The 144,179-nt window shown below is 34.2% G+C and overlaps 9 protein-coding genes across 12 annotated transcripts; 4 read left to right on the top strand and 5 right to left on the bottom strand.

Moving 5' to 3' along the window:
* Positions 1 to 34,056: 34,056 nt before the first annotated feature.
* Positions 34,057 to 43,948, top strand: LOC147079014 (bolA-like protein DDB_G0274169). 2 transcript variants are annotated; one of them, XM_085952570.1, is made up of 3 exons: positions 34,057 to 34,186; positions 34,261 to 34,460; positions 43,633 to 43,948. In XM_085952570.1, the coding sequence occupies exons 1-3, from the start codon at positions 34,165 to 34,167 to the stop codon at positions 43,780 to 43,782; spliced, it is 372 nt and encodes a 123-aa protein (XP_085808696.1). In that variant the 5' UTR covers positions 34,057 to 34,164; the 3' UTR covers positions 43,783 to 43,948. The 2 variants fall into 2 exon arrangements, with proteins under 2 accessions (XP_085808696.1, XP_085808704.1); XM_085952578.1 differs by having other exon boundaries at positions 34,074 to 34,154.
* On the bottom strand, positions 43,797 to 57,213 carry ash2 (Set1/Ash2 histone methyltransferase complex subunit ash2). Its single transcript, XM_085952558.1, has 10 exons — positions 57,111 to 57,213; positions 56,732 to 56,910; positions 55,648 to 55,795; positions 53,919 to 54,115; positions 50,487 to 50,737; positions 48,050 to 48,230; positions 47,466 to 47,622; positions 46,618 to 46,741; positions 45,875 to 46,132; positions 43,797 to 44,597 (listed from the first exon to the last, which is right to left on the bottom strand). Exons 1-10 carry the CDS (start codon positions 57,146 to 57,148, stop codon positions 44,493 to 44,495), a joined length of 1,638 nt encoding a protein of 545 aa, XP_085808684.1. The 5' UTR covers positions 57,149 to 57,213; the 3' UTR covers positions 43,797 to 44,492.
* Positions 57,214 to 57,638: 425 nt separating this feature from the next.
* On the top strand, positions 57,639 to 61,309 carry LOC147079012 (small ribosomal subunit protein uS11). The gene is made up of 3 exons (XM_085952549.1): positions 57,639 to 57,698; positions 57,920 to 58,159; positions 60,997 to 61,309. Exons 2-3 carry the CDS (start codon positions 57,923 to 57,925, stop codon positions 61,213 to 61,215), a joined length of 456 nt encoding a protein of 151 aa, XP_085808675.1. The 5' UTR covers positions 57,639 to 57,698; positions 57,920 to 57,922; the 3' UTR covers positions 61,216 to 61,309.
* Positions 61,310 to 65,515: 4,206 nt separating this feature from the next.
* LOC147079011 (RWD domain-containing protein 1) lies at positions 65,516 to 74,663 on the bottom strand. Its single transcript, XM_085952538.1, has 5 exons — positions 74,511 to 74,663; positions 74,225 to 74,430; positions 71,219 to 71,362; positions 68,825 to 69,011; positions 65,516 to 67,695 (listed from the first exon to the last, which is right to left on the bottom strand). Exons 1-5 carry the CDS (start codon positions 74,578 to 74,580, stop codon positions 67,586 to 67,588), a joined length of 717 nt encoding a protein of 238 aa, XP_085808664.1. The 5' UTR covers positions 74,581 to 74,663; the 3' UTR covers positions 65,516 to 67,585.
* Positions 74,664 to 80,284: 5,621 nt separating this feature from the next.
* On the top strand, positions 80,285 to 81,517 carry LOC147079010 (BRISC and BRCA1-A complex member 1-like). Its single transcript, XM_085952529.1, has 2 exons — positions 80,285 to 80,481; positions 80,605 to 81,517. The coding sequence occupies exons 1-2, from the start codon at positions 80,384 to 80,386 to the stop codon at positions 81,392 to 81,394; spliced, it is 888 nt and encodes a 295-aa protein (XP_085808655.1). The 5' UTR covers positions 80,285 to 80,383; the 3' UTR covers positions 81,395 to 81,517.
* A 3,766-nt stretch (positions 81,518 to 85,283) lies between these two features.
* On the bottom strand, positions 85,284 to 93,717 carry LOC147079009 (solute carrier family 67 member A2-like). Its single transcript, XM_085952492.1, has 5 exons — positions 93,459 to 93,717; positions 90,122 to 90,253; positions 88,952 to 89,081; positions 87,137 to 87,352; positions 85,284 to 86,800 (listed from the first exon to the last, which is right to left on the bottom strand). The coding sequence occupies exons 1-5, from the start codon at positions 93,498 to 93,500 to the stop codon at positions 86,070 to 86,072; spliced, it is 1,251 nt and encodes a 416-aa protein (XP_085808618.1). The 5' UTR covers positions 93,501 to 93,717; the 3' UTR covers positions 85,284 to 86,069.
* A 971-nt stretch (positions 93,718 to 94,688) lies between these two features.
* On the bottom strand, positions 94,689 to 110,746 carry LOC147079008 (thiamine pyrophosphokinase 1). Of its 3 annotated transcripts, XM_085952511.1 has the most exons (7): positions 110,615 to 110,746; positions 109,482 to 109,650; positions 107,123 to 107,286; positions 104,360 to 104,450; positions 102,187 to 102,447; positions 98,747 to 98,922; positions 97,990 to 98,311 (listed from the first exon to the last, which is right to left on the bottom strand). In XM_085952511.1, exons 1-6 carry the CDS (start codon positions 110,669 to 110,671, stop codon positions 98,753 to 98,755), a joined length of 912 nt encoding a protein of 303 aa, XP_085808637.1. In that variant the 5' UTR covers positions 110,672 to 110,746; the 3' UTR covers positions 97,990 to 98,311; positions 98,747 to 98,752. The 3 variants fall into 3 exon arrangements, with proteins under 3 accessions (XP_085808643.1, XP_085808630.1, XP_085808637.1); XM_085952517.1 differs by lacking the exons at positions 97,990 to 98,311; positions 98,747 to 98,922 and adding an exon at positions 94,689 to 96,107; XM_085952504.1 differs by having other exon boundaries at positions 97,857 to 98,922.
* A 4,650-nt stretch (positions 110,747 to 115,396) lies between these two features.
* Rpe (ribulose-phosphate 3-epimerase) lies at positions 115,397 to 123,789 on the top strand. Its single transcript, XM_085952482.1, has 4 exons — positions 115,397 to 115,739; positions 116,960 to 117,067; positions 120,142 to 120,363; positions 123,454 to 123,789. Exons 1-4 carry the CDS (start codon positions 115,503 to 115,505, stop codon positions 123,568 to 123,570), a joined length of 684 nt encoding a protein of 227 aa, XP_085808608.1. The 5' UTR covers positions 115,397 to 115,502; the 3' UTR covers positions 123,571 to 123,789.
* A 1,750-nt stretch (positions 123,790 to 125,539) lies between these two features.
* Positions 125,540 to 130,316, bottom strand: LOC147079006 (28S rRNA (uridine-N(3))-methyltransferase). Its single transcript, XM_085952473.1, has 3 exons — positions 129,576 to 130,316; positions 128,274 to 128,546; positions 125,540 to 126,335 (listed from the first exon to the last, which is right to left on the bottom strand). Exons 1-3 carry the CDS (start codon positions 130,121 to 130,123, stop codon positions 125,915 to 125,917), a joined length of 1,242 nt encoding a protein of 413 aa, XP_085808599.1. The 5' UTR covers positions 130,124 to 130,316; the 3' UTR covers positions 125,540 to 125,914.
* Between the last annotated feature and the right edge of the window lie 13,863 nt (positions 130,317 to 144,179).

Raw genomic sequence — 144,179 nt, 5'->3', positions numbered from 1 at the left:
ATATGGGAAGATTTGCATTTTCTTTGTATATGTGTATAATACAGGACGCTACTCTTCAACGCACTGTATTCTAATTATGAATTTATTTGATCAACGACAAGTATTACGAATAAACAAACTAATATAATTTGCTATATTTTATCTATGGTTACTAATATTTGGAAAATTGCAAAATCTGAAAACTCCGTTTAATAAAATTATTGTCTACTGTTAATACAATAAATAAAGAATTTGTACAATTTCAAACCTTACATAAGAAAAAACCGAAAATTCAAAAACAAAATAGCGTTTTCAATCAATATTGATTAGTTAAAATGTCTTTACTTACATTTTAATAATAATATTCTTTAATAGAGCAGTTACAATATGCCTGTTTATTTAAGTGATTCTGTGCTATTTGAATATTCAAGCACAATAAGAGGAACTTGGGTACCTATAATAAATTACCGTAATAATTTTGTAGACTTAATTAATGATAAAGTGCATGGTAGAATAGTGCCGGAGTGCCCGTTTCGTAAACCGTAGGTTCAGGTCTCAATCCTCTGCCAAGCAGAACATACACGTTGTTTTTTCAATGTCATAAAAAGGGTATATTTAGAGGTAGATACAATCAGTGGCGCACTCGGGATTTAATATTGGGGAGAGCCAAGGAGGAGAATGTAAATTAATCCCATATGCTACTTTTCTTCTTCACAGCCTAATTTCTCGTTTATCGGTCTTTTGTCTATTTTGTCTGTTGAACTCGGTGTACCTACACCATGATCCCCACTTCCTAAAACGGGCCCTCAGTCTAAGATATTTGGTGGCCCCCTACCTACCGCTAAGATTAAAGGCAGTGTGAAACACTACATTAACGTTTTTCAAATTGCGTTTTAGTTCAAATTAAGGGTACTTATACAGTGAATTATTGGCGATTTTAATACATCTTTAATAATGGAGCTGTCAAGTATCGACACATAATAATCAAAAAATATATTGCACAATTATATAATTGAAAATGTTCATGGTCATGAAATATAATAGCGCCGCAGGTGACTTTTTTTACTATTAAAGCTAATTTATGATGTGTGTTTATCTCACTTATCTGGTCAACCCGACACGCCGGACCCCCCACAGCCCGGGCCCCCAGGCTAGAGCCCTGTCAGCCCTCCCCAGCCATGACCTACACCACTCCAGAATTCGGGTGGACACGGAGATTTTTTTGTCAGTTCCATTAGGGATTGAGTTTCTTAAAAAACCCAACATTAGTGTTTCGAAATTTTTGTGTTAGAAATTAAAATCTAAGATTTTTTTCTAAAAAGGGTGCTGGAGAATTACAAATCGTTTCAATACATAATATTATGTTCGCATTATGAGCAAAAATAGTATGTGTTAGTGTTACGTATATTACTTGTATAATAATATGATTATGGAATGTTCCTCTACTGACATATTTCATGCATTACGTAATCAAGATTAGCATATTGCGGACATTCTTTCTGTAATCACAATTTCTGTAAAAAAAAAAAAATTACCCCCCAATGCAGCAATGTTGATAATAATTGATTATGTTTTCGTTTTTATCATAACAGAGAATCTATGACGTTGCTAGAAGTTTTCTGGGATTTATTTATTGATTTATCGCTTTTTGTTGACAGGATATTTTATTAAACAATATTAATTATTTCTAGCAATATCCTGTTCGGCTTAATATTTCTTAGTAAGATTAATGACGTCTATGTAATATAAATTTCATTGAATTGTTTTATTATATTTAATTGTTATGTCTAAGAATTGTAAAAATAAAGGAAATTCTCCAAATGACCAAAGACTCTTGTTGTCGTAACTAGCATATAAATTAATTAATATTAATCATTCAAGTTGAGACTGAAATAAGGCCACACGGTAGGTTAAATATTTAATATTCTCACTAGATGGGTCGATTTACAGTTCTACGATTAATTTGATGTGCATGAAGATATTATAAATACATCAGTACAATGTGTCAAATTTTAACGATACCAAGTTATGTATTTGAGAATGCCGAGGAAATTAAATGTGGTCCAGTGCCATGAAGGAAAGAAGAGCTTAATAGAATTTAAAGTTCTTCAACAAAATTGCAGAGAAAGAATGGACAATAAATCTAAGCTCAGTGGAGAAAAGACGATATAACAGCGGATTGCAATCAAAACCTCGTATAATTTTAGTAAAATCACTACACAAATAAACCGTGTCCGAAAATAAAAGGCAATAAGTCTACTTTTTATGAGAGTCAAAAAGTAGATTGATTATGGGACAACTTTATAATATATGTTAACAGAAATGTTTTTGTGTGTAACCGTCAATTCGTTTTTAACTTTTAGACTTATCGCTATTTTCATTTCGAACACAGAATTATTATTTACTTTTACAAAATGTGGCAACACAATTTATTATATTTTCATGCAAAAGTATGCCATGAAAAATAAATAGCTGAATCATTGTACGTATAAAATACACAAGTAGTGAATTAATAAAACTACTATTAAACTCCACTAGTGACTATCGCGTTTTTTAATTGTCAAATAAATTTAATTCATTTTATAAAGGGCACCCTGTCCTTACATCTCAGAGACTATTAAAAATTCATTTGATGGATCTTAATACGACCAGCAGTCTACGAATTATACAAGCTTATAAATCTTCAGCTCTCTCTCTAGCTCTGCCTTCTACCTATCTGAATACCATGTGAATAGTAAATCATCTGACCGAACTGATTCCACTGTTCACTCCCTTCTCAAACTAGCCATGTATATATTACTGCAATTTATAATAACCAGGTGTCTAAAACTAGGGAAACTAAATAAATAGTGCAAATTATAATTAATATGATATAATGACCAGAATTTCATAGATATTTTGCAACGACACATGCTTCTGGAGGAAAAACTAAAACCGCAATTCCAAATAATTTTTTTTAGTAATGTAACACCTAAGCTTAATAAATCACATAACGATGGTCTAATGTCTATACCCCCATATCTGACCTATACGACGAAAATGACTTTTTGTGATTTTCATTGATTGATGCTAAAATCCCATGTCTACAGTTATTTTTAACAAAAATGATACAGCTATTTTAGTAATTTCCCGTATCTAAACATTGCAGGAATAAACCTGTAATAGCCCGTATCTTGCCTCTAAGCTGTCAAGCGTGTTGCATGATATGTGTTGAATTCAGCATCAAAATGTCACTTTCGAATAATTATTTAAAAGGTAAAACAGTAACTAATATAACAAATTTTGATGTGTATCTTTACATATATTATGTCATATTTTATTGGATGTTATCATTATATTAGGCGTTATGTGCTTTGCTTTACCACTTTTTACGTTACGTGTTATTGTCATGCTATGTAGTTACAACATGTGTGAACTATTAACACAAACACTGCTGACTTTTTAATTACCTTTTAAATAACACGTTAATTAGGTATAATGGCCAACAGCTCCAAACGTGCCAGTCGCGGTGTTAGCACTATTAACAGTCAGATACGGAATATTAAATATTTAGTTTTTTTAGCTTCCTGCGCAATTTTTAAAAAGTCACTTACGGGATATTAACATTAGGCCATCGATATTATAATGTATTGTGATCTCACCCGAACCCAGCCGTATGAGAAGCACATTTCACTGCGAGGGTTGCCATATCTTTGATAAAGATATTTGTAGCCGTATGAGATGGAGATGGCAAGTGGCGATAAAGGTACAAAACGAACTATGTGACTTCGTTAGTCAGTCAGTGTCTCAAGGAAGAAAATCATCCAACCATCAAAGATACTATTTTTTTCAATTGTAATGAGGAAATGTTAGCCAGCAGTTTCAGATTATCGTAATTGGGTTATAAAGACAAAATCCCAAGATAGCTTGCGGCAGACATGTGAGAGTGAAAAAGTTATTTAGATGTAACCAAGACTAACATTGGGTTCACTTGCATGGTGGTATAGTGCGAGTGTAGATGACAATACAATTATACATATTTATATAAACTAAAGCACTGTGATGATAATGGACAATTCTGGACTTAATGTTTGTTTAGACAATAGTGAACAATGGTGTTAGCAGTAGATATTCTTCTTAATTTCTTAGTTAATGTCAACTCATTAGGTCGAGCATAAGGGTAACTTCGAATTCTTGTCGTTTCTCTGCCTTCCCACAGCTCAACCGTAAATACCCTGCGGATGGTATTTAGGGTTTTTCTAATACGCCATAATTCGGTTAGCTTTGAGAAAGCTCAGGCAAGGTTGAGACTTTCTTAAGACGTTTGTAGCACGTATTCCACCTATATATTTGACGAGATACTGCATGGTTTACTCTTTAATTTCCATGTTTCTGATATATTCATACCACTAAACATTCACTTTTTACCTATTACAAGAATCTCAAATCTTAACATAAAGTTACTTTGACTTTTAGTACAGTGCCATAACTTACCACTGTAAAGCTGCACCGTTAAAGTTTAATCGCATTTGATTATAACCAAATACAACTGGGAAGAAAGTTAAGTTTGTGTACATATAATATACAGGTTAGAGTAACTGTATACTTAGCTTTGAAAACAGATGCTTATAGTGGGTATTGGGTAACGAGGAGATAAAATGGCAGACCATATAGCCTCTCGGCATATCAAAGGGTAAGCAACGTTGGCTCACTCAGTCACGTGCGACGGATGCATTATGAGAATCTTAACCTGGCTTGCCATTTTATTCAAACCAACCGGATTTTGGCGTCTTGTAAAACTTCTAACTATTGTCTACAGAAAATTTACGGTAAAGTTACGGGATACTGGCATGACCTAGGACGACGCAATGAGACTTCTTGGAGGCGCCGCGTGGTGTTCAAAGGCTCTAACTAACGACTGAACATAGACTAAGAAGAAGAATTAAAGTTTACATATAATATTATGATTTACGGTCTTGTAATGAATGCATTATAATATTATTTTTATATCATATGGTTGAAAAAAATACTAAATAGATTTATATTGTGATAACGCAGTATTTTAGGGCAAGCGGAATACAGCTTTTAAGGGGTAGGTACATTGACGCCACTGTGGTTCAACTGAGAGAATGTTGTTTATTTTATCGCATGAAAACATAAAATGAATTATGTAAAAATATCTCATATGTAAAAACGACAGCATAAAACGAAATATATTCGCCAAGTATTTAGTCACTTTATTGCAAAGGTTACAATGCTATATTCTTACTCAGTTCATAGTATTTAAGTTCATAAAAAAACCATGAAATATTCTCATTTCTTCAAACAGTTAGGTAAGTGTGTTTTTACTAAAGTTCAATTACCATTTTTTCTCTCTTACCGGATAATCGTACTATAAACACATTATCATCACATCACGTGAACCCATGCGCTATAACAGTCAGCACATTAAATTATAAAAAATGACAAACGACAAATATAGTAAGACAATTAGGTACCTGTAATAATTTGTAGCCCCTTTCCGAACCACTACAATCAAAGATAAGTGAATGCTCAGACTTAAAGGTATGTATTTTTCATAAAATTAAAAAAAACATTCTATCACGCGTGAGGTTGATGATATAGCATGGTCCGTTTTGGCGGATTTTTCTAACTGGTACTATCCATTTTTTGTTCAAAATATGCATCAATCTGATAACATATTTTTAAATAACAAGGAAACCGACATTGCATACTTTTGCCCACGGCGTGAGCTCAGCGTGAGCGCACACGCGCACACACGTGACGTGACTCACGGCGCAATGTGTTCGCACCATTAGTGCCTTCTAAAATGTCGTAAGTCAAAATTAATCACTATACATTTTGAAAATAGTACTTAAAATAAAATCAGTCGGAGCAGTAAACGTCTAGTTGTTTATTATGAAGTACGGCCTTGTAGTCGAGAGAACCCAGAAGAAATTAAGACTTTTTAGACTATATAGATTCTATCCGCGGTTTCATCTGACGGACTTTCTCTTACATGTGCTTATATACTAATTGTAGTCTAAAAGCTAGAAGATATTTATATTTGGCTATGCACTTTTTCCGACTTATATAATGTGTAAATGCAAACTCTGCTGTTTTTTGGTATTGTTGACCCGTGTGTCCTTAGTAACTATCTAAGAAATCGAGAACATCAGTGGTTTCTTCTTCTAAGATACAGAACTAACCTGTCATTGGTAATACCGATCATATAGTCAACCAAATCGTTTCGGATATTGATATATTCCACCTACGTGAGGATAAGTTCAGTTGGACGTTGTTAATAGATTATTTGAAAAGGGTCTACTTAACTCATTCGGAGTACTTCCGTGTACGTATTTTATATTTTTTGTATTTTTCACGTGGTAAGAAGAGACTTGAACAACTTGGAGACAAAGGTGATTTCTGGTGGCGTTAAAGGGAGAAGGTTGCAAGGGTTTACGCCTTCAAAGTAGAGCGATAATATCAAGAAAGCGCTTGAAGCTGCAAGCTCAGCGCATGATCGCTTTATATGGAAAGAGATTGTCGGCAACGCCTGTAATTTTAGTGATCACTATCCTCAGTAATGAGTAAAAGGATATGAAGAGAGACTCTTTGTATACTGTTTCTATAATACTGCGTCTATTTCTTTGTTTGTCTCAAATTTGTAATTTGTAATGTCCACTATAGGATGTGAATAATTTAATTTGAATTTAATTTCTTTTCACTTTCATCACTACTTAAAAATATATCCTAATATTGATATTGAAATTTAATAGCATTGTTACTCTTGAATTATAATTAATTAAGTACTTGTTGAAAATTACTTCAATAGAGTTTTATAAGAGGTTCTAATTAAGTATTATATTTCTTTAAAACGTTTTTTTATATTAAAAGAAACTTGTTCGTCCACTCATAATATTTGTTTTATCTTCACTATCTTTTACATCATAATACGTTTCATGACTATTCTATCATTTTGTTTACCTTACTATTAAGTGTGCTTTGGCTATAGTTTATTGCTATTATTCACGATGTTTACTTTGCTGTTGAGATCCTATTGATTCCCCTTGTCCGTACTTATCTATTGCCGAAAAATATGGAAAAGGACTTCCGCTTTGAAGGACTTATTCCTATTTATTACCCTACTTTGCAGAGAACTGTTTGATAAAGCTGATATTATCTTTTTATTTGTTTGTTCCAAAAGTGCCTAGCACACGATTTATACCATTATAATGCCAGCTAATATACAGCAAGTAGACATATCAACACACCATTTAACAAAATCATATAAGTAGTCTAAACTTTTATAAAATACTTAAGTCAATCATTTTTTTATATTAAATTCATTAACTTCTATATATGTGTAGGTATATGGTGTCCACATAAACCTCCCTTCTTCGTTGGTAATGATAATTTGGCTACATTGCAGACAAATATTAATATTATATTTTATTTAAACGGTGTGATAAATATTAAAAATGAACTATCAGCCCGGTGGCACATTAAAAATCGTCTCGAGTTGGATATAGTCATAAATCAAAACTAGGCGCAATGTTGCAACATTCTTCCGTGCACATCGGCGAGGCCATGTCGGTACAATAACGTCACGTGACTAACTTAAATGAATAAAAAAACAGCTCCTGCACATCTGCCGGTGCGATATTTTGGTATGATGCCGAATAAAATGTGTTGCTTCCGACACCAGCTGATTTTTTTCAAACTAAAATGTGACATTCGAGCTGTGTGTGGAGGTAAATTAATTTACACATATTTTGTGAATATCAACAAAATTCTATCGAGATATCAGTCGTATTTCAGTCGAGACGATTTTAGATGTGCGACCCGGCGAAGGTGTGTAACGAACAATTTACCTGACCCCATACTCCGAGAAATCAAGGTTCAGGTAACAAACGCCGTTTGACGGGAATATCAAATGAGGGCATTCGGACATTGTTGAAAACACCAAAAAATAGCATTAAATTATAAAAAACAGATTCCAATAATTACATCACAGAGTTTCAATTCATTTAGAAAAGAAGTTCTCCATGGAAGGTATATGTACTAAAGAGTCTACACAATCAGGACTATGCCAAACTGTCAACCAGAAACATAAAATAGTTATTAGTTATTATCATAAATAGTTAGAGATAATATTAGTATTGAGCTTCTAGTGTTTGTGTAGGTAGGTACTATTACGTCGTTGTATAATTATTATTTATTATTAATTACATACTCGTATTTATCTGAAATGATTAATTTCTTACATAATTTATATATATATTATGTAGATAATTGTGTCAATATAAATTATTTATATAACAAAGAATTAACAATTTTCTAATTCAAACACATGTCTTTGTATCACTATCAATCTATATCATATATTGACATAATGAGTAACTCAAAATAATGTATTGATATAATAAAAAGTAGCCAAAATCGTTCATTTACCCTGTGTCTCTATAGTTTCTAGTGATAATGTAATATGTTGGGTTTCTCACAGGTACTCGATCAAATCATCATACATTACAATCAATTTCGCGCACATCTATCGTTAGTGAGTTATATTATAAGATTAGAAGTTTTTACAATATTGTTGATCAATATCTTATATTATCTGATATAATACTATTAAATTTAGTACATGCCTTAATTGACATCAATATTACATCAGATTCTATCACTTGTACATACAGTAAAGTTAATAGTAAGTTGTACTTAGAACTAATGTATGATACAATACACAGATAAAATCGTTGAAATATTATCCCACTTTTTAAGTGATTAATTTATTGATAACACTATATAATAATATTACATTAATAATTATTAGTTTTAAGTAAGTATTACATAGTTGTACTATATTTTTATATGCATAAAAACTATGAATGAATACATTTTGGGCTAACGAAACTATTAGCAGTCTCTTTCTTAAATATTGAAATGCGTGATTTAAAAATAAGTATTCTTCCATACATTATGTACAATCCATAATAAATACTTAATAACTAATAAATCCATAAAAATAAATCATTATAAAATCATGCGGTCACCCATTAATGACGTTACCACAGAACAGATTAATAAATAGAATTCCGATAGACTATATCCGAATACAGTACATTTTTACGCACGGTTTTGAATGTATGAGTGTCCTACAATAATAAACCACACATTATAGACGTTGCGACCTTTAATACACCAATATTAATTGAGCGTCATTGCATAAACCGAGAGCAATTGTCAGTATTCGACGTATGACGTATTCTTCCGCACTCGAAATCGGTTGCCTGCTACTCCACACCCGTTAGGTATTTCAGTTCCCATTATTTCTGAGTTCCCTGGACGTTACATTATTGTGATTATTCCGTAACGGAGGTCGGCCACTATAAGGCCAAACTCTGCCTTATCATCTGCTACCCACAACAGTTTGGTGGACCTGCACAGGTACCAATCGCACACGTATTTACATCACTAAATGCGGCATCGTTATCTACTACGCTTACCGTTAATCTTTCTTTACAAGTGACTTTTATCCTCTCATAATGTGGTGAAGTATTGTAGTTTTCTGGTTTTTATACTACGCAGGACTTGTCGCCTGTCAGCCCTTTCCCTTTCGATTGAGAACGAAAATATGATTTTTAAAAAATAACAGGAAACGTATTAGGTAAGTATATCGCTACAAAATTAGTTTGAATTTAAATTTATTGTTAAAAAAAACGATATTATGGTTATTTGTATCATATCTTGTAAATTGAATTATAGCCTAAACTAAGTTATTCATGTTGTTTTCTCTTCTCATGAAAATGATGTAAAAATTTAAAACTGTCTTTTCATCAGTTTCTAGTTATATAATATATTGCAAAATTATCACTTCAAGACAATCGAACTACCTAATTACACTATCATAATAACCACCCGGAAAAATTGTTTTATTGTGTTTACAATAAATTAAAAACCAGATCTATCATACAGACAGATAATATAAGTACTTACTAATTCGCATCCATTCAATTTTTCATATCTTTTGTTCAATGTCTAATTAAACAAATGTGTGAAGGTCACTTTCATAATGCACTATTGCAAAAAAGAAGATTATTTTATTAAATATATAATATCATGTTTTATAGGATTGGTATGTATACTTTATAATTTATATTATGTTTATATACTATATAATATATTATATATACTCTAAAGGAAGTGAGATAGATTTCATTAGATATATAAAATGAAGAAAGTTTTCTAGAAGAAACGGAAAGTTTTACACTTTCTTTGAGTGCAGAAAATAAGGGAATATAGAATTAATGTGAACTTAAATACCTAACGGATGTGGAGTAACAGGCAACCAATCTCGAGTGTGGAATAATATGAGATAAACATAAACACGTGTCGAGAATACGTCATTCTAGACGTGTCTTTTGTTCTGACAACTTCTCTCGGTTTATGCATTGACGCTTATTCAATATTGGAGTATTTGAAGGTTGCAATACACACTATTGCAAGTCTTAATGTGTGTTTCATTTTTTAGGACAACCAAAACCTTGGTTCAAATGTAGTGTATTAAAACGTAGAAAGAATGTTTTTTAAACTACTTATTATTAATTACGATATTATTAATTAAAAAAATTTAATTTTCTATAAAGTAGTAATTCTTTTTGTAAAACTAATATAAACACTGACTACTATCACTGTATAAATCGTGTAAATGTTTAAATAAAGTGTTATACCTAGAGACGTCAAAAAAGATACTTCAATACTTTCTTTCGATAGCTATACTGATTTTGGGGTTTTTTTTTTCAGAAATAAATCCTTCGTGGACAAGAAACACTAAATTTGATACCGATTACGTACGAGTATCTATATTTTTCGATCGATACTCCGATACGACCGATACATAGTAGTTATAGAATCATTCAACTTTTAACTACACATATATCGAAAAAATAGAATCTGAATTTTCCAGATGCATGACTCGAACCCAACTACAGCTCTGCCAATCATAGCCCCCACGAGGGGGGGGCTGACAGGGCTCTAGCCTGGGGGCCCGGACTCAGGAGGGGCCCGGCGTGGCGACTCGACCAGATAAGTGAGATAAACACACATCACAAATTTGCTCTCATAGTAATAAAAAAAAGTCGACTGCGACGCTATTTTCCTTCGATAACCTTATTATTTAAATTTATGTGTTTGTACGATACAGTTTTTAATGATGTATCGATACTCGACAACTCCACAATTCAAATGGGTATATTAAAAGATACAAAAAAACACTAAATATACACATTAATTTTACCGCGTACACCATTTGGAAAAATGCTACTGTAGAGCATCACAGTGCCTTTATCCTTAGCGATAGGTAGGGAGGCCCGCTTCAGGATGTGGGGGCCATGCTGCCAATAATCTACTACTGCCACAAAACATAATTCAAAATACCTACATCTTTCTACATAATATTTCTATAAATTAGTTAAGTTTTCTTTTGATTTAAGTAAAAGAAAAGATATATTTGGAATACATTTGTACTATTTTTCTTTAGAGTTCTTCATGACCAATAAATTCTTAGTATACCTTTTCAACGAAACATACTTTCATCCCATGCATCAATCCAACCGTGCGTAGAACGTATGTATGCTCTCGCGTAATTTAACAAGTTATAAACTAACTTCTGAAATAAATTATTGTAAAGGCAAATTGCTTCATGACATGGAAGAATTTTTCTTACGTACATTTATAAAACTTGTCAATTGTTTTGTATACTCCAGTGATCAAACTCGTGGGCGTATAAGTAAGGATCTGTGCGTATTTTTCACGAGCCATTAGCTCTGATATATTTTCCACGGCTACCCCTCTCCACTCCTAGACTTTATCCATTATCACGTTATTATACGAGCTACTTGTTACTTATTGATATTATACGACCATCACAACTTATGAAAGAAAACTTTTCCGTTTTTGTTAATATTTTAGTGACTTCAAGAAATCGCTTAGTTTAAAAATCAAATATAAAAAGATATCCATGCTTAGTTTACACAAGCCCGTAGAGTTTTGTGTAAGAATTCATTAGTGCTGCAGATGAGTAGTATACACACAGTGTTTATTGGTCTACGATAATCATTGATAATCAATAAACGCTGTGTGTCAGCTAACATCATTATTTATGGTACTATAATCCTTGGTGCATCGGAAACCTGGACATTAACTCTGCGAAATGAACGAGTCCTAAACATCTTCGAAAGAAAAATTCTCCGCCGTATATATGGACCGATCAGGGATGGCACCAATTGGAGGAGAAGATATAATGCTGAGCTCTACGGGCTGTATGAAGATTGCAGCGCAGTTCAATCAATTAAGATTGGGAGACTTCGACGGCTAGGTTATGTGCACCGTATGAATGACAATTAACCGACAAAGAGAGTGATGTCCAGCAATTTAATAGGGCATTGAAGAAGAGGGAGGCCAAAGATTCGCTGGTTGGATGGAGCTGCCAGTGACTGCCGTATTCTAGGGGTACCGAATTAGAAAGCAGCCACACTGGACAGGGACAGGTGGAGGGAGCTGTTGGAGGAGGCCAGGACCCACAGCCGGTTGTTGCGCCCCTGATGATGATATGATAACCCTTGGTGGGTATTGGCCTCCTTCAAAAACTTCCTACATCCTGGACGACCCAGCGCCGACACTTTCCAATTGCTTTGACCGAGCATTTTTAAATCTCCTGTGGCACAGTCTAGCCATCTTAATTTCGACCGTCCAAGTTTTCTCTTGCCATCCGGGGTTGCGTACATAGCCCGCCTCACCGGTATATCTTCCAGCATTCTATGCACGTGGCCAATTCAGTGTCAGCTACCGCATTCCTACATTTTCACTGGTGAATTTCAACTAAACCACATCACGTTGACAAGGCAGGTTGGTGTTTGGTTATCGTATTTAAAAGAGTCTCGCTTTTGTGGGCAAATATTTGAGTTTAATCGGTCAGTTACACAAGACATTGGTAGGTAAATTACTATTTTTGCTACTAAGCGGGGCATATTATGGTCTACAGATTGGATAATAAACATATTTTAATTGATATCGACAAAATAAATGATGTTTTATTTATTCTGCTATTCGCTTTTCAGAACATCTAGATTCAGTATTTTTTTCAAATTGTATTAATTACGTAAATAAACTTAATAACCGGCAACTTCGTCCATGTGAAATAAATGGTAACATACAGTAGACTATATTACTAATATAGTAATACTTTTTGTCAAATCACCTCACGTCCTCTACCCATCCCTCACCTTATAATCTGACTGCTTTACCTACTCATGATGTATGATTGCAAGTTTTTTTTATTTTTAAATATGTTTAATCTTAATTTCGGAACATTTTGAATCTACAGTTAATTGGTTGGTACCAATTCTTCTTCTTATCCTGCCATCCCCTAGCGGTGGTCGGGCACCATCAGGGCGATCTTTACGAGGTACCAATAATGACCATTTATAATGGAATAAACAGTTTAAATTAACTACATTAAATTTGGTGTGAATCAGCCAAAAACGCTGATCAAAAGGCTTTTACAATACCATTCCAATTATAGTATTACTATAGAATAAACATAACACTTCATTCGATTTCGCAGTAGTCTTCAGTACAATTTAAATAATATTATACATCACCTATGTAGGTACATACCATTTAAATTTTAAATTTTAAGTAGTTCCTACTGTATAATAAATTTAATATAATATCAAATAGAGAAAAATAAACCTTCGTTTTTTTAAGGAAACTAATCGATTAGATATTCACACTATTTCTATAGCTTTCACTTTTATTAAATCATCCCACACTTTGGCACATGAAAACCTTATTATGCGAAAGCAATACAAATGAAATGTTATAAAAATAGAATTACTTCTCTGCGGGTTTCTATTTTCATTATTGGAAAACGCTTGCGAGAAAAAAAACTTTCTAAACCATGTAGTTGCTATGTATCAATAACTTAATAATGTATAATCAAATAAGAATTTATTATTATTATTATTCAACGTCACTCAAACATAATATTATATTAACTAATTTTAAAGACGGCGTAACCCAGCAACTGTTTTCTTTTAAACGCCTTGCCACTTCCTTTGTGTAACAGACACGCCTTTACAGTTGCTTTGTGAATTACATGCGTAGATACTTTTCAGTCTGTGGTTTTTGATTGTAAAAAAAACGCTGAAATTTTTCCACGTTTTGAAAATCGTCTCGGCTGCGACACGTCAAATTTGTCGATGTGATGTTATTGTCATTCAAAAAACACATGTAACTCAATGTACTGCCACACACAGCATCGGTGGGACATTTTTGGTTGAGAAAAAATATCTACTTGTCGCGGGTAACAAATTTCACTCGCCTGTGCGCACGACAGAGGGTTGCAGTTTGACTTATGACCTTATCTCAGTCGTGACGATGACACAGTCAATTGCAACTTATCCCTTCACCGTATATCACATACTCGTGCATATATTAATAATTTCAGTGGATTATGACTTCTACCTTAGATGATTTTTTTACTTTAAATGCTGTAGACGCAAATTACCATTGCTAATGAAGACAGAGAATAATGAAGAAGCATCGCAATATTGACTGTTAGTGTGAGGCCTCAGTGCCAGCGTTCGGCGCAGCGTTGAGCGTTGTGCGCAACTCAAACGTATAACCATATAAATGTATAACCAAAAAAGACATTGTCTACGAAAATTTTCACACACGGTTGTATGTTTGAGTTGCGCAAAACGCTCAACGCTGCGCCGAACGCTGCCACTCAGGGCGTACACTTAGACGGACAAAGGGATTGGTTTATTACCCATTCGTTTAAACCTACGAATAAAAAAAAGAGTTGAAACTCAATATATTAAACCTACATAACATAAATTACACAGGTACAGTATAACTGTATTAAAGTTTCATCTAGTTACTTATATACTAGTATGCTACTTTTCACCTCGGTATTTAAATAATATAGGTAGGTAACTATTATATGAAATATTATCAGAAAAGACGCAGATGATTTTCCGCGGGAAGTTGATAGCTATTATTTAATAGTATTTCAAAAATACATCATTAAGCAGTCAAACTTCCCTCAGTACCTCGGAAAGTATATCAGAATTGTATCAAATGCTTGCAGCCATTAAATTTCGAATAAAAAGTCTTTCTTATATAGGTTTTCAGTATATGCACATACTACTGAAAAACAATTCGTCACCAATAAAAATTCAATTAATACGCTATTTTATAGACTATCTATAAGAACTTTCACACGAATGATCAGGATTATCTTCTCTTTTTAAATTTCCGTGGAAAATAAACAGTTCCCAATTGGAAAATAAATTAATTTCTTAAGAAAATTATATTATTCTCCGGGATATTATTATTCTTTTGGGAAACTTCTAAGACCTGACAGTTAAAGATAATTTAAATAAAATAAATTTATCAAGAAAAACTAATGGGAAAGTAGCAGACTACTTTGTATCGAAGAACAATGTTAAATATATACATATATTTTATTACTATGTAGCTTCTCTAAGTATTTCATTCTTACTGTAACGTATCATTTTGTCTATCATTTTTATTTCACTCTAGAAACTATAATAATAATCGTATATATATATATGTGTGTGTGTGCGTGTGTGTGTGTGTGTTGTGGGGTAGTAGGGATGTCAAAAAAATATCGTTACTTTTCTTTCGCCAGCGATATTGATTTTGCGCGCCCACGGTGGCCGCGCGGCATAAGCGTTGGACTATCATGCCGTGGGTCCCAGGTTCGAATCCTGGGTCTGGCAAGTACACATATTGTTTTTCAATACTGTGTGAGTCAGGGTATGTACCTAATAGGTTGAGCAAGTGGCTGACATCCATTTCTCATAAAAAAAAATCTGTTAATACAAACCTCTACTCTGTGGAGGCCCATAATGATCCTATTAGGATCGGACATGGTCGGAAAAAAAATTGATTTTGCGATCTTCTCATAAATCCCTCTCGGACATTTCGATATGACGTAACTAGATGATAACTAGTTATATACACTGCATATATGCATTATACACACTATTTTAGTTATTTCATGTCATTTAACTGTAATTTCATAACATAATTAAATTAAAACACCTCCGGTCATTTCTGAAACGTTATTAGTGTGGAAGACGTGGCAGCCAAAATTCAAATTTTCAATGATGGTAGATTGCAATAAAAATTGTTTGTAGCTGCCATATTTGCTTTGACTTGTCGATATGAATTATGAACGCGTTTGTGATTATTTAATCTAAATAATTCTGTGAATATATTGGCAATATCACATGTTCTGTTAAATTTCCCAATATCCACCTGAATAATTACGATTGAATTCTGTATGAATTAATTATTTACGATTCCTCATTTAGTGTCCCATTTTCACTAATCATTACCGCGTATCGTATTTATATGCCGATATTTTCCAATCGCCGGTCCGCAAAACAATTGGACGGTATTATGCAATACGGAACCAACCCTTAACATGTTAAAATATGAGTTAAATGACTTATAATGTCGTTCTCATAAGAGTCAATTTGTTAGTAAAAAAAATCCACGCCTGTAAGTGAACGTTACTGCCATCTATCATTGTAATTACCAACTAACATTCTATGGACTGTTTCAATTTTGCAACAAAGAACCAAACAACATTTTTTGCTAAAACATGCATTAATTTACTCAGATACAGAAAAAGTTGGTTCAATATAAATAAATAATTACTTTCAATATTTTTAAACTCCCAATATATTTATTCATGAATAAGTATCACATTTTTTACCAACACATAAAACTTAAATGCGTTTATCTTATAAGTAGATTTTTGTGGATTAGTTCTTTGTTGCATACTACCGTCCAATTCTGGTAGTCTGCTAATAGTATTGTTGCCTATTTTTAAATGTACCTATATGCCAAAAATTCCAATCAAATCTTCATTCAAAAAAATTATAAGTATACAAATATTATAATGCCACTCTAATGTTGAGGACATCAATAAAGTCCGGATTTTGGACTACATAGTCGCAGTCAGCGAAATATTTTTAATATTTTCACTAGTCCGCAGGAGTTTGGGAAAACTGTTAGAAAACACTGGTCTATACTATTTAAAGTTAAAACTATACTTATTCAAAAACTTCATAAATTGCATATAAATAATTACAGGATAAAAAGAACTTTTTATATACAACGTTTTTAAATTTTCTGTTGAATCAAATAAACTTGACTTGACTAGCTTAAATGATCAAAAAAAAATGTATTTGATAGAAATAATACTGAAATGTCATTTTGACACTGTATATTGATTTCCATAGTAACACACGTATACATTAATAATTTCCTAGCAACCAATAATAGTGGATTGGATTACGGATTTCCTCCGAAATAACTTTTCATTCAAAACAGAATTAATTGAAAATGAATTTAATTCTACTTAAAAATGGCTAAAAGTATTAAAAAAATGCATTTACATCGTGTTCTGATATATTCTAAAAGTTTCAAATGTCTAGCTAGTCGGGAAGTTAGTTAAAAATCGATTGCAAGATTTGTACCGGACAAATAAGAATACGACCTAATAAAAACGTTGTAAAATAGGAATTTATTATTGTGTATTTCTTGAACTTTTTGGCAGATGCGGATAAACAAAGTGAAGTTAAGAAATTTAATTGCAGCCAATTTAAATAACATAACATCAGTCATTTTTGAGCTTAACTTTATAGATTCAGATTCTATTAAGTAGAGAAAGTTTCCTTCAATCTATTTTCTTCTGCGTAAAAAAAATAATTAAGTATACCTACATAATCTCTAGTAGTTTAAAATGTTCATTTGCCAGCCCGTTAATTTGCTTAATGCTAAGATGTAGACGTCAACTGTCTAACTTATATATCATAAGTCTTAAAAAATACACAATAATGTTTGTACTTTTTCTAGCAGTTAGTAAGTGAACAAATTGTTCTCGTGGCGTGTGGACTCGGCCCTAACTCTTCATTCCTCTTTTTTCCCAGCCTCTCGCTCCACATAAAAGAATAATTTCCCCGGTGGAAACCAATGTAAAGCGTAATAGGTTGTCACACTGCCGCCATTGTTTTGCGGGCCAATTCACAGGGCCGCCTACGTCTACGATGTTTCCCCTCTTCTACCCGTAATCCGCCCTCGTATCCCCCGCGCGGTGCAATCCGCGGACGCCCAAGTGGGAAATCCGAATCCGACACTGCAAAAACTACGCGATGCAGCGATTGCATTCATACTACATTTATATTATGAATGAACGAGTTTTCAACAGTACGTTTTATAGTATACATATTATCTTTGTTCAAATTACGACAATTATTAAATTCAAGATTGGTGTACAGTTTTAGTTTTGCATAGAAACGTCTGAATGTACTATTCAAGAGTAATCTCTCACTACTTCTGAAAGAAAAACTAAACCACATGTTCTTTCAATATTTTTAACTAGTATATCAATAGTTTCATCCATTCAACTAGTACCCAGTTAATATATAAACATATATATTCTATATAACACTACAACAGGCCAAGAGGCCTAGTAACAGTAGTGTATTAAGTAATAGAAGTGAAACAATCATAAAAACACCCAAGTTTTGAAAAAAATCTACCTCAAAAATACAGGTTACACGTAATTATATTTTTTTTATGAATACGTACTAATGTTACATACCCGCGATGGCCGGCGGCTTAAGCGTCGGCATATAATGTCGTGGGTCCCAGGTTCGAATCCTGCGTCTGTCAAATACACATATTGTTTTGTAATTTGTGTATGAGTCAGAGTATGGACCTAATAGTTTGAGCAAATGTCCAACATCCATTTCTCGTAAAAAAGCAAAAAAAAATGTCAATAAAAACCTCCCCACTTGTGGAGGCGCATATTGTCTTTTTAGATCGGACATGGTCAAAAAAATGGTTCTATAAGTTTATCCTGGATACAGAAACGCATTTTGAAAATAGCCGATATACTGGATTATTTGTTAGTTTGGGTAAGTTTAGGTTAGGTTAAGTTATCCTAACAAATAATCCAGTATATCGGCTATTTTCAAAATGTTTTTGCCGCTGTATCCAGGATAACCGACATGTACCAATAAAATTTACATCCTGTTCTCGCTTCTTTTTTACTACGTTTTTCTTAGCTCGTATTCTTATTTGTCCGGTACAAAGCTTGCAATCGATTTTTAACTAACTTCCCGACTAGCTAATCATTTGAAACTTTTAGAATATATCAGAACACGATGCCAATGCATTCTTTTAATACTTTTAACCATCTTTAAGTAGAATTGATTCCATTATCAGTTAATTCTGTTTTGTATGAAAAGTTATTTCGGAAGAAATCCGTAAAAAGTAAAACTATTATTGGTTGCTTAGTGGGTCCTAGCAACTGAATTATTAATATATACGTGCGTTACTATGGAAATCAATATGACATTTCAGTATTATTTCTATTAAGTACAAATTTTTTTGATCGTTTAAGCTAGTCAAGTCAAGTTTATATGATTCAACAGAAAATTTAAAAACGTGGTATATAAAAAAGTTCTTTTTATCTTGTAATTATATTAATTTAAAATATCAAAATTAAAAACGGCTAATGACCAATACTCATTAACTGGCGGTATCACTACGTACAATGAAATATATGTTGATACATAATATATTAGTGTAATTGTTCGAAAAAGTGTTAACATAAGGTTACTGTCAGTGCTGAATCACAAAATATCGCTTATATGTCGTGAGATTCTGGCTGGCTTCCGTTTCGATCAATCTTGTCGCGCGATATTATCTTATCGGCAACACTTTCCTGAAATTCCAACTTAATGTCTGTTTTATGTTTACCACCCGCCATCACGCAATGCCTGATCGCATAAAATTATTTTATCGCCATTCCAATATCATCACTATCTGCCATTTTGAATTCGCTGTCGGATTATGGTTGTCAAACCTTCCCACTGGTTTTCCCAATGCTATTTATTTTGACCAAGAAGATCAGCTATCTATGGTTTTATCCCCAATTTTCAAGTCAATATGCGATAGATGTTTTTCCAAACAAAAAACGATGTAAATCATTTGTCTCAAAATACTGTTTGATGAGAACTACCTTATTTTTTTATACCTATATCAAAATGTGGATATTTTTAAGTGGCATTAATAAAACTATTTTTTATTCAATATACAAAATTTTGCATATTCAATAAAGAATGCTACATTCTTAAATATTTTCAAATATTCATTGAACAAAAAATTATTTTACTAAAAATTAAGAAAGTAGCACTCTTTAAGGACATGCATAGGAGATATATGCCTTTAATGGATCCCATCGCACCAGTGACGTCCCTAGACAAAATGCCGCCCCTAAGCAGCGCCAAAATACCGCCCCATTGTTTATACAGTATTTTTTATCATCCTTTCATGACTCCAATATCTAAGAAATGTGTTGTATGGATCCATTACTAACAAAATATATACCACTAAATCTAATTTAAATGCCATACCTACTTCAACAGACAATATTGCGTGTCCATGGTTTCAGATACATTTAAATATACACCTGACAACTTTCAAAACTCGCGAATGACTGGCAAACATATTTGGATAAATTAATTAGGTCAGTACCTACGTACATACCTATAATTCAAATATAATTCGCAAATATGTACGTGTCATTGCCAGTCATCAACGATGTGACGTTCAAGGACAACGGAAGTAAACTAGACATAGCAAACCCGATAAAAAAATCAGGTCTGTTAAACCTGTTATGTTAATTAATAAATTTTGTTTTCAATCAGTGAGCTTAATTTTTTAATATAAAGATATTTCCGTTATTACTGAGTTAAGGTACCTATTTCTATATACACCTAATGATTCTCCTCAATTTGCCGCCCTTCGAGTAATTGCCGCCCTCAAGCGATGCTTAATCTGCCTACCCCCACGGGACGTCACTGCATCGCACATGGGTATTGGGGGCAATGAAAGGGCGGATGATCTGGCAAAGGAAGCTGTCCATTCAGGGGTACCATATCAGTGGATACCAGAAAACCTGGACTGGAATGAGGCTATAAAGAAAATGGACCAAAGTATGTGGATAGATTTTCACCATAGGGCATCATTAGAAAAGGGGAAATGGAGTAAGTCTATTCTACCATCACCACAAGAGGTGCCCTAGTTTGTAGAGTCTCCTTTGACGAGGAATGAGCTTAAGTTAATACTGAGGCTAAGAACAGGGCACACAATGGGCAAAAGATTTGATGTCCTCATGGGAAGAAGCAAATCGCAACTCTGCGATGAATGTCATGTTTTAGAGGACATATAGCACTACAATGCCCTAAATATGAACTTCACAGAGTACAGCTGCGAATTGCGGATATCTTTGAGAATGTCGACGAATTGAAGAGTGTCCTGGCGACAAGACGGAAGACGGAAGACCTAAGACGGAAGAGCTAGACAAAATTGTAAAGCTATTTGACAGAATAGGAGTGAGGACCTGATCGACGGATCCCCTTCTAGAAGAGAAGAGGCGATATTACAGCGAGTCGCAGTCGAAGCCACGCTAAAATCACAAAAAAGGACATGCATATTTTGAATTACTTTTCCCAAAAAATACCAAATAGCAATACACCGCAATACACAACAAATTATGTGTTTTAAATAAATAATTCTACAATCAAATTTAATAATATAATCACGATTCATCGACGGCGTCTGGATCTTGATTAATACCTATTTACAATGCTCATCCAATGCCGACTATATTTAGGCCGTATCGCTGAATTGCTAATTACGAGGTTAGTGTTAGTTATTGATTATCTTTGAATGCAGTGTGGTAACCTGTTCGAAATAAATGAAGATTTTCGATTGCATATTTCGTTCAAATTATTACAATTTATTTCAATATGCAACATTCATCATATTAGACTTCAAACTGTTTACCGTGTTGCATTCGATGTACGAGCAATAACTAACACTATCATTGAAGTTTACAGTTTCGTGTCATAGCCTGACTGTAGTGGGTCTTATGCCCATCGCAACATGGAATCGATTCGTCTCGATACGTTTACGTTCGAAATATATCGTCAGTATTAAACAAGATTTGAAATAACACCACAGTTGCATATTGTTAGGAAAATTGACATCATTAGTTTCGTTAGATTGGATCGACAGCCTAATTGGTAAAGCACATTAGATTGCGATGTTTGTGAATGATTGTCTTATGTACTACAAATATTTTTCCAATAAAAAATTTATATGTTGAGATAGTACAAAATTATGTATGCCATTACTAATTATTATGACTAAGAGTTCCCTTGAATTTATCTCGAGATATTTTTTGATAACCATTTGACGTAGGTATTCATGTAAACCAGATTATCGAATTAGAAAAAAGTATTAGGTAATTAATCGTTTGATAAGTACCCATAAATCACAATATAGTCACATAACCGATTACGTACTTATGTATTTATTTCAGGCCCACACACAAATGGGGGATTGGATCCCTCCTTTGGATTATTGTTTGTAGGTTGGATATTCTTTCTGTCGTAAAACCTTCTCAACAGGTCGGCCGCTTTCATTACGGCATTTTAAGACAGGCAAGGCCTGTATGTGTCAATGCAATCTACTGCATCCAATGCTTGCTTTAATATTCGGATTCAGCATGTCTAAAGATAAGGCAGCACTGACAACACAAATGGACACTAACGACCCTAATAATTATGACCGTTAGGTCACGCGTATTCAATAACTAATTGCGTATACAACAAGTCGCAATAACGCGTTTGTGAACTCCCGTAGTTATAGCAATAGTACATAAATATGATAAACGTGGCCCCCACATCCTGAAGAGGGCCCCCAGGCTAGGATCTTTGGTTGGCCCCTCTACCTATTGCTAAGGATAAAGGCAGTGTGACGCTCTACAGTAGCGTTTCTAAATGGTATACGCGGTAAAGTTGATGTGTATATTTAGTGTTTTTTTGTATATTTCAATACATCCATTTGAATTATGGAGTTGTCGAGTCTTGATACACAATTAACCACATAATTTTAAATAACATTATTAACATAATAAATAACATATTTTTGTTCTCTCATTTATCTGGTCGATTCGCCACGCCGGGCCCCTCCTGAGCCCGGGCCCCCAGGCTAGAGCTTTAGTAGTTCCCCCCCCCCTTGATGGCCATGATGATAAACAACCATCGATAGCCACCGATAGCCGCCTTGTATATACAATAGACCCGCAGAACCGAAGATTAATTTTAGCCAATATATGTAAAAAATAAACAATGTTACGATACGGTCCAAAGACGACTACCTCAACTTTAACCGATGTGATTTTCTGTGTTTTGTATTATAGTGTTTCTGTTTTTTGTCAACAACAATATTAATTATTTATGATTATCATGAGGTACCTATCCAATTAAACTTTTAGAAGTTATACTTCTTTAGGCGCGTTTGGAAAATTAGATCAGAGTGTATTTTTGGCGTGTGACATGTAACACATAATTTATTTTTTCACACAAAAATAAACGCACCAGATTGGATTCGAACCACCGATTGTTCGGTTATCAGCCGAACGCACTACCATACGATTATACAGTATAATATTATAGTTTAGAATTGTTCCGTTGCCTAGGTAGCTAATTTATTACTGTCGGCCATTTGCATTTCCTTACGTAAACAAACTCTTAAACGTCATAGTGGCAGTTGTTACTTTAAAAATAAAAATAATTATATAATTTAGTAATGTAAGTTAAAGTGTATAGAAATAAACCAACGGCGTTCCAATAAGCGGTCCTTTTTCCCGAGTGTGTAATTTAACAAGATAATTAAGAGCTAGTCGAAGAATCTAGGTTTGTTTTGTTACGCCAAACTTATAACTTATAACGCGCGTACATAAGTACACACACCGATTTTTTTTACATATAAATGATTCGTAAATACCCAAAGCCACTATCAATTTATTATTGGTACAATCATAGTGTCATCGACTAATCCGACGCCTAGTTTATGTAGATTCTGCCAATTGATAAAACATAACAATCAAAAACAAATCTATTACTTATTGTAATGTTGTCAGATTTGATTGATTCGTAAATCACAGAAATTAGATAATTTATACACCATATACGTGTGACCAAATCAAGGACCTTTGATAAAACTTTCTTGATTATCATAATGAATACTTAAATAACCAAATAATTATCTTATTTTGTATGGTTACACAGTTATATAACATTTAGGTATATTCGTTTAATTTTTTTATAAAGTAAACATAATCTTGGTTTTATAGTTCTTGACATTGGTTTAATTAGGGCCACATAATGTTATGCAACAGATGAATAAATGCAAAATTATACAAAAGCGTTCATTATGCATGACGTGATGATGAAATAAAAAAAATTACGATCGTCGGTAAATAATATAAACCTTAATATAAACACTTCCACAAATGTTATACTATATTTAAAACACAGAAAATTTCAACATTTTTTGTGAATACGTTAACCGCACGATAGACACCACCAAGCAACCATTTGACAAGCTTCTACGATGGACTATTTTAAGACCGAAGAACTGCGAGTGACATTTTGGGTACCTAGCGATCTTGTTCAGAATATTTTACGAATTTAATTATTCACATGATAATAGTGCATATCTACCTACTTATCGAGTCAATTATTTTATCAAAATGTATTTCCATACCGTTAAGTAGCTATACAAATTTCTCTATTGTTATTCAGATTATGTTTTTACCGTTTGTGATCGATTATGCAAAAAAGATAATTGAATTTTTATTTATATTACACTTTTTAATCTAGGGATTTAAAAAACCATAGCAAATAATAATAAGATTTCTACGAATAAATTGGTAGATAGGAAGTTAATAATAATTTCCATTGTATTATAGCAATTCAATTTTATAAAATAATACGTGTAAGGATACATCTATTATATTACACAAAATTATTGTAAATGGGCATACATTATAAATATACATAACTCAACGTATGCTTATGCATACTCTAAGAGTGAGCATTATTTTTATATATTTTTATTTTATTTATTTCTCTGAATGTACTCAATGTTATAAATGAATAATTTGAAACTCATTACCACCCTTGTCGTTTAGTCCATACGTACTTACTGTAAGTAGATAAATACTTATCAAGGTTGACCTTTTATATTTTGATTTTAAAACGTTAGAAATAAGTTTTTTTTTCAAATACAAATTGCACTTTACAGAGATATCTTATGATTTTCTATTATTTTCAACAATTCCAATTTACTGGTATTGGTTGAATTGTAAGTTACCTTGTTATTTTATGATTCAGTTGTAATGATAACTTATTGAGATTTTCCTGTGTAGACAAATCTGTGAGGTAGTTCTGATGAAATTGTATAATTTATTTATTATGACAATTCATATAACTTCATTGTTGCTTTTGAATGACGTTGTCTAATGTTATGTTTTATTTATATAAAGGGCAGTATTTTATACGATAGTTTGTCGTCAAATATTAATAACCAAATGAAATTATGGTGAGAATAACAGATATTGAGGGGCAAGGTGTTCCATGTCAGCTATTTTCTGGTATTTCCAGAGGTTATGTCTGAATATTACGTAAGATTTGTAGAAAAAACTATTTATATAATTATGAAGCTTATTCATCGTCAAATATTTATGTTAAACATTTGATAACTAATTAAAGTACTTTTATGATATGCTTTGGAACCATTAAATGTAATAATTAAAAACGAAGCCATATTTTTGTAGCATTAATTGGCTGTGATGATGACAGTTTTTTTCCCTGATGATTATCTCAAACCGTTTATTATAGATAGTTTTAGTGTTATCAAACATAATGTAGTAAAATATATTCAGTATAATTATAATATTTGCAGTTAACCACATAAGCATGCGTAAAAGAGATGTAACATAATATCACTTTCACTTTAAAAATCATACCTAGTATTCAATGTCATAGTTCAACTTTAAATGAAATAACAGAAACTCTAGGTAGGCATGTGTGCCCTTAAAGATATCTAGTAATGGAATTAAATGATATGTAATTAAACAATAAAAGTATCTCAAACCAAGAAAAATATTTTTATTTTCGATTTTCGATAAAATTAATGTCCGTTCGTTATAATAATATAACAATTAATGATTATTTTGACTAATGAAAACACAAAAATAAATATGTATAATGAAACTCGTTTCATTTAATTTATTTAATTTCCTAAAATAATTGAATAATGGTAATATTTTATTTTAATTATATTGCGAATCGAATTTAAATTATTTATACTACTTAATAAAATCTTTTACAAAAGGTACAAAAAATAGGACAAAGGGTAGATTAATAAAATTTATCATTATTAAAAATTAATAAAAAAAATCTTTTACCTTCCCATTTGAGACGCGAGTCACTGCCATCTTTCTGCGGATCCAAAATGTATGGTGAAAAGCTAATCAAAAAATCGTTGCTACAAACCACAGTCTTTATCATTAAAATGGCGCTATTCAGCCATTTAAAAAAATAATACAATGAACGTTATGCTCTCCAAATCAAACTAATGGTAAACAGTTTTGCGATTCAATATATTACACATTTTATTTCTTATCGGTTAATCGCATGATAAAAATTAAACTTATCAACTTATCATATAAAATATTATCAAACCATCGTATCTCTCAATTTTGTATCACAAAGGCTATCGTAAGATCAACTGATAAAATATATTAGTAAACAATCAATAATAATTACTATTATCAATTCTCTGTGTTTAGAATAAATTGCTGCTCTTCAAAACCGAGTTACCAAATAATATCATCAGTGACATTTTGATTTAGAGATCAATCTGTGTTGGTGGTCGGTCGGTGGTTGGTGGTTGGTGGTTGGTGGTTGGTGGTTGGTGGTTGGTGGTTGGTGGTTGGTGGTTGGTGGTTGGTGGTTGGTGGTTGGTGGTTGGTGGTTGGTGGTTGGTGGTTGGTGGTTGGTGGTTGGTGGTTGGTGGTTGGTGGTTGGTGGTTGGTGGTTGGTGGTCGGTCGGTGTTGGTCTCCAGATATATTATTATAATATTTATAATATTTATATATTATATAATTCAACTAAGAGCATCTAGTTGCATAAACGAAAGATGCAATTTACGTGTTACTGACGAAGCAAATTGATGTTTTAACTAATCAATTAATGTGTGTAATTATATTGCGACCACGCCAAAGCTTGATTCGATATAAATAAAATGGATTTCATACCTGCTTATACATTTTTATTTTCTATAAAAATCGATGTATATGATGATTAACATATGAATTATTCAAAAATAATTACAAGATAAAAAGAATTTTTTATATACCTACAACGTTTTTAAATTTTCTGTTGAATCATATAAACTTGACTTGACTAGCTTAAACGATCAAAAAAAATGTATTTGATAGAAATAATACTGAAATGTCATTTTGACACTGTATATTGATTTCCATAGTAACACACGTATATATTAATAATTTCCTAGCAACCAATAATAGTGGATTGGATTACGGATTTCTTCCGAAATAACTTTTCATTCAAAATTAACTGAAAATGAATTTAATTCTACTTAAAGATGGCTAAAAGTATTTTAAAAATGCATTGGCATCGTGTTCTGATATATTTTAAAAATTTCAAATGTCTAGCTAGTCGGGAAGTTAATTAAAAATCGATTGCAAGATTTGTACCGGACAAACAACCACCTGACAAATAAGAATACAACCTAATAAAAACGTTGTAATATCACCGGTAGATTAAAGTGTAAGGCTGAAACTCCTTTGGGGGGGTGTGGGTGCTACTATTTTTTTTAAATTTAATGATAGATTTTATTATACAATATGCTCAAGTTTCAAAGGTAAAATTCTTTGTCAAGGATATGTTTTATTCGTCCACAGATTATACGCGTTTTGTGATACATGAATACGGGGCATGATATATTTGTGCTTTGTAAATATTTTTCCGGTGGTGTTTTTTTTCCGTAAATGATTTCAATAATAATATTATATTTTAATGAAATTACCTTCCTACTGTTGTAGAGTTTGGTGCAGATGTACTTGATTCCTCTTCAGTAAAGTTTATTTTGCTGGCATAATTTTCAGACATTAAAATAATATTAGGAAACGTATTTAGGTAAATTTATCCACCAAATTACAAACGCGTTAAAAGTGTATTGTGATAATTTTCATAATAATATTTGTTATTTTAATAAATAATATTGACTAAATTATATTTGTTGTCAAATCTTAGCGATGAATACATTATATTAAGTACCTAAGTCAATGGCCCCACATCGTGAAGCGGGCCCCAGGCTAGGATCTTTGGCGGGGCCCCCCACCTATCGCTAAGGATAAAGGCAGTGAGACGCTCTACAGTAGAGTTTTCCAAATGGTGTACGCGGTAAAATTAATGTGTATGTTTAGTGTTTTATTGTATATTTTAATACATACATTTAAATTATGGAGATGTCGAGTATTGACACACAATTAAAAATTGTATCGTACAACCACATAACTTTAAATAATAATATTACTGTAGGAAAATAGCGCCTTTTTTTAAACTATTAAAGCAAATTTTTGATGTGTGTTTATCTCACTCATGTGGTCGTCTCGCCTCGCCGGGTCCCTCCTGAGCCCGGGCCCCTAGGCTAGAGCCCTGTCAGCCCCCCCCCCCTCTGTGGTGGCCATGACCTAAGTACTATACGTATGATAAGTCTTATCATTATTGTTTAACGTTATGGAAACATGGATAATGAAGAAAAGAGTGAGACAATGGGTGATGTTATGTTGATTGCATAGTGATAGTGAAGTAAGATGCTCTGAAATTCATTGATGGCTTACCATGAATGTGCCGTATATCTATGTTAGGTTGTTGTTGTTTTGCGTACGATACTCAGATTCATTTCCTTATTGAACTTAAAAGAGCCGACAGTTTTGAAGAACGAATTATACGCAAAAAGAATCTCTCGAGTAATTGGATGAAATACGCAGCGGTAAAAATGAAGACTAGCCTTCAATATCCAGCGCCATTACACACGTAATTAAGACTGAAACCCAGGAAGAACCTTCTTACCAACCAAATATATTTCGGAGCTATCGGTAGTGAAAAAGTTATCAGGAGAGATAGCACGGCAAAGATGCCAGACGAGGAGATATTATATTCTGGGTGTATGTAAGACTTCGCAATTTAAAGGGCGATAAACTGCATATGAATCGAAGTAACTGGAACCCAAGGGATACTCTAAAACTTCCACAAACTGCGAATATAAAGCTGAGGAACTGTGGAATATAATATTATGATTGTCTGTCAGCTTGCTACACTATCGATCACATGTTGAAGAAATTCGCTGCAGAAACAAAGTAGCAAAAAATACACGTCTTTACCTTATGCCGTGTACATCATTAAATTTCACGATAAAAATTTAAATTTGTTTGACTAAAAATTATTTTAACTGAAATTTAATGAGGTTGCCAGCAACTTGTTTTCAATGTGGACACGGCTTTAGATTTTCCAAGTAATATTACTTCACTGCGCCATGTTGCTTCCATCATCAATCAAGTTTTTGTTGATTCTTCAACTAGTTATGTATACACATACAGTTTTTTTTATTATAAATATTTTATAAAGTGAAAAAATACCCCTTCTGTTAGCCAGATTCTCATAATTTACATTGTCATAGTAACATTTCTTTTTTTAATTATTATAATGCTTAATAAATTTATATTTTATTTTTCTCACTGTATAACTAGCGTAGTGTAGTTGTTTTAGTACACTCAGTTATACTATTCATATATTTAGATTAATATTGTTAATACATCTACTTGAATTCAATTTAAATATTTTTTCGTTAAAACTTCGACGGTTATTTTCCAAAATCGAATTGGAAAAGAAATGCTCTGGAAATAGTTTACATTAAAAAATAATATTGTGTATTTTTTGTCTAACACATGATCTAACTCATATATTATAAATATTCAGAAATCATCACTTTATCAACTACGACACCGTGGTGCTTATAATGTATAATGATCACTGAGTTTAAACCATCATTTTTTATACATGGTAGTTTATATTTCCACTTTTCTGTATAATTCTATTTTCTTTGCTTTATAAACAAATTTAAATATAAAATTCTCTTGTAAATTTACACTACTTATTGATTTATTAAAAAAAAATCGGATGTGTATCAAATGAATACTGAGTCGGTAGAGTAGTGCTACGACGATGTTAGAAATAAGGTCTACGCCAAGAAGTAATGTCTACAGATCTTCGTAGACTGTGGAGATTCGCACAACAAGCTCCAAGTCTTTCGTTTCCTTTGAAGTATTACATATTACTGCGAGTAAGCAAGATTGGAAAGAGATCGGCTGGCTACGATCCTTTGCAGATCACTAACTACCTAGGGTAGTTTAGTTTTGTTCGCTTTCAGTTCCAGTTGAGCATAGTTTTGTTTACACCAATTTATAAAAATAATATATCAGATAACTAGTATCTCAATGATTTTCACACTATTATATCCACTTCAATATTATAATTAGTACTTTATTAAATAATATAATGATTATTCTGAAGCTGGGTGAAACCTTTTTCTAGTTAGTTTCTCACATGGCAACGAATGAAACCACTCACCCACTTCATCAGGCAGTGAAACATGTGAGTTTGAAGCCCACTATATTCAACTTTTTCTAATAATCATGATATTGTTGAGATTCCTTTTTAAATTAAGTACATGTTATTTTCAACGGTCTCCTGCTAGTGATGAAAAGCTCATCCCATCGCGTTTCAATATAAGTGTGCGACACATCCGGTCTGATTCTGGAAAAGAGTAGTCGGTTGTACATTACAACAGCCATTTTATGTAAGTAGCAGTAGGGTCTGCACACAGAAAAGATTAATAAATAGAAATCTAAAAGCCATCGCCATGGACCAAAGTGTTTATGGCCTTACCGCTGTAAAACCCAAACGTTAACGTGAAAGCACGTTACATTAACATGACAAGCGAAAATATATATTATTAACTATTAAAAATATCATATTCTTTAACACGTATTTAAGTGTTTTCCATATTTTTCCACACTCAAGATATTTAGCCTGTTATAGCACACCCAGTAGGGTAAGCCAGTTCCCATTAATGTTATGTTCCCTGATTCTGCATTACCAGCACCTTTTGCCGACATCTCCAATCTTTCTTCTTTTTGATATTGTTAATTTTACTGTCTTTTGACATCCTATAAATCATACCAAAATATATTATGTACAATGTTAGGTATATTATGAAATATGTTGAGTAGGTATATTTACTGCAAAGTTTACGGAATGTCAATTTCACATACCTGTGTCAATATAAACAGAGCTAGTTATAATTCATCAACCTAATATATCATTATTATTATGGGAAATTGAATAATAAAATAATATTCCGGACGAATGAAAAAAATTTTCGATTGTCAAAACGGTAGTGTAAATTCAGTTGTAAAAACAAAAGAAACTTAATTATTTCAAATTATTCTAAATAAACAACTGGCCGAAAAAGTATAAATTAGTAAGTAGGTGGTACATATTTTCATATGGCAATCCCTATCAAGCATCATCGGAAAGCCCGCACCGAATTCGGTTGAGACACATTCTCTTGGATGTCTCAAGTCAAGAACCTCGTCCAGCGGACCCACAATTAGATAGGAGTTCTTCACGGCCGGAGATAGTCACGTCGCCAGACATCCTTCTGCTCGCTCTCAGTCTAGCATAATTTCTGGAATTGATAAACGACGATTGCAGTTATAATATGTTTTCAATCCATTCAATACCTAACAGTAAATATTTTATTAGAGTTCTCGTCTTACCACAAGGTAGGCTTTTGAATACCACTGAGTTAATCAATGAGTATTATTAATTTTAATAAAACGTAATTTTATCGTATTAATTCAACTTTATTAAATATTAACTGGACCGGTTTCGTCCGCCTCAGAGGGACATTTTCAACTAGAAAATATCTCTTTGAGGCGGACGAAACGAGACGTGAATAAAAGTGAAATTAGTACGATAAAATTGTGTTTTATTTAAATGAAATCAATCAATTTCCACCATGAATTGACAGTAAAGTTAACACATTATTTTCGAAAAATAACGAACGCTGTCATAATTTATGGTGCTATACTATTGCCCTGCATACGTCGAATTAATATGATAGCATATAATATTTACATTTTTATTTCATTTCGACTGAGATTAATAACATAGGTAGGGTAAACTGAACTAACTTGGTGTGATACTAAGCACAAAGTTTAATATCTGGAAAATTCTAACATACTTCTTTTCTCTTTAAGTTGTTTGCTAATTCAAATAAAATTTTCTTACTAGACATCAAGATAGCACATTCAAAAAACGTGACATAGGTACTATGATTTTTGAATGTTTGAAATTTTGGTGCTTAATCGAGCTTACTTGGTGATATGGGGTAGGTTAGTGATAACTTAGTGCTATATTTTTATTATAGAAAATAAAGTCATTTTTAATCAGAAACTTAACAATCACTGCAAATAATGTCGATTACATTTTGACACAATTCGTGATATCAAACTTGAAATAATCTGCATTGTATCCAATTTGCTCCATTCTTCATTTTGGCATTATGGTTGAACGAACCCCGACATCGTCCACAAATATTAGAAATATCCAGCAGTCTTTCTGCCAGATACTGGAAGTCGAAGGTGTTGGATCCACATTTTAGCAGGATTTCGTGCTTTTTTCATTGATTTTTTTTTCAGTTGTTTTTTTATAAGTTTTCCGTTTTAGTCTTCCTAGTCATCAGGTCAATTGTTTAACTAAATTGAATGTATAGTATTGCAACACTCCTCACTCAGTGATACGCTATTTGAGAAATTAAGCGAATTTACTAAGAACATGTTGTTCGGAGCTAAGGCTCTTACGCTAATAAACCACAATTACCTACTTCGAATATTATTGTCGTAGATAAATAAATACTTACAAGGGAAGTTCTAGTAATTTTCTTCAGCAGATTTCGATGATAAACACAAACGTTTTGTTATAAATGACTAATCGGTCAGAATCAGTAAAGAATAATATATTGTGAGCTTTGGGGCGGCTATATGTCCCAAATATTTATACCATTCCCTGTAGATTTTTTTTTTGTTTTGATCTATATGGTGCTGATCATAAATAAGGAATGGAGGTAACTTAAATATTGATGGAATACAAAATATCACCAAGTAAATGTTGTCACCAAGATATTAAGTACCTCAGTTTCTTACTACATTCTTTACTAATAACTGCTTCCCTTAAATAACCACTAATGACTATAATCCTTGCATAATCCGTACAACGATAGCAATACGATTTGAAAATCCACAAAAGTACATAATAATATTATTATGAGTAAAGTTTATTAATCTCATAAGCTACATACTTTCGCTTATTTATATTCTTGTCTCATTAAGTTTAACTATGACTATTCAGTCTTCATTTAGTTGCTGTGTAGGTAGGTAAGGTACCTATGTATTTATTACATTTAGTATTATTTGTATTTTCATCTGTGTCTGAGTTGCTATCTCAGTAAAGAAAACTCAAACGATGAAGTGCCAAAAAGACTCATTTATATTTTATAAATAAATACAGAAAATTAGGTAGGTACCTACCTAAAACTAAATAATTTTTACAATAATTTAATCATTTTGAACCCTGAATATATCCTGCAGCCAAAGAGATTGGACTACCGAGAGACTGGAGTTTTTTTTAATAATACCTCGGTACTTTTGTTTGTTAAAATAAAAATAAACCAAAGATTTTGCTTTTTCTCACCAAAATCTAAATAATCGCATATAAATTCATGCCTTTATATTCATACAATAATAATTAACATCTAAAGTTTGTGTACGTATTTTTTTTAAGTGATAGCGTTTTATTCAAAGTGTTATTAGTTTATTCTGCCTAAAATAATAATTTTTCTGCCCTGGTTGAGTATTAAGAATGAATTTTTACGATATTAATATTATTATCTATTATATTATTCAACATGGCAATACAGATGCATGTTTTCAAGTTAACTAAAATAGCAACACCGTGAAGTTTGACAGCTCTGCCAAGGACCATAATTACATCTATCACTGACGTGGGACGCGGTAAACATACATGAATTTCGTCAAGAAAATCGGTACTATAGTTTGCGGCTCAGTTTAAAGTGATATTTGTCAAAATAGAACTAGTTCCATTATGTTTTCTTTGTAGGTTATGTTCACTCTTTCAGTAGAAGGATGTCTTCTCATCCGATAGAAAATGCAATTAAACAAAAATTGACGGCCCGTTTGACACCCACTCATGTGGAAGTTGTCAACGAATCTCATATGCATAATGTGCCTGAAGATGCCGAGACACATTTCAAGGTCTTGATAGTGTCGGATGAATTCGATGGCCTTCCTTTGTTGAGTGTAAGTTTTTTTTTCTTTACCTCTTCAACATAACATCCGGTTGTTAGTCAATAATATTTGATTCAATACTGAAAATGCCGCGTTAAATCCAGCTATGTTGAAAATTATGTAATCTCAAAAATAGTTGTATATTGTTTATTCAGTCATCAAAATAAATCTTTGTAGGTTTATTGTAAGTAGAGATTATGCTAATAACAACCATTTTTTTATTATTATTATTTATTGCGAAGGATTTTAATAAATATTTCTCAAGGTCTTTTTACAAATAGCTTACTCATTTTCTGCAAAGAAGTATTGATATAACAATTCAACTATTAACCTTGATTTTTTTATAGATTTGTTCACTATTCACATTTTTTGTTTTCGTAATACCCACATATGTCCATGTATACACTATTTTAATCATATATTATTGTAGGTACATTTTATTTGATGCTTTTTTTTATTTATAAAGTTTCATTCAAATGTTGAAAAGTTTATAATGAAATATTAATTTAAATTATGGTATTTAAATACTTTTAATGAATTATTTAGTAAGATGCATGATGTACATTTCTATGTATGGTGTTTTGTTTTTATGATCGCATGAATAATGTACGATTGATTATCTTGGAATTTAGTAAATATTGAAATATTTGGATCAGTCCATTAATACGGTATTGATGTAAAGATACCTGTAAGATGTCTATCACGTTGACTAAATTGTGCTAAATAAATGAGTGTGCAACATACTAGGTAGACGCGAATATTATATCTAAAATATTCAATATTAAACGGTCAATTGACTTCAATGATTAAAGGTTAAATTTAGTTGTGCCGTATATTAGTATCTGTTGCAATTAATGGTAGGTCTTGGCAGCGGTCCAACTCACCATGAATTATTTTGTGAGAGGAAGCCCTGAGCACGCTTAAATCTATCCAAAATAAAGCTCGTGAGAAATATCAATAATAATATACAAAATAATTGAATCAATGCAATTACAAGTTTCCATTTCCAGTGTCTTCTCAATAAGTTTTGATAAACTGCAATTGCCATAAAGTACTAGGTACATCACAAAAGTTTCTTAAGGTGATAGGGTAATACCACTAGGGACATCCTATTATTTATATCGAATAAATCATTACCAGACCCAAAGCTCGATGTGATTTAAATTAAAGGATTTCATGTTAACCACATTTTAAATTTCAAAAAAAATAGATATTTTTATATTTAAGTAATAAAACATACTTTATCATTCAAAAATTTCTCCTACCCATTCGAGAGAACCAATCAAACTACATTTAAAAACAATCTTATGACAGTAAAAAAATATTCTAATTGAAATGATAACCTTTAACAAATGCACATTTTTTAAATATTTTTAAACATTATGTATTGATTTTATTGCAAATTCACATGTAGTTTTTAAATGTGTATTTTGACCTAATGGGTTAAGCAAGTAGCTACCATACATTTCTCGTAAAAATGCCCATATCGACGGACCATATGTAAACTCAGATATCTACAAAAATGCAATTTTACAGGAGAGCTATTTAGTAAAAAATCTTATAATTTCTATGGTTTTATTACTAGCCACCTGAAATTCACTGAGTATTATGAATACTATTTATAGTTTATTTACAAATTATTACATTCTTTCTAAATTATATACTTTTGGCAGAATTGTAGTGGTCATAATTCTAACTGTACTATAGAGCAGTGCTTCTCAAACTTTTTCATACCACGGCCCCCGAAATCAGAAAACAAAAATTTTAGTCTTTAGTAACCAACAGTTCTCTATTTACCATTAATTATTACTATAGGTACATATATATTAAAAATAATAGAACATTTCATTTACTTGCTTGTAAAGCAAAAACTAAAGAAAAAAAAAACAAAAATTTATTTAAAATTTATTACAGCTCCAGCCTACAAACACAGTTTAATAAGAGAGGAATGATCGCATATTTTTAGATGGAAAATCCATATCCGGTACAATGTTTGAAATGATATTTCGCAGGGTTTGCTCCAAAGTCGCCGTTGAAAGACATGACCTATGTTTAAACAGCATTTTTATCATTACCAGTAATGATGAAAATGCTGTTTCGCATAGGTATGGCTTGTCGCAATATTTTGTTTAACTAAAAAATCTAAATAATTTATAAATATTAGCAGACTATTTATCCATATCGGATAAAGTGTTGTGATTGCGTGAATATGCGACCCAAGATTTTAACTGATTTGCATCAGGTATCACATTTTTATGATTTTTTTTCAAATACTGAAATATTTCGCGGCTCCCTAGCAGGAGCTCCAGGGCCCACTAGGGAGCTGCGCCCCCCAATTTAAGAAGTACTGCTATAGAGGTATATTATCTTCCAAAATAATACACTTGTGTCTCTAATGTTCGCTAATGGCCACCTGCACGGAGTACATAAAGACAACTGACATTCATCTGCGACTGTCTTGGGCCCAATGTAAGGACAGACATATCCGCATTTCCGCGGTTCGTTTAATTAAATTATTTTTCGAAATTAAGTTAGATTTATTTTTGAAGTTATACTTCTTTAGGCGCGTTTGGAAAATCAGATCAGTATATTTTTGGCGTGTCATGTATAATTTATTTTTTCACACGAAAAAAATCGCACTCGATTCAAACCACGATTGTTCGGTTATCAGCCGAACGCACTGCCTTTACGCCACAGTATGATAATGCAATCGTGACGATTATACAGTATAATATTATAGTTTATTCCGTTGCCTAGGCAGCGAATTTATTATTATATGTACGAAGAATTGTTCCGTTGCCTAGGAAACGAATTTATTACTGTTGGAATTTGCAATTCCTTATGTACACAAATGATTAAACGTCAGATTGACATTTGGTACTTTAAAAATAAAAACAACGAGAAACCATTATATAATTTAGTAATATAAGTTTAAGTGTATAGAAATAAACCAACAGCGTTCCAATACGCGGTCCTTTTTCTTGAGTGTGTAATTTAACAAGATAATTAAGAGCTAGTCGAAGAATCTAGATTATCACAAGTTTTGTTTTTGTTTTGTTATGCCAAAGAAGTATAACTTCTAACGCGCGTACATAAGTACACACACCCATTTTCATTTTCTTTAGGAAGTGTTTTAACAGAAAATGCTTCTTTGGTAGATGTCCGAGTTTACGTAGGGACCGTCGATATGGTCTTAGAATCGAACATGGTAAAATTATCAGTAAATTGTATTACACCGCATGTTTTGTATATCACTAGTTGTTCCTAGTACCACAGCACTTCACCTTAAATAATTTTTGTGTTGAATATAGTAAGTATGTATAACTTATTTTTGTGGCTAAGTTTATATTGTTTTTAAAAAAAATCTAAGATTTCAAGTTTTCTAAAACAATCAACAGTTTCTAACTAAATCTTTAAACATTAAACCCAGTCGTCTGACTAAGTTACTGATAGACAAGAAGTGAAGTACCTAACTCATTGAAGGCAATTGGCCCCAATTATTTGACGCTGCTGTTGACCAAGTGATTTTGGACAATCGGTATCAATATAGCATAGTGGCTTTGTAATAAAAAAATATTTTTAAAACTCATAAATTCACCCAAATATTAAGACATTATAAGTTTAAATGTGAGATTAACTACACATTTTAAAAACAAGTTGAATTTAACCATACATAATTTAATAAATTGTTACCATTTTAGTAAACTGTCGTCAGATTTAGTACAAAATTAAATCTGGCTGTTGGACCATTTTTCTTCTCTTTTAAATTTGTGTCAATGCATTGAAATGCCTGAAAAAAAAGGAAAAAGAAACAAATACTGTCTTGTTTTAACTCACCACCTGTTTATTTTGTTATTTAATATTGGTACAAATAGTGGTAATATTGATTTTGACATAACTTCATTTATTACCTCTATTGTAAAAAGTTGCTTTTTTCATATAAGTCACCTTACCTTTCAGGACTACCTAATAAAAATAGTTACCGAAAAAACGTAATTTTGAAAATGTTGAATGTTTCAATTTTTCACGTCCAACTGTAAGATTTCATATTAGAACATTTTGAATCTAAGAACTTCATGTTATTATTAAACTATAATATAAGTATTAATTAACAAACAATGTTTGTGTTGATGTAGGTGTGAATCAGTATTATAAGCAGAAGATTTTATTCAAATGCATCTTTCTTATTCTCCTGAATAATAATTTGCTAAAACATTTATAAGGATCTTGAAAGATAAGCCAATGTCATGTATGTATCACTCAATACTACATCAAAATATTAAATGAAATAAAAATGTAAAATATTGATTATTCATATCATCAGTAAAGTGAGTCATTTCTTTATTTTGCTACACAATAATAAGAACATATTATATATTGGGTAATTTAATTCACTTTTAAACACAAAAAATAATAATAGCCATCCTTCCCCTCATTGTGTTTCATGATTGTGTATGTAGTTGTGGCCGAGTATTAAAATAATATATCGTTGTCTTTTTATTTTCACACGCTCTATAAAGCTTTGAATTATTGGAAGATATAAACATTAAATAAAAAAAATGCAAAATTGAATAAATGTAATATTAATGCATCACACAACAGCAATAAAATTGTTGTAGATCAGTTTTAACTATTTAACCCTTCAACTACCAAGCATTTAACTCCCAATTTTTTTTTTCTTGTCAGCTATTAGTGAGTTGACTTATAAAATTTTCACACCACAAAGAAAAATGTAGATCTTTAAAATAAAATGTTTTAATTAGACTTAATCGCTCAACCGCCCCCATCTTTAAAAACAACTATTTTTCATGAATATTTTCAGTTTTTGGTAAATACTAAGTGATTGATAATTTTCAAATTAATTGGCGATCACACATCTGCCAAAAATTATTTGTTATTTTTCTATGTATGTTTGTTTGAGTCCTCTAACAAAGACCAATAATCCAAGGCTAACAATGATTCCACTTACATAATTTACAAGATAATTTTTCATAAAAAAATTACACGGTTGATATAAACAGGGATTCTCGACCATTCGCAAATGACTTTCATATATTATATTTTTATTATCACAATCACTGCTGACCTGTTAACTAATATGTAATTAGCACATTTAAATATAATGTTAATTATATCTAATGGCCAACTTACGCAAACGCGCCAGTCGCGGTGTCAACACTAAATGAGTTAATATGTAATAAACATACTTCAGATTTCAGATTTGTAATTATCTGTTTCATTATATTTAATGCTTGTAAATAATATGTAAAACTTCATTAGTACAGGTGTATTGACCAGAAATTGTTTATATAATATATATCTGTTAGTTGTGTACGTTTCATTGAGAAAAAAATCCTGCATCCCATTTTCGGCTCTAAATGTGTTATTGATAAAAATAAGTGAAAATAAACTTCATCCTGAAACCCCTTTATATTTCTAAATGTGTAAAGAATATATTTTTCACACAATTTGGTTAAACTGAAGCAGATATTTCACATTTAGTATTTTCCTTTCTATTATAGTTTTATGGCAGTTTTTATTGATTATTGGGAAGCTATTTGGTGGAAGGATACATATCTTTGTGAACCATTTGTTTTTGGTTACCCTTGTTCGATGCATACTGTGTGGGTATTCTTTAGAGTTACGTTCCTACATTTTTCGAGATTCTTCCAGTCTGTGATGCAAAAATCATTAAATAATATTGTTTTCTCATTTTATTCACAGAATAGCTCCTCTATGAACCTCCTCGACAGGTTAAATAAAACTCATGACTTGTTTCAATCAACATCAATAATAATTATTAATAACAGCTGTTTACTTGGAGTTATATATTTTGCAAGTTTCTGCAGTTTAACTGATAATATATTCCTCTATGCTGTGTATCAGAGTGACATACCTATTAGTAAACATGAAACGAGAGTCATTAAATTTTTTCAAAATAAATATGAGGATGAACTTTGATATTTACATTTTATAAAATTGTGTATTCACATTTTATGTTTTCTCATCGTTGGATAAATATAATTTTTATTGGGCTGATTGGTATATTTAGCTGCCACTTCGAAATCTCAGATCTGAAATACCAGGAAGCATCGTTCACCGGAGATATTCTATTTTTAGCATTGTCACGTGACATCCCTTTTTATAGAATGATAAATATAGACAGTTGTATTTTTGTTTTGAGAAATCCTACAAATTTTAAACACCTGCCTCCACAAATCAATTCACTGTGAAGTTTTATGTGTGATAAAAAAAACTTACATGTTGAAATAACTATTCCCAGATTGTTAAACTCATGTTAATTCTACGCATAAATTTTAAGTAGATCAAATCGATTAAAAAGCACTTGTCTTATTATTCACCATTCATTAAATTTAACTTTTGTTCTGATAATTTAAAAAGTGTATTACACAATCTTAACACAAAATAAAGTAATTCTGACTGACCCAACCATAAAAACTAGACTGCGACACGATTAAGGTGGCCTAAAATACTCACATAACGAAACTAGCGCCTCCATCTTCAATAACAATCAGCAACCCCATCCTATCGTCAATAAAATCGGGACCCCTTCAGCCTCTAAATATCGTCACCGTTTTAGCAAAACCATCTATGTGCACTTTCTCAAATTGTGCAGGAGAAGGATAAAACTGAATAAAAAAATAATGTTACATTTAAACATTAAAATTATGAAGAATGCTTTATTATAATCAGAAAATGGTCTAAGATTATTATTTTGTTTACAAAAATCTTTTATTTTTAATACAAAAATAATAAAAATACAGTTTGTGATGTCACATAAGTTGTTTTGACCGTTTTGTAAATACACATAGTTTAATTTATTCATCAAAATGTGAATAATAATAAATTCATGAAAAACTGTTACATAAATAATAGTTGAAATATACATAGTGCATTAGTGATAAATTGCAATATCATTTTATTAATTATTAATGCAATAGTGAGATGATATTATATTTATAAGTTCGTTTACTTTCTATTAGCAGGTTTAAATGTTAGGTTATCGTAGAAATAGTGGTGATCTTTCTCTATTACACTTTTTAATTCCTGAAGATGTATGTATTTCGACTGTGATATTGGCAATGATTCATTATATATATTATAAAGGCAGTCAAACGGTTGCACTGATAAAGTTGAGTTTGTAAAAGATTGTTCCATCTGGTAGATACTGTAACATTTTAATATCATATACAACAGGATCTCCGATTCGTTTTCCTGGTCTGATTGAACTTAATCCAGATTTAATCTTATCCATAATTCTTAAAAATTAAAAATCAATGACATTAATTTTATAAGGTTGTTTTGGTCTTGCTAGCCGCATACGTGCTATATAATCAGATGGTGAATATATTGGAGGCTTAAAATACTTTTTTTAGGTAGCATGTGCACTATCGGCCTCTATCATGGTGTGGCCTTTTTCCAGAAAAAGCTGTTGAATCTCGATGTTTTTTCTCTCTAAAGATATAACTTAGAGCAGTAGCGAATAATTTATTTCGGTTTTGATATCCACACCCATCCGATATTAGAATTATTTCATTGTATTGTCCTGCTTTCGATGAGATGAGACAAATTCATTAGAAGATACATTATGAAGAATGTATATGGTGAAATTGTGTAGTTGCAGCTTTTGTTTATAATACATTTGTGCCTGTGTTTTGGACATAGCAGCACACTTTGGAGATCCATTGTGATTACTAACCGTCCAGTAATACTTCTGGTACTCTCCTTCATTTCATTTTTGGTCTTCTAGCATCTTTTTTTTTTTTTAATAATGTGGCTATTGTATTCCATTTCTGAAACATTCTTCATTTTATAACTACAGCAGATGGCAGTGATGGCACACTGATCTTTACGTGGTTGGTGGATACTGATTTTTTGGTGGTAAATATACTGGAGTATATTCTGCTGCTTTATGACCATTTTCCAGAGACCATTTTTTATATTCATCATGCATTTGTATTTTGGATCGGAAACACAATTCCACACACACCCTGGAGGTATTTTCTCTGCAATAATGGCTGGGAACTTTGGAATTAGATCCAACCATAATGTAACATTTTTCCACAAATCTCTCCGTTTTGATTTTTGGTTGCACTACCAATTATTTATCTTCAGTCAGATTCTTATTACTTGTCATTGTTGCTTTCAATTGGCCACTGTCATCGAGACGTTTGTAGTTGTTTATCCAACTTTTAAATTAATTCTCGCCTATACCCTATTGACCATGTAGGCATCTTCCAGAAATTATTGAATATTTCCTGTCTCTCTTTTTGAGAAAGCATCTTTCAAGCCGTCGTGCAAGACCATAATGCATAGCATATAACATATAAACAAACAATGTGTAGCCAAACTGTAAAAAAACATTACACTCTCGATATCAAAATACCATCTATATGTTACTATAATATACACATAGTTGTTTTTGTGAACCGTGGTTTTTGAACCTTACACATAGCTGTTTTTTATTTTTTGAAATAACTTCGGAGCGAGTTTACCCAACACATAGATCATTTTACTGGCCTATAGAGAAAAAAATAAGGAATGACTTGGTATTTAAAAGTCATTTTTGATAAAAGTGACACATAGATGGTTTTGCTAAAACGGTGACGATATGTAGTATGAGTCCTAACATAGATGGAATAAAAGGTAGTGCAAATTTTAAAAATTTATTTTAAATTTTACAAGTCTTCGCAAATAATACTAACTTTTTCTGTTTAATTAAATTTAATTTATCACCTCAATGTCTCTATTCAGTTACAATTTAGGATATTACAAAAATCGTCAAACGATTCTTAAACGGGTAGTGACCCAAAATTCGGTCGGTTCGCATATTGAGTTGCTCACGAAAATATTTTCAACAGTAACAAAATTTTTGGAATAATAAATAGCGCATACGAGATATTACGAATCGGATACTTTTGAAAGAATTTTTTCAATTTTGGCAGAAAATTTCATTGTATTGGTAAAAACCAGTTCGAATGGATTAAAAAAATTGGAAAGCCGACTTTAATTTTGTAATATATTTTTTTTCTCAGGTTTCGAAACCAAAACTATCACCCGAATCTGGGTCACGGCTCAAAATGGTTAAGAAACCCTGCCCTGAAGTGTCTATTTTGTCTCTGGCGTAGGATATTTTTTTTAATGTGTTATTGTCATCTTTTAGAGACACCGCTTGGTAAACGAAATACTAGAGTACGAGTTGAAACATGGGATACACGCTCTGTCCATAATAACCAAGACGCCAGACCAATGGCCCAACGGCGGCCATCCCATCGAACCCAGTCCGAGGTGTAGGGGAGGATTCGGAAAATAGATAAAGCCTACATTAGTTCATTCCTTAGTTTGTACATTTTATTTCATAAGAAGTCTTAATACACATTGTATATAAAAATATTCAATATGTACGCAATAAAAAGTTGTATGATTAGTAAATTGTAAAAGCTACACAAATATAATATATTTTTGACAATACTGTACAACCATGGGTGTTTTATTAAAAAAAAACAAGGCGGTCTATTATTTATATAACAATAAAATTATTGCAAAAGATAAGAATTACTTCACAATTATCACTTTTAAACCACTTCCAGTATTAACAATTAAAACACATAACTAACAGTGTAGTACATAATACAAATTCTAGAATATTATGTTACAATTATTGGTTTATTGAAAATATCCAAATATGTATATACATCAGGAAGATAATATTATAATAAATTTAAAGTCAGTTTTCACTGAACCTTGTTATATTATTTGAACTAAACTTAGAATTACTGATTCTTAAAAATTTACAATACAATTGGCATAATTTTACTAACTAGAAGACACAATTGGAGAACAAAACTCATCAACATAATGATTGTAATATGAATTATGTATTTTATTTATGTCAGTACTATATTTATTTAACAAATAAAGTAAATCAATAACTATTCATCGCCAACAAATAATATGCAAATCGAAATATTGAGATCTCAGATAAATGATTTATAATTGTATTTCTGACTATTGTTCAAACCATCAAATATTGAAATTGTCAAGTCTCAGTTTGCCCTCATTTTCTGTAAGGTATAACACGTCAGCCATTGTCTGGTCGCATATCGCCTCTTCAGATTTCTCATACATCTGCAAAGAATTAATAAAATTGGTTTATAACAATATACACCTTTTTATTTATCAATAGGGAAATCCATCGCAGTCGAATGGCAGTAAAAAAAAAATATCAATGACAGCAATATAATAGGCTTAAATACAATGCATTTACAAATTTTATATGTATCGTGAACAAACAATGAAAGCCTGTTAATTTATGCAGAACTTTTTTAATCATATGTAAATGTTTTGCCATTATTCATAAAAAAGACGCTTACAATGTTTGAATAATACATAACGCTTCATGTAACAAAACTGCATGTTTAATAATAATTAACACTGAACCTTTAAAATAAACTTTTTGCAGTTATCCTGATCTCTCAGCATGCCCACAGTATGGGATGCGAGATGCGGGAATTCCTTCATAGACTGACAAACCTCAACTGATTGAAACCCCATTTCATGCATGATTTGTCCGTTACGGATTTGATTCAGGGACACACTACGTCAGGGGGAGATTGAAGCCTTACAACTGACTGCCTAAAAGATTTCTCAGTTTAAAGAAACACATTACGCGTTCATTTGACTATATAGAAAATGAATGATAAAACAATAAATCTTTTCATTTCAATTGAAACAGATATCAATTATCACTTTTATGTCTTCATTGAGTGATAACCTGACAATGATAATAATAATAATTGACAATGCTTGGTATACAAAAGCGATGTTGAAATAAGGATTGTATTAATTTTTTATATAAACCACTTTAAAGTATTAGCTATCAATTCTCGGTACAAAGATATTATATATTAATTAAAATAAAATACAATATAAACACATTATTTAAATCAAAACTGGATCTGTCCGTTGAGCAGATAGATGAAAACAAAAGTATAATATTATTGTCAAAAGGTCTTGCTACCAAAAAATTTAATAACCCATTCCTCAAAACTGACTACATGTGTGTCAACTTAATTTATAAGGAGATTCATTTGCATAGATTTTTTCTGCTTTTCAATTGGCTTTCTGAAAGCTAGTAGACCAAAAATACAGCTGGTTTTAAAAGTGCAATGACAATATTATATGTATGTATTGTGTTTTATTTTTATTAATTAATAAATATATTTAAACCATTAGAGACAGCATTAATTAAATGAATTGTTAATTTCACTTGATATATTTTTTTAAGCTTCATAGTATATTGTATGTAATGTAATTTGTGATTCTGTTGAATTTAATAAAATATAAATTTTGAAACTATATGTATTAATTTTCTTTGTTTTTAAATTAAAATATTTCATTCATACCCCTTTATATTCATAATCCGTATCAGCAGGACTGCATCTGAAGTTGGGTCCGAAGTTAATGCTAACCGTCACATTTTTGTGAAGCGAAACGCATGGATAATAGCAGCCTCCATAAATGTCAACAAACGCCTCTCCCTGATATTCACCGTTCTTGAAAAACATTATCTTGCTGCCACTAAGAGGTTTTAAATTGTTCAACGCTTCTTGAATATTGTCTTTGTCTTCATAGTAAAGATGACTTTTGAACTTGACAAGAGGCTGAAAATCATAAAATTATTTTAAAATACAGTACTTATAATTTTCGTGTCTCCACTCCACCGATTGTGTGCACAGAGCAAATAGATACTATCACGATACCTATCAGAGCAGTGCCCGACCTTAACAGGCATTTCCGACAATCCGGCATAGGTGAAAAAATATGGGTACCGGATTACCGAGCGCCTACTGTACTTAAAAAGCATTCCATTGATGTATAAAATTATAGACAATGCATATTAAAAACAATGATCCTTGAAATTGTAGATTAACATCAAACTACATGCAACTTATTACAAGCCATTATTTCACCTGTGAAATGATTAATCTATGCAGTATTTTTTTCTTCAAGGCAGTTATATGGAAACAAATAAAGGTCTCTGTTGAAGCATCAATATTATGTTTTAAGAACTAAAAACTTAAATAATTTCTGTGGACACTGGAATTAATATTGTTACTTAATTCTTCAGTCGATGTTTGTTACTCACTCTGTCTTTGTAGGTGTTGGGAATATGATCAACTTGGTTCGAGTCAGGCAGACATATCATGAATCCTAAGGTGTCCCCTTCCCCATATCCTGGACTGTAATGTTTGCCGTGAGACTCGTGAAACCTAAAATTCAAATTGTTATTCTTTATCAACATTTGATAATGTTTGTTACATGCAATGACATTAATATGGACGAATCATCTGGAAAGAAAATGACACTCACTTTATTGTCGGGTCTGCCGAATGGCATAATCTGTTCTAACGTCATTACAATAAAGGTGATATTGCTATAAATTCCTGATGCTTTTTGTTGGGTCTGCCGAATGGTTCGGTTCGAACGGGTTCGCTCAAATGAACATTGACATTAGAAACACTGCTCTAACGCCATTACAATAAAGGTCATATTGCTATAAATTCCCGATACGTGATATCGCATAATGATATTGCGTGACGTCTACCTATACTTGCTAGCTACTGTATTGAGTGCGTCGTCCATTAATAATGTCATTGGTTACATGTATAAAAAATCACGATATTGTCTACATCTACAATAAAAGAAATAAATAACATCATAATGCGAAAATAATGTTTGCATTAAATTAAATATTCAAAAAACTATTGAAAGATAATTTTGTAGGATTGGTGTTTTGATAATAATTTTGCAGAGTACATACATTTTACATTACAATCTGACATTGAGGGGTAGTAAAGATTGTCATGATATTTAAGTATGGTACAGAATAATCACAATATTAAGTTTATAAATACACAATAACTAAAGGGTTACTTAGTAAACCCATGCTTGCAACAATATTTTAATTTAGATTTCAATTAAAACCGTTTTTACCTTGTCCCTTTTCTGGAACGCCAAGAATATCCAAATTTATCATAACCCAGAGGAGCTTGAAGGTTTCCATAGGCTTGTCCCCATCCTAATCTGCTAGCCGATCCTTCCGGCATTTCCTCAACCGTGGCCTCCCAGTACCAGTTCCCTCGGGTAACTCCTGAAAAAAACATATTTTGATAATATCAGTATATAATCTTATAATGAAAGTTAAAAAATGATACGGGTACGGGGGTGACAATAATCTTATCAGACGCTCAAAAAAAGATGACATTAAGGTAAGCGGCAAGTAGAAAGGAACTAAAAGTGAGTCTGCAAAAAACCTAATTTATGTAATTCATCAAATCAACGATTACATCGAGAATTGATGCTTTCGTCTACTTCAGATCACAGGTCAATACTAATTACAAAATCAGCGATGGAATTAAAAGGAGAATCAAGCTGAAAAGGCTAAGGTTTTTTTCTATGAGAAAGATAATTAGGTATTTAATATGATTTAAAAACAGATTTTAAAAATAACAAATTTTCCACTGACTCATGCTACTACTTATTACATATTAATAAAATAATAAATAAAGTTGTGTTACCATGTGTGGCCCGCACCATGCAGTAGCCCTTGTCTCCGGTGGCAGCCAATCGGTCTTCAGAGAGTCGCAACTGCGGGGCGCGGTCATGTAGCGCTAAAAGCACCCCCCCTCCACCTGCCACCGCTCGGTACAGCCAACCGGGGATCGGCTTGCCAGACCATTCGTTGCTTTCATCGAATTCCTGTCATATAAGTGAAAAGTACCAATTTTATTAATCCTTTCCATGCCCACGGTACACCTGTTGTACACTAATTAATTGCCCATTCGATATAATTAGCATGTTATTTAAATGCGGTAATTAAATACTAATTAAATGCTCCGCGGTCAACAAGTTAACTAGCTCATTTATATTGCAATATGGATATGAAAACACTATATATCCATAAGAAATAATCTCAAAATCTCAGCCTACGCCATGCTTATGCTCATGTAAAAATCGCCCACGATGGCTGAACAGCTTAAGCGTCGGCCTATAATGTCGTGGGTCCCAGGTTCGAATCCTGGATATAGCAAATACACATTGTTTTTCAATTTGTGTTATCGACATGGTTTAAAAAAAAGGTGGTCTTTTCACACTATCGCTTGTTGCTACATAATATGTAGACCAGGGATGGCAAACCTATGGCACGCGATATGATTTTGCATGGCACGCAAATGTTTCATTTTTAAGAGAAAAGAAATTACTATTTTATATAACATTTTAAAAATGTTTTGGTTTTTCATATTATGTTTACCAATCGATGCGCAAACGGAAACAACGAAATTCATGCGTAAATGACAAATCGCATTGTATAAAAAATTGCAGGCAAATCCTTTTCAAGAACAATCATTAGTTTAATGTAAATATTATACAATTGCATAAAGTCGGTCCTTAGGATCGAGCAATTAAAAATAAAAATATTCAATCAACAAACCTTATGAAATTGATTAGGTATCGGCAGTCATTCAAATATAATAACTACTTGTTATTTTGCCTCAAACATAATCTCTAAAAATGGAAAACCGTACAGTGATAGAGAATATAATATGAAAGAAGAGTGGTTTAAATGTTTTCACGATCTCTTTGACTAATTTGAAAACAAGGAAAAAAATCAAAGAATAAAAGATATGCCTTTGGCTAGAAATACGATGAAAGATAGAATATCAAGAACTCAATTGTAATTTTTAAACTTTTTTAATAGAATTCTTAAAAACTATTTTTTTAGAAAACTTTAAAAAACTTTTTTTTCGCCATGACTATGAAAACTATGAAAAACTGCTTGGCACGTCAGACAGTCGAAAAATGTTATTTGGGAAATTTTGGTACACGCACGTAAAAAGATTGGCCAACCCTGATGTAGACAGTGACTTTTGGACATTAAGTGAGACATAAAATAACTTGACACGATGTACAGTGTACACAATCCCGAATTTACTATTTCTAATTACACCACAATCTTAAGTGTTGCCAAAAAATTAATCTACCATGGATGCATATCTTACGTTAGTTATTATAAGCCAATGGCGTTGATTACAGTATTCTTACATTAAAATTTCATTAAATCCTTCCCGGTGAACTATAGACATAAGGTAGTAGGAAGTACACAGCATGTACAAAGCTTGAACAAATTGGCTAACATCCATTTCTCGTAATAAAAACAAAAATCTGTTATATACACCTGCACTCTGTGGAGACCCATATTATGATCTTCTTAGGATCGGACAGGTAAAATAAACTGATAATGAATGTACCCTATATTTCCACCAATACAAATCACCGCTTCTTTGTCAGATGTACAATGACTTATATCAGTTTTGACAGGATGTCACGTCACATCACTGTCGGTGCTGTGTGCACAGGTGACACTTGCAACATTACGGATGGTTATGATTTATCGCCTTTTTCTTTTAATTGAGTCGAATTTCAATGTGTATTACGCCTAACACGCACACTTCCGATGTTTTCATTTAACATTACTAATTCGACCGCTAATTTTTATTTCATTGATGTAATATGTATATTCCTACAGTAAAATAAAAAGACTTTATTTCCTATATTAAACACAATACTGAATGGTTGAATGTGATCACATATCGCCATCTTGGTTGTAAATAGAGCTTTTACACGGAGATTTCAAAAACGGTTTTATTTCAAATGACCTTTGAAACACCAAATTTTATGATAGTGAAGAGAGCCAAGTAATATTTTGAGCATAGTTTTTAAGGAGCATGGTTTCTTAAAAATCTGAAAATCTACACAAAAATGTGTTTAATGAGACTTAAAACTTTCAAAAATGTCCATATCTCTGAATTTTGCAGATGTGGAATAGATCTATTCACCAAGGCGACGATATGTAGATACATTACGATAAAATTAATAAAGGTGACAAATAGTAGTAATACCTAAAATATTAAGACAAATTTTATTTCAAAAAGTTACACAAATATTCAGTCTCACCTGTCTGAATGGAGCGTGGGGGTCCGGTTCAGCGAGGATGTAGCGGTAACCGTCTTTATTGAAAGGGTGGTCAGCCGGGTAGCCATGGGAGGGCAGCCGAGGAGTGGATGAAGAGTCTCCCTGACCGCCTGCGCCGCCCCCTCCTCCTCCGCCTCCGCGGCCCTTCTTACCCCCCGCACCACCGCCGGAACCGATGCCTCCCTCGGGTCTACGCTTCGCCGCGCGCCCTTTTAAACCACCTTGCAAGGGAACTGTGAACACAACAATAAATAAGTACTTGCACATAATAATTCTAACGGTAAGTGAAAAACAGTAACAACTGCATTTTGTTTCTTTTTAATCTATGATAATACCATCGCTATACAGTGCACACTAACGAATCAAATAATGTTGAAGTTGTTATTGGAACAAAAACAATACTATTTTACAATATTGTATTCTACCCCTAACATATTACTATCATGGTTTCGATTTGACAGTTCTGTATGTAGTGTAAAGGATGGGAGCAGGGTTCAGGGCATTGATATGTACATGGAAGTGGGGAACATCTATAGTTAAGCAGAACGCCGCTAAGATCACCATAGCCATGATAATATAATGGTAAAGCTATTGTAATAAAATTTTTGTGAAGATTCAGGATTAAATACAAAATTCAAAAATTTACACTTACTACCGTTTTACACTCATAGTAATAAAAAACATTAAAAATAAAATATATTACACCACACTATACCACATATAATTCATACTAAAAAATATATTGAAAGATTATTATGAAAAAAATATTCAATATCGGTTGGCTAACATAATATGGTTATAGTCCATACCAACCAAATTGGCACCAACCGTCAACGAAATCGAAACATCTGTAGGGCTTTTTATATGAAATATTGATTTGTATATTATTTCTATCATCATATTCGTTCCAGATGGAAATACAGACCCCTGTAACAATATGTGGTAGGTATTGTAAGACTCTTTACGAGGATGATTGTTAGCCATTTTCTCAATATTTCAGAGATTAGGAATTAGTAGATGAAATAAAAATATATTACACACATGCACGTCTTTAGTCCAACTGATGTTAAGTGAAAAAACAATTGTGACCTAAATCTAAATATGATAAAATTTCTGATCCAGTACAACCTATTAGCTATCGTAGATGATACCACGCTATGAAATAGATTTGATATTAAAAAATTACATACCTATTGCAGAACAGTTTCTATCAATTAAATTATTCCACATGTCAGTTGGTACCCATTCAGTATACCTACATCGTCATGTGTTTAATAAAAAGGATCACAGTGAATCTATACACTTTCTAAAAGTGGCTTAGATGAAATCCAATAAATATTTCCCAAAGCAGAGGAAATTTACCGGTTCAAAAGAAAACTAAATTGAAAAAAAAAAAACCTACCTTCCATAGCCTCTACAAGGTCATCCTAATAAGACAAAACAGAAAACAATAAATCACGTATTTGTCGCAAAAAGGTAAGTAACATAATACAAAATGATATTTATTGCATTCAAATAGAAAAGTATTGGTTACAATGTTATTTTATCTCTGTTTATCAATTTTATTACACCGTTACTATGATAGATAGCTGCACCGGGTCACATATAAATGTGTAATGTTTTCCAGTGTCCGTAAATATAACTCGATACATATTGCATTAATTCAAATGAAACCACATTGATTATTCATGATAGCATTTGTCAAACAGTATAAATACAAAACATATTATACAATGTCACCTATGGCTGTAATCTATAATTTTAATTCAAAATTGTTTCTTTTAACAAAAATAAAACAACATACCTAAATTCATTAATAAAAATAATATTTGCTAATATTCTGTAGTTGTTTTTACTATAATTGACAAGAATTTTCAGGCGTAGTGAAGTCAGTCAAAAGATTATCACGCCGAGTCCATAGTGACTCACGACTGTGTTATCATGCTTATCTTATGCCAATGAATACAACATAAAATCTATTCTACAAGATAAATAAGCAGTCATTAGTTATCTACTCATATATTGATATTGTTGAAAACTTATTTAATGTTCTAAATGTACAAATTTGACAGTTAATTCTCACACCAACCACATGGTGATTACAAAACATCTCCAATCGAGGCATACAGAAGCTATCATCATGAAGCAGTATATTAGCGATACCTGAAATGTTTGTATGGCAATTACTTATATAATATACAACATGCTTTTAGCTAAATTTACATAGATCTAACACGTTCATAGTATACGACATTAGCAATAAAGACCATTCATTGATCGACCAATTAGCATGAGGTAGTCTGCAACTAAGGAGGTGTCGGCTTATGTTACAAATACATTACCATCATGTCATGTGAGCTCACACGGTAGTACCACCAAAACATTCAATAATAAAAACTGACAACCTACAAAAGTATTGTGTCAATTACATGTTATTTGTAGCTCTCCTCCACACCACTAAAAACAAAGATGTGACTCGAAAATGTGTAAATTTGCAGGAAAAAAACGTTCTATCACGCGAGAGATTAGTGGTGTGGCGTTGGATGCGTTAGGTGACCTAAGTGTTGTTCTAATATATTTTTGCAGACTTTGCTAATTGACAATTCGCTTTCAGCTCAAAATGTGCTACAGAATAAGACCATCTGTCTGATAAAATTTAAGCAAACAAATAAGTATGACCAGTCGGTCAAGTTTAGTGTGCACTATTTTTGTCGGATCCCCACAGCCTACCTCCACTCTTTGCCACTGGTAGAACCAGTAATAAAGCATCTTTGGTGCAGCATAATTAGTTCATGAACTGTACCTACTGCTCGAGCGCCTGAAGGCAGTATTAAAGATATTTATGGACGAGTTACATATTTAATAGAGATTGAATCCTTGGTATTGATGAATGCGTGGAATAGTTTTAAGATGTCAATGTGTGTCCATAGCCTACCTCCACCATTCGTTACTTTCATATACCTACTATAGTAAATTTCATCATAATTAGATAGGATGTACGTGACTCAATTGGTAAACCACATTGGCGTGAATTCAGTGGATGCAGGTTCGAATCCCGCAGGGTGTCATACTTTTTTCAAAGATTTTTTCTAGTAGGTATATAATATGTGAGGTGCTTTCAAATTATACATTATGTTCAATAAAAAATATTACATTCTCATATCGTCTAATTGTTCAATGAATAAAACTTATTATAAATACAGTAATGAAATTTAATGGGTCAACATAATATCATACATAGGGGACAAATTTTTATATAGAACATTGTACAAATTTAAATTTCATTTCCACCAAGCCCTCTCAGATCATACTTTTTAAATTCAGTTTAGTAACTGAATCGGGTACACAATTATAGTGAATTATATTTTTTGTTCTGTATAAAAAGATTGCTGTGAAAAAACAAGATAAACTTACCGTGGGCGACCCCCATATCGGAGACTTTCAGTTGTCCACCTTTGATCATGGCTTCATAGTTGGGTCTTATGTTCATCAAATCAGCAGACACCAGTCCGAACATGGGTCCTTCGGTGCTGCTCTCTTCGTAGGTGAACAGCAAATGGATGTCTTTCACAAGCGCTCTCTGGACGGTCGCATACCAAGACTGCGTTACCCTAAATGATAATATTTGTGAAAGAATCAACCACAATTTATTACACAAATTTAGCATATTTCTCAGGGGCAGTTACTCAACACTGAGGTCTCTAAGCACTCAAGTGTGCGTTAACTAAATTTACATAATATATTTCAAAATTACGACAACCGATTAGAGAGCTTTATTCTGAGCTACCAATCAAAATTTTTTTGATGATCATTTATGGAGTATTTTTTTTAGATTTCCTGAGTTGCAATTAAAAGTTTCCGAACAAAACCACATAATATAAGACTTATCCATCTCAATCTGTGCAATATTAAAAAAAAACACACGTACACCTTTACCTCCTTGTGTATGTACCTCCACGATTTGTTTTATACGTACCCCCAGAGGTACATGTACAACTGTTTTGGAAACACTGCATAGAGATCCAGCATATTTCGAACAATTTGGAAATTACCTGACACTCTGCTAGTTAAATTATTTTGAGAAGAAGAAATGGGGTGTGTTGGGGATTGGAGATTCTCGGGAAACGTTAATTAAAAGATATTTATTTAAAAACATGTTTTTATATTCAAATTGATTTAAGTTTTGTACTATTCCATTTGTGTCGTTTTTGCAACCCGGGATTCGCCTTTCGGCAGCTTCAGGCACATGCACGCTCACCAATGGTAAATGCACACTGAATGCTGAACCATTAAACGTCAAGTACGCATCAAGTACCTTCGGTCGATATTATGTTTAAATGTAATGTGTAAAGGAACGACAATCACGAAACATAAATAATAAGTGTACAAATTGAAACACAAATAAAATTAAATGCTAGAATTCCGTTCCCTTTAACACATAAGTTGCTATACCGGTCCGTAGGAAAATGACGATGGTCAAGCCGGTAAATGTTGGGAAAAGCAGAATTTAAGTCCGTGACGCATGGCTGAAGACGCAGTGTTTTCCAACCTTATTTCTAAAGGGGTACATTTAACCAATGGCACCCCAAGCAACGACATGTTAATTATTAGACATAGCACTCCTTATAAATATAGTGAAACTTACACCACTTTAATCACATTAATCCATTTGGAATAGGTGAAACAAAATATTGAGCTAATATCAGGTCAAATGATTAATTTTTCGAGTTCCGTATCTCAAAATATTTTTACTTGAAACAATGAAGTGTACAAAAAATTATGTAATTCAAAATCAATTTTGAATTAGATATTTGTGCTTGATCTCTGTTCCTGAGTTCCTCTTCCACAGAAAACAGCTTTCGCCGTTAATTTTTTTTTATATTTGTTGGTGCTGAAAATCCCAGTATAAAAAGATATGACTTAAAAAATGTTCATGAGTGGGTGTTATTAGAAACATCGATATTATGTTATTATACTTTTTTGGATATAAAAAATATAATAACAAAATCTGGCAGCACACCGGTTGAAAAACACTGCTCCAGAAGTTATACCGTGGTTATACAACTTCTGCACCATGGTCGCCATGTATTTACAAGAATGAAGCAGAAAACAAATATGTATATTATAAGAAGTATGAACAAACCTTCTAGGCATTGTAGTCATAGCCTCCCAATATTGGTCTATGTATGGAATAATATCTCGGTCCTTGCTGAAGATGGTTTTTAACTTTCCTTCCTTTAAACTCTCCTGTTGAAGATTTGCGATGGCAGTAATACACATCTGTGGGAAAGCTAGAAAAAATATCTCTCGTTTTTAACCACTATTACGTTATTGGAGCATTGTTTAATTTCACATACCTACTTAACCATAATGGTTTTATTTCAGAACAGTGACACCTAGGTTAATGCAACCTCTTTACGAGATTTTACAAAACAACATATTTTGGTAACAAATAATCCAGTTTATCGGCTATTTTCTAAATGTGTTTTCCACTGTATTCCTGATAACCGAACAGTACCCATTTCACTATAAGGCCATGAATGCTATTTTTTCAATGTGTTAAATTATGTTGTTTTATTTCTCACGCTACTGAAATAGGTATCGATCTACCTGTGCATCATGTAGGTATCCGATAGTCAGAAATTTGATGCGCATGAAAATAAATAAACTAAATATCTAGCGTATTTTCAGCACATTTAAAGCTGTTGGAGGCATCAAAAATGCTAGTAAAAACGCCACAAGCGTTTTTTGCAAACTAGCTGCCTATCGAAAAATGCTAGACTAGCAAGAAAAACGCTAAATTGGCAACGCTGGTTCTTAAAATAAGTTAAAAATTTAAGATTTGAAGTAACTTATATTTTACAGTGCGAAAATGATAAGTTTAAGTGTCATGGCCGCCGTCGTGGCGCTGTGATCTATGTCAATATTGTAGTTCTCGAAACGACCACGCTTCACGTTAAACTTGCCGCACAATACTTTATAATTCGAAACCATTAGTTTCAAACTATGATTAGACACATTAGTATGCAACATTTTAAAAATGGAATCTACATGATCTATTATGTTAAAGTCTATGTACCTAATATTAACACATTGCATGGCTAATGTGTGATCAGATCTGCTATTCAACACTTTGTGAAATGTTAGTCGCAGCCGCATCATAAAATAGCAGGATCAACGTTAGTTGTAAAATAATACAAAAATCACACTAGTGCAATGCCACTCACGAGCTTGGTTTTTCTTGAAACTCTCCAACCCAGTCGGTGAACAGTTTTTGCAGACAAACATGTAGTTTGTCATAAAGGGAACCAATTTTCCAAGCTGATACCCAATGCAAGATTCGTGGTACCATCTTGTGCAAGATGCACACAGCAATTCGACGATGTTCGGATTACGATCCTTGCCGCTGAAATAAGCACAATAATATGATACTATATATAATACTGATAAATAATCTCAAATCTTTAAATGAATATTATATCATAGAAATGTATCTGTCAAAACAGTGCCGGCAAATGCATGATGCTTTATTTTTAAGATAAAAATATTAACCTTCTGCGAGTTAAATAAATATAATATCAAGCTGCATAATAAATACATTCATACCAATAACAGGTACCCTGCTGTTCATTGTTTTTAAACATATTTTTGGAAAACTGTACGATATTTGTTGTCAAACAGAAATATTGAAAGTCAAATTTTTATTTCCGACAATCTATGTTTGAGTAGCCATCCATATAATTAATTTTCCCTAGATTTAGAATAACATCTAATCATAATTATATTTTAAGCAAAGAGATTGAATCCAATCTCTTTGATTTTAAAACTGCGAATCAAATACAAATGAGAAGTTGATTTATTTTTAGATTTAAATAAATTCAACCTCTATTAAATTATATCTCGCGTTAGTTTTCGGTCGCTAGAAACGAAATAACAAAATTTACCATGATTGATCACAAAACCTTGAATACGACTTTCTCTATAATTATAATATTTGGCTCATATTGAATTGATGGGTAATTAAAAATATTTTATTATTGTAATTTTTTACTCGTTTATGGATCACGATCATAAAATGTAATATTTTTTGACAGGCCGGTGTCCGCTCATATTTTTTTAAAACTAGCAACATTTCTCTACAAATGGTCTTTTGAAACTTCCGGTTTGTGACAGCACTGCTGAGAAGGTTTTTGCGTAAGTATATTTCATCCAAATGAATCTTTTGCCGTAACATTATATAAAATATACAACTATTTACGTGTAACCAGAAAACTTTCGTATATTGGAGTTATTTTATATTCCTTGCATTGTCTGATTACTTTGATTACCTTCAGTTAAAATCTATAACCTATCTGTCACCCGTGTTCTGGCTGCAGTATCAAGTGAAGTTATTTATTGACATTATTTGTTTTTAGGATATGGCTCCCAAAAGGAATAAAGTTGCCAAGGAGGAAGTCCAGGTTTCACTTGGACCTCAAGTTCGCGAAGGGCAAACAGTATTTGCCGTGGCACACATATTTGCATCTTTCAATGATACATTCGTCCATGTTACTGATTTGTCAGGACGTGAAACGATTGCCAGAGTCACCGGTGGCATGAAAGTCAAAGCCGATCGTGATGAAGCGTCTCCCTACGCTGCTATGTTAGCTGCACAGGTAATTATTTGTCTATACAATAATATATTATATTTCGTTCCCTCTGTTACATGTTAGGATGTCAATTTTATTGTATTTTTTCTCTTTCAAAACACCTTCACCACAATGATGATAATATGGAGTACTAATAAATTACCAAAATAACGTTCTTGTCAGTGTTTGTGTGTCAAGTAATAGTGAGCCATTAGAATTTTACATAAAGGCGGATTCACGGGGTTGTCAGTGCGTTTTTTTTTTATCCATTCATGGAGGTTTTATTTACTAACGATTTAAATTAAATTACTTAGTATCGAAAGTTTTATTTCATTGGAGCACAAACATTTAATTATAATCCTAAAAGCTAATACGAATATAGATTTCTGTCTCAAACCTTCGATTGTTGCTATTCCCTGTTTTCCCTATTATCTAGCCAATATTTTGCATCAAACCTTTTAAAAAAGTAACATAATGTGGCCAAAGGTTAGTAGTAATACATCTGAGTTAATTTAATCCGTTACATACCGGGTACCATGTCGGCCATGAATTTCTATGAAAAATTTTAACTTTGTATGCGTGAGCGGGTCTTCTTAAAACTGTACAATGAAGTTATTCCACAACGATTCCAAGAGATAGCAGTGTGTGTACAATATATTAAATTAATTAAAACAATCAACCGGTCCTTGCACGCACGAAATTATAGATTGTGTTTATGGCATAGATATATCTGGTTAACACATTGATCGCCAACTAGTTTTACATAAAATAGTTAAAAAATGATTATTTGTCTCTAAGGTATTATTTGATAGGTAATGAAAGAATATAATGTTTTTATGATGTGCCGGCCACATGTGTCCGTCGCGGCGCCAACAAGTTAATTTATTCTATTGCGCCGGGCCGGCCACTTCGCCGGTCACCTGTCCATATGTGTTGACGAGAGCATGGTGCCATTTCGCGGTCGAATTATATTTAGATTTAAATAGTATAATAAACAGAAAAGGCACAAATACGGAATAAAAGTTTTCAAATTGGGTAGTATAATATCTGGATACACATAAACTGGAAATATACGTATACATACCTTATAATCATTTTTTTTATTCTGATTTTTTATTATTTACATATTTTTTATAACTTACATTTTATAATCTATTTAATTTTTATATCAACAAAAACACATTTACAATTTAAAAGGAAAACTTTTTTTTCATTATGTACATTCTTTACATTAGTGAGCCTATATTTTGTGACTGGGAAGACATATTTTCAGGCCAAGTGGCAGTAATATACAGAAGGGCCAAGCCGGTCACCGCGTATCGAAAAATGCACTGCGCGCGTGCCCGCCGGCGCTGTAGAACAACTCTCAAGGCAGGTCTTCTTTGCCGGTCACCGGTGACCCCCATGGCCCCCTGAACGTAATCCAATGCCGGTCACCGGTGACCCCCATGGCGATCAACGTGTTAAGAGAATTGGATTGAGATAAACATTAGAGAACCAACAGCAAATTGCTAAATGGAGATATTGAGCTTCAAAGTCTGTACATGTTTTTATATACTTTATGTAAATGTTGGGAACATGAAAATTATTAAATACTGTGACTATTATTAATATATCTTAGGGTATTAATCAATAATACAGTTGGTTCCTTTTCATTTTATGACATTTTCCATACACACAATCACTAGAAAACAAGTTACCATTCATAACTCAAAATACCTAAAAACATTAGTTGGTTCCTTTCTGCTTATCACCACCCAATTTTGATTAAGGCCATGCATTAGTTGAGGCACGGTCTAAAAAGATCGTTGCTAGGCGATGCGCGGATTGCGGGTGGCGGGTGAAAATGACGCCTGTCAAACGAAATATTATTTGTCATATAAATCCAACATACGTCCATTTTATGTTATGTTTATTGTTCTATTAGTAACAATAATAATATATTCATTGACATGTTTTCTTTTTAAAGTAAATGGGTAACGTTTTTAGTCATCTTTACACGATTTTAGAATTAATTGACCCGTCACCATCACGCAGCAAAGTGACGTGTTCCTGGGTCAACATTCTCTCACTGAATGGCAGCGAGTCCAAAATTTCGTCACGCGTACAGTTGAAAATTATTTGGCGTTTCACTGATGCGTCACCTTAATATTTTCATGAAATTGAAATAATGCTTACTAGGTATGCTTGGTTCAATACCTATATAATCATGTGATTGCATAAGTATTGAACCAAACATACCTAGAAAGCATTATCTCAATTTCATGAAAATATTTTATTCATAAATGTTTCTATGATTTATTCATTCATGTGAGTAAATATTCTTTGATATTCTGTGTGGACAGAAACATTATTATTCCTTTTTTTTATTGCTATGCCCTTTGTGGCACTGGCAGAGTGGACTATAAGATTTTCTCCCATATCATAATTCTTATCACATACGGTTAACCCATGAATAAAGTGTGTGAATAAACCTGGTCTTTAAATGTTATATGACCCGTTTTTGGTCTGGGACTATTGTACCTAAGGATGTTTTATCACAATGAAAAGTATCGATGCTTGCAAGTGTCTCCATCAAAGGATCCTTGTTCGTGAAATGTTATTTTTTCATAACAGAAATTATACAAAATCAATGAAAAGTCTCAATATCGAAAGCTCTTTTTAGGACATCCTGCAAAAAATATTGCAAGAGACAACAAATTGCTTGGTGAATATATGAGAAGTTGACCCATCTTTGAGATTTGCCAGACCAACCGGAGGCAGTATTAGTGTAGAACATTGCAGGTGTCGCAACTGTCACGCGTACAGCACCTGTATTTTACAGAATGAATATATATTTAATACTTTGTTCTCCATTACTGCAGGATGTTGCTGAAAAATGCAAAACTCTTGGAATCACAGCTCTGCACATCAAATTGAGGGCGACCGGTGGAAACAGAACCAAGACTCCCGGCCCGGGAGCGCAGTCGGCACTCCGAGCCCTCGCCCGTTCTTCCATCAAGATTGGTCGCATTGAAGACGTCACCCCCATTCCCTCAGATACAACCCGCAGGAAGGGTGGTCGACGTGGTCGCAGGCTGTAAATTTCAACTTTACACATTTTATATTTCGGCCCCCCAAACACCTATTGTATGTTAATTTTATTATGAAACAGGAAATATAAAACTTTAACCATCATTTCAATGTTTTCATTTATTTTCTTTCCTATCTTTGGGCTTGCCTGTAACAAGTTAACTTTAAAAGTTATTGTTTTAATATGCAAACATTGGCAGATCTACATTTTAAAATGTATAATATGACATCTGCATGGCAGTGGTCCCACCCAAATTCTGTAAAGGGGCTCGTAAACGAGCAACTTTTTACGGCAATTGTGTTCCTGTTAATAGTTCCAAAATACGAAAATGGTAGTCTACCTTGCCGAAACTTTCCATCTATTGCATTTGCTTTCTGGCAGCATGGTTGGTCGATATATCAAACTCAATCGAAAATAAGGCAATAAATGCTTTATAAATATATTTCATTCTTGCTCTGCTCCATATGTGCGTCTCTGTTTGACCTCATCCCTAGCAACAATAAAAACAGTGACAGCCGATTCGACAATACGTTATAATTTTTTGCCGTGTCATTATTATTATGGTGTTATTAGTATTACTAATCGTCAATTTATTCACACTTTGTAAAATGAATAAATGGACAAACGATAGGGTATTGGAGCTTATTAACCCATTGAAAATTCAGAAGCTTCCGAACTTTTTGATTCATGCATGCAATCTTGCAACTGCGGGATAATACATGTTTACACGTACATTTTCTTGTTATGGCCACAATAATACTTACTGTCAGCAGTAAATCCATGCACGTGTAAAGGGGGTATTATGTTCAAAATTAATTATATGGTAAAAAGCAGGAGTTGATACTGCATAATGTGGCACTGTTCCATGCATACGTTAGATCTGGATTTAATAGTGGAAGTGTGTTCTTCCACTCCCTCTCTTTTTTCTAACCACCTAAATAATAGATCATTTTGCTAATAATCTGTTGAAAAAACATTGCTATGTTCATTTCAAAGATTATTTGATAACATTAAATTATTTAAGAATCTACCCATGAGAGGATAATTTTATTATATCATGAATATTTTATGAAAATGTCTACCACAATTTGGTACTGTGATGGCGAACGGTTATAACTAGTGTTTACACAATTTTACAGAAGAGCAAAAACAAAGTTTTGAAATTAGTCTGGCTGGAGTTAGTTTATAAGATGTTATGAAGTATTTTATTTCAAAATAAGCGGAATTAGCATCACAACACAAACCTAAGATCATTTCTATTAAAAAGATTGAAAGTTTATTTGTCTTGCATTTTAATCAGATATGAGGCGTCTAATTCCAAAAAGCGATAGTCCACATTTGGTCAAAATTGAGAAAAGAATACGTACGTATTTGAATAATTTTACACAATATGCATCGCTCTATAAATGACAAAACCGTACGAAAAAAAATATTTTAAGTCTCGATTTAGCTCGAAAAAGCGTTAAGTCCGTGTTTCATATTATTTAAAGCTTGGTTGTTTTCGCGTGTGTTTAAGTCAGCCAGTGCTCGAAATAGAAAATCTGACGAACCGGAGCGCTGAATAATCATTCAAAAATATCAAATTATGTTAAATATTTTTCGGATATCATAAGGGGGATATGCCTAATTATCCGGGTTTCATTTATACTTGAAGGGGCTCTGCGCTAATACACATTACCCCCCACCCAATACAACATTAAAATCTAGTTTTTTTTTTAAATGGGTACCTACTTATTTTTGCAAAATCACTTATTTTTCGTCAATTTTCTTAGAATTGGGCTCTTATCTTCAAAATTTTAAAAGCTCATATATTTGTGTATTCTTTCGCTGCAAGGTTCTTTTGTGATTTTAAATTATTTTTCAGGTTCCGGAGACCTACTAATTTAAGGTCCTGGACCTGTAGCCCCTTTAGCCCTTTTTGTAAACACATCTGAAGTCCGAACAGCTTATATTATATTATAGACCTTGTAGGACTAATCATTAATAAATAATATACTTGTCTATATCTTGTTAGCGCCACAGGCGAATTTTTTTCCCGCGAATCAGTCCTTACAACTTTAAAAACTATATACCTACATGCAACATTATCTGAATAACATGAAACGGAACGCAATTTTCAAAGAAGCCACGAGCCGGAACGGTATCTTTTAGAATTTCACGAGCAGGAACGGCGCTCCGGTGCGTTCCGGTCTATTTCGAGCCCTGAAGTCAGCCAATAAGGGAACATTCAATATTGGAAATGGCCGTCTCCCATGCTGTAGCATCCGGTAAACTCACGACAGTGCCACGAAAATATAATAAAAAGTGAGGTACAAGTAGCGCTTCGTCCAATTTTATTTTGCCTATATTTATTACACTAAGAGTTTCTCGGCTGAAACAAATTGCCATTTGGTTCTAATTTCAACATAGAATACAACGGAAAAAATAATCTCACGTTAAAACAAATAATTGAAGCTTGAAACATAAAAACGTTGTGTCCCGCAAATATCGAATTGTGGACTTGTCGCTTTTTTTAATTAGACGCCTCATATATCTTTTTGCCATATCAACTTTTTTCACATTTGGTCAGATGCAGATATCTTTTAACATTTCGTCGCTGTAGTATCGGTTTGTCGAATAGACCAAATGTTCAGGAGATGATAAACAAATTTCATAATCCTATATTTAAATTGTTATTTTTACAGCATATTAATGATGTATTCATTACCATTACAAAGTAATTTAAAGAAAAGGATAGTTCTAGTCCATTTAGATACAAAAAAGCATTCTGCATTAAAAGGTTGATTTCGACAAAAATGGATATTCGACAAACCAATCCTATAGCGACGATTTGTGACCAATAAAGTTGCAGCTCTAATATTTTGCCACATCAAAAAATGTACATTTTGGAACATATTATGGAAGAAAACTTATATGCCGGCGCTCCATTGGCACGCAAGTCAGACGATTTACAGTCTTCGGACTTTTTTTTCGCGTGGAGCACCCCAGGTCTGCGGACTTTTTAATCCGCAGACCAGGCTCGTTGGATTTCAAACATGTTTGATATTTTACTCTCCGAGTTGCCAGACTTCGTCCGTCGATCGCTATGCAAATTCGATTTGACATTAATACGCAAATATTCGGACCGCAAAAAAAACTGTAATTGTTTTAAACATTTTCATTGATTAATTTGTTAATTTACACATTAGAAAATGAGAGATTTACCAATTATTTTTTTGTTTGTATTTATGAAATCCATAAAAGAAAACATAAAACTTGTGTTGTTGTTTTCACTGATATATTATTTTATGCAAGTCTACATATAAATAACACAAAATTATAGGATTATCGGAAGACATTACGATAATCGCAACTTTTGACAGCTCGACTTTTTTATTCGTTCGTTGATCAGTAGCAGAGCATAGACAAGTCGGACGATTTATTGTCCTCGGACTTTTGGCTCGCCAATGGAGCGCTGGCATTTAGGTGAAAAAACTGCAGTTATAACCAACCGTCTTGTCATCACAGTACCGAATTATTTGAAGTTGACATCAGGGGTAAGGTTACTTCATTCTTGACCTGTGACCATAACTCTTGAGGGTAAGGATAATGAAGAACCAAATGCATATATTATAACATTTTTTATTTAATAAAAAAGAATGACAATCTATATTTAAAAATATAATCGGATTTGTAATTATGTTCTATAGTGTAAAAGAGAAATTACTAAATAAAACATCACAATGTTTATAGAGATTGTGTTGGAAACGGAATTAAATACAACTTCAAAATTCCATAATGCGCTGATTCTACAGGAAATCTTTAATTACATTCACTGCAGAAAGGGGACATGGTTTTTATATTATTTCAATAATTATGCATCTTGGATCACTTTCAGAAAGATTTGTCGCAGCACATGTTGACTGTACACATCAAAAATATTACAATAAACACGAATTAACTTATACATGAATATTGTAGAATTTGTGGAGTCAGACCACTAAACAATAAATAATAGATATTTTACCATACTATAGGATTATTATGTATCCTTTTAAATCCACTGCATAAGCAGTGATGAGCAACCTTTTTTTCCACGAGGACCAAATTAAAATAAACACCCAAAAACTATTTGCATGCTACACAATAAATTTTATATACTATACTAGCAAATTCCCATGACTTCTGTATGTCTGCGTAAAATACAGTAAAAAATATACACAATGAAGCAATACACTGATTTATATGATTATTAATTGTTCGATTTCTAAGGCACACATTTCTAAACCCGCACATCACTTTACACGAGTGCGTTATTTTATGTTTCTTTTGAGATAGGTACCGAGAATCAAGAAGAAAATCTACTAACGCTATGTGCCCACCACACCGTCTGGCCGTTGTGTTTTTACCCACCATACTGCGCAGGAAGTCCGGGGGATAGTTAGAGCGGTAGGCCTGCACAGAGCCTCTTTAGGTTCAAAACACAATGTCTTGTGGTTGAATCGGCACACATCCTAAGTTGGTACCAACAAAGTTTTTCATTTATAAAAAAAACTGATAGCCAGGCCAATTTGATTATTAGCGTAAATTAAATATTTTTTGATTATCTAACAAAACAATAAAATTTGAATGACATATTATCATAACAAAAATTCTTGGTCTGTAAAAAATCATCCTGAGTCCGCAAGTTGCTCATCACTCATGAAAGCAGTAAATACCAATGTCTTGGGCGTTCCAATACCACGATTTTATAATGAATTTTTTTTAAATCACAGTATTTTATAGAAAATTTTCACCACAGCTTTAATTCCATGCTTGTTACTTAAACTAAGACCAGTGATTCCCAATTTTTTTGTTGGAGGAGTCCTATTTTGTAAAATCTCAATTTGCTTTGACATGGGTAAAAAAATTAGACATATTTTCATTCTACATCAGCCTTACCACGTGCACCCACTATAACTTCTGGCTGTCGCAACTTGACCCCATCATATGTAAGAGCCAGTAGGCGCAGTATACATCCATGGAGTTTAGAGGAGTCATACATATGCTCAAATTACATTGGCAGATTGCGTCTGACCCGATCGTCTGCCACGATTGCCAAGGTCATCAAGATTAACTATGGTTTTCTGAGATTGTGAACGATCGTGATCAAATTGGAACCAATCCTATTTCCGTCTGCCACCAAACACGAAGATTGTCGAGAATGTATGAAAATATCCGAAGGTTAGGTTTGACAGCTGAGTTTTGACATAAAATTGCGAGGGAAAACTGTTTAGTGTGGCCACCAATCTAACGAAAAAATATTTTTCGGTCAACCTATATTTTTGATAATAGCAACACTATATTTATTTTAAACCAATCAAAAGCAAGGACCAACGCGATCGAATCGTTGCGTGTAATTGCTTATAGTGTAGAGACGTTGGTCAAGACGGTCGGCGTGGATCGTTGGATCTGCGCGTATGCCAATTTAAGCCTATACATAAAAATGCAACTACAGCGGTGGTTAGTGGACTCACAGGCATAATGTTCACAAACATTTTGTTTAAATAAAAAAATTATAATAAGGAAAAAATAAAAGTGAAGACACGTCAGTCACATCTTCCTATACCGGTGATGTTGGATTTTTGGTAGAAATCAAAACCAAACAAAATGTAATTTTATCAGTGGTGCTATTTTATTAAACCTTCCATTTCAAGCATGTCTTCAAATATTTCATTATGATGTATGTACATAATACACCAGGTTAATTCAATACTAGTATAAGCGTCGGCCTATATTGTCGTGGGTCCCAGGTTCGAATCCTGAGTCTGGCAAATACACATTGTTTTTCAATTTGTGAATCAGTCAGAGTATGGACCTAATAGATTGAGCAAGTGGCTAACATCCATTTCTCGTAAAAAACAAAATCTGTTAATACAAACCTTCACTCTGTGGAGGCTATGATCTTATTAGGATCGGATTATAGTCCGGAATAATATAGTATCAGAAAAATAGTAAACCCATGGCCGAGTGGTAACGTGTCTGCTTATAATGTTGTGGGTCCCGGATTCGAATTCTGGGTCTAGCTAAAAATCACATATTGTTTGGACACAGAGTATGGGCATAATAGGTTGAGGAAGTGGTTAACATCCATTTCTCGTAAAAACAAAAATCTGTTAATAGAACCTCCACCATGTGGAGTCCCATATTACGTTCCTCTTTAAATCAAACATAGTGTGAAAAAAATGTATATTAAGCTTATGTGGTCCGTTTGGAAATGTCGGTTGCATTTCAAAAAAGTTTGGGAAGCACTGGATGGAGTATTTTATAAAAGGTGACAAGATGAATACAACCAATAAACGCATTTAATGGAGCACAGCAGTTTGGTACCGGAATATATAACGAGTCATAGAGGTTTATTTTTAATCGCTGTCACTTTGACCAGGGACATAATCCTCGTCTTCATCATCATCTGATATGTCAAGATCATCAAGATCTTGAAATAGAGATTCATCCACTTTAACTGCATCTCCTAAAAAATAACAAATAAAAATCATTACATACTATTAAATGATAGTCGCCAACAACTTACTATAACTTGAGATGTGGCAGTTTGGAGAACTAATATCTTGCTTTAATACTCCCATCGCAACACTAATGTCACTGCCTCATGTCATAGTTATCACTTTATACACAACAGTTATGCATTATATATTACAAAAAACAGGTACAGTGATACCCCGTTAATACATACACGGTTTATTCAAAATTCGCTGTAAATTGAGTTGTTTGTTAAAATTAATCAGACACATGCAAACTTAGCACTCTGCAGCGCTCGACTTTACATATTATTCCTCGCTTGTAAGTCATCTTTTTTATTTTTGCATTCGAATGTACTATCTACATAGTACCGATGTCAATCTGTCAATTAATACAATCCGTTTGACGAATCTTTTTGACAAATAATTTATAAAATGGGTATAAAAAATCACTACAAAAAATCCTGAAAAATCATATTCTGGGCCATTACCAGTATACAATTCCAACCTGGTGTCATATTTTTAGATTTTTTCTAATAGGTATATCACAAATACGTGATAAACTTATATTGTAAATTAACATGACTGAAACTTTTGAAAAAATATAATAAATCTATTTAAACCAATGAAACAAATCACAATTACAACTGTGTCCGGAAACTTGTACGTGCGCAGTTTGCCGTAACACACTTCACCGTGAAATGTTGTATCGGAAATATATGGCCGTATATTAAAGACTGTCCAACCTCTTTGGGTCGTATAGTATGTACTGACATAAAATTCATGTCTAAATAAAACACGGTTCTCGTCGGTTTACACTTTACAGGAAGCCAGCAGCAGACAAATTTTGAAAATAGCCGATATACTGGATTATTTGTTAGGTTAGGTTTTCATTTTTGAATTCATAAATTTGGCCAACATCAGCTATGAAAATTGAATTAATATTCATGTTGAATCTAATACAATTAAAGACCGTATAGTATACAGTCATCTCTTTCCGATAAGAAAGATCACGGTGAAATGTTTTACGTACAATTTACATGTAACCAATTACAACACAGGCGGTGTCGGGTATATCTGTTAGTTATATAACATAAAACAAAATATAACCCATGCATTTACCATCATCCAGAAACTTGAGATCAGATTCATTAAGTGTGTTGTCTCTAAGGAAGAGTTCTTTGCCGGTGAGTTTTCTATTTTCTTTTAATTCCTTCTCTCTTCTTATGTTGATACCCATGTCAATTTCAAACGCTGTTCGCCACGCCAGAAAGGATTCAACCGTGACTCTGGTACCTTCAAACCTTTTCTACATTGGAAAAAATAAAACAAAATTTCAACTATTATACATAATACCTATATTATTAATTTTATACCTTACAGTATATTTTTTATTAAATTTTAAGACTATCAACTGAGGATTTTAATTAATAAAAATTGAATTGAAATTCTAATTAATAAAAGTTTTGTACTAATCCATCGTAATCAGTTTCACCCATATAAACAGTATAAACAAATATCAAATTGAAGGTCGTCGATCCAATTTTCCTATCATTATTTGTGTGAAAAAAATGAGAGAAAAATCCACCCATTACGTTAAATTTCAATTCAAAATATTCCCATTACTATCAGTGCTTCAATACAATTGTATCTCGTTCGATCAATTAAGAATGAGACTGATTTTAGTTTGCCGACTACATTGACTGGCAGAATAGTAATGTGGTGAATCAACTGATGACGTGTTCCGACATTCTCATAAATTATGGTTCTTGGATTAGCTTATATTTTATGGCCAACTATTTCGTAGCATTTCTGTATATAAACACTCCATCAGTTTACTTGCTTTACCTAAGTCTTTATTAATTAATTACAGATCAAGTGTATTGAGATAAACATAAAGGACCCAACTGAAAATTTGCTAAATGGAGGTATTGATTGAGCTTCAAAGTCTGTACATGTTTTTAGATACTTAATGTAAATTTTGTGGACATGAAAACTATTAAATACCGTGACTATTATTAATATATCTCTATTACCAGTTAAAGAATATAAAATGCAGTAACATTATCTTAGGATATTAATCAATAATACAGTTGGTTCCTTTTCACTTTATGACATTTTCCATACAAATAATCACTAGCAAATATTTTACATATAGGAACCAACAGGTGATTCTCTTTTTTATTATTCCATAATACTTGCAAAGTCGTAAACTATTTATTTATCATAAAACATCCAAGTGCAAATAAATATTTGTACCTATATTATCTTTAATAATCTATGAAAAATAACTTAAGGTAAAGTACTCCGTGTCATCAAAAAAAACCTTGACCCCTTGCCTCTTATGATACTTAGATACTGATTATGACAAATACTTTGCAGTTGCTTCCTTTTTCATAATAGAAATTTAGACGTTTAGAATATCTCTCCGTTAAACAAAAAGTAAATATGTAATGTAACCACACTGAATGTAACTTGGATATCTTCAGCAATTAAAAATTTGGCATATTAAAGACTAGTTCCCATTCATCATCATCATAATGATCATCAGCCTGAATCTATCCAGTGCTGGATGAAGGCGCTCCAAGCTGATTCCACTTCTCTCGGTCCTGTGCGTTGCGTTGCCACGTATTTCTGCAGAACTTTATCATTTCATCGATACAGCGGCCTCTAGGTCTACCTTGCGGACGTTTTGTACCTCTTGGATACCACTGGATGACTAAATTTGTCCAACGATTGTCCTTTCTTCGAGCTGTGTCCAGCCCATTTCCATTTGAGGTTTTTAGCAAACTCTATTACATCGCAAACCCTTGTCTGTTCCCATTAATAACTCAAAATATGTAAAAACGTTAGTTGGGTCCTTTAGGTTTATCTCAATCCAAGTGATGTCATATCCAAAAGAAATAATTCATTAATGACAACATATTATTATACAAAACTGTAGATCTGTTGTCATTCGAGAGAATTAAGTGCTAGTGTAAAGTTTGCATATATGTATTATATTTAAGGTGATTCATCAGTGAAACGGCAACTAATTTTTAACAATAGGCGCGACGATATTTTGCACTCGCTCCCATTCGGAGAGAGAATGTAGAGCTGGAAACATGTCATTTTGCTTCGTGATGGCGACGGCCGTAATAATTCTTAAATCGTGTAAAGATGACTTAAAACGTTACCCATTTACTTTAAAAAGAAAACATGTCAATGAATATATTATTATTGTTACTGATAAAACAATAAGCAGAACATTAAATGGACACATGTTGGATTTATAAGACAAATTATATTTGGTTTGACATGCCTCATTTGCACCCGCGACCCGCAATCCGCGCATCGCCTAGCGACGATCTTTTTAGACCGTGTCTCAACTAAGGTATGGCCTTAAGAATAGAAAAGATCTTAAACCTGATGTCTCTGTTTTGTGAAAACGTGTTGTGATCTAAAACAACACTTATTTGTGGCTAACGATTACTTATATGTATCAACAAAAATATATAATATATTATACATATTTACCCTCTCAGCTTCTTCCTCAGCCCTTTTTTTTTTTAACGCTCCTTCTTCTTTGTCTTTTTTAATTTGATCTGATTTAATGTTTAACCATTCTTGTCCAGCTGATACTAAGGTAAAAATCATGACCATGCCCAAATTTTCTGTAGCCTGTAAATAATAATTAATATTGATGAAACGGAAAACATTTCTAAATCACATATTTAAATGATTTCATGAATACACTCAATCGGCTACCTTAGCTGTATTAATAGTTTCAGCCCATCATGCAGAAGATTGCTTGAAAACCCAGGTAGATGTCAATAATCCAATATGCATATCATACTGATTTTTACTTTGTTCGTTGCATAGCTCTAAATTAGGGATCGGAAATCTTTTTCCTCTTGCAGGCCATCTCTATGACCATCAGTAATTTTGGTTTTAAATTGATGTTCATGTATTTTATTTTTAAAAACCTTGCTAATAAATATATTATTATGTACGCTGATCAATGAAATTTGTCAGGGTGGTATCTATACTATAATTTGAAGAATATATTTGGATGTTTGTATGTTTGTACCGTCCTTAGGTTTTTCTTTATACAAATCCGCAGTCAGATTTCGACAAAATTTGCACAGTAGACGGGGCCGACGAGCCGGAATGCATAGCCGGGGTCTCGAATTTCAGATTAAACCCGTTGCACCCCGGGGACAGTTTTACGGTTTTTACGGAAAAAGGGCGCCACGTACAGGGCCTTGAAACGCGGAAGTTAATGCTGCAACCCCATTTTTTATTGAAAATGTTGATAGAATGTATACAGTTAAAATATAGTGGTGTTTATTTCAGCTCGATCGGAGGTCAAATGGCAAAATTAGATGCAAATAATTGTTTTATTAGAATCGCTAATTGGCAGGTTGGAGCGGGCGACGCAGTGCTGCCACATTAGATCGGAATGCTTCACTCACAGACAATAATTGTAAGTAGCGGCATCAACAGTGGGGAGTAGTAAAAATCTATATATTTTGGCACCAAATGGAAAAGCCACAAGAATATTGTATATCGAAAAGCCCTGGAATGATGGATTTGATATTTATATTATATAGAAAAGCCTTAAAATAATAAATTGAATAGAGATCCAGATTGAGAAAGAAATTAAGTGAACAAATGTGCAAGGTAACCACTGTCGCTTAAGTCCAGTGAAGGTGCTACATTCCATGGCATTGAACCGGCACTTTAAATGAATCTTATACTAAACACTAATAAGAATGATTCTCATGCATGATTCGGAAACCTGGTGCATGACCAACAACATGGATACAGTGATGGTTTATTTGTATCTGGATTTATTTTTAATTATCAATTTATAATATATAAGTAAGTAATAACTAAAAATATACAAATTTTTCAATTACAGTCGAACTCGGTTATTACGATTACAGAAATAGCGAGATCTCAGATGTAATGAGGAAACATTTTAGTTTATGATTTTCTCCATACATTTATTCACTTTTATAACGAACTACTTATCGGGTATACCGAGCAAAAATATCGTCAAAAATTTTATTAAAACTGTTAATATGTCGATCTTTAAAAACAACATTTTCGACCCAAAGCAATAAAATCTAACCGGGCAGGATGCCGCCGGGATCGGATTACGTTTATGACACTAGTTAAGTGTCTAAATACCTAATTGGTGTTTTCGCCGATAACATTGAAAAAGTATTCACGTATATGGTTGAAATTGCATGTAAAAAATCCAAGCTTTGTGAAGACATTAGGTACCTACCAGCGCCGGCGGCTCATTACAATAAACAACTTCTTTGTAGTTTATGAATGCCATGCTTGTTTCAGGGATTTTTACGATGGTTTTCAGATTTTTTATGTTATATGCTTAAATAGAATGTGGCGCGAAAAATGTTATATAACGAGTAATGCTTATAACGAGCAAATTCAGTCGGTCCCATCTTACTCGTAACAACCAAGTTCAACTGAATTCTGTAAAATAGATGTTTTATTATTTTTTCAATTATCCAGATTTATAGTTATCGGGACTATTAATTCTCATCCCCAATTAGTGCGTATAACTGAGGTTCTTCTGTAATAGCTATATTAAAATGGGTTTCCTATGAAACATCTATCCAGCACCAATGGTAATCACATGGTGCAGACTAATTCCCATATTGTTTGAACGAGATGTCTGCACATACTTTGTATCTTGTGTTGACTGGACTAACGAACCAACACCATCTGTATCCTTAATTCAACAAAAAACAAATAGGTATGTATGACTGAAAAATCGTGCACTATTTTTGTCAGATTGCCCATAGCATACCCAAACTATTATGATTTTAAAAACTAACCAGCACCATCTGCAATTTGTATTCTTAGTTCAATAAAACAAATAAATATGACTGACAAAGTTTAGTATGTACTACATAAGTATGTCGAATCTTAACAGCCTACCTCCACCCCTCGCCACTGTAGAATACTATACTTATAATAATAGAGTGAAGATGTTCAATGCCTTTTATATGCAGTGTTATTCAAATGGAATTAGGCATTATAATCCCGGGATAATTCAAAAATTTGAGAATAATTATTTTTTAATCCGGAGACTTCCACTATTGTTTCTAGTATTCTCTGGTACTTGTGTTGTCATTTTTCTTCATCCTTAACGTTTCAAGCATGTTATGGAATCCATTCTCAAAAGACAAGGAGGCAAAGACGTTTGTAAAAATTTCAGTAAACTAATATTTTTAAGCGGCATTTTCACTCATCCACCTAACAAAACATAATATTATAATGTTGTTTGTTGACAATGGACTCTGTAACGATCTCGAAACGTTGAGAAAAGAGGAGGGTTGCACATATTATGGTGATGATTCAAGTAAAATAGAATAACTGATACCACAATAATTCGGTTAAACAACTCAATATCATTTTTCAATTTAGCGTGAATCTGACGATACCTACTTAATTGTTTTGATATAAGTATGAAGTATAAATGAATAGTAGTATATTCACCAATTATACCTGTTCAATAAGGTGACTTTTCAAAGTATCTTTATCTTCGTTTTCCAGATTCTCAGAGTCTTCTATGTCAACTTCTGGAGGTTCTTCAGGATATTTAGATGTGTATGTAAAAGTTAAATAGGAAGATATTCCATTCTCTGGGTCTGTATCGAAATCAGCTGTCTTCACAATGATTCGAAATTTATGAAATGGCCCGGTTTCCAAAACTAAAAAAAAAAAACAGGATTGATGCAAAATGTCTGTATTTTTAATGAAAACTGCGTGTATAAAAAAAATAATACCATACTTTCCATATCATCGCAATAGATAGAATCTAATGCTTCTATTTCACTTTGTTGTTCTTCTTTAAAATCCATTATAAATTAATAGAATATTCGGTAACCTAAAATCATATAGTGCAACACGGCAAGTTTATCTGCTGTCAAATACTTCGAACCATAGACTAGTAGATAGTATATTATTCTATGTCGTAGACACTATGGCCCATAAACATAATGTTTTAGACCCACATCCTCAAACACGACGTAAATTTTACGCGGATGGACTGGCGATGGAAACCGACTCGAATGAGTCGGAATTACTGATGAAGGACCCCGTGAGTGTCAGTGAACTGAGGGCGTCAGTAATGTCACTGAACAATAAGGTATCGCAAATCTTTTCAATGTTGACCCAACAGTGTCTACCTGCAGTGGTACCTACTCCGCAGAAGCCGGCAGTAAACATCAACTCTCCGGTAAGTTTTTTACGGCCGCCCGCAAGACCCGAACCAGCGGAAAAACCCAACAGGATTCCGTTGCCTGTATTTAGTGTCATAGTACAGGAGCCTGCTTTACCGACGCCAGACAAAGCTCGAGTAGCGGAACTTACCAGTCTCCAGCTTTTTGACACAGATAATTGGGCGGGGTTCGCTATGCTGAAACCCAAAAACAGTATTTGGTGGCCCTGTCCTTCGTTGAGTTGGGACTCAACGATGAGTTACGCCCCTACGATCGTTTATCGCAAACCATTCATCTAAAATGGAGCGTACGATCGCCGGCCTCCAAAATGCGATGCTCGCACAAAAGGAGTGCATTTGGGACTCGTTACAGCGAGTGATCGATTCTGTCAACGACCATACCATTGGTACGGCTGTCGGGAACTCGTCAGCACTCAAAAAAGTGTCTGAGGACATCACCCGGATCCTTTGTGGAAAACGAGCAGAGTTGATTCAGACGAGGCGGCAGAAAATCCTCTCGGTAATAAAAGACACCTTTACGCGAGAGGCTCTTACCAAGATTCCACCTAGCGCCGAGCACATCTTCAACAAAGATCAACTGGCGGTTTTCTAAGAGAGAGGTGGGGGTCGCAAGAAGGTCTTCGATCAGACCCCCAAATTGGTTGACCAGGGCAGGGTGGAGAGTCAACCTAGCACTTCGTCAGGTGGACACAAAGACACCTTTCGGAAGCAGAGATACACGAGGAGGATGTCAGACCAGGTTAGGGGTAGCTTGCCGAGAAGCCCACGCCCATCCAACCGAGGTTTTCCCAGAGGTAACCGAGGTGGTGCGAGGGGCACTTACCCTAGACGCAGGTGACCGGGTCTCACTCACCACGTTCACAGGGGGACGCCTCCAGCGTTTCCAGGAAATCTGGCAGGCCAAGGGTGCACCACCACCATTATTAAAAATAATAACGGGAACCCGTATTCCGTTTATAAAGAAATCCCCTCTCATAATGCCTTCCGTACAATTCCAGAAGGATTTCCAAACGCGACAATCGCCGGAGATCACTTCACAAATCGCGGAACTGAAGAAATCGGGAATATTGGAATCGGCAGAGCCATCTCCGAGTTTCCTCTCAACCCTGTTCCTAGTAAGGAAGCAAGACGGCAGTCAACGACCCGTCTTCAACCTAAAATGCCTAAACAGTTTCCTGCAACCAAAAAAGCCGTTCAAACTGTTTCACCATTTCAAGGTCCCAACATTCACGCAAAGGGAAGATTGGTTAGTAAAAATAGACATAAGCCAAGCGTACCTGCATGTACCTATAGCTATATAACATCGCCGATTCTTTCGGCTAGTTTACCAAGGAGAACTCCTGCAATTCACATCCTTCCGTTCGGACTGTCGGCAGCACCAAGATTGTTTGCCTCATTAACAAACTGGGTGGCCGAACAACTCCGGGGAAGAGGTATAAGAATCGTCACTTACTTGGACGACTTTCTGATGGCAAATCAGTCCAGAGAGATTCTTCTGTCGCAACTGATTTATATGCTAGATTTCATGCAGGCACTAGGCTGAATAATCAACAAGAATTTTTTTGTCTAATCCCGAGCCAACAACATATCTGTTCTCACTTAGTTAGTTAATAGCCTAATTATTACATACTTAATTATAAGTTGATAAAATAATAATCAGTACGTCATGATTGATAAAAAGAGAATTATTCGATTGTAAATTTTCGACCGAAGCACATCGCTCTGTGCTGTGATTCACATTATTGTAACAATTGTACATCTGTACTTATGTAATTTAAATAAACTCACACCTTTCATAATCACGACAACGACTTCTCATCTCTCCTCGTCACAACTCCATTGGCCCTCACATCGACAACCCCTACATATCTATTAACAGAGAAGTGCACATCACTTCGTCACCACCTACAATTATTGCAGATCCAAAAAGGCAGTTGGTCGCTCAGGCAGGCCCAACGCCTCCTCGGGCGACTCAACTTTGCAACCTTCGTCACTCCACAGGGGAGGTTGCATTGCCGACGTCTACAACGTACGAGCGCTCAATTATCAAGGAGCCACCCTCACCGAACAACATCGATTTCACCACAAGCTCGAGAGGACATCATGTGGTGGATTCGAGCGGTGGGCTCCTAAGGAAAGATTCACAGGGCACCCTACAATCACTTCCTCACCACAGACGCAGTCAATTCAGGCTGGAGAGCGCAGTTAGACGAGTACCACCTATCAGGTACATGGACATAAGGCCAATCCACGTGGCACTCCAACCGAAAGGAGCTGTATGCAGTACTCTCAGCCATACAACTCCGGGAGCAAACGCTCAGGGGATCAGAATTACTCGTAGGTACAAACTGACAACAAAACAGTGGTGGCCTACATCAACTACGAAGGGGGCACAAAGTCCGCAACCCTACTAAGTCTTTGCCGACAGATTCTGGAAATCACCAAACACGCCAATATATCATTGACTGCACAGTACCTTCCAGGCAAATACAACTGCGTGGCAGACCATTTCTCACGCAGCAAAATTATCCCAGAATGGCACCTAGTTATGGCAGCTACAACTCCCATATTTCAAAGATGCGACAGTGGGACTTCAAACTAGCCTGGATACCTATTCCCGCCACCGAATCTAATTCCACAAGTAATAGCACACCTGAACACGGCCAGGGGAAAATATTTACTAGTGGCCCCATGGTGGTAGAGGTGTTTTTGGAGCGCAGACCTACAGCAGAGATCACTGGAACCACCCTACCCGACCCCGCACTTAGAGTCATTTCTAGTGGACACGGTGACAAACCATCCACCTTCACAAGTCCGAGACCTATCACTCCAGTTATGGATAATTTCGGGTGGGCAGAGCTAGTTTCTAGCTGGTCGGTAGAGGACAGATCACTTCTCACTTCCGGCTGGCGACCATCAACTTTGAAGACCTATAAACCTGCATGGGACAAATGGAAGATTTGGTGCCTGGCCAACTCGATAAGCTATAATACCCCCAAACCGATTGAAGTGGCTAGATACCGGGGTGACTTTTACAACAAGGAAGATCTTTCATATAACACTATTCTTGTACATAAGTCAGCCATAGCTACCTTTTACAAACCTATGATCAGTAAAGACATCCGCAGTAACATAGTAGTGCGTCATATGTTAAAAGCCATATCCACCCGCAAGACTAAACCTACAAAACCACCGATTTGGGATCCAAGAATAGTCGTAGACTACCTCAAGAAAACAACACCACTATTATACAACCCATATGAAGTTTCACGCAGAACAGCTATATTATTATTACTCGGATCGGGACGACGGGTTCATGACCTTACCTTACTCAGTCGCTTAGTCGATAATGGCGACCATATTATTCTATGGCCAGTGTTTGGTTCCAACACGGACACATCAAGGCAGTGCCAATCTGGATGGAAATTAAACGCTTCCAGTTGCCAAAACATCGATCCAGTATTTTGTCTACGAAAACTTATCTGCGTTTCCATTGAGAGAAGAGAAGAAGGTGGTAACATTCCGGCATTATTTATCTCGTCAAGAGGCCCCCCAAAACCTGCGACTCGAGCAGTCATCGGAAATTGGGTGAAGTCAATACTCGCTGATGCAGGGGTACAGGAATCACCAGGCAGTACTCGATCAGCAGTCACCTCCCTAAATTGGTTAGAGGATTACCCCATAGATGACATCCTGCAGAGAGGTAATTGGCTCCAGGAGGATACCCTTAAAACATTTTACCAGAGACCGATAGACACACAGACTTCTACAGCGGGGGAACGAAATATATTGACCACTCTGTTCAGTCCGGTGCACTGAGTCTAAAAGCAAGGAATATATTATACCTAATTCCCATGTTAGGATTCATCCATCCTATCTCGAAGGATCTATCTTGCTTTACCAGGTGATAACAAACAGATATCTCAAGGGAGTTCAGAGTCAATAGCAAATAATGAAAGGAGTTTTACCTACCATTAAAACTCTTATTATTCTTGTTGACTCTGAAGTCCAGATAACACCTACCTGGTTTCCTTGAGACATATCAAAATGAATAGCAGAGACAAAAAAGGACACCACCAACGGAAGCATCAGTCCTGCCAGCCTGCTAAACAGATGAGCAACCAGAGAAATGAATAATCGAGAAGAAGAGGGGGTAAAAAGGGCCAGCACAGAAGAACACAAGGCAAAAAATACGATCAATATCTCAATGGACTTCAGAGTCAACAAGAATAATAAGAGTTTTAATGGTAGGTAAAACTCCTTTCATTAATGCTCTTTCCATCCTCAAATCAAAAACTATGAAGAAACCTCTTTGGGGGCAACGACATGATTGTTTCTGGAACAAAGGAAATAAAATTATTGATAGAATAATAATTACTAAAAACACGATGAAATAGGTGAAAGGCATGATACAATTAGTGCTCGGCCGTAGTGATTTGGCGGGCGCGGCGCGGCGGCTTCTTGAGAAACTCAAACGTATAACTGTGTGTATTATGCCCCAAAAAAGACACTGTCTACGAACATTTTACACACGGTTATACGTTTGAGTTTCGCAAGACGCCGCCGCGCCGCCCCCACGCGACACTACGTTCTTGCGCTTAGTACTATAACAAAAACGGCTCAATAATTCTAAAAAAAGTGCAACTATACATAATATACGCCAATCATTTTTTGTATAAAATTTAATCTTTTTAATAAAGTCCAAGCTCTTTGTGATAAAAACATTGTACAATAGGTCGGAACTTTTTCTTCATGAAACTTTTTATTCTCTATGGTAGAGCGATTATAGTACCCTGGCAACTCTCCATAGTAATGTCACTAGACCAGTGTTGCCAACCGTACTATAGTTATAGTATTTGTACTATAATTTTGGTCCGCGTACTATGTACGATATAAAACAGGTATAGTACGCCCAAAATACTATAATTTTGAATATCGGAAAAAATATGTAAAAAGTACTGAAATTTCGAGATTTCCGTTCGATAAATTGGTGCAAAGTACTATAATTTCGCAATATAAGAAAATTTGGAAAACTTGGAAAAAAAATTGCTCAAAAAACGTAAAAAATCTCTTGACTTATTTAAAATAAAAATTTGTTGAATTCTTCGGTAATCATTTTTGGTCGGAAGAGGTACTTAAATAAAAGGGGGTCTTTCAGTCTTTCGAATTCTCCGTTATTTTTTTCTGAGATACAAAAAACTTGTACATTTTCAACAGATGACAACGCGTACTATATTTTTTCCCCAAATACTATAATTTTGAAGGCTCTGTACTATAATTCCACTTTGAAAAGATGGCAACACTGCTATAGACTAATATACGTCACTATTCACTAATGTCAGTTTACGAGTATCTGTCATAGTCTCTCTTGTAATATTGATATTGTTATAGTTTCAACATTTTACCTACTAATAACCACTATAATGACGAACGAATATAGTCCGAGTACAGACGACGAGTATTTGGAGGCTAGGAAAGATTTTCGGTTCACTGAATCAAACGGAATCAATGTCAATGAAACGTAAGACTTCATAAATATTAATGAAATTGGTATCGATGCCGTAAAATGTACGTCAACAAAATGTAAACAATGATTTGACGGAAGTATCTACTCATTTTATAAGCATGTAAAAAATATTTTCAGGGATGAAACGGGCGATAGAAGAGACTCTGCCACCATAAAAACCGCGAACTCCATTGAAATTTTGAAGCAAATTCCAAAGAGGACTGTTCCAAACACAAATGTTCCCGAAAAAATTATTTTGTGTGTCGATGTTTGTCAGCCTGAAAAATTTACTCCATTCGAATTAGAACAAGGGACGTCACTAACACCTTTAAACATGCTAAAAAGGATCACGTCATTCTTCTTGTATTCAAAACAATCCATAAACAACAATTCGCAGTTTGCCTTAGTCATCCTAAAAGATTCTGAACCTGTATGGGCGCATAATTTCACCAAGAACATCATCGAAATTATCAACAACCTGAATAGTTATGACAGTGAAGAATGCAAACAAAAAGAATTCAATTTGTCATCAATATTCGATTTGATTTACGACAAAATCAATCTACCTGAACTTTGTTCCGATTATAAGCTAGTGCCTCCGACAAACATCGTACGTCTGGTTTTACTGTACAATCGCTCCAATTGTTTACCCAAACTTTCACCCGATGATAAGTATTACACTCTTCTAAAAAAACATCCTTATTTCTCCACCGATATTCTGTTTACGCACGAGGAGAACTGCTTTGATAACCAGTGTGAAGAAATTTACGATTCTCTGCAAACCTTGGATAATGGATATTCATACATATTTGAAGTAATCAGAAACCCCACCATAATCCATGAATGTGCTGCTAAGCTTCTCGCACATCCATTTCAACGTCCGTTGCAGAGAAATTCTTCTTACAGTTTCTTTGATACACAAAAGTAAAAAAAAAACTACCTATACAAAGAAGGCAAATACAGCATTCAAACAATCAGCCTTATAACAACTCAAAAAAACTAACGATGTATATATATATATTATAGTAATGATAAAAAATGCTAAAAAACATTGTATGAAATTATTCACCAGGGAATCCTAACTCAGACTACTCGAAAAATTAGAAGAATTCTGATATTCCTATATAAAAAGAATCACGAGACAAGTTATAACCATTGACCCAAATGAATTTACCATTCAATACTGTGGATGTACATGCACTTGTGTACGATTATTCTTTTAATTTACCTATTTTTTTTATAATGTATGCCAATATGCAGACAATACTCCCATTATGTTTGTTGAGCCACCTCTCTTCGGATATTCATAGAAATACTATGCTTCATGATATGAAGTCAGCTTTGCAATGTTACACATCAGGTTTGACACATTATTTGATTGTGGCAAATGTGCTCTAGAATTGGCTGAACATAAGAATATGAGGCACCTATTTCCAAAAACTGATAAACCCACAAAGTCTAACAAAAACTATGTACATAATATAATATTGTGTGAGTAATTTCACACAACTTTCAACAACACGAACTTTTGGTCGGGAAATCCCGTATAGACCTCAAACGAGTCCCAAAACCCAAAAGGACGGTCAGACTCGATGTGGAAAAACTGAAAAGTACCCGTGTGCGTGCAACCTATGAGCTGGAGCTGCAGAAGCGCTTATATGATGCTAGAACTCTCACGTCTTCCATCGACTCGGATCCCTTGGAAGGAAAATGGATATTATTCCGGGATGCTATAATGAGCTCCGCAACTACTGCATTAGGAGAGCGGCATACGCACAGACCGGACTGGATGTCACCTCATACATGGGAGATGATTGAGAAGAGGAAGCTCCTGAAAGAATTGCGAGACAATGGTACATACGACCCACAGCGCAGCGCGGAATACCAGACAATGGACCGCGTGGTAAAGCGTTCTGCCCGCCGCGATAAGCGCCGACGCCTGGATGACCTCATTCGGGATGCGGAATCTGCTGCCTGCAAGAATAATCCAAGTGCTCTCTTCCGCATCACCAGAGCAATTTGCGGTAAGAAACGTCCAGTGGTCACTGCATTACGCAACTCTGACGGAGTGACAGTCACCGAACCTGCAAAGGTCCAGGAGCTATGGCGCCAACATTTCAGTGATGTCCTGAATCGCCCACCTCCATTGCATCCCTTCGATATTCCGTCGGAGATCACCGCCCTCGGAATCACTACTGCATCGGGATTCTGCGAAGATCCTCCGACAACTGCTGAAGTTAAAGAGGCTGTCAAAAGACTGAAGCGCAGGAAAGCTCCTGGAGATGATGGCATCCATGCAGAATTTCTGCTCTGCGGACTGAGCGCTGTATTGCCGTCCTTGTGTGACCTTCTGCACGAGGTGTGGGAAAGGGAGCAGTGCCCCAAAGCCTGGAGGGATGGTACCGTTGTTACTCTGCACAAAAAGGGTAACCCACAAGACTGTAATAATTACAGAGGAATCACTCTCCTCAGCGTTCCCGGGAAGGTGTTGGCGCAGATTCTCCTGTACAGGATTAGAAGTCCCATGCTGGACGTTTTGCGTGCGCAGCAGAGTGGATTTGTCCCGGGGAAGTCCTGCTCAGAGCATATTTCAACTCTCCGAAGCCTTCTGCAACAGTACCAAGAGATGAATATACCTGTCGCCTGCTGCTTCGTGGACTATGAAAAGGCATTTGACAGTCCTCATCGTGAATCTCTGTGGCAAATTCTGCTAGGATATGGTGTCCCACGGAAACTGGTCGCCGTGATAAGTGCTCTCTACACCAATACAGAGTGTCGCGTGAGAGCAGCCGGAACATCCTCTGACCTCTTTGAAATCACGTCAGGAGTCAAGCAAGGATGTGTACTTGCGCCCTTTCTTTTTATCATCATGATGGATTTCATAATGCGTAAGACGGTTTGCCCCGACAGTGGGATACGCCTACATCATGATGACACAAGCGATCTATGCGAAGAAAGACTGTGCGACTTGGAGTATGCAGACGACGCAGTCGTGTTTGACTCGACGATCGAGAGGTTGGAGGTGACCGTGAACAGGCTAGCCGCGAACTCGATGCGTGTGGGTCTTCATCTGAATGCCGCTAAGACCAAATCCATGTGCAGTGCTGCTTGCATCGACGCCGACACTCCTCTGCGGGTTTCTGGTCTGCCCGTCGAGCTGGTGTCCAGATTCAAGTACTTGGGTGCCACGGTTGCCGATGATGGTGGTATTTCTAGTGAGCTTGGAATCCGCATGGGTGTGGCGGGCTCTGCGTTCAACCAACTTGGAGTCGCATGGAGGTCAAGGCTGTATTCTGTGAGGACCAAATGTCGTTTGTTTAACGCGTGCGTGCTACCTGTGCTCCTGTATGGCTGTGAGACATGGCATCTTACTAAGCTTCAAGAGTCACGGCTTTTGAGCTTTGAGAATCGATGTCTCCGCAGAATCTTAGGGGTACATTGGTACGACCGCGTTACAAATATCCGAATTCGTGAGCAGACACAACAGCCTTCGGTGATTGAAGTTATCACGAAGAGACGATTCACGTGGCTGGGACATGTATTCCGGATGCCGCCAAAGAGTGCGGCACTTCGTACCCTTGTGGCACAGCCTCAAGGGTTCCGTCGCCGTGGCCGGCCTTCCCTCACCCTGCAGCGATGCTACAAAAGCGACCTACGTGCTGCAGGTCTGACATGGCGGGAGGCACAGGAGTTGGCGATGGACCGAGGGAAGTGGCGCCAACTTGTGCTTGCCCTATGCCCCAATGTTGGGACGTGACAGGGTGAAAGAAGAAGAAGAATTTCACACAATATGTAATGATCTATAAAGTATAATATGTAAAAAAATGTTTAATTAGGTACCTACTTAATGACATAACAAAATTGATTAAAATGATCAATTTAAATAAATGTAGTGTCCAATTTTCTTTTGTTTCTATTTATTGCATTAATGCGCCATTATATCATATTGCATAATGGCTAGACGCCAACAACTTGCTTGCGCGGTATCACTTTTTTTTAGTTTGCGCCAGCTTCAGTTTTCTATACACATGGGCTTACCGATACAAACCGGTTTGCGCAAGTAAGCTTGTCGTAAAGCATGAGCGTCTAGCCGGCGCTTTAAAGGTTAATAACTATTATAAAAATGGGCATATTGTTCTATTTTAAAACTAATGTTAAAACCAACCGCATACTCTTGAAATACACTAATGTCATCTACCACAAATATTAAATAGTGGACTTATCTAGGATTTTTTAAAATTCTTGAATCATAGAGCTCTCTGGATACTTTCCACACAAATATTGGGACTAATTATTATCAGAAAGTTCATTTATGAACAAGCGTAAACCGTGCAATTTATTTTTATTATAAATGTAATATTCTTTGCTAAATTATAATTTTCAATACCTCAGATCTTTATGGAATATCTTCAGATGAGCTAATCAATGTTTCATATTTACCTATCCAGCTTCTATAAAATTTGGCGCCACATTTCCTTTATTATGTGGCACAAAAATATTTGAAAATAGAGGTATATTTGTCATTATAATTCATTCATGGCATGGTGAATAAAACAAAACTCATTTTTTCGGAAGAAGTTATATTTTATGTCCTAATTTTGTTTCCAAATCTAATGAGGAGTTACATTTTCATTTAATCACCAAATGAATAAATATGTATCTAAAAACAAGATAGCTTTTAAAAAAAGACCCACATTAAATTTATTGTTGATATAATGTGTTTTTTACAAGATACCACATTTGTAAATTATTGTACGATCTCTTCAAGGATCATAGAAAATACATTTTAAGTATTTCAATGAAAATAAATAAATTATAAAAAACATTTCAATATATAATTCTTATAATGTAGTAGTAACAGAATGTAAGAATAATTGTGGAGTTTGACATCTAGGAGCAGTTTAAGAAAATTTATAAAACAATGTTGATATTGGTAACAGTGGATTCATGTTCCATATAGATATCTAGGTACTTGGTTCCTTATTTAACAAACTTATTCTCTAGAATAATTAGTAATTATTCATTGATGTCAGACTCCACGAAAAATTACAAAAAAATTGCTAGCAAAAATAATCCATAACAAGACTAAACAAACTTAACAATAATTCTAAATATCACAAGAGAAAGTGAATTTGTAATTACATATGTATTAATACAAATTGTTTATTGATTTCACAATTATTTATATAATGTGAAAAACAGTACTTATGAAACTATGGGTAAATCATTCTACAGTGGCGCCATAGGCGATTCGTGGGTATTGGAATTGTTTGCTGCAATGCCTGTTTGATTTGAATGCTAGCAAACAATACAATTACAATTATTATAAGCCGCTTTTGCCGTACTCATGGTACCATTGTATAATGATTTAACTATTAATAATTACAAAATAGCTTTCAAAAATATTCACATTTTATAGAACAAGTTTGTTCCTTACCCCTCTACTAAAATTAAAATATCTCGGTTGTCAGAGGAAAAGCAATGATACTATTATAATTAAATTATAAATTTATACTGGCAATGGACCCGTATACCTTTTATATATATATGTGTAGTAATGTTTTTTATTATTTCTATGTAAAGTAATTTTATAAAACCAAATATCATTTTAATTTTTTGTCTTTGATAGTTTCTGACTTGTGTTTGATAATTTTACATGAGAGCAATATTACAACACCAGTAATCACAGGGATAAACGACACGCCCATGACATATCGGACACCGATCACATCTCCCAAGTATCCGGCAAGTATCGGAGCCAGTGTGCCAGATATAGCTCTTATACTATTGGAGGCTCCTATTAAAGACCCTCGTTGGTTTTCGGGACATCTCTGGATAATCATTTCCAAACCTACTAACCTTAAAACAGCATTTCCCATGGCGAGGGGTATGGATAGCATGGCAAACAAAATCCACTGATTACAAATGACCATACACATAAACGTAATCGACAAGAGAATAAAGCAATGAATATTTCTTTGAGAATATTCAACATCATTCTTGTAAAATGTTCGGTTAATATATTTAATGAAGAAACTAATAATAGCACCGATTCCACCCTGAAATGAGATCGTGTAACCGATCCATTTCGGTGATAATCCATACACAGTTTTAAGCAAAGGCGAGTAGTTTGAATAAAATATACTCATACTAAAACTAGCCAAAGCTTTCAGTAGGAAAATATCCCAGTAGACATCCCAGTTCACTTCTTTCAGCTCATTGACAGATTTATTCCAACTGTCTGCGATAATTGAAAGGTAGTGGATTTTTTCAACCTGATCTGTCTTCTTCGATTGCTTGTTTATTATGTTAGATCTCATGTAGTATACTATACCTATAAGAAAAAAAAATATTGTCCATAATAGTCCTGGGGCATTTGTAATTAAATAATAGTCTGGGATTTTGAATGATGAAATTAACGTATACCTGAAATTCATTCCTTATGTACCTACTCGATTATTTGGATTTATGACATCACAGGCCACCTGACATTGAAGCAAAACACCAGTATGGCATGATTGAAGAGTACATATTAATGGTTTGTATTTAAGGTAGTCATTCAAAGAATTCATCATTGAAAATCCCACATTATAATTATAAATACCCCAGGACTATAACTTTCATATGAAGATTATGTTTGAGAAGATTTTATGATAATGTCTCAATATACCTGCATTGGTAATGAATAATATGCTTGTCAAAGTACACGCAAGCACAAATCCTAAATGTGGATTGTCTTCAATAATATGTCCCCCAACAGTCGGCCCCAATGACATTCCAATTCCAGATATAGCTGCCATTTTTCCATACACCTCAGAATGATCCTCGGCCTTGACAATATCCGTAACAAATGCTTTTGCTAATATTTGGGTGTGTTTGACTACTCCTGAAATTGTAAATTATACAATACACTTAATTTAATTGAATAAATATTTAGTATTTTTATAGTTTTAGATTGTATTTTTAAACTTACATCTCTTGGCATAAAATCATCTCAAAGGTATTCTCTCCTGCATACCAATTAGGGTATGCAGCACTGGAATTCTAATTCGAAATCATTAAAACCCTGATTTCACCACTGGTAGCTACAAGAAGCTACGTCTACATGCAACCTCCTACAGTCACAATTGATCATGTTGGGGCTAGGCTCTAAGTACGAGGGTGGGTCAATAATTCCTTAGAAAAAAGTATTAAAACAGTTTTTATTTTTGTATTTTTTTTTTATTTCTCAACATAATCTCCTTGGAGCTCAATACACTTGGTTAGACGTTTCTCAATTTTTTTTAAACCGTCAGAAAAATAAGTTTTCGGAAGGTCCTCAAAATAAGCATTTGTCCGATCGATGACTTCTTCATTTGAAAAAAAACGTTGTCCACTTAGCCATTTTTTTAAGTTTGGGAAGAGGAAAAAGTCACTGGGGGCTAAATCTGGCGAATACGGTGGGTGGTCGACCAATTCGAACTTCAATTCTTCAATTTTAGCCATTGATCGTAAACATGTGTGAACACGGGCATTGTCCTGATGAAAGAGGATTTTTTTCCTGTTTAAATGAGGCCGTTTTTCTTCAACTTTGTTTTTTAGCTGGTCCAATAAAGATGCATAATAATCCCCTGTTATTGTTTTTCCTTTTTCCAAATAGTCAACGAAAATAATTTCACGTGCATCCCAAAATACAGTAGCCATAACCTTACCAGCTGATTTTACGGTTTTCGCCTTCTTTGGACATGGTTTGCCTTCGCAATCCACTGCTTTGACTGTTCTTTCGTCTCGGGAGTATAGTGGTGTATCCATGTTTCATCTACAGTCACAAAGCGACGAAAAAATTCATCCGGATTGCGTTGCATGAGCGACAACAGGGCTTTAGAGGCCACCACCCTATTGCGTTTATTGTCGACTGTGAGCAAACGCGGCACCCATCTTGCAGAAATATTTTTCATGCCCAATTTGTAATGTAAAATAGAAATGACGCTACCTTTTGAGATCCCTGTAACCTCAATTATCTCACTCAACTTTAATCTTCGGTCACTTAACACCATATCGTGGATTTTATTGATCATTTCTGGTGTAGTCACCTCTACAGGACGTCCTGAGCGTGGTTCATCCTTTGTTGATGTACGACCACGTTTAAATTCATTTAACCAGTTATAAATAGTTGCAAGTGAAGGAGCAGATATGCCGTGAACTAAATCCAACTCATTTTTTATTTCCTTTGCTGTTAACCCTTTTATATTAAAATGTTTAATAACAGCTCTAAACTCAATTTTCTCCATTTTCCATTTTCCACAAGAATTTTAAATGTACGAGAAACACACAACAACCCGACCAATCTGATTGAAACTTCGCAGCATACTGAATCGGTAGTGCCGCTGCATGAAAACAAACCGCTTACAGTACTAGTCGCGCCACCTGTCGGCTTTTCTAAGGACTTATTGACCCACCCTCGTATATTGAAAAAATAATCATTTTTTTAAGATTTGTAATTTACCTAAAAAAAGTCTGAGTAGCAGCAAGATGAATATTGAGGAAACGAAGCCAAAGACCAAGTATGCTATGCTGCAGCTGACTACGGTTGCTAAAAGGACTGGACATCTTCCTTTAATATCACTCAGGCTGCCCTAAAATTTAAAGAGAAGACAATAAAGGAGGAGTATTATAGAAACATGGAAGCCTTGAAAAACATGGAAGCCAGGTTGAAATTCTCTTCCGGTGTCTGCAGCACGTGGCCGAGCCAGGTCCAACATCGCCTCTTTACTCGCAGCATGATGAGAGGGTGCTTGGTCTGCTCTCGAATCTCCTCAAAAATCTCCTCTAAAGTCATACCACCACACACCCAGTATCTTTCGCAAACATCTGCATTTGAAGCTCAATACACGGTTGCTCTGATCCTTTGTAAAATACCGTAAAGCAGCACCGTCGTAATAAAATAATATGTAGCAATAGACATCTCGTAGTGTAAAATAGAAGGATCAATTACTGACAACAAAAAGTTAATTGTCAGTGAATCAATAGTCGATTTGCCAATACAGAAGTCCAATTAAATAAAAATATAGTTATTATTATTTTTTTATATATATATTTTTAAATAAATCCGACCACATATAATAATACACAGAACCACGTCCATCAACAATTTACCACGCCCATTGACAAAAGAAGATAAATGACAAAGTTTAAGTATTAAATTGCATGCTTTGTATTCTGTTCCTAGACTTACCAATAAAATAATAATTTCAATGCAAATCTTGTGAGCAAAAATAAATATATTCTCAACCTAACCGACACAAATATTAATCCTATAAATTGTACAAAATGAAATGGAAACTCTTTGTATCTAGACATAATATATAATTTCTTAAAAACAACGACAGTGCCGTGAGTTGTATTTCAGGTAAAACTATATTATTGACTGATTTATGGATGTCACATACATCAAACTACATAGATACAATGTTACATAATGTCAAAAGAAAGGGACAACATGTCTGATTTAGCTATGACTTCTAACTTCGGGTGCTCTTGAATCTTTGATGGCATATAGATGGCATTAGGAGTAACAATAAGCAAATGATTATTTTTATCGAGGTCATCGTCTCACATATTCATACAAACCACAAACTGCCCTTATAAATAAATTTAGTACATATTATTGTCTTACTATAAGCGGTCCAGAAAAAAGCTGCAATCCAGAGTAGAATGATGCCATAAGACCCACAACAAAGTGTGACCCTCCCAGCGATAAAACATGGGGACTGATAAATGGAACTACAAGTCCAACGGCAAATAAGTCCTGAAAGGGTAAAACAGAATTATTATGTGGTAATCGACACTTGAGTAAGTTTCAACAACAGTTCAGTCAAATTTTGAACAAAATTAAAATTCTTAAGACAAAACATAAAAGTACAACGAATGAATCAAACAATGCATGTGAAAAGAAATGTATGAAATCATATGATAATATCAATCCAGCGAGGCAGTTTTAGCTTTATGAAAATTGATATTTTAATTTTTATTGTGATACAGTTTTGTATGTATGTAGTTAATTTTGTGTATATTATTTTATGCTCTCTACGTTACCTAACCATGGTTCAGAGGGTCTATTCTTAACAGTTATCAATTTAGCAAGTTTACGTTATTTTCATTGGTCCAAATTAACACAGAAGACATTCCATACTCTAAGCAGTTATCGGCGGCTATCTCAAATAGTTAGTAAATTCGTAATACGGCAAAAATTTAGATTGGTAGGATATGTCAGTCAAATTCGGGTATGTTCGTGCTGGCAGTTACGGCCGAACCCAAGCGGATAAGACCGAACACAAGAATTTTGTATTAACACGTCAGACATATCAACATAACCTACAATTTTATTAGTCATGCCATTGCTATTGCAGCACAAAATGTAATTGCAGTAAAACAAATATTATGTTACTACTGGCTGCTACTAGTTATCTATAAATTAAGACGGCGGCCGTGACATAGTCGGATCATGCATGTAAACTTGACATACTCTGTCTCGCTCTACAAGTTAACACAATCAAGAGAGGGGCTGTTAAAAGATACCACTTTTGACAGTTCAGACGGTTGACTTATTTACATAATTAAACACCAGAATACGTAAAGTGATAAATGCGATATATTTATCACAATGAGCTCTTTTTGGATGTTAAGTGATATGTTAGATAGAATAGGCCTGCAGGAGGTTAGCAAGCCAGACAAATGATGCTATGGAGTTTGACACAAGTTCGATCCGCAGACTGTATCATGGTTTAGTAAATATATATTTTAGGACATATTGTCGTCTTTTTTATATCTATTATAAAACTGTTAAATTATAATATTATTTCCAGTAAAAAATTAAACTAATTAAGTCTTTTTCACTTTTTTCTGTTACCCACAGCAAGTGTTGGGTTTCGAGAATTTCCCAACGGGAATTCTCGAGAAATTTTCGAGATTTTCCTTCCCGAATCTCGAGAATTGAAATTTTTAACATTTCGGGAAATCCCGGATCTCGAGAATCTTCTCTCGGGATTCGGGATTTCTTTATTATCAAATATTAATGGAAAAAACGATTTTCTACATGAAATAAGTGGACAGAAAACACAAAACATTCAAAGACTGATCGGGGCATTTAACACAATTAAGCCAACGTCGACTCAAAATGAGCACAATTTTTGCAACATCAGGGAATTTTGTGTCGTACACGATTACACGTAGCGTACGCGATTGTCAGACGCAGCGATTGACAATCTGTGTGTTTTGAAATTCCATTTTAATAAGTAATGTTTTTAATTATTTTTGTTTTCCTACTTCTATTATGTTTGTCTTCTTACATAAATAAAAAAAATCATATTTTATTGGAATTTATCTGTTTTTACACTGATTTTTTTTTAAATTTTCCGATATCTCGAGAATTCAAAATTTCATCATTTCGGGAAATCCCGAATCTCGAGAATGACATTTTCTCGGGAAATACCTAACTCTACCCACAGCCCACCTTCTTTCAACAGGCACTCTAACGCCACTGTAATCTAGTCAACACAGTTACCCAATCTTAATTAACACAATCACTGCTGACCTTATAATTACACATTTAAATAACATGTTAATTATATCTAATCCAATTATTGCCTTCTTACTGGCCTATAAATCTGGTGGAGAATTTTTCTTTCAAAAATGTAGATGATTACAGTCCTTATTAGTATCTTACAACGGATGCTTTTAGTTTGGCGAAATATAAAATGGCTTATAGACCAAGTTGTTAGCTAACATGATTCTTTTGTAAATTTTTTCTGTGATATCATTATTAATAACAGTAATACCAGTAACAGCACTTCACATGAATATATTCAAATCAGTTTATTCCGTCGTTTACACTTGCACGGATTTACTGCTGACAGCACGTATTACCGTGGCCGTAACAAGAAAATGCATGTGTAAACACATATCGTCGGCCTACTATGCAAACCTTCTATGTCTGTTTTATGTAATTGTTCAGGAGAGAATTAAAACGTATTATTTAATACATTTCTTTTATAAATAAAAAAGTTTTTTCTACTCTTTTTTGAGAAATTATAAATTTAAAACTTTTTTGTTTATAAAAGAATAATGACGTAATAAATAATACGTTTGAATTCTCTCCTGAACGTTTACATAAAACAGACATAGAAAGTTTGCATGGTAGATCGACGATATTATCGTGCAAGTTGCAGGATTGCATGAATAGATCAAAAAAGTTCCGAAGCTTCTGAATTTTCATGTGACAGTTGGAATCTTCGCGATATCTGCGCCTGCACATTAGAACGATAATGGTGAACCTGCCGGATACGGAACGTTTACAATTTTTCACAACCAGTCAAATAGCACCATAAAATGACAACAACGCGTCTCGCTTACGCTTGAAAAATGAGACAGTTAGTACTTTTAGGTGTAAACAGTTATCACGATAGTTTAAATTACACATTATTGGTACCAGTAAATCTATGTGCGTGTACAGGCGCTATTAATGGATGGCGTGAAGTCATAGTGACGGTTTGAATTGCTCCACGCGATGCAGATTTTTCTGATAGTATTGTTGCAAATAATTCGGTATGTTTAAGCGAGATTCTTAAATAACTTATTGTATGTCGAAAAAATCATATTGTACAACACATACTCTCAAGATGAATTATTAAAGAAAACTACTTAAGAATTTAAAATCCTCTAGGTGTGTTAATAATAATGGTAAGTACTTAGATATTAAGTAAATAGAAATATCGGTTATTCATTAATGTTTTGCGATTGTACTAAGATATTATCATGGTAATAAAATATTCAATAGTTATTAAATTGAAAAGCATAATTTAGCAAGCAAATTTAGGTTATGTACGTATAAATAGCGGGAAATTCAAGAAAATAGTAATATTCAAATAACGTGGCATTAATTATTGGTTAGATTATAAAATGTTAATTTTAAATAAAAAGAATAAATCAATGTCATTCTTTACAGGAAAACTTACTATGAATGTAATGAGGTACAGTAGAAAAACCTGTAATTGCATTTTCCTTTAATTATTTTAAAATCCACTCAAGAAAAATATTTTTTTTCAGATTCGTGCGATAATGTTGATAAGCGATCATGTCGCAATATAAAACATTGTAACCTATGACCTAAACAATATTACTATTTCATTAAATGATATCGTTTTGACAGCTTTGAATATTAATTATCTATGGAATATTATTATCATAGATTATTATTTTATTTTTTGACAATACTCTTTGCAGTGTTGCAAACGAAAAATATTTTTATATATTGACAGAGTTGCCAGGATTTTTTATTAATCCTGCAATCTCGAAATTTATTATTAATGTTTCTGCATTTCTTATTAGGTACGTACTCTAGTCTTTAATGTAAGGTTTTAATCACCTTCATATCAAACGCGATTGAACTTCGACCAATAAATTAATATTGTACACCCGATCCTTTTTTTGCACGGTTTCGAAATAACACAGTTTAAATAAAGTACCGATTATGTTATATTATTTTTTATTTACACTGAAGAATTAAAATACGTATGTAGGGTAAGGTAAGGTAATTTGGTGATAGTTTGTATTATAAGGTGTATTCAAATAACCCGCCGTCAGAAAACTTTCGAGAATAAGGCATAGATGTCCCCACTATTCTTTGACTTAGAGTGTTGCCAATCGTACTATAATTTTTAATCCGCAAAAAGTGTTAAATACTATAATTTTACGAAAATATGGCAAAAATAATATAATTTTCAAGGATTCGAGACGAAAAATATTCCTGTACTATAGTTTTTTTCAGAAATACTTGTTCACCCTTTTGTACTATAATCAATGTAAAAAAAGATGGCAACACTGTTAACTTCAGACTTGGCAAAATAAAATTATTTTCAAGTGTTATTAGCTGTCGGTCGACGCATACGTGTTTGCATTGAACTCCTTTCGGAGAATTGAGACATTTTTCTACTAAAATCTTTCGTTTTTCAACATTTAAGCTGTATCAAGGTAATATTCACATTATTTGTGTTTTTATAATTGTTTTTCATGGTACATGGCCTATTATATGTTTCCATTAATAAAGTTTTGTCATTATTTAGTGAATTTAAACTTTACAGGCTTACAAATATCATAGAAATTTTAAGAGATTTGTCATTTTTAGGCCACTATTAGATATTTTATTAAATGAATTAACCAGTGAAAAAAATTACAACAAATTATTTTATATTGTCTTACGGGTGTTTAATTATGTTATAAAAATAATTCCAGGTTATACAGACTATCACCAAATTACCTACCACCTTTTTGATGGCACTTGAAAGAGGAGAGCTATATTAGTCTATGGAGGAGAGAGAAGTGAAGTTGGCGACAAATGTTACAGGACGTACCTATTCATTTTTTGATGTACAAAGACCTGGTGAGGGATCAAAAATTTACATTATAGTGCGGCAAAGCCATGGGTATTCCATGGTCATCTTTAAAACGATTTATTTCGAAGAACGAGGGAGAAGACATCAATTCAACGACGCATTTTTCAAATTTAGGAAGGCCTTTTGCATTGACAGTAGGCAGAAAATGAACAGAGATTGCTCACATACATTAATAATATGTAGGAGTTGGGTTTCCGATTGACCGTTTTGCAGATAAGGGATTGGCTCATAAAATCGCCAAGTCTGTAGGTCGCGATAGTTTGTTAAACCCGAAAAGTGATTCAACCAGTAAGTGGTGGTGGAGTCAGTATAAAGCAAGATATGGTTTGTCAGTGCGTGTGCCTAAAAATCTCTCAGCATATCGTACATCAATGGCCAATCCGCAAATTCTCCAAGATTTTTATGAAAAATTGGGAGCACTGTTGACTAAACTGAATCTCTAAAATAAGCCGTTACAGATTTGGAATGTCGATGAGACTGGGATGAATTGTCGTTAAACCAAGTCGTGTTGTAGCAAAAATTGGCGATCGATTCGTTTATAAAAGAACATATGCTGAGAGGAGATACTCATACTTTTGTTGGTTGTGTGTGTGCTAATGGCACATTGATTCCACCTTTCCTCATATTTAAAGGGAAAGGTGGAACGATTTATTCAACAAAGATTGTTTTCCGAATTCAATGGTGAGAATATCTCCAAAAGGATGGATTAATTCGGAGCTATTTCTCGAATGGTTCAAATTCTTTATCAACGGTATTCCGTCTACTAGACCTGTTCTCCTTCTAATGGATTCTCATGCGTCGCATATTAATCCAGATGTGATAAAATTGGCAACTGACAATGCAATATTTTTGTTTACGTTCCCAGCCCACACAACTCACCTTTTACAGCCCTTGGACGTTTCCGTTTACAGATCATTAAAAGCTGCTTGGACGAAGCAACTCAATATTTATATGAAGTCATTTCCAAATGACAAACCAAGCAGATTTAATTTTCATACAATTTTTAATCCAGCATTTGTGGCGAGTTTTACAACGAGAAACATCACAAGTGGATTTGAAAAGGCAGGCATCACACCCTTTAATCCAAATTCGATTTCTCCAGAGGCCTTGACTCCATCACGGTTAACAAACGACTGGAGACATGTAAAACCCAGACTAGCGTTATTATTGAAGAGGAATTGCTGCAATATCCAACTGCCAGACGTAAAGAACCTGTAACAAATAAGTGAAAAAACATATTCTCACGACGCTAAGAAAAAAAATGAAGCGAAATGGATTGAATGTTGTTTCTGTATGGGAAAATATCATGAAACATGTCAAACGGGTGCCATTGACAACGTATTCATGTGTGATTTCTGTGTAAATTATGATGCTGCATTGTAAATAGGTAGGTAGGTAGTCAAATCTTCAAAAAACCTCAATATCACCAAATTAAATACCCACCACCACCAAATTACTTATACTGTTCCTAACTACTTAAACTATAAAAAATCGTGTATTTTCCTGGCTTTTGTGTAATATTTATTACTTATAAGGCTTTAATTTTATATTGTCCTAATATTTCGATGTCTTTTATTATTCTATAATAAAAAATAAGATTGTAAATGGAGCTTCTTTAAAAATTATCACCAAATAACCTTACTTCACCCTATGTACATATTTATCAAAACATTGCTTTGCAATGGACTGCACGCCACTGGTGCATACATAATATGTATAACATAACACAACATATTATGTCGTAACCGGATGCCGCCTAGCAAGCATACATACTTACATACATGGCGCCACTAGTCAGTCACATCGGGTTCGATACGAGAGACATGCAGCGTGCTTCGGCGTCAGCGTCATTAAATAATAAAGTACTGCTATTATTCGTAACATATTTATGCGAAACGGGATTTTCTGCATTAGCTGCAATGAAATCCAAATATCGATCCCGTTTAGTAGAAAAAAGAGCACTTTTTGCTAATAAACAAGCACATCAACCACATGAAAAACTTAAATTAATTTAAAAATTAATATAATATAGTAAAACCATATTTTGTATTAGTACATGATTGACTATTCAAAAGGGTGTCTGTATTATTTAATGAAATAAAGGGAGGGGAGGCGCCAAGATTAGATTTTTTTTTGAAAAGGAGGCGTAGTAACATAAAGTTTGGAAACCACTGCATAAATGGATGTGAGACAACAATGGATTTCAACAGGATGGACTCCCTCCTGGTTGAGAAAGCGAAAGACTGAACGCACCTCGCAGGCGGCCGGATTCAACAGCGGAGCGTCTATCACAAACAGTATCTTTCACAACTACAAACAGGTATAATTCGATACCTGCACAAAGTTAATAAGAACATTTTCAAAATACATGAAGAATTTATGGTCTATTCTGCTCTATCGGATTTAGCTGCGCAACCTTTATCCGAGATAATATTAAAGATGGTACAGGATTTTGGATTGGATCTGCATAATAATATGCAGAACATACTATGTTGGTTGGACAAGGATACGATGGCTGTGCCAACATGTCTGGTCATATAGAGTTCAAAAAATTATACGGGATTTATACCCAAAAGCCATTCTTCCATTGCGGAAGTCACCATTTGCAAAATGTTTTAATTAAATTTGTATTTTATACTCTCAAAATGTTTTTTTATGTGTCGAAATAATATTGTTATATATTATACAATAATTATTATCAAAAAAAAATTTGAACCAAAGGTGGTGCATTTGCACCATGCTGCCGGCGCCCATGCACAGTACATAATTCTTATTTTTTCTTCAGTGGTTTATTAAGCTCACTGATATAGTAAAGTGAAGTAAAAGATGGACCGGAAAAGATAATTTGAGAATCATAATTACTGAGAACGACATTGTGGTATTTTTACATAACAGTTGATTTGTCACGTCACACTGCTATGCCAGTCAATACAATTAGTATACTAAAACTTGCTTCATTTTCAATCAATCTATGTTCCGTGCTTTATTAGATTCAGCATCAAAATAGCATAATACATACATACAAACTTCTAGGTTACAATTCCAGCTGGGTACAAAATTTAAATAAGAATTTTTTCAATTAAACTACACATTTTGAATAATAATTTATATATTTAAAAAACAAACACAAATACAGATGTGCTGAAATGACAAGCCTTCAAAAAAGGAAAACAAATAAATAATAAAATTATAACATTTATCCACAAAGTGAAATAGAACTAAAGTCTATAATAAATTATTATCTATTGAAACTATATTTTGCCCTATCTCATCGAATTCCGCTCTTTACTGTACAACAAGATCTTCTTGGCTACGTGTTAAAACTGTGAACTAACAAGCTCCTCTCATTTTTAACTGCACTTCGATTATAGTGACGAGTTGTTCACATGTTAAGAGCCGAGCCACACCGGGCGACTCTGGTCTCGAGATCAGTCGCCAGACCAGACCGATGCATGCAGTTATATGGAGCATGCCACACCTGGTCGCCCAGTAGTCGCACAAGCAATAAAGTCGGGCGACCAGTAAAATCTCGTTCGTGCGCTCGGTCTGGTCTCCCGGTCTCTCTGGTCGGGCGATTGGTAGCGATGTATGAAAACATATAACTATATATTGAGCGCTGCCACACCAGGCGACCAGTCGCCGGCAGCCACGCTGCGGATAGAACGTATTTTTGCATACTTGCGTGTAAATTCATTATTATTATTATTGGCTGCCTCTCTGGTCGCCGGCAAGTCGCCCGAAGAGACCAGTTGCGCGACTGGTCTCGAGACCAGAGTCGCCCGGTGTGGCTCGACACTAAAATTGTGAACTAATAAGCTCCTCCTATTTAGTCGACGACAGCGACTTCCGGCTATTGCCTAAATCTTCTTGTTGGACAGCACATCAGACGTACCAAACCATTTAGAAAATATTTGTATCAAGTCCATGGACCATAACAGCTGGGTTTTAGTATTGATTTCAACAACGTCAGACCCGTCAAAAGTATTTGATGTACTTATTAAATCTCCAAATTTCATTGTACCATTATCTGAAAAAAATATACAAAAAACGCATCACTTGCATACCATAACGAATACATCTCATTAGTATAAGAAAATGAATGAAGAAAAAATATTGTTTCAGTTCTCAAAGGCATACAGAATATTTAGGTGAGTTTTGTTATGAAGAACCTCCTCGACTAGACTAATGCCCTCACATGAGTGTGGAATGAGATCACATGCTAATAAAATTTTATTGCATGGTGTTCTTGATACGTGATTGATTGACACGTCCTGCGTAAACGACTCGCTACCAATGTTCCCTGCCTACCCAACCTACCAAAATGTATCCGCACACATGTTTTCATCCCCCGCACAGTCCTCACACAAAAATATTGTAAAAGAAAGTTTCCATTGCCAGATTTTAGTTTTGCTCGAATGCACGAAACCATCACATGCACATTTCTTCGACTCATTTCTCGGAAGGCGATGGTCAAGTGCGACTAACACGGCCTCGCAAGTGAAATTTGACATCGAGCAGGATCACTATATAATATCAGTCCTGTTCTACTTCATTTCCTTCAAAAATTATCGTTAGTGTTATAAGTTTTAATGAAAAATTATATGTGTGTTTGTGGTGGGGGGTGGGGGTAAATTTACCACACTGGATGACACCAACCCTAATTACGCCACTGCTGAGATGCGTTGATGATCCGCGCACACAATAGAAAAATTAGAAGGAACATTGCTCGTAACTGCAATTTTGTATTTATTGGTTCATGGTGCTTGCATAATTGAAACTATAGATCAGTCCTGGGCAAACTACAGCCCGCCAAGTATTTCTGTGGGGCCCGAGAGATTTAATCGTATTTCTGAAAAAAGTTTACTTTTTTCTACATTTTAACGCCTTTTTAAAAATAAAATTTGAATATACATCAAGCATCACCGATGAACATTTACAAGCAGTTTTAAGACAGAACAGTTTCATTCTTCTCATTAAATTGATTCCTTTTTCATGATAATAAATAATCTATGTCTCAAACAGGGTTGCCAGATTTCCAAAATCACAGGACATTCATTATTAAATAATACATAGCTTTAATTAAATTAATAACATATTATGCAGGGGTAGAAATGGAACGGAACGCACCGGAGCGCCGTTCCGGCTCGTGAAATTTGTAAAATTATCGCTCCGTCTCGTGGGGAAATATGTTGACCGTCTGAGCTAGATAGGCTATAGAATAGCAAATCTGACACACTTATTTTTATAAAATACGCATTCGATTTGATAACTATGTAAATATCTTCAGAAAATTTGTCGAGCGCTCCGGTTCGTAAACTTTTCCATTTCGAGCGCTGATATTATGTATACAGAAGAGAACATTTATTACAAGAATTACATTTTGATTGAAGTGCAAAAATATAAACAATCATGACAGTTTCATTAAAAGTATTTTCCCAAGCTTTTAGCTTGTTTCAAAACATGTTCGTCATCTTTGCTCGATAAAATTTTTCTGAAGTCACTACAATTGTAATCTCGTTGACAGTTTCAAATTTTATTCATAAAAGGTGGTACGCCAAGCTGTCTATGAAAATTAAGCAAGCCTCTTTAACTATATATGTACGTACATTTTTGTACATTTACAACTAAGTCGGTATTTTTAGAGGCAATGCGGGACTCGGGATTTGTCTATTGAAATCGGTACAATACCGCTCAAATAGGGACGTCTGGCAACCCTGGTCTAAAAATAGTATTTTACTTGCGGCCCACCATTCATTTTATATTCCTAATGTGGCCCTTCATCCAAAAAGTTTGCCCAGGCCTGCTATAGATCATATCGTCACTGTTCTGGCAGAAGACACTAATTCGAAAAATGACATATTGAGTTAGTACCAAAATGTTCCTTATTTCAAACAATCTTCTTAATAAATAAACAGTGTTTATTTTAAAGTCATCCTTTTTACGATTACTTAATAAACTCACATGATAGACCATTTCAAACATTTTAACAACTTCAAAGTCAAATTACTCAAAACTAGTATTCTCCAGTTAGTGTGTTCTGCCAGAACAGAGACGATATTATTATTATATAATACATATACAATAAGTAAAGCGATCATTTGAATATCTCAGCAGACAATGTAAAGGGCATTACCTAAAAACTTTCCTGTATAGTAACAGAAATAGTACATAGGTTGTGTCAATTTATAGAGTAATTGTAACTCACATAAATTATTGTGTTTCATTGTCTTACAAGAATATTATCAGTGTCGAAAGCGTTGTTGTAAACGATTGATGCTCTTCGAAAAGAATACAAAACATGGTGTGTGATAAGCAATTAAGCAAAGTGCTATAATTTAACAAAAATGCCCAGTCCAGTGTTTTCTAACCATTTTATTTGGCAGATTTCCGGATTTTTTATAATTTCAAGAAACCCCCCATGGAAAAAACACATATTAAAGTTCAGGGGGTTAAATTGGTTAAAGAGACATGCAAAGCAGTAGGCAGAGATAAATTTAGGCAAAGTGACATCCGTAAGAAGACTGCAAATTCCCAATCCTACTGATTTGGTCTCAATGTTAATACATTTTTCTTTTTATTATTGCAGCGTGCAATCTTAAATGGATACATGTTAAATTAATGGTACACACAACTACCAGTGGCGAGGAGTGGAGGAAGGCTGTTAAGATTCAACATAAATAGTGTACTCTAAATTTTGTCAGTCATACTAATTTGTTTTCATTGAACTAAGAATGCAATTTGCAGATAGTGCTGGTTAGTTTTTAAAATTCAACTAAACCCTGCCTAAACCAAACCATAATAGTTTAGGTATGCTATGGGCGATCCGACAAAAATAGTGCACACCTTTTCAGTCATAATTATTTGTTTTGAATTAAGACTACATATTAGGTACAGATGATGTCGATTAGCTTTTCAAAATTCATTAAACCCTGCTTATGCCAAACCACAATCGATAAAAAATAATATTCTCCCATCTATAAAATATCTAAAATTATGGAAGGTTTAATGGCATAATTTTAGATATTTTATAGATACTTAATTGAATATTTTTTTGACTATTATCTCCTGTGGCTGAGATTAGGTAGGATAAAATTGAATTGTAAAAACTAACAAACACTATCTATACATTGTAGTCTTAGTTCAATGAAAATAAATACGTTGGACTGGCAAAGTTTAATGTGCACTATTTATGTCGGATCTTAACAGTCTACCTCCACCCTTCGCCACTGACTATTCCAAATATTGACTATGTGTTAGTGTTGCAGGCAAAAAAATTGTCATTATATCTTACAAAGATTCCATTTTAATCCACTAGTTGTAACTGCCTGACATATTTCACCAAATGGAATTAATGAACACCACGACATTGTAGAATTTTTGAGAGGTTCCGGGACGGCAATCTTTGTTTGACCAGGACGCAAAAGCCAACTGATGGAATCATCAGATATAAGATAAATTGGTGTGGTCTGTCCTGAAAACTTGTACAGTGTGTTTATGTTGCTCATAGTGTGATCGATTCGGCCTGATGATTGATATATGACACACACCTTATCTGAAACATTAATTGCAATAAGTATGTTATGAGAGGCTGAGTGTGAACGACTGGAGAGAGCAAGAACCGGATAGAGATACCTGGAGGACGGTTGTGCAATCAACCATGTACGTGTATAGTATGAAGCGCCAGGTTAACTAACTACGTATTTATTACATTTAAATAATTTTAAATACAAATAATTATATTGCTTTACATATTAAAAATATTAATATTATTTCACAGTGAATTGCATAAAAGCTTCTACAAGATTAGATACAATAAGATTTAGTATCAATAAAAATTACGACACAATTGGTGGAAACATTCCATGCCACGCGATGCGTCCAGCACATCACATACACGTGACTCCACGAAACATCAGCAGGTTATCGTATAAAGGCCCCACGATGGCCGAGCGGCTTATGCATTACTTATAATGTCGTGGGTTCCAGGTTTAAATCCTGAGTCTGACAAATACTCATATTGTTTTCAATTTGTGTTTGGAGTCAAGAGTATGGACCCAATAGGTTAAGCAAATGGCCAGAAATCATTTATCGTAAAAATGAAAATCTGTTATTATAAACCTCCACTCAGTGGAGGCCCTTATGATCCTACCAGGATCGGACACGGTCAAAAGAAAAAAATATATGTATTTTTTTGGCGAATTTAATTTTTTTTTTTTTTTTAAGTCTTTTAAAGTCTTGCAAAAGGTAATAAGCGATTTCAGATGCATTTTCGAGTAGATAAATCGTAGTTTGAGAAACATGAATATAATATACCTATTATTAAATAGTAGATACATGAGTATAATAAACTTTCATAATAGTAATATTATTAAAGATGACATTGATCGCGTGGACGCATCGTGTCGCGCCAGGTGTTGTATAATATGCAATAACTATGTTTAATCAAATCCCTTGGGATATTGATATATTCCACTAACATGTGGTGAATTTAGGTGGACATTGTTTCATGAGTTTTTAAGATAGGGTCTATCAATCTTGTTCACTCTGTGTGCTTCCATGTACTTTTATTTTTGTATTATATACTCATATTACTCTGTATTTATATTTGAAAATTGTCAACACTTACTTTATGTCATGTCGTGAACGCTTTGAATTTATAATTTGTCATGTTCATTATATGTAAAATAAATAAATTTTAATATTATGTACTAGAAAAAATTACTAAATGTTAGTGCTACCTCTCAACAATCTTGTCGATGCCCTCAATACTATTAAGCTAACAATAATACTATTTTTAAAGTTCAGAAGAAGAAAGAAAATCAGATCAGAGTGTATTTTTGGCGTGTGACATGTAACACATAATTTATTTTTTCACATGAAAAAAACGCACTCGATTGGATTCGAACCACCGATGGTTCGGTTATCAGCCGAACGCACTACCTTTACGCCATAGTATGATACTGTAATTGTGACGATTATACAGTATAATATTATAGTTTAGAATTGTTCCGTTGCCTAGGCACCGAAATTATTATTGTCGGCCATTTGCAATTCCTTACGTAAACAAGCGATTAAACGTCAGAGTGACAGTTGGTCCTAAATAAAAACAACGAGAAACCATTATATAATTTAGTAATATAAGTCAAAGTGTATAGAAATAAACCAACGGCGTTCCAATAAGCGGCCCTTTTTCTTGAGTGTGTAATTTAACAAGATAACTAAGAGCTAGTCAAAGAATCTAGTTTATCACAAGTTTTGTTTTGTTACGCCAAAGAAGTATAACTTCTAACGCGCGTACATAAGTACACACACCGATTTTTTATATTATAAGCAAAGCAATATAGCGTGGAGTGGCATGTTCACAATATGTTCCCACCTTATTACTTTACCAAAAACAATATTAATACTTAATCTGTGTAAAAGTTTTAATTTCACATAAATATATGGGGGAAAAATTGAATTACCTAATTTTACTGTTTTCTCATTGCAATATTTAAATAATTCAATCAGAGATTTTGTGAAGTCGGTTTCATCCTGATCTGGTGCGTATACTATCTAAAACACAAAATAATAATACATAATAATATCACCTATAATATCAAATATAATCTTTGACTCTTAATATTAAATAACAGGCGGCTCTCGTGGTGCAGTCCGTAAGGCACTGGGCTTCCACCCGAGAATTCTGGGTTCGATTTCTGGTGAGGAGACAATATTATGTGTTTTTCGGAAAGCCTGGGTATTTGTGATTGTTCAAAATTACTAACAACCACCTTGTACGAAAAAGCAAGAACATGGTTATTAACTTGTTGACCGCGGAGCATTTAATGACTATTTAAATTTTAATTAATTAATTTTATTAAAACCACATTTAAATAACATGCTAATTATATCGAATGGCCGAATAATGAGGGAACAAACGGGTGTGCCATCCGCGTGGAAAGGATTAATAGTTCTAAAAAAACATATATTAAATAACAATGTTACATGTTCGGCAACGGAAATCCTTACCAATTGTCCCTGATTATTCACGTGGTCCAATGGAAGGTGTATGTCGGTAATAAGACTCGGTGGATGTTAATCTTTAGAGTTGTTTATTCGTTAAGGCTATATCTCAGTTGAGGCATGGTCTAAAAAGATCGTGGCTAGGCGATGCGTGGATTGCGGGTCGCGGGTGCAAATGACGCATGCCGAACGAAATATAATTTGTCATATAAATCCAACATGCGTCCATTTCATGTTCTGTTTATTGTTCTATTGGTAACAATAATAATATATTCATTGACATGTTTGCTTTTTCAAGTAAATGGGTAACGTTATAAGTCATCTTTACACGATTGAAGAATTAATACCCCCGTCGCCATCACGAAAAAAATTGACGTGTTCCCAGCTCGACGTTCTCTCTCCGAATGCCAGCAAGTCCAAAATTTCGTCGCGCCTATAGTTGAAAATTATTTGCTGTTTCACTGATGTATCGTCTTAATTAATCTCAAAGTATAGTTACATGGTATAAATAAAAGGGAAAGAACTCAGATAAGAGAGCCGAGTTAAGTTTCTACAAATTGAATGGTCCGAGTTAAATGGTATTGGAATCATTTACAATGTTATAAATATGAAAAAGTAAGTATGTGAGCAATATTAGTGACGTTTAGTTCATGTACCTACAAGGGTTTATAATATGTTTAATATGTGTGTAGTAACACCGTTGGATAGGGTGGATAAATTATTGGGGTTGATCAATTATATAATATTGAGTAAGTACATTGCAATAGTCGAAATCACACTGATTGAATATTCTTAACAGTGGTACATAATTAGTAACTTAGGGTGTCGTTGAATTAAACAAAAGACAATTTAGTGTCATTGGGGATATATCATAGAGAGGGGAGGTATGGATAGGTACATAACATAATATATTAAGGCCATGCATTAGTTGAGGCACGGTCTAAAAAGATCGTTGCTAGGCGATGCGCGGATTGCGGGTCGCGGGTGCAAATGACACCAGTCTAACGAAATATTATTTGTCATATAAATCCAACATACGTCCATTTTATGTTCTGTTTATTGTTCTATTAGTAACAATAATAATATATTCATTGACATGTTTTCTTTTTAAAGTAAATGGGTAACGTTTTTAGTCATCTTTACACGATTTTAGAATTAATTGACCCGTCGCCATCACGCAGCAAAGTGACGTGCTTCTGGCTCGACATTCTCTCACTGAATGACCAAAGTCCAAAATTTCGTCGCGCGTACAGTTGAAAATTATTTGGCGTTTCACTGATGCGTCACCTTAATAGCTTTGATATAACTAATGAGTTTTTTAGTATATCGGCGCATCCTTGTCAAATGGGAGGTATAATTACAATTATATCGAAAATCCGTGCAAAAAGAGAGTACGTGCCTGAATGTGATGAATTTTATTATATTAAAACCAGTTTTCCATGACCATGTTCTCAAACGTATGAAGACTTTGGGCTAGTACCAATGCGTACGATTATAACAATAAATGCTGGAATGAAAATTTTGATACTCGTAAAACAAATCAACTCTCTCTCTCTTCAAATACATGTAATTAAACATATATTATGTATGAAAGACAACATGCAGATTTTGCAAAAAATTATTAGTGTAATCTGCTTTACATAAATAGTACCCTCAAGACAGCATGCTGTCAAAAGAGACTTATTTTGTTTGGTGGAACATGTAGATATATTAATATGTCAAATTAACTTAAAATAATTGAGGCATCTATTTCCTAAAACCGAGTCCACATATGGTCAATATAATTACACAAATAATATGTACATACTTTATGTGTGATTTTACCCAATATATTACATACAAAACCTGTAAACAGTACACGAAAAAAATTCAGATTCTCAGAAATTTAAAGATTAATTAAAATAAATACCAATATGCATATTGAATAAATTTATATTGTTTATATTTATTGCAATAAAGAGATTGTCGTCTAATAAAAGTGACTATGAAAGTGGCATCAAGACAGCTCGACTAGATTTCCTTATTCTCGAGTGTTAATTCCGCATCGATTGACGTCTTCCATGAAAGGAGTACTTTTTTTGAATGAGGATTTGTTTGGAATTTTTGGCATATACATTTAAAAATGGGTGACAATTACATTTATTTGCGGCATGGCGGTTGGGAAACACTGTTTTATATCACATTGCATCTAATTATGATAGGAAATAAGTAATTTGTAATACTTTTGTTTTCATTTGTTTGACAATTGTCATAGTTGTATCTGTTATGGAGTCCATGTCCCCACAGATCATGTCTATTGGTAAGATTTCACTTTTCGGTAAATTGCGTTGGTCAATATACTTCAGCCATCTATTCGTCCCCCCATCAACAGTCACTCGAACAGCAGCTACAAAACCATTCAAAGCAGATAATTTCAGATTCTATAGCACAGTGGTGAAACTCATGGTTAATTTTATTTTTAAATATATTTTATGTACAGTAATAGCCCGACTTACGCGTACTCAGTGTTACGCGGTTCTTTATCGGACACTTCAGACCCAGTTCCACCAGAAATGCACATGAACAAGAATACGAGCTAATAAAAATGTGGTAATAAAAAAATATTAGCATGCTACGAAGAAATTCTGCACGAAAAAAAGAAGGCATTGTGTCATCAGACGAATTTGTCACATTTTATGAAGCTATCGACATTGAAATAACTGTTTTATGTAACTCATTAATTTTTTTAATATTTTGTAGATATTAATATGTACAATGAACTGCAATTTTATAAATTTAACATTAACAAACTATTCCACACATTCTTCAATACCAAGGATTCATTCTCTATCAAATATGTAACCCGTCCATAAAATATCATTAATAAGGCACTCGAGCAGTAGGGATAGTTCATGAACTGTTTATGCTGCACCGAAGAAGCTTTATTACCAGTGGCAAAGAGTGGAGGTAGGCTGTGGAGATCCGACATAAATAGTGCACACTAAACTTTGTCAGTCATACTTATTTGTTTTCATTGAACTAAGAATACAAATTGCATATTATAGTGATGGTTAGTTTTTAAAATTCAATTAAACCCTGCCTACCCAAACCATAATAAATAAAAAATATTCTTCTATCTATAAAATATCTCAAATTATGTATAGTACACTCTCAGTAATCCGCCACTCCAAACACCAGACAAGTGTCCAATCAGTGAAAGCGGCAGATTATAGTGCATACATACAGGTAGAGTTGGGTTTCGGGAATTTCCCAACGGGAATTCTCTAGAAATTTTCAAAATTTTCCATCCCGAATCTCGAGAATTGAAATTTTTAACATTCCGGGAAATCCCGAATCTCGAGAATCTTTTCTCGGGATTCGGGAATTCTTTATTATCAAATATTAATTGAAAAAACTATTTTCTATATGAAAAAAAGTGGACAGAAACACAAAACGTTCAAAGACTAATCAGGGCACTTAACACAATTAAGCCAACGTCAACCCAAAATGAGCCCAATTTTTGCAACATCAGGGAATTTTGTGTCTCAAAAGCGTACGCGATTGTCAAACGCAGCGATTGACAGTCTGTGTTGTTTTAAAATTCGATTTTAACAAGTAATGTTTTGAATTATTTTTGATTTCCTACTTCTACTTTGTTTGTCTTCTTACATAAATGAAAAAAAATCATATTTTTTGGAATTTGTCTGTTTTTACACTGATTTTAGGATTTTTACAGGTTTTTTTTTAAATTTCCCAATATCTGGAGAATTCTTTTCTGGAAATCCCAAATCTCAAGATTGAGATTTTCTCGGGAAATACCCAACTCTACATAAGTACAGGTATTTCGTAAAAATAGTTTTTTTGAGAAATTTGTACTAGCAAATTACGGTTTTATTTATAATCAAAATCAAGTATTTACTAAATTATACATATTTATAAACTAAGTTTATTAGTTTATTAGTTAATATTTAGTTTATAACTAAATATTAAACAGTAAATCACTTGGCACAACCAGTTGTTCAGAGACGCAGATATTCTTGAATGGCTTAAGATTCCTGGTTTTCCCTATGACTGAAAGCTTCAGTTTGCTTCAGCTTCCTCGCGATGAACATACGTTTTACGAAGGAGAAGTTTCCAAAATAAACCCGTCTCATCTGCGTTGTATATACTTGTACACGGCGGACTACTGAATTTGACAATCGAATACCGGCGAATTATAGAGCTTGATTTTGTGCTTTCAACTAGTAAAAATAGCGGCGGATTATAGTAATTGTCGGATAATCGAGCGGCGGATTACTGAGAGTATACTGTATGATTTAATGGCATAATTTTTTTATTAATTTTGTCATTATTTTTATTAAGGGTTAGTTTTGGCAGGGTTTAATTGAATTTGAAAAACTAACGAACACCATTCACAATTTAAAAATAAATAAGGATGTCTGACACGGTTTACTGTTCACTATTTATATCAGATCTCCCCTACCTTCACTCTTCGTCACTGGATTCAACAATTCTGATATTTCTGAAAAATATTGTATTTATTCTATGATGTATGAACTGGATATAAACACATACACAGAGTATAATATTACTATTACAAACCATTGTTCCAAAACGGTATTAGGAATTCTTCCGGATGGTGAATATCGCGATTCAAGACCATGACAGCATAGTTTTGATTGGTCAGTCCGTCAACCATAAATAGCTCTGTAGGGTTGAAGAAATCATGAATGGACGTAAAATCTTTTATATCTTCGATAAAAGAGCCCATCTGAAAATGAGAAAAATAAACTAATTGAAAAGAAAATTACTGACATGATTTTACATAACCATAATATTATAATGTATGAACTTGGTGGTTTATAATACAACATTGATGACAACAGTATTTTCTTGATCCACACAAATAAAACAAAAGTGAAACTACGTATTATGCTCTCCATTTTCATAATCTTGTCATCGTCAATGTGGTGGGGACTGCTTGCCGCCTCATTATCTTCTTTTGACTATGTCCGATCATTATGGGCCTCCAAGGTGTGGAGGTTTGTATTAACAATTTGTGTTTGGACCCAGAGTATGGACCCAATAGGTTGAGCAAGTGGCTAACATCCATTTGTCGTCAAAACAAAAATCTCTTAATACAACTTCCATTCTGTGAGTGACCATATACCTATGATCCTTTCACGATCGAACCTGGTGATGTAGTGGACTAGCATTATTTTACTTACAACTTTACTGTAAATGCTGTTCAACCAATATGTGCTAAGTACCAATTCTAACATATGCATGTGAGAGAAATCCAAAAATTAGAAGTGCATGTTGGGTAAAACACTAAAAGACCAAAAAAAGTGGTCCCATAGGGGTACTAAACAACCACAGGGACGCCTTAAAACCCACTGGATAGGAGAAATCATAAAGTTATGTGGATGTACGTGGCTACCTAGGGACTACTACTAAGAACTAGGGACCGAGAATAGTGGAAGGAGTTAGGGGAGATTTTCATCCACTGCTGGATCCTGGATAAGGACTTAAATACGGATATTTTTCGTAAAATTGTAAGATATCGATACCTTTATCCTATTGTAGGAGAAAGTATTGGTCACAAACTATTGATACTGTTAAGACGGCCCTACTAGTAGTAACAACACAAGGTGTTTGTGATGGGTTAACATCCATGTATTTATAGGTTAAAATTTCTGAAAATATAAGGTATGATTAGCTGTTATTGTACTCACGTTGACTGATGTTTTTAAGTTGGTTTGTATATTTCTAAGACGCGTTTCATATAGCATTTCATGCTACAGAATTAGAAATAGCTTACACAGTTTACAAGAAACCCTACGCAATACATACATATTTGAGGTTATGATTTACGTCATTTACGTGTATTATCTATGGTTTTATTTTTTTTAGGGATGGGTGCTTTATTGATATATGATAATCTCGGAAAAGGGACAATTAGGTACTTTCTTCGAAGGCAATATTCAGATTCTTTTTCGTTGGCATATTACTTTTAAATTTCAGTAAAAGTAGAAAGAGACAGAACACGCCACGCATATACCCATGTTAAAGTATACCAAATATCTTACCATTTTCCACTGTGTAGGTATTATGTCACCTGACCTCTAGTCAACAATGGGCGTACGTACGTCCAAAATTCCTTGATTTTAACTGTCAAAATATTCAACATTTACTTAGCACGTAAGTGTATCTAATTATAATAATAGTAGGTATGTCCGGGAATAATGAGATTGTGCGGAATAAAAGAGACGAAAGCCAAAGAAATTTAATTTAAGGAGTATGTAAGAAAAAGATGGCAACACTGCTAAATATAAAAAGTCAGTCTAGGGTCGCCATAGAGTGAACATCGGCCCTCACGACTCGGGAGAAAAAAAATACATAGGTAATCGAGCATGGAGGTGAAAAATGGGCGGAGTGAAAGGTCATAGTCAAAGTAAAAATACAAAAATAAACTTATTTTAGCCACCAAGTATATACATACTACATAGTAACGCATAGGCTCAGTACTTAACAAAATAAAACTAAACATAAAAATCCTTAGATATTCTAAATAAAGTCCAATTCTGGAACTGAATAAACATTACGAGTTTTGCTTACTTGTGTCGGGTCATTTATGTGGGATACTACCGCTTCCATTTATAGCTAAGTACATCGGGCCGCTCTGGCCATTTCCATAGTCTCACGCACTTTTGCATCGATGTTACAATAAATAATGTTGTGTAAATATGACTTTCATAACGGGCAGCCATCGAGTTTTAGCCTTAAAGCTGTCATCACTAGACTTTCATCAAATGTCAACACTTGGGTTAGAAGACTCAGAAGAAAATGCGTTTTCAATTTCCCCATTTTTTTTCTTCCTTTGCTTGCTCATTCAGTTATTTCTTTCTTTGCCTCTCTGCAGCTCGTTCTTTTTTCAACCGTTCCATTTCTTCTTTCTTCCTCTTTTTAATTAGGAAATACTCCTGGCAGAGTTTATCGGAAACAATAGTGGAGATTTTTTCCCTTTTCGCCTTTTTCTTGAATTTTTCTTCCCCTTAGCCTATAGCCTTTACACACACATTCTTTACCGCATGCTCAGGAGCGTACGCTCCGGAACCCATTATTGAGCGCGTAATATCACACGTGTCATGTCTGCTGCTACATTAATTTACATGCTAACTATATCCTGCGCGATAGCGCAACGTTTTGCGCATGTTTTGAGGAGTACACGCCGGGATTGAGCGTCTAAAGGTATATCGCGCGTTCATTACGGCGTGATCGTGGAAGTCGCTGGAGCGTACAACAATTCAACGGTTTTAGTAAGAGTGTGTGTGTGTGTGTTATTTTGACACACTGCATTTTGACATTTAGCTCAAACACAGTTTCGTAAACAAACCATTCTTGAGATAAAACAATAATTCAATCAAATCCTTCCGCACACAACGTAACCAAAATACAATGCGTGAACAAGTTAAGTTTATTAATATACATAATAACATAGTTTAATTTTATACAAGAAGGCATCTGTACGCACTTAATTTGTATACTATAAACGGATATTATACTATTACAAAGAAGAAATATACTAGCTGAGCTTGTGCAGGCGCAAGTATAAGTTTAAGTTAAAACAAAAAACAAAAAGTCTGGGTTAAAGACTATAGACGGTGTTTTGGTCACCTACCCTTAATTCGTGAATTACGTCAAAACTATCCCAATTATTGAAAAAAATATTTAATAATGAAGTGTAGTTCATCATTTGATTACAGATTCATCCTCAATATCCCTGACTCCTAGTCCATATTTAACATGTTTGCCGTTGGAAGCTCTCGGTCCTTCGTGAAGAGCTTCGTAATACCACAATGATGGCTCATCTCGTCATCTCTTCCGCTACCGCTACGTCAACTTTCCTCTACTTTTTTAAAACTCTTTCCGAAAAGAACCCCTAAGGATTTGATTTTTTTTTACTACAAAGTTTTTATTAGCCTCGGGAAATCCTCTGTCTTTGAAGAAATTAATTATTTTTGCATATGCCACATCGCGTAAATTTCTATTTTCACATGCCGCCGATTTGATTATCCACAAATATGGGAATATTTTATACATTTCCGGTCCATAATAAATTGGCGAGAGAAATTGCGAACGTTCATTTGTGACGAATGTAGTAAAACGATTTGACGTACAGCGTAAAAGATTGGACGCGACCAACCCCACTCTTTCCGCTGTTCGCTACGCGATTTTAGACACACGATCATTCCCGTGCGATATGGCGCACACTAGGCTTTCACGCAGACAAGATTGTGTGTGTGCAGGCCGCTATTGCCCATTCCCTGGACTCTGTTATAAAACCTTTAGTATTATCAATAATAAAATAATAGTTATTATTGTACTTACATTAATTTATAATCTATTATATAGGTAATATTTTATTTGTTTATAGTAAAATTCCCGTTGAATACAATATGATGAAGTGAAACAAACAGAAAGGTTTCTCTTGGTGAAACAAAATGGTGTTATGAAAATATTACTACTATCATATTATTCATAGGTTTACGCATTGACCAGATATTGAATCTTATATAATAATATCCATGAAATCAGAGTTATTTTATTCGAGATTTTCCTCTCCTACAGAAAAACAATATAGGTACCGTCAAAACTGGTAACATTGCCCTTCCATGGTAATTTTACCCAGAAGATTTAGTCGGACAAAAAAGTGATTTTACCCGACAAGGCATCTTCAAATAAAGTCGACCAAATATCTATGGCAAAACATATTTGTTTACTTGCTACACTGATACCATTTTTCCCGCTAACTTCTTTTTAAAAGCCAAATATCCTACTCTGAAGTAAACTTCTGTTTTGGTGTCCGTCTGCTCTTATGTCAAACTTTTGATTATACATCTAAACTATGGAAGTCATGTGAGTAAAATGTTGAGTGTGTTGTAAAATATATAACTGAGATCACAATTACAATTGAATTATTGCATTTTTCGAAGGTATAGCCTATATTTTCTTCCTGCTTAATCTTACAAATAGTTCCAAAGCACTATGCTGGACGCCCTTTCCCGCCGAAAAAGCATGTTAGGGTTATCAAAAATCATCCTTGTTGATGCCAACTATATACTTTAAGTAATAGTGCAATAATGTAGATTGGTTAGCCAATGTTTATGAATGTGTTTGCAATGAATTAGATTCTACTATTTACTTTATTTATGCTTTATTTTCCGAATGGAAGTCATAACACCAGCCGTGAATAAGATGAAAAGAAAACGCAAAAAACTAAGAGCGAGACCATAAAATAACTAAAACTCTGAAACGCTGTGTATTGCAACGGAACTGGTTGCAAGTAAAAAGATGACGTCCCGTGATACAGAAACACAATTATTTAGAATCCCCGTAAAACTATTCTAAATTTATAGTCAATACGCCGAAAGAAATCATTCAAATGTTATGACAGTAATAGTAGAGAACAATCAGACGATTCAACAGAAGATGAGCTAGAATTGTTAACAGATGAGGAATTTAATGACAGTGACGCAGGTGATAAAAATGAGAAATGCTTAGTAAAAATATGCAATTCTAATAGTATTAAACCTGAGATGTATGCATTGGTAAAGTTTTTAACTGTCAAAAGCGAAAAATTCAATATAGGTCAAATTTTAAAAGTTGCCGAAAACAGTGCAACTGCAAATTTTTTAAGAAAGAAGCCAAATACTGACACATTTTTTGGCCCAGAGTTGAGGATATTTCGGTTGTTAATATAACTACTTGACATTGTGAAAATTATTCCAGAACCTCAGATTCGGAGGGGTCTATTGAAATTTCAAACAAACATGTCAAAATATAAAATATTGTTATTGCACGTTGTTATTGGAAAATTTTATTGTTTGATTTTCAGCTAAACTAATATAATTTTAAGTTTTTGTATGTCCCCTATAATTTGTACCTAATTCTTTTTTCAAAAAAGGTGTAAGTACTTAAATAAATCTGAAAAAACACACTATCATTTTTATTTTTTGCCAACCCTGTAATGTTTTGGACATTTGTATGAAAAGTTTCAAAGTACCTTTGGTAACTTTACCGAAGATGGATTTTAAGAATACCACTCTGATTTTAATGATAATATAAGCTACCACGTAAACTAGACCCTGCAAAAATCGAGTATTTTAAATAAATAGCCATAAGTCTTGAAATAGTACATTAAAAAAGTCGTGGGCAAAGTTATCCGATGTTTGGCTTATTTTGCCCATTTTTAAATGTATATAATATAAAAAATAGTATAAAAACTGTAAGTAATAGTATAAAAAAAAAACAGTTTTTCATGTAAATACATGTAAACAATCATTCAAACTTCATACCTAGCTGTTTACCAGTATACATCACTATAATAATGAAAATGTGTCGATAAATAACTTTTTATCAAAAAAGCGGGCAATGTTCCAGTTTTGACGGTATACTTTAATCCTGTGTTGAGGTACTTAAAAAATAGCATGGCAATAAATTTCAGTAAAGTTTTTAGTCTATGCTCAAGTGTCAAATTGTCAAGGGTGAAGAGATTTTTGTATCAAGGATTTACAGGAATTATTATTATTTTACTAGTAAGCGTAAGCAGTGTAATGCAGCATGGCAGACGTATTGAAATGCAAAATCGGGCCGTCCATACTAAATGCCAATTTGGCTCAACTTTACGAGGAGTCTCAGAGATTGTTAAGCAGCGGTGCTGATTACTTACATCTGGACGTTATGGACGGCCACTTCGTTCCTAACCTCACTTTCGGCCACCCGGTTGTCAAATGTTTGCGCTCCAAAATAAAAGATGCTTTCTTTGAGACCCATATGATGGTGTCCGATCCCTCAATGGTAATTCATTTTTATGCTTAACATTTTAGGTTAGATGAATATTTACCTATTTTCAAGGTGTTCTTGGAATGTCATATTGACAGACATACCATTGGCCTTGATCGCATTGTGGATACTATACTATTAGAGGGCAAATTGTTTTGTTGGTTAATATTAATCTTGCTCCTCGGGTTGGAGGCTACTAAACCCAATATGTTTTTACCAGTGTGTTGGGACGGGGTAAATGGGATCAACCGTGGAGATTGATTGGGAAATAAAAAAACTTCCCCAGCTGCCTGGTACGATATAGCTATATTACATGAGTTTATTGCTATCGGTATACAACATAATAGATTTCACTAAAAATCTCAAATGGAAATAGTCTGGACACAGCTCAAAAAAGTACAACCCAGTCATCAAGTAGTACCCAAAAGTAGTCCCATAGGCAGCAGGATCAATGAAAAACAAAAAAAAAAAATGATCCATGGGTTGAATTAAATATTATGTAACATTAGGTGGTAAAAAATTTGCAACAATAAGGCCGTCATCCGTTTTCATTTGGATGAAAAGCACTGCTTTCTGTGGTAACCCCTCACCTTTTAAAAAAACTCTCACTTCTGGAACTAATTTAGTTTTGAACCAAAGAATATTCAAAGATCCTTCTATCCATCCGTGCTCCTTTCTGATCTACATCAACAGGAAAATTTCTTATTTCTGTTCCCTTAATGATCTTGGTTTTTCGTCTTTCCAATCACCTTTTTTTAAAATTAAATTCATGTACGGATAATCGGGAGTTTACTGTATAAGAGATAACTAAAACTACAATTGAAAATTTGTTTTGTGTCGTGGCCTGACTATGGCGAGCCTTCATGTTACTAGTTATGTCAGTGATTTAAAATACAAACATAATGAAGAATTTATGTATTTCACGCGTAACTATAATTGATAGTTTTCATTAGCGTGACCTTTCCATAGAATATCACATCTTTCTAAAGAAATGATCACATTTTAAAAATCAACTTGCCAATCTATTCGGCCATCAAAAATTAACTTTGAAGTCACTTATGAACCCATTTGATACTTCATATTTTAAAACCATTTGACAGATAATTCAAAAAATCCGTAAACCTAGTCTGCATGCGGTGTTTTTTTCTCTTGAAGACATCCTATTCAAGATGTTCATCCAAAAATCCCAGTCGTCTTGCATCATTATAATACGAACGACTATATATTTCTTCCAGTGGATTGAACCGATGGCTGACGCAGGGGTTGATCAGTACACATTCCATATTGAACCGGTTGACGATATATCATTAGTCTGCCGAAGAGTACGAGAAGCCGGAATGAAGGTGTGTATTAACATTTTTAAATCCTTATCCCAATTTATTTCACAATAATTTTAATATAATATTATATCGTCTTTGAAACTAGAAAATTGTGTAACTCCAAAAACACTACTTTACAGGAGAGACAAAAAACATTATGGTTTCCTATACAAATGTATGGTTTTGGAGTGAAATCATCCATGATTTAACAATGATACAATTTTTCTGGAATTACAAAATTTGCAAGACGGATAGATATTATCAACGGCCACTAGATGGCATTCAAAGTCAATTTTCGATTAAAACGGAGTTACACAATTTTCTAGTTTCAACGACGATATTACCTTTTATCATATTATAGGAATGATAATTTAGTAGGATTTTCTAATAACCAATAAGAATCAATGGATTCAAACAAATGTAGGTACTAATTTTTCAATATTACAGGATCCCCTAAAATATATACAATTATAATATTTCTCATCTACTAAATTGAAGGTTGTTAAAATTTTTCATTTCATAGCACTCTAATGTAAATTATGAGCAGCTGATTGAAAATCATCTGTTCAGAATCACATTCAATATCTTTTTATTTTTTCTGACTGGCCAATCGAAGGTGTCTCAATCAGTCAGTCATATGAAGCTTTTCTGTGTCTATGTGCATTATTTTTTATAACATACAGTAAAACCTCAATTATCTGGATTGATTTGAGGACGGTCCGGATAATTGAAAAAATAATAAAACCCCTATTTTACTTTAAGAATAAATCTTTTTAATTCTTTTAAAAATTCACATATTTTACAATTTCCATTGTAAATTGTACTGTTTCCATATAATCATAATATGAAACGTATGATCAAAAATAAATCTGGAAAATCGAGGTTCCACTGTTTTACTTTTACATTTTTCATAACTTAAACAAAAATATAGTTTAGTTTCCATAATATAGTACAAATGCAGTTATTTGTTTCAATGTTGGTTACCTCCATTATGAGATCACAAAAACCCACTAAGTACATTTAGAACTGTACACATTAGTAAATATTTAGAAAACCATGTTAAAAGTTAGCTGAAAATTATAAAAATGAAAGCTGATGAGATGAATACAACTGACTTTGCAACCTGTCTCGATTGGAAAAGATTTCCCATCTGTACCTATGTCGTGAGTCACCACTTGAAATTACAACGTTCGGCGCATGATTAGCATGTGATCACATAGCACTGACCGTGGTTATAGCATGGCGTGACTTTCTGCAGTAGTTTTAATGCGTGCCGGCAGTTAATGTGTAAATAGGATTTTTTTGCTTTTATAAAATTTTGATGTGGTTTTGTTACAGTACATAATTTTTTGTTGAATTAAATACGCAATTAAAAACAGGTGTAAACTAACTAAATTGTTAATTTTTAACATACGCATTCGGAAAACCTACTTTGTTATATAACGGACGCCCCCTCGCCTAAATTAGTCCCTTTTTTCTGTTATATCAAGGTTTTCCCGTACTTTCATAGTAAAAGGAGCTGAATCTGATATAAATTTACACACAATGTAGAAGTTCTTCGAAAATCAGAATCGTAAAAAATATAAAACAAAATAAAAATGGAGATACTGATTTTGAAACGAATAACTTTAAATATGGGTTTTTGAAAAAGATAAAAATCCAACATACGAGGGTGGGTCAATAAGTCCTTAGAAAAGCCGACAGGTGGCGCGACTAGTACTGTAAGCGGTTTGTTTTCATGCAGCGGCACTACCGATTCAGTATGCTGCGAAGTTTCAATCAGATTGGTCGGGTTGTTGTGTGTTTCTCGTACATTAAAAAAAAAAAAATTGCTTGTTTACAAAAATGGATAAAATTGAGTTTAGAGCTGTTATTAAACATTTTAATATAAAAAGGTTAACAGCAAAGGAAATAAAAAATGAGTTGGATTTAGTTCACGGCACATCTGCTCCTTCACTTGCAACTATTTATAACTGGTTAAATGAATTTAAACGTGGTCGTACATCAACAAAGGATGAACCACGCTCAGGACGTCCTGTAGAGGTGACTACACCAGAAATGATCAATAAAATCCACGATATGGTGTTAAGTGACCGAAGATTAAAGTTGAGTGAGATAATTGAGGTTACAGGGATCTCAAAAGGTAGCGTCATTTCTATTTTACATGACAAATTGGGCATGAAAAAAATTTCTGCAAGATGGGTGCCGCGTTTGCTCACAGTCGACAATAAACGCAATAGGGTGGTGGCCTCTAAAGCCCTGATGTCGCTCATGCAACGCAATCCGGATGAATTTTTTCGTCGCTTTGTGACTGTAGATGAAACATGGATACACCACTATACTCCCGAGACGAAAAACAGTCAAAGCAATGGATTGCGGAAGGCGAACCATGTCCAAAGAAGGCGAAAACCGTAAAATCAGCTGGTAAGGTTATGGCTACTGTATTTTGGGATGCACGTGGAATTATTTTCGTTGACTATTTGGAAAAAGGAAAAACAATAACAGGGGATTATTATGCATCTTTATTGGACCAGCTAAAAAACAAAATTGAAGAAAAACGGCCTCATTTAAACAGGAAAAAAATCCTCTTTCATCAGGACAATGCCCGTGTTCACACATGTTTACGATCAATGGCTAAAATTGAAGAATTGAAGTTCGAATTGGTCGACCACCCACCGTATTCGCCAGATTTAGCCCCCAGTGACTTTTTCCTTTTCCCAAACTTAAAAAAATGGCTAAGTGGACAACGTTTTTTTTCAAATGAAGAAGTCATCGATCGGACAAATGCTTATTTTGAGGACCTTCCGAAAACTTATTTTTTTGACGGTTTAAAAAAAATTGAGAAACGTCTAACCAAGTGTATTGAGCTCCAAGGAGATTATGTTGAGAAATAAAAAATAAAAAAAAATAATAAAAACTGTTTTAATGCTTTTTTCTAAGGAATTATTGACCCACCCTCGTATTATACAGTGTGAAAATATAGGTTAATATCTAAAATAAAGGATGGATGGTCACCGTAGTGAAAAAAGGAAAAGCAGTTTATAACATAGGATAGAAGATTTTTTAATGTTTAATTAATTTCTATGTTCATATTACAGGTAGGACTTGCTCTAAAGCCTGGTACCCCTTTGACGTCTGTGCAGGAATACATTCCCTTAGCTGATATGATTCTTATAATGACTGTAGAGCCGGGCTTTGGCGGGCAAAAGTTCATGTTTGACCAGATGGATAAAGTAAGGTGGCTGCGGAACGAGTATCCACTTTTGGATATAGAAGTTGATGGTGGAGTGGGACCGTCAAACATAAGTTGTTGTGCTGAGGTAAATATGATATATAACGGAAAATTTTAACTGTCATTTGAATCACCATATTTCATCGATTATAAGATGATGCTGTTTCCTGTTTTAGTGTCTTATAATCACTGCCAAAGTGTTGTGGTAGTTGTCGGTTGGTCACTTGTAAAATTTGTGTGCATAACCTCTGTTAATATCTTCAAGAAATTATGTTGTGATGCTGCATTGAAATGAAAATTTATTGTGTATCGTAAGAGTACAGAAATAAAACTGCAGGACATACATTTTAAATTGGTGAAATGATCATAATTCTATAATTTCTTGCAAAACAATTATTTTCACATTCGTATATTATAATAAATTCATAGTTTATTTTTTTTATTGTTACATATTTAAAAATACGGGTGTACCTTATAATTGATGAAATACTAATACTATAAATAGAAATACTATAAATAATAATTACACCCACGATGGCCGCGTGGCTTAAGCGCCGGTCTATAGTGTCGAGGGTTCCAGGTTCGAATCCTGGGTCTGGCAAGTACACATACCTATTGTTTTTCAATTTGTGTATGAGTCAGAGTATAAACCTAATAGGTTGAGCAAGTGGCTGACATCCATTTCTCATAAAAATAAAATCTGTTAATACAAACCTCCACTATGTGGAGGCCCATATGATCCTATTAGGATCGGACATGGTCGAAAGAAAAAGAAAAAATAATAATTTACTTTTGTATTCATTGGTGCTGGTGTGTAATGTAATGTAAATGTAACAAAGCTACTAGAATAGGTCTGTCACTATCAAACACGTCTTCGCAAGTTCATACATATTATATTTGTCAAGCCAAAATTACCATTTGCTCATGCACATAATTTGCAAAGTAATCATGGAATGTGACATTGGCGAAAGTAGGCTGTTAAGATTTGACATATAAATAGTGGACACTAAATTTTACCAGTCCTACTTTGTTTTTATTGAACTAAGAATAAAATTTCCAGATGGTGCTGGTTAGTTTTTAAACTTCAGTTAAACCCTGCCTAACCAAACCATAATAGTTTCAGTGTGCTATGGGCGACCTGACAAAAATAGTGCACACTTTTTCAGTCATACTTATTTGTTTTTGCTGATTTTTTCGAAAATTTAATAAACCCTGCCAACCAAACCATGATCGATAAAAAATATTCTTCTATCTATACTATATCTAAAATTATGTATAGTTTAATGGCATTATTGTAGATATTTTATAGATAAACGAATATTTTTTTGACTATTATTTCCTATGGCTTGGATTCTTCTTCTTCTTCCACCCTGTCACGTCCCAACATTGGGGCATAGGGCAAGCACAAGTTGGCGCCACTTCCCTCGGTCCATCGCCAACTCCTGCGCCTCCCGCCATGTCAGGCCTGCAGCACGTAGGTCGCTTTTGTAGCACCGCTGCAGGGTGAGTGAGGGCCGGCCATGGCGACGGAACCCTTGAGGCTGTGCCACAAGGGTACGAAGTGGCGCACTCTTTGGCGGCATCCGGAATACGTGTCCCAGCCACGTAAATCGTCTCTTCGTGATAACTTCAATCACCGAAGGCTGTTGTGTCTGCTCACGAACTCGGGTGTTTGTAACGCGGTCGTACCAATGTACCCCTAAGATTCGGCGGAGACATCGATTCTCAAAGCTCAAAAGCCGAGACTCTTGAAGCTTAGTAAGATGCCATGTCTCACAGCCATACAGGAGCACAGGTAGCACGCACGCGTTAAACAAACGACATTTGGTCCTCACAGAATACAGCCTTGACCTCCATGCAACTCCAAGCTGGTTGAATGTAGAGCCCGCCACACCCATGCGGATTCCAAGCTCACCAGAAATACCACCATCATCGGCTTGGCTTGGATTAGGCAGGGTTTAATTTAATTTTAAAAACTATCTACACATTGTAGTCTTAGTTCAATGAAAACAAATACGTTTGACTGACAAAGTTTACTGTGCACTATCTACGTCAGATCTTAACAGCCTACCTCCACCCTTCGCCACTGGAATATGGCATTTGTTTTACTCTAATTAGGTTCGAAATTTTTTGCTGGGCTCGAAAATCGTGTCTATACACAGTTTTGACTCTCTCACGCCTTAGCAATATAAAACCTCATTGGCTGCATACTGCCTAACACCCAAAAATTGTGTATGCGTTAAACCTATGTAAAATTAGCTAAAAGCTCATCCCTTAGCCGGCTCTCGCATCAGAATTCGCCTCATGCGCCATGACCGAGGAACTCAGACCGGCGAACCAGTGTTGTATGTGACGAACTCGCACATCTACTAGCGACACTCACGTCTCGAAACGTCTAAATAATAAATACTCTGGCCAGCGCCATTACGCAAATATGTCATCGGACGCTGAAACAGTGATTAATATGTATTGGTACCGCAGAACTTTAAGTAGAAGGCGAAAATATTGGATTCATCCGTCAATTAGGCATAAATATCCATGCACAGTGCACTGACGTCTAGATACAAATGCCTGCATCGAGCGCTTTGCGCAAGCGTGGGCTGGCATATTCTCCGCGCTCGCGACAGTGCACCATGTCAGAATAGTCGACCTGTCGCATTTGTTGTTCAGTCGCATTTGACCAATCTGCGGGAGATCCATTTGACAATGTTTGTTTCGTGGATAACGATGACGTCACATCAACGAATTCTGATGTGAGAGCCGGCTTATGTTGAATCAATTGTTTTACTAGTATGCATTAGGCTAAGCATGCATGAATGATCGTTTTCTTGCACCCACGGAAGTATAGTTGGTAGAGCACCCATTTATGAAGCTGTTATTTGATCCCAACGTAAATGGTGTGTTAGTCCCAATGGATCGGGTAAATGGCGGACAGCCATTATTCCTTGTAATAAAAAATCTACTGATATAACTTCCACTCTGTGGAGACCCATACGTTCTCCTTAGGAGTGAAAATGGTAATTTACTTACTTTAAGATTCATGTAGATTAATTCTACAATATCAGTGACGCAGAATATTTTTTTATCCTGAGGATTAAAAATAATTATTGCTTATAGCATGTTATTATTGATGCCTCGATAGTTGTTGATGATGATTTTTGTTTTGTGTTTGTTGCAGGCTGGTGCTAATATGATTGTGTCTGGGACTGCAATCATCGGATCTACGGACCCACGCTCTGTGATAGCAAATTTGAAGAATACCGTTGAAAGTTCCATACACAAATGCAATGTTTAAATTAGGGTACACATTATCTCATGATTGTTAAAATATTTCATAAGAAAACATATAAAAGATGTTTGTGTTGAATCTTATTATATATCAATTTGGTGCCACCTTTGTTGTAATTTTAGCAATAAATATTGTAACGCACTAGGGGGTAAATTTTTCCTTTTCTTAATTCTGTGATATTATTCACTGATTTTTTTGTATGTTAATTAAACAATTTGGTAGAAAGTTATGTTTTATTTCTAATAATTTAAAGTGAACTTAAATCAATGTAAACTATATTAACATTTTTCAATCACACTTTAGGGGTTGTCCATTTATATGATGTCGCATCCTAATCAGAGGGAGGGTCTGATATAATGTGACAAAGGGGTCAGAGAGATTGTAGAAAATGTGACAGTCACAAAACCAACAATGTATAAATACATTTTTGTGTGAGAATAAAATTTCTGAGACATTAAATGAATAATTGGAGGTTCAAAATTATGTGATAATGGGGGGAATCAAAACATTCCCGAAATTGTGTGACATCATTTATGGACCTGCCACTTACATGTCAAGAAATTTGTACATTATGCAGTTGGTCATATCACAATTCACCGTGAGATGTAGTGTCGAAAATCGATGGCCGTAAGTATAGTACTGAGATCAAATTAATTTCTAAATAAAACACTTGGAACAGCGTGCATAGAATGTCAAATTACATGCATAAACGAAAAACAATGATAGTAGCTAAACCGCTAGTTAGTGATGTCAAAATGCATCATGTCAGCATTATTAGTCAATTTAAAAATTGTGATTCCCTGATAGTATTGATTGCATTACCACACTGCTTTAATTGAATAGCAGATGAAGTATTCCTAGTAAATATTTATTTACCATTGAAGTGGCAACACAATTTCAGCGCTCACTTCATTATTGTTATTGCAATCGGTGGGCGACGGAGAAACTGACAATCATTGTAAAAACAATGATTTTCTTATATATGTATCCGAATTAACCTTTTACACAAAATCTTATTGGATCATTTACGAATTAATCTGTCTTTGATACGCTCATCCTGACTATGAGAATTCAGTTACAATTAACTATCTCATAAAATAATTATACGAAATATCTTCCAATGTGACCGGTATTTCATTTGAGTAGGTATAATGCTTCCAGTGGCATAATATATTGCCAGATATGCTGAAGAAGCTGTACTTTTGGAGCTATGTATATGTGGGTACTTTTTGGTGTTTTTTACATTGTTTTTGAAACGAAATTCGCATGTCTGAAGTACAATTTTGTTAAAGTATGAATCATCTTCTACTCTCTTAAATGTTCTGCAGAATCTACAAAATTAACAAGGTCTCAATTTCTGTTGCGAAGGCTTGTAATGCACCTATGGCGTGACGATTTTTGGCGACAGTGCTGTGAGCTGTCTCTCAGTCAGTGATAGGAGTCAGCTATTATGTGCAGTGAAGTCACATACATTTACATTTTGTATGACATTCAATATTAAACCGGTCAACGGGTGATTAGCTTAAGGTGACGCATCAGTGAAACGCCAAATAATGTTCAACTGTACGCGCGACGAAAATTTGTACTTGCTTCGCATTCACTGAGAGAACGTGGAGTCGGACGCACGTCACTTTGCTGCGTGATGGCGACGGGCCAATTAATTCTAAAATCGTGTAAAGATGACTAAAAACTTTACCCATTTACTTTAAAAAGCAAACATGTCAATGAATATATTATTATTGATACTAATAGAATAATAAACAGAACATAAAATGGACGTATGTTGGATTTATATGAGAAATAATATTTCGTTTGACAGGCGTCATTTTCACCCGCGACCCGCAATCCGCACATCGCCTAGCAACGATCTTTTTAGACCGTGCCTCAACTAATGCATGGCCTTAATGATTTTTGATATTTTATTCATATTGTTCTTAAAAAATACAAAGGAAAGGGAAGAAAATAGGTAGGTAAGTAAATTGGAAATGCATTCATATATAATTTATATAAAATTCAAGTAGGTTCTTACGTATCAAGTCGTACCCTATCAAACACAATTGACAGTAATGAGAGTGTTATTATCAGATATTTGATACTAAGCAATATCAAATTAATGTTCTTATTTGAATCTAATAAAATTGGAACGTTAATATCTGCGACGCTCCATAAACGTGTAATTGTTTGATCTCAATGGAATACGGCCATTTCTTTCCAGTAAAAGACCTCACGGTGAAATATGTACAATTTACATGTAACCCTCTTACATAGATTTTTTTCTTCTTTTTGACAAAAAATATCCACTGATTTTTCATGTATCACTTTCTTTAACATTTTATCTAGTTACAAATAGTTAATCAAATCTCTCAAGATCAGTGAACGCACATGGAACTGATTCATTATTATCAGTGTGTTTAAAATTTTTACTTTTATCCCTCGATGTATTGAACTCACAGCTCTGCGCAATGCGATCAGCTAAAATGAATTCTTTTACTTTATGCTTCGGCTCCATTTTAGTTCTCAAAGCGGCCATGGTTACTAATATAGCCTCTTCGGTCCTGATGGTTCTAGATCCTTGTGTAGGCATGGCGTCAACGTAATGATGGAATAAGAGACTGGCGTCATCAACAGTCAGTTGCTCGTCACTCTCCAGGGCGGCTTCTATCCCTTGAAGTCCGCCGAATAGTATAAGGGCATGATCGTAATTTATTTCTTTATCTTTGAGGGTATCTAAATTTGTCCCTCTGTCTGAGGTACCTATTGTGATATCATACCTAAAAATTGAATAGAAATAAGATTTATTGATTGAGTTTTATGCTATACAATACGACACATATGTCATTGATCTTTGCAGTGTTGGTAATGGTGTTATAACCAAAATAGCTATTGACCAATAAAACAACTTGCAAAATTTAATAATGTCGATGGCCGTGCGGTTTAAGCATCGTGGGTCCCAGGTTCGAATCCTGGGTCTGGCATGTACTCATATTGTTTTTCAATTTGTTTATGAGTCAGAGTATGGTCCTAATAGGTTGAGCAAGTGGCTGAGATCCATTTCTCGTAAAAACAAAATCTGTTAATACAAAAACCTCCACTCTATGGAGGCCCATTATTGATTTTATTAGGATCGGATATGGTCAAAAAAAAAAGAAGTTATATTATCATTTTCTAAAATGGAATTCTACAAGGAAATGCTAATTCAATTATATTAGACAACGTTGAGGTCATCCAATTATTGGGCTTATTCCAATGATACCTAAAACATTTTCTATTTACATAATATATAAAACTGTGGGTTTATATTTTGGCAATATATGCACATGGTATCATGTATGTACTAAACTGTAATTAACATAATGCTTACGGGACCTTTTAATTAATTTTGTAATTAACGTGTTAATTTGCATTTGAAAAGTAATTAGTAAAATCACAATTTTGTGCGGCCCGTAAACATTGGGTTAATTAATTGGATGAATCTGAAATTATAGCCAGAGTAGAAATCTGAAGTTCTCTTGAAATTAATCTGCAATGTGGAGTCACTTGTAGCTAACTTAATCAGTAGACCAGAGGTCCTTTTTGGCTCCATCTCTATAGAAGACGGTTTTTTTAAACGTCCTTGGGTAAAGCAACTACAGTATAACCTCGTTTTTACGTGCCCGGAATTCACGTTTTCCCAGCAATTGCGTGTAATTTTTTCAGTCCCGATGTATTTCAGTACATTTAATACACGCATTTCCGTTTTTCTTTCCCGCGATTTACGTAGGAAATATTCAAAATATGCGAGTTACGCGCGCTTGACAATGATTGGGTCGTGACATTCGAACGGCGTAAGGTGTTTGGAGGGAAAACTCTATGTCTTTAGAACGGCGCACGGTGATTGGTCGGCGAGCAACGCTGTGATTGGCCCGAGTTCGGCGCATAACAAGGTGATTGGTCCATTGGTCGCCATCTTTTCTTTTTTATTTTTAATAAAAAATAAAAAATTTTTCAATAAAATTTTAAATTGAATGTTGTTTTTAAAACGTTATTTTTTTAGAAACATAAAATTTAAATTTTCTTTTTTTCAATACCCCCCCTTTTACATTTTCCCTCCAATAGTCCCTTAAAAAACGTAAAATAGGGGTTATACTGTATTTACATTTGAATTACAAAAATATTGTTTACCACATAAATATAGAATTATGGATATATAGGTATATGGAAATAGACATTCCAGTGGGTCTATTCTATACTTATCGAACACTAAAGTGATAAATAGTATCAAACTTAGGGTAGGTTTGTATCAAAATATTAGCACTTATTGTAACAATTACACGAAGTTGGTTTTTATTGTTGCAATAAGTGCGATATTTCAACAGCAGTAAGATAGGTGCTGTTAAAATATAGCACTTATTGCAACAATAAAAATCAACTTCGTGTAATTGTTACAATAAGTGCTAATATTTTGATACAAACCTACCCTAAGTTTGATAATATTTATTACTTTATCACTTTAGCGGTCGATAAGTATAGAATAGACCCACATATGTCCATTTCATGGATTGACTTTCAATCGATTCCAATCCTTCAAATTGGATTTTTTCAAAACATACAACATCTGTGCACCAACCCAATAACAAATAACATACAACATCTGTGCACCAACCCAATAACAAATAACATACAACATCTGTGCACCAACCCAATAACAAATAACAAAAAAGGCTTCTTACCCATTTTCATATGGTGATTTCGAAAAAACTTCACTGAGCGTGTTTGCAATTCTAACGACGTATCCCCAATAGACACCGGTTTCTGCTCTCGGTGCCGACAGGCTTTCCACGGTGCCTTTCATTTTCTTTGATCCTTCAATCGTCGGGAACATCCTGACGGTTACTCTGACTCCGGGCGTTAGAAATTTGTCCACAGAAACATCTTGTAGAAGACCGACATTCACTTGAGATCCTCGACCGGGTTTCACATTTTTATTTAGAGTTACACCTTCTCTAAAAACATATTAATACAGTTAAATTAACTTCTTATTGTGCCATCCTCTAGCAGAGGTCGAACACAATCTTTGCCTTATTATCTACTAACCGGAACCGTCCGGTGGAGCTTTACCTGTACCAACCACAGCAGTGGCGAAGGGTGGAGGTAAGCTGTTAAGATCCGCCATAAATGGTGCACACTAAACTTTGTCAGACATACGTATTTGTTTTCATTGAAATAAGACTTCAATTTACAGATGGTGTGAGTTAGTTTTTAAAATTCAATTAAACCCTGCGAAAATCAAGCCATAACAGATAATGGTCAAAAAATACTTATCTATCTATAAAATATCTAATATTATGCAATTAAATCATACATATCTTTGAATATTTTATAGATAAAATAATATTTTTTATCTATTAGGTATAGTTTGGCGTAGGCAGGGCTTAATGAATCAACAATATGTGTAATGTGTAGTCTTAATCCAACGAAAACAAATACTTAAGTATGAATGAAAAAGTGTGCACAATTTTGTCGTATCGCCCAAAATATACAAAAACTATTATGGTTTGGTTTACGCAGGGTTTAATTGATTTTTGAAAACTAACCAATACCATCTGTAAATTGTAGTCTTAGTTCAATAAAAACAAATATGTATGACTAACAAAGTGTAATGTGCACTATTTATGGCGGGTCTTAACAGCCTATCTCTACCCTTCGCGACTGAACCACACAGGTTCTTAAGCCACAAAATGCGGTGTCGTCCTCTGCTACGCCTACTGATTATCTTTCTTTAGATGACAAGTTGGGGAATGCTGTATTTTCGTCCTTTCATAATGTAGCCGAGGTACTGTAGTATTCTGATTCTGATAATATGCAGAACTTCACTGTCCTTTCCCATTCGATTGAGAATGTCAACAGTTGTCACCCGGTCAGTTCAAGGAATTTTGAGGATGCGTCTATACAGTCACATCTCAAAAGCTTAAAGTCTCCATGACATCTCATAGTTATAGGATTATAAAGACTCTTAAAAATATTATTCATACCTGAATATAAAGTCATTTTTCGTCCGTAAATGATGGGGTGCATCGAGTGGATTTAATATTCCTGCAAATTTTAAGTCATCGTGTAAAGGAAAGAAAAATTTGCGAAGGTACTGAGGGCATTCTAAGTACTGAAGTATTCTTGCCAACTGTACACAGCTTTTTCTGGCTACTTTGGTGCCTTCGATGTCATCAATTTTGGATTTTCTGACGTTTATATTGTCTCCTATGTCATCATAGACGATAATCTCGTCGACACTGAATATACACGCAGCTCTTGCAATCTGACCAGCTAAATACGACCGAAGTTCTGCGGATTGAGCGTTTTCCAAAATTGACCCGGGAACGGCTATGCTGATAGTAGATATTTTTGGTGTTTTAGATTTAACTTCTTGTTGTTTTGCTTCGGCGGCATCTTTTTCAGCTTGCTCTTGTGCTTTCTGTTCTTTTTTAGCCATTTTTTCATCACTCCATTTTCGTTTAGTAGCTTTCCTCTGCTGAGAATAATCTTTCCAAGATTTGAATCCTTCTGGTAAAGTTGTTGTCGACATAATTGCAAGATAAAGTTAATTGTGTTCTAAGAAATCGAAAATCTTGCGTATGATGTTAGTATTATAACAATTAAAAATCTCAAATAAAACATTTATTTATGCATCATTTTTTTGTAGAATATCAAATATTAAACTACAATCTATCATTCGCGCTTACGCCGACCACACGTGGAGAACTGTCAACAGTCAACACAAAGTATATTAGTCTATGGTCAACACGAACGTCACGAACAAATGTCAAAATTTCTTTCGAGATCCGAGTATCCAAGGTCCATTTACCTGGATCACCCAATGTTGAAACTCCAATTTTGTGTGGTGCGTTTGTTTGTGCACGATTTTTTTTCGTTTGTGCACCTATAATAACCGAAAAATTCCAATTTCAAATTAGGTGTTCCAGCTAAACGTTGGGTCACCTAATGTTGAAATTTCAACTTTTTTTGAGTGCATTCGTTTGTGCATCGTTAGTGCACGTTTGTGCACGCGTTTTTTTCGTTTGTGCACGCACATTAAGGGGGTTATTCGCATTTCAATTTGGGTGACCCAGCTAAATGCTGGATACTTGTGTCACTAAACTTGGATTATTTTCAAAATTTAAATTGTAAGCACTAGTGCGTTGATAGTGAACGTTAGTGCACGATTCTTTTTTGTTTTTTCACCTGTATTCAGCGCGCTATTTAATTTTTAAGTTTGTATGCAAAACCTGACTGCGTGGGTTAAAAAATATTTTTTTTAGTGAAATCTCTTGTCGCATAGCTAATGCGCAATTCTGCATACTTTTTTTTTATTTTTTTTATCATATAGTGCGTGAGTTATTCGATATGAAATATTTGATGAACGTTAAGTAGAACCACCCAACAAACTTTTTAAACTTTTTATTAGGTCATCAATGTGTCTATTATTGGTTTACGTTTGTGCACGTACTTTTATTGATTTCGAGATTATATCTTGAGAGATATTATTTTTTTAAATTTAGTGACTTGATACTTGAACCATTAAATTTACCTTAAAATTATTTTGTTAGGTGCATACGATAACATATATTTTTTAAACTTTTAACATTATTTTTTCAATTTTTTATCTCTTATATTAGGCTATAAATTTGATTTTGCGATACGATTAAATTACGCGAAAAATTCCCATTTTTCCATTTTTACTAAGTACCCCGTCAAAATATCCCGAACAAAAACAACCGCATCCGTTTGGAAGATCCACTCAAAAGAATCTCGCAAAATAGCCAAAACTGTGTATGCTCTCTAAATATATCGGTTTATAATAGATTACTTTAAAATAAATATTTTGTATTCACAAAAAAGTCAAAATTAAAAAAAAATTATTATTAAACTTAAAATTTGTCTTTTTATTTATGATTTTGAATGGATCAATGTTAGTTTCATAAGCAAAAATGCAGTAAATAATAATTATACTTACCTACTGTTTTTAACTTATGATCCGTAATAAAAAATAAATAAGTTATAATACAATAATTAGGTTGGTATGCATATTTTTCAAAATGCAATGTATTTTTATGCAACGATATTTTCTTCAAAAGATAATATTGGAATGACATTTCGTCAACTGAATGCGCGGAACTTGTAACTCCGTATACCAACTTCACAGAAGGAAGAAAAAACTGTTTTAAAATAAAACGGACTGGTTTAGGAAATTTGAACACTTTTAGTATTTTAATGTTATAAATGAGTAAATCTGGTCATTTTTACAAAATATTTATTAACATTGAATATAGAGGAGTTACATGGTTTGCTTTTGTTTTTTTGAGATTTGAACTGGGAGTTACAATGTTTGAATTAAAATAAACAGCACCAAGTTTTACAGTATATATTGCTTGTCTACATTATGTTGGAAAATTCAATAAAATCGCATAAATAGGGGTAATAAGCATCACATAAATGAACAAAATAATATTTAATTCATTTTAATTTTCGAGTTCGCTTCAAATGACAGATTATTATAAAATTAGTAATAATCAGCCACCATACTTGTTTTCAAGAACTGAAGGTATTCTTAGTTATTTTATTTTATTTCATGCCTTTCTTGATATAGTTGAGGAAGGCTGCAAAGAATTTTGGTTGCATAATAGTACTTTAATTTATTCGTACAGGGAGCTCTAGCTATTCTTCACTAAAACGCAGTTTGAAATTAATATTTCCATTTATTAGATCCATTATATTGCGGTGCTCGAATATAAGTCATTAGTTTTCCTCCTGGTCGTACCTATGGATTTGTAAAATCTAACACCAATATTTTTTTTATTAAAATGATGGCATAAATATGTGACATGGTATCTTCTTCTTCTTCCACGGTGCTACATCCCGGGGTGGGATTTGGCCTCCTCCACAACCGCTCTCCACTCACTCCGGTCTCTCGCCACACTTCTCCAGTTACCGGATCTTCCTATATGAAGCCAGTCCATTTCTACGGCGACAGCCCATCTCCTTCTTGCACGGCCTCTGGGTCTCTTTCGTTGGGGTAGCCACTTCGTCATGATCCTTGGCGCTCTAACTTCAGGCATTCTCTCCACATATTATCCCACCCATCGTAGTCTTTGGGACTTACAGTGTCTTATGATTGTTTGCTGTTCAATCAGCTCTTCCAACTCGTGGTTCATTTTAATTCTGTAGTTCCCATTTTCCAACGTGGGTCCAAAGATTTGCGGAGTACTTTGCGCTCGAAGACAGCTAATTTGTTCTCCTCGTTTTGAGTCAAGCACCAACTCTCACAGCCATAAGTGACCACTGGCCTTATAATCGTTTTATAAATTAGAAGTTTACTTCTTCGGCCTAGAATTTTCGACCCCACCAGTCGCTTGCAGGCATGCCATCATTTATTCCCGGAGATAAGGCGGATTTTTATCTCCTCTGCTGTCTTATTTTGGGTATTTAGACTGGATCAGAGATACGTGAACTTGTCCACCCCTTCATATGCATGCTGTCCTATGTCTATATTCTGCAGCGGTACCTGATCGCGTATGCTGACCATATACTTAGTTTTTGACTGGTTTATTTCCAGCCCAACGTTTTTTGCTTTTATTTTCATAGTGCCACCATGGTCGATCATACTCTGTTTGGATCTGCTTGTAATTAGTATCCGTCAGTGTGGTCTTTATTAGCCTTACTAGTTTTAAGGGAATTCCCAGTATTTTTAGGCTTTGCAGCATCTTATCCTTATTCACACTGGCGAAAGCTTGTTTAAAATCAATAAACAGGTGGTGGAGTGTCAGGTTGTATTCGTGCGCTTTCTCCATAGTTTGCCTCATGAGATGGATGTGATCTATGGTGGATCTATTTGGTCGGAAGCCGCATTGGTATTCTCCCAGGATTTCCTCACCATAGATCATTAACCTGCTATACAGTACAGATGAGAAAACTTTATAAGCTGTGTTTAGAATTGTGATCCCTCTGTAGTTATCGCACATTGTTTTGTCTCCCTTTTTCAGAATAGGCACGATTATACCCATCTTCCATTCCTCAGGTAGAATTTCATTTTCCTAAATATTGAGAATTATCTTGTGGATATTTGCTTCCAGTGTAGGGCCACCACTCTTTATCAGCTCGGCTGTTATCCTGTCGGTTCCAGGTGCTTTATTGTTTTTCAGCGTTCTTAATGCTCTTCTTACTTCAGGCAGAGTAGGCTCATTAATAAATTCCTCAGCAGTGTGGTACAATACTTCTTCCGTTTCCTCATGACCATTACTATAAGCCTGATTTAAAAGTGTTGTGAAATAACCTTTTCATCTTTCCATCTTTCCATAATGTCCTTCTTTTCGATCAGCATTTGTCCTTCACTATCCTTACAGGAGTTTAATCTGGGTTGATAGGATTTCGTTAGATTTCGAAGAGTCTTGTAAAATTTTCTGGGATCATTGTTTCTTCTTTGACATTCCATGTCTTGAAGTATTCTCTTGAGCATCAATCGCTTTTTCTCTCGACAGAGCTTTGTTGCAGTTTTTCTCTTTTCTTTATAAGTTTCGTAATTTTGGCGCGTTTCCCTTTGTAGGCATTTCTTCTTTGCTTCATTTTTTTCAAACAGTGCTTGCCTGCAATCATCATCAAACCATCCTGCATCTATTTTTGCTTTGTTTTCCCCCAGAATTTCTGTGGCACTCGTGATAATACAGTTTTTTGTATTTTCCCAGTCCACATTCACATCATCGGTTATTAAAGTCATTTTTAAGTTTGTTTCTATAGATTCCTGGTATTTATCCGAAATTTCTTCATCCCTCAATTTTTCAGCTCTCCATTTAGTTCTTCTCTGGCCTTATTTTTTCAGTATTAAGGAGATTTTTTGTTTTAATTTTGCTCTCATCAGGAAGTGATCAGAATCGCAATTGGCTCCTCTGCAGACGATCACATCCTCCACTGTTGTCGCTCTTCTTTTTGATATAAGAATGTGATCTATTTGGTTGCATGTATTACTTCCAGGTATTTTCCAGGTTCCTTTGTGGATATTTTTATGTTTAAACCATGTACCTATTACTAATTATGAAATTATTTGCAGCCGCTAAAAAGCATAGACGTTCACCATTATCGCTTGTCGTTTCATGCAAACTGTGCTGCCTAGCTACTTCTTTAAATGCTTCCTCTTTTCCAATTTTTGCATTGAAGTCTCCCAAGATAATTAGAGTATCATGTGGGGAGACTTTTACGCAGGCTCTCTGCAGATCTTCATAGAATCTATCCTTAATTTCCTCGGTCGCATCATCAGTTGGGGCATAAACGTTGATGAACGTAATATTGAAAAGTGTACCTTTCAGTTTAAGTTTACATAATCTCTCACTAATTGGCTCAAATCCTAGTTACTGCCCTGCGTATATCAGAGCTGATTAAGAACCCAGTTCCATAGCGACCCTGCGTACCTGCAGATCCACTGTAATACAAAGTGTAGTTTCTCTTGTTTATGAAACCTGCGCCCTCCCATCTTATTTCTACTCATGCAATTCTATTGCAACCTCCTCCATCTTGCCCGGCTGCAACATAGTGCGTACGTTCCATGTGCCACATTCTATATAATATAATCGTTTGTCCTTAATTCTTTGCTTGGGTCGTTGGTTTATGGGGAGTCCGGGGTCCAAGGCAGTTGTTTTGGTGTTCGTAATCAGGGGTTTTTTTTACCGTGTTGGGTGATTAACCCTACGACGAACCCTCCTCCTTTATCCGGGCTTGGGACCGGCCATAGCGTAGGTAGAGTCGTTCCCTATTACTATAGGTGGAGATTGTGACATGGTATGGCTTAGGTTTTTCCTGGCTTCTTTAAACGCAGTTATATAATCAGCATGAACACGTTTTTTTTATTTCTCAACCTCATTTCAATTACAGAGCGAATCGTTCAACCTTAATTTGAGTGTGGTCCTTCTCCTTTTTTTAATGTACATTGGTGATATTACGTGGCATTGCAATATTAATTTAATAAAGCATTGGTGAGTACTAAATTTTTTCCTGGTTTTTTTCCCCTGCTCCATCACTATACAGAATAGTGGTTTTATAGTCGTCGTCGTCGTCGTCGTCGTAGAAAGAGGCAGGAGATGAAGAGTAAATTATTGACACATTACACTGGAAAACTAATTTGCAGTAAGCCCACTTTCGACTTCAATCAAAACATTGCAAAGACCATCAATCGTTTTTGGTTGCAGAGAGTAAAATTATGAATGGCAAGTTTTGTTTTAAAATATGCGCTAGACACATTAGATTTTGGATATACCAAAACGCATTGTAGGTCTATTGTAAACACATATTTTTCAGTAATTTTGTCAGATTTCTTTTCACTTCTGGCGTAGGTATTTTTTCTTTTCTTGCTGAACAAGGTATTTTAGTCCATCTAAATTATTTGTTTGACTGAAATAGTTTTCAATTCAGGTATTCAAATTTCTGACTTAAACTTCCATACTATGTTTAAAATGTTTATTTGTCCCTTAAAATGGTCGAAATCAGTGTTTCTAAACCTTTTGACAGCTGCGGATTACTGAAATTATTAGAAACGTTTTACGCACCTTATAAGGAAAACATATTATTATATAAATATAATAACGTATGATAGCAGTTAATTTCGTCACGTAAAACCATTAAGATATTTAAGGACAAAAACACAATGCTCAAATATTTACAGTTGCACAGGTTTTTATTAAAATTTTAGCATAAGCATTTGGACGCCAAAAAATCGCGGACCACCAGAAAACTTTCTGAGGACCACTGTTCTAAATCAATATATACATGCACCATTATGTCAATAAAAGTGTCTTTTTACACATTTTTTTCTGATATTCCAAATTATAGTATTTTGGGCGTACTATACCTGTTTTATATCGTACATAGTACGCGGACCAAAATTATAGTACAAATACTATAATTATAGTACGGTTGGTAACACTGGCGCTGGCCTTTCTAGATTTAACTCCTGGTGAGGTCACAATGTGATTTTCTTTCCCCAAACCTCGTGTTTGTGATTGTCTCACTAATTCTATGATTAACTACACCACTGTGATTGTAGCCTACTGTAGTGTCAAAAAAATAAAAATAACATTTGACAACAAATTGACGTTAGTGTCTTTACAACACTGTTATCCCATTCTATATTCATGCAATACGTCCTGTATGAAGTTGAAAAATGAACTACCCAAGTAGAGTATACGTTTTATAACTTTGCACTTTTTACTACAGTAATACGCCTCAAGGGCTCTATGTTAGAACTTGCGAGTGCAAGCTTCCCGGTCGAGATGACGTCATATGACATCATTTTGACGTACTACCGGAGTGATAATAGCATTCGAGAAAATAGCGAGTGGTCAGACAGCGGCGCTATTCATTGTCACCATACACATATAGGTGTATCATAATAAAATTTTCTATGGTTATTCTGTGCGCGGTCGGCATGCCTCGAGCGTGACGTCACAATTACGTCATCTCGTCTGGTGCCACACGAGACGAGAGTTAGGAAATCGCGGTGCTGCTTGATTACCTCGCATAAAATTAGATCAAATGATATTAAATTGTATTAATAAATCTAGTAATAAATAATGTATGTAAAAAAAATATTTTTAGAATATATTACATCATTTTTATCCTAGCGCCGGTGTGCAAAGTTATGAAGCATAATATACTCTACACTGCGATCAAGGTGATTGTTACAAATTTGCGTCACACATTTTTGACTAGTTCGCTAATGTTTCTGTTGAAATTTTCTATACATTGTTTAACTCACCAGCCCTTTCCGATATGATTAAAAAAATCGATTACATAACTGTGTAAAAACTATCAAATGAATTTACTTTGTCGAATGTTTAAATTAGTATTAAAATAAATGTGTCTAACGCAATGACATTAATATGGACGAAGCATCTGGGAAAAAATGACACTCACTTTTTTGTCAGGTCTGCCGAATGGCATAATCTGTTCTAACGCACTTACAATAAAGGTGATATTGCTATAAATTCCTGATGCTTTTTGTTGGGTCTGCTGAATGGTTCAGTTCGAAAGGGTTCGCTCAAATGAACATTGACACTAGAAACACTGTTCTAACACCATTCCAATAAAGGTCATATTGCTATAAATTCCCGATGCTTTTTGTTGGATCAGCCGAATGGTTCGGTTTGAAAGGGTTCGCTCAAATGAACATTGACACTAGAAGCACTCTTCTAACACCATTCCAATAAAGGTTATATTGCTATAAATTCCCGATGTTTTTGTTGGGTCCGCCGAATGGTTCGGTTCGAACGGGTTCGCTCAAATGAACATTGACACTAGAAACACTGTTCTAACACCATTCCAATAAAGGTCATACTGCTATAAATTCCCCATGCTTTTTGTTGGGTCAGCCGAATGGTTCGGTTCGAAAGGGTTCGCTCAAATGAACATTGACACTAGAAGCACTCTTCTAACACCATTCCAATAAAGGTCATATTGCTATAAATTCCCGATGTTTTTGTTGGGTCCGCCGAATGGTTCGGTTCGAACGGGTTCGCTCAAATGAACATTGACACTAGAAACACTGTTCTAACGCCAATACAATAAAGGTCATATTGCTATAAATTCCCGATACGTGATATCGCATAATGGATATTGCGTGACGTCTACCTATACATGTGTGAATGTCGCTATGCGCGAATTTACTTGCTAGCCACTGTATTGAGTGCCATTAATAATGTCATTGGTCTAATGGGATCCTTAGTACAGTAAACCTCCGATAATGCGTGTGTGGTTTATCCATGCATGAATTTAATTTAAAAAAAAACACTCACTTTCATGTTTACGGGTCCTATAAGTAAAAAATGTATCACAATCATGTGTTGCGGCAACCCATCTGGTGTCAGCTGTTGACACTTTATTGGAATACATCGACCAATGGGAATTCGAATATAACGATATATTATCTCTTCGTAATTAAATTCGAACTGATATTAGAAAGATTCCTGCAAACAAACCAAAATCACAGATTTTCTTGATAAATAATGATAATTAAACATGTTAAAATAATTGTCTGCTTTAGAAATATATAATAATATGTAGTATTTTAAGCATAGTTCGGATTATCTGTGTTTTTTGTTTATTCGTGCCGTCTCTCCCCGCCATTAGGCTGAATAATGGGGAGTCTGCGGTACAACTGAAATGACAGTTATAAATTACTAAGTACATGGATTCTCGAGTTAAAGTCATGACATGGCTATCTGGCACCCATAGACTGTAACCAAGTGTCTTAGGGTAACATTATCCATGACAATATTTTAACCATTAGTGTGAACACGAAAGTATTATATTATGGTAACTTTTGGTTTAAGTTATGTTTCTCTTGTTTTCTTTAATTACTGTCTATCTCATGTTTAAATAATAATTTCAATTCAATTACCTACCTACCTATATACGATTATTATAATCCTCATATTAATTACTTCCAATCAAATATTTTCCATTTATGTATCCATCTCATAAGTATAATTACTGTTTTATATTATAAATTAAGCATTAATAATTGCTACAATAAATTTTATATAATATTGATATGCATTGTTTTTCTTTTTTCTTTGACCATGTCCGCTCCTTAGTTGGAGTGTATGAACACCACTCAGTGCCTTCAAGAATCCCTTCTTCTCGCCAATCTTATATGTCTTCTTAGGTTACCTATGTTAGATACCCGCCATATAAACTCTATGGATAGTATTTAGCCGTCTTCCAGAACGCTGCAATCCAGTTGGCTTGAAGAACAGGCAATTTAGATTGAAATTCGAGCCTGGTTCAACGTTATTACTCTCAGTATGATAAGAGGCTGTTTGGTTTGCTCTCTTACCTTCTCGTTACTGCTAAAAAAGTGCACTCGCATACCCACTATCCGTAGTAATCGCAATTCTGTACTTATTAACAAAACTCATGGTCTATCATCGTGGGTCTGAGGGAAGAAAAAATAAATAATGGAAAAACAGTGGTTTCTCTATGGCCTGCACATTTTGAAGCGGGCCCCTAGGCAAGGAAGTTTGATGGCCCCCCTACCTATTTCTAAGGTTAAGGGCTGTGATGTTCTACAATAGTGTTCTCCAAATCCGAACCCACGGTTCCACGAAATGAAATGAAGAGTATTTTTTGTATTTTACTGACGGCACAGCTATTGTGCCCTCATTAGTTGCCCATTAGATATAATTAGCATGTTATTTAAATGTGGTTATTAAATGCTCCGCGGTGAAAGGGTAAATAAATTCACTTGAATTATTGAGTGGTCGGCTCGTCATCATATGGCGCACTGATTGCGACTAGGGATTCCAATCCCGGGATCCCGAATCCCGTTATCCCGGGATCCCGAGCTATTTTCGATACCTATGAATCCCGGGATTGATAAACATAATCCCGGGATTTCGGGATTGATTTTTTTATGAATTTTTATGGAAAATAAAATAAAAGCGAAAATAGAACAGAAAAAATACTTTTAATAAAAAATAACTACATTCGAAATTCGAAAAACGAGTTTGAATGAAGTTAGGTTGCCGATTCATTTTATTTTTTCACATAAATTATTAAAAATGGAAAGATTGGAAAAAAACAATGCTTCGCACTTTTAACACAGTAATTCCACCAATGATATCATACGTTTTACGGCAGTTTCATATTTGGCTGACTAATTAGATTTATGAAGCGGAAAGGCCATAAGTAAGCCATGATTATTTGCTTTACTATTTTAAATCTCGCTAATCCATTCATTAAGTTTTACTATCAGAAACAGCAATCTCCTATTAAATTCACATTATTATTTATATTACAATATTATTTAATCCATTAAACTTGTGTATTTCCAAGATTGGACGTATACAATAATATTAACAATAAATGTCTTAAATAGTATAAATTATACTAGATTTATTTTTGACCGATTTTATCAATGTTATTTGTAAATATAAAAATTTTATATTAACAATGGAAAAAATGCCAATCCCGGGATTGTCAAATTGTAATCCCGAAATCCCGGGATCAGAATTTTGGCTCGGGATTGGATTCCCTAATTGCGACCCCCTTTTGTGAGGTGTCTTGAAATTTGTACGTATACAGTTCACCGCAGGACATTTCTTCGTATGCCGTTGTACGTGGAACATGTGTTCCTATAACATTATTTTAATCAAATGACGAGTTCTTCGTTCAATATTTCACCGTGGAATATTTATATTTTGTACGTATCTTACACAATGCGGCGATAGTTTGTAAATAGTAAAATTCCAATTAGATTCAATACGAATTTAATGAGATGTCTTTATTGGTTTTAAATATTTTTAATAATGAACTAGGTAAATTTTATATATACGATGTGATTGTAATTATAATGTAATTACCTAGGTACCTATTTTCTTCTTTTCCCTTATATTCCGATGGTTATATTACGTATTTTTACAACGTTTTTCTTAGGTCGTATTCTTATTTGTCCGGTGGTTGTTTGTCCAGTACAAATCTTGCAATCGATTTTTAACTAACTTCGTGACTAGCTAGACATTTGAAACTTTTGGAATATATCAGAACACGACGACAATGCTTTATTTTAATACTTTTAGCCATCTTTAAGCAGAATTGAATTCATTTTTAGTTAATTCTGTTTTGTATGAAAAGTTATTTCTATACCATTATTGGTTGCTAGCTGGTCCTAGCTAAATAATTTTAAAATAAATTAAAAATAATTTGTTAGAATGATTTCATTCATTGGTGATCTGGGAATTTTCGTCAGTAAAATAAAAATCGTATTTTTTTTAAATTTATTTATTATCATAAAACCTAATACATTAGAACGAATCGAACATAAGTTTTGTCTTCTCTTTATCAAATAGAAAAATGATTAGTAAAATAAAATCAAAAAAATATAACATGGTTAGGTAACTTAAAAAGATTTTTTAGGTAAGTGATAGTAGAAAAAGATACACAAATGTAATTACCGTCTTCGCTCCTAAGCAGAGTGAAGGTTATATTAAGAGACCCTTTTTTTCGAGGAATGGTTGTTAGCCATTCGCCCAACCCATTAGGCCCTTGCACTGGATCAAGCATACCATGAAAAAACAACATGTACCTTTACACAATGTACCTATTATGTATAATTTTGACACATTTTTACTATCAAGAATGTAATCACAATTTTTTTTTTTTAAATAAACGTATTCCGAGTAATTTTTAACAGAAAAAAATGTTATAAAAAAATCATATTAAAAAACCATTATTTGAAACGAGGGAAGTTTACATTCACACAGATTTTATTTTGTGCAGGTAGAACAATTACAAAAAAGTACGGAAATAACTAAAATAAAAACAATTGTTTAATTCGAGAGAAATTCTCAATCACCCAGTATTTGCCAACATTTAATGCAAAATAGTCTTATTTTAAATACCTTTCCCGATGATTCACGTTCTTTTTCCATAATTCCTAATTGATGAATCGTTTCCTTGATGTATTTCCTTCCACTTTAGCAACATTCTGGCTAAGATCAAACATTATTTCGTTGTATTTCTACTAAAAACTTGAGACACTTTTGATAACGCGAACTGCTACAACGGCCATGTTGATTTTAGCAAATTCTAATTGGCTGTCTACAAGGTCGCATGGATTTATCGGCCTTAGGAACCAACCGCACCGTGGATTTATCGCCAATAGGAATTCATCGTGATTTTGAAACTCTCTTTTCATATGAATTTATAGCTTTTAGGAACGAATCAACTGAACCAAATTGTGGAGCGCTGGCGGTAGAAAAAAATGTCATCATTATCTCAATTTTGACCAAAAGTGCACTTATCGTATATAGGAAACTATACGACTCATTTCTATCAAGTACAAATTTTTTTGATCGTTTCAAGCTAGTCAAGTCAAGTTTATATGATTATTTAACAGAAAATTTAAAAACGTTGTAAGTATATAAAAAGTTCTTTTTATCTTGTAATTATTATGTATTGTACATGAATATTATAGGTTAACCGAAATAGCATTATTTACTTCAATGTTGTAAATAAATAATAATATTATATTTCTGGACTTTTGGTAAAAGAAGTACCTAATGTCGATATCATGTTTTGAGTACAAGCGATTCTTTAATGCCTTTCAGACTTGTAAATTGATAATTTAACAAGAATTATGTACTATTGATTTTTTTGTTGTTTTAATACAAGTAAATAATTTGGAAAAGACTAAAAAATAAAGCAATTTTTGAAAATCTCCCAAATATTATTCATGGGAGAAAAAATAGTTTTTCTAAACTAATATTCTTCACTAGATACCTAGGTACTACCACAAAACGCCATATTTTCTCTCATAGGTAGTAGTACCTACTTACCGGGCTACTGGTTGCTTTACTAGAAAGGTTATAGCGAAGTTTTTTTTTTTACAAATTCGATGTATTTTGTTATAAATGTCTTGTCCGCCACTGAAACATATTATGGACACCACTCGGCGCTTTCAAGAATCCCTGTCACTCATCAGTCTCCTTGCGTCATTCCAGCATTCCGTGGCTCCGCCGTATACACCGTGTACAGCATGGCCCCCACAAGGGAGGCTCTGGCAGGGCCCTAGCCTAGGGGCCCGGTGAGGCGAGTCCATCAAATAAGTGAGATAAACACACAAATCACAAAATTGCTTCCATAGTAAAAAAAAGTCGCCTGCGATTATGATTCAAATGGATGTATTAAAATATGCAAAAAACACTAAATATACACATTAATTTTACCGTATACACCATTTGGAAAACGCTATGTGGAGCGTCACACTGTATTTGTCCTTAGTGATAGGTAAGGGGCTTCTGCCAAAGATCCTAGCCTGGGGGCCCGGTTAAGGATGTGGGGGCCATAGCGTACAGTCCTACAAACTTATCTAAAGAATGGTCAAAAATTGAACTACGAACTACACTATGAACGCCATTTTGAAAACGTCATTCGAATGTCAGATTGTGTCCAGCTGCGAGTCTTGATTGGGTAGTTTTCGACGGCGGCTCCCCCATCCATTCTTTAGATAACTTTGTAGGTCTGTAGATGTTATTTGGTGCCCTTCCGTTGGAATATGGTGGCTTGTAAGAAACAGGTCAGTCAGGTTGAACTTCTCTTCAGGCGTCCGCAGTGGCCGAGCTAGGTCCAACGTCGCCTCTTCACTATCAGCGTGATGAGTTGGTCCGCTTGGAAGGAAAATATATTTTGACAATAGCAAAATGAATTAGGTATGTACCTAGGTACCTACTTACTTACCTAAAGCATCATTTTTGAGATAAAATATTACCTATATAAAAATAATTACAAGATAAAAAAGAACTTTTTATATACAACGTTTTTAAATTCTGTTGTACCATATCAACTTGACTTGACTAGCTTAAACGATTTAAAAAAAAATGTAAGTAATTGACAATATGTCATAATGATTTCAATAGTAAGGCACGTATATATAAATAATTTAGTTGCTAGGACCCCAGACCCCTAGCAACCGATAATGGTGTCGAAATAACTTTTCATACAAAACAGAATTAACTGAAAATGAATTCAATTCTACTTAAAGGGCTAAAAGTATTAAAAGAATGCATTGGCATCGTGTTCTGATATATTCTAAAAGTTTCAAA

This window comes from Rhyacophila brunnea, unplaced genomic scaffold (assembly GCF_057557595.1).
Source record: "Rhyacophila brunnea isolate RB1 unplaced genomic scaffold, BYU_Rbru_1.0 scaffold_10, whole genome shotgun sequence".
Lineage (NCBI taxonomy): Eukaryota > Metazoa > Arthropoda > Insecta > Trichoptera > Rhyacophilidae > Rhyacophila > Rhyacophila brunnea.
This window is presented reverse-complemented; position numbering and strand designations above follow the sequence as displayed.

Excerpts from the sequence above, each read along its gene's own strand:
- LOC147079014 (XM_085952570.1), top strand. The coding sequence starts at position 34,165 with ATGAATTTCGTCAAGAAAATCG. Across the intron at positions 34,187-34,260 it reads GAATTTCGTCAAGAAAATCG|GTTATGTTCACTCTTTCAGT; the intron begins GTACTATAGTTT and ends TTTTCTTTGTAG. Across the intron at positions 34,461-43,632 it reads ATGGCCTTCCTTTGTTGAGT|AGACACCGCTTGGTAAACGA; the intron begins GTAAGTTTTTTT and ends GTCATCTTTTAG.
- ash2 (XM_085952558.1), bottom strand. The coding sequence starts at position 57,148 with ATGTTTAAAAACAATGAACAGCAGGGTACCTGTTATTG. Across the intron at positions 56,911-57,110 it reads CAGCAGGGTACCTGTTATTG|CGGCAAGGATCGTAATCCGA; the intron begins GTATGAATGTAT and ends TGCTTATTTCAG. Across the intron at positions 44,598-45,874 it reads CGGATTATGAATATAAAGGG|ATGTATGAGAAATCTGAAGA; the intron begins GTATGAATGAAA and ends AATTCTTTGCAG.
- LOC147079012 (XM_085952549.1), top strand. The coding sequence starts at position 57,923 with ATGGCTCCCAAAAGGAATAAAGTTGCCAAGGAGGAAGTCCAGGTTTCA. Across the intron at positions 58,160-60,996 it reads CTGCTATGTTAGCTGCACAG|GATGTTGCTGAAAAATGCAA; the intron begins GTAATTATTTGT and ends CCATTACTGCAG.
- LOC147079011 (XM_085952538.1), bottom strand. The coding sequence starts at position 74,580 with ATGGATTTTAAAGAAGAACAACAAAGTGAAATAGAAGCATTAGATTCT. Across the intron at positions 74,431-74,510 it reads CTATTGCGATGATATGGAAA|TTTTGGAAACCGGGCCATTT; the intron begins GTATGGTATTAT and ends TTTTTTTTTTAG. Across the intron at positions 69,012-71,218 it reads CTGAGGAAGAAGCTGAGAGG|AAAAGGTTTGAAGGTACCAG; the intron begins GTAAATATGTAT and ends TTTCCAATGTAG.
- LOC147079010 (XM_085952529.1), top strand. The coding sequence starts at position 80,384 with ATGACGAACGAATATAGTCCGAGTACAGACGACGAGTATTTGGAGGCT. Across the intron at positions 80,482-80,604 it reads GGAATCAATGTCAATGAAAC|GGATGAAACGGGCGATAGAA; the intron begins GTAAGACTTCAT and ends AAATATTTTCAG.
- LOC147079009 (XM_085952492.1), bottom strand. The coding sequence starts at position 93,500 with ATGCAATTACAGGTTTTTCTACTGTACCTCATTACATTCATA. Across the intron at positions 90,254-93,458 it reads TGTACCTCATTACATTCATA|GACTTATTTGCCGTTGGACT; the intron begins GTAAGTTTTCCT and ends TTACCCTTTCAG. Across the intron at positions 86,801-87,136 it reads ATTATTCATTACCAATGCAG|GTATAGTATACTACATGAGA; the intron begins GTATATTGAGAC and ends TTTTTCTTATAG.
- LOC147079008 (XM_085952504.1), bottom strand. The coding sequence starts at position 110,671 with ATGCTATATGAAACGCGTCTTAGAAATATACAAACCAACTTAAAAACA. Across the intron at positions 109,651-110,614 it reads ACTTAAAAACATCAGTCAAC|ATGGGCTCTTTTATCGAAGA; the intron begins GTGAGTACAATA and ends TCTCATTTTCAG. Across the intron at positions 104,451-107,122 it reads TCAAACAAATGAAAACAAAA|ATAGTATACGCACCAGATCA; the intron begins GTATTACAAATT and ends TTTGTGTTTTAG.
- Rpe (XM_085952482.1), top strand. The coding sequence starts at position 115,503 with ATGGCAGACGTATTGAAATGCAAAATCGGGCCGTCCATACTAAATGCC. Across the intron at positions 117,068-120,141 it reads TACGAGAAGCCGGAATGAAG|GTAGGACTTGCTCTAAAGCC; the intron begins GTGTGTATTAAC and ends TTCATATTACAG. Across the intron at positions 120,364-123,453 it reads ACATAAGTTGTTGTGCTGAG|GCTGGTGCTAATATGATTGT; the intron begins GTAAATATGATA and ends TGTTTGTTGCAG.
- LOC147079006 (XM_085952473.1), bottom strand. The coding sequence starts at position 130,123 with ATGTCGACAACAACTTTACCAGAAGGATTCAAATCTTGGAAAGATTAT. Across the intron at positions 128,547-129,575 it reads AAAAATGACTTTATATTCAG|AGAAGGTGTAACTCTAAATA; the intron begins GTATGAATAATA and ends ATATGTTTTTAG. Across the intron at positions 126,336-128,273 it reads AAATCACCATATGAAAATGG|GTATGATATCACAATAGGTA; the intron begins GTAAGAAGCCTT and ends TTCAATTTTTAG.